The 144179-nt window shown below is 48.8% G+C and overlaps 1 protein-coding gene and 1 pseudogene across 1 annotated transcript; one reads left to right on the plus strand and one right to left on the minus strand.

Annotated features, from left to right (window-relative positions):
• The first annotated feature begins 11442 nt into the window (after nucleotides 1-11442).
• Nucleotides 11443-67137, plus strand: LOC129385547 (testis-specific serine/threonine-protein kinase 4-like). The gene is made up of 2 exons (XM_055072193.2): nucleotides 11443-11776; nucleotides 66909-67137. The coding sequence occupies exons 1-2, from the start codon at nucleotides 11556-11558 to the stop codon at nucleotides 67135-67137; spliced, it is 450 nt and encodes a 149-aa protein (XP_054928168.2). The 5' UTR covers nucleotides 11443-11555.
• LOC126537065 (U2 spliceosomal RNA) lies at nucleotides 29638-29819 on the minus strand (annotated as a pseudogene).
• Nucleotides 67138-144179: the final 77042 nt, after the last annotated feature.

Below are 144179 nucleotides of genomic sequence, written 5' to 3' on the forward strand. Positions count from 1 at the left end.
CGCTGGCTTCCGTAGATGAATAGCGCTGGTGGCCGCTGATGAAATTATGCGTAGTACTCAGGAATGATGTCCTCCCGCCGTCTGGGAGAATGGCAGCATCCGTATAGACTTTGCAGGTGTTAGCGCATGATGCATCGACGATTGTGTTCGTCAATAATACCTGTTTATCGCTGCGTCGTAACTTCCTTGCAGTTGCGTAGAATGCGAATAATCAGGGGCAAGACGGCAGAACTGTGTTTCGGAGAACGGTATTTTTGAACCCACGAAAAAACAACGCTATGCTGCGTCTCGCGCGAGCATTCCGCGGGCGAAACACATTCACAACACCGTCGATAACTGCAAATTATCCGGTATACATTCGCTCACTATCGGGTATCAAGGTATCACTTCCTCACTATCGTTTTCGAATAAAGGAGTGATACTCTTTAATGACTATGCATGCATGTTCATGTTTCCTGATCGCCCGATGGTAGCTTTACACGGCGTTTCGTATCTTCCAGTCACTCAACAGACTGAGCGCGTCTGTAGCCAGGCATCAGTGAATCATCCCGCGCACAACAGTGAGGAAAACAAACTGTGGTGTCATTCGTTTCGTTGAGCCAATAGCCGTGCTCTATGCACGAGGTGAACGTGTTTCGATCTGTCGTGGCGATAACGTCCCAACGCGAAGCTTACTCCAGAAAAACCGCGCTTCATGTCGCCCATAATGTTTTAAAAGCTGGATAATTTCTATGCTTTTACATCCAGATCAAGTAAAGCTCAAGCATGGCCGGCGCTCGAGACATGTGGTCACCGAGCCGCGCGCAGGGGGGAGCAGCAGACTACGGGCGGCGTCCCTGCGCCGTTTCGCGCATGCGCTTGGTTTTCGCCGCTTCCCGTGAGGGGCACTGCGCGGAACCACGCGCTCGCATATTCCCTCTATCAGTGAACTGATCTGTACATCGAAAAACTTACTAGGCTTAGAAATGAACACCGCTTGGCAATCTCTTATTGATGATTCGAACGCGTTTAAAAATGTTTTAAGGCAGGTATACTACACAAAAGTACAAGCGTTACAAAATAAGCAATTCTTTCTTCTTTTGTAACATAGCATTTGGTAGAAATTTAGGTGGCCCTATGCACAGTCTCAATGCCTGATGTTTCGCATGAACAAGGGGGCGAAGCTTTTGAACAAGCGCCACAGAGTATAACACCCCAAAAGTCTAGGACAGGGCGTACAAACATAAGGTATGTTGATAACAAGGTGGCCATGCGCATCCCTGATCGACTGTTGCTGAGTCGACGCAATAATCCAACCGTTTGAACGCCCTATGCTGCAATATGTGACTACGCCACGAAAGAGAGCTGTCATAAACAATTCCAACATATGTGACAGCATCTAGTTGTGGAATCACATCGAGCTTGTAGGAGACAGATATATGCACAATGTCCTACACACAAAACACGAGCAACGAACACTTGTTCACGTTTAAAGTCAGATGAATCATACTTAGCCAGCCTTCTAAAACGCATAAATACATTTGCAGATTTCCATAAAGTGTGTGAATGTCCTTTGCAGATGAGAAGAATGCTATATCATCCCTACACACGTAAGTATGCACGTCCTGTTGGGGGGGGGGGGACGGAACTGAGTAAAATATTAAATAATAATTACACTGCGCTGTCGCTTGTGGAACTCTTGACTTGCTTGTGTGCACACGATGAGAAGCCGTTCTGGAAGCAATAAAATAATCTGCACTTAAAAATTGCGTAGTCGATGCCTGTAAACATTTGGAGGTCTCAAGTTCTCACTGCCGGCTTACCAATACTCCCTGTTCAACGCTCTCTTATGGCTTAGTTAGACTTGGGATCAAGTGTAACCAATGTCGCATACTGGCCTTGGCACCGTCCAAGATGTATGCGACTTTCAAGGTCAATATGTTGCTGCCATACTGAGCACCCTCGCGTGAAACACACTGAACGTGGGCTAAGAACCACTATCTTAATGATAAAGTTCATGACACGAACATGCAACGTTGTTTTTATCAACTTTACAAAATGTATTGCTAGGGCAATTTGCGGCATGTTGTCTCGGGTATAACCATCTCCCGGCTTTCTTAGGTAACGTTAAAATCTTTGCAATTTTCTATGATGGTGGAATCGAAGACCCGCTGACAAAATAACTTACGATGTTTAGTAGACCGTCTTGCCATTGTTTATACAAAATATTTAACATAACCGAAGTGATTCCATCACTGCCCGGAGCCACCGTCTCAAGTTTCCGTAACACAATTGACAATTCACCCACTTATATCTCAGTAAAATCCTCATCAATAGGAGAAATCAACGTAGGGGGAAGAACATTGAAAGAAAATCAATGCTGCAGCCCTTAAGCAACAACTTTCACTGAATACGTGATGTCTCGTGGCGATAAAACGGTAGATTCTTTGTTTACCGGCAACGGAGTCATTTTCTTATATCTAAGAAAGCAGAATAGTAGACGTATGTGATTGCGTTAGGAAAGCAAATAAAAATGCTTTATGTGGAAGACGACGAGCGATAGGCTCGCTTCCGAACGCCCGTCTGTAATTTTAAGTCTTTTTTAGCAAGTGTAGAGCGCCTTTTTACTCTTTGTGCCTCTCTTTCACCGAACGCCGGCCTGGGGGTCACCGTCCTGCGAGAGAAGCACAGCAAGCGGCTCCCGAAGCGCACCGGACCGAAGCAGCGCGGCGAGCCTCCGCCGTCGGCCGCCCTTCGTGATGCTCTGATGGCATCCGTCGCAAGCAATCAGCAATCAGGTCAGCACGTTGCTCCTGTAGACCACAGAGAAGATGAGCAAGCAAGGAAAAGGCTACGTGAAGATGACATCGACGCAAGGCAATCTGCAGGAGACAACGAAGAGATGGACCAGACAGCCTTCACTGTTGTCTCTTACAAAAAGAAAAGAGCCGCAGGTGTTCCTGTTATATTCAAGCCAACTCAGCCTGACAGCAGCTTATGGAAAGTAAACCCAAATCTTCTGGCTTCTGCGGTCGTGACAACAGCCCAAGAAAAGATACTCAGCCACCGTCTCAACAAGGATGGCAGCCTCATGGTGACAGTCTCTACACTTCCTGCAGCCAATCGTCTCCTCACAGTGACAGATCTATCGGGTATTCCTGTAGAAGCTCGAGTTCCATACTCCTACTCTGCCACGTACGGGAGGATACAGGACGTTCCTGTTGAGTACTCAGATGACGACCTCAAGGAGTATTTGAGCGAACAAGGAGTCATATCTGCTAAAAGGCAAGTTTTCTACGTCCCTAACGAAGATGGCGTAGTAACGGAAACCCGAAGACGCTCGGTCATCCTGGAATTCTCTAAGGACGCCCCTCTACCAAACCGAGTGTCGCTTGGATTCTGCAGTTATCCTGTGACGGAATACATGGCGTCTGCTACTCAATGTTTCAGATGTCAAAGACATGGACATATAGCGAAATATTGTAAAGGCCCCATCCGCTGCAAGATATGCGCTGGTCCACATACGCATAAGGAGTGTACGTCACGTTCCCAGCCTCGGTGTGCAAACTGTGGAGCTGAGCATGCTGCGTCATACGGAGGGTGTCCTAAGAAGAAATCAGCCACTCTTGCACGGACGATGGAGCAAATCCAAGGAAAAGTGCGGAAACGACGAGAACCACCACCGAATCCGGATGTGATGTATACATCTACAAACGAAAAGCAACACGACACGGTGCAGCGCAGCGACACGGCTTTGAAAAAGTCCTACGCCTCAGTCGTGAAAGAAAACCAGCAAAGGCCTTCAACTGCAACGAATCCATCAAAGCCCTCAAGTGATATAACCTCAAGCCCACGATAGCAACAAGTGTCCTCAAGGTCGCAGCAGAAGAACAGGAAGAACCAAGAAAAGTTGTTAGATGGTAGCACTGCAAATGAGATACCAAGTATGCTGATTCCCATGATGTTCGCCGCAATCAAGGCTATTCTGCGTGCCAGCCCATCGTTTAAGAGCATCCCTGAAATAGAGGCCGTCCTGGCTTTGGAACCGCTAGTGTCGTCTTCTTTCACGGCGCAAAGCCGTGATTCTTCGTAGTAGCAACGATGGCTTCGCCAACAATCGTCTCACAAGCGGTGTCCACCAACAAACACTTCCGCACATGTACTATATTCCAGTGGAACGCTCGCGGCTTGCGCTCGAAGTTAGCAGACTTCAAGCATCTTACGCGAGTGTACCGATTCCCTTTTTTAGTCATTTCCGAGTCTCGCGTCGACGAGCACTTAAGGATAAAGGGGTATTATTTTCATCATTCAAGGCGACAAAATGGAATTAGCCGACTGCTCGTTGGATTTCGCAATGACATACCTGCCTCTGCGATTGACGTAGCACCACATGACAAGAACGAATATATTTGCGCAACCACAGTGATTGCATCTAAAGTGTTTACCCTGATCGGCGTCTACTTGGAACCAGGATCACCTTTCGACGTGACAAGATTGGAAAACTTGTTGACAAACACTCAGTCTGCACATATTATTTGTGGCGATTTCAACGCACATAACGAGATCTGGGGCAGTTCACATACATGTGCTCGGGGTGCCAAGCTGGCGAAGCTTTTTGCAAAATACAATATAGAGCCCTTGAACGATGGCAGCATAACATACCTGAAAAATCCGACGACTGTTAGCTGCATTGACGTCACATTCGTATCAAGTCAAGTGGCCCCTATGTTCGGATGGTGTACAGATTTCGAGACTCGAGGTAGTGATCACTACCCGATCCTAATCTCAGCCCTCCATTTTCGGACGTCGCCCAGAAAAGTGAAACTGAAGTCGGTAGACTGGGAAGCTTACACAGCAGCCGTAGACAAAGGAATCACAGCCTCAACTACGAATACAGAAATAATACCGACAATAGCTCATTGCCTCAAACAAAGTACCCGCTCTGCCACTAAGCATTGTAATGTACCAACAAACGACGAGGAATTTGAAAGGTTATGTGCCATTCGAAGGCGTGCCGAAAGGAAGGCTCTACGTACGAAGGATATCGAAGACCTCAGAACTTGTCGACGGGCACAAAGACATATACGACGTTACCTCACCAAACTGGACCGAAAAAGGTGGAGGGACTTTTGTGGGACACTGGACATACGACAACCGCTGAGCAAAATCTGGCGAGTCGTCAGAGGCATTCGCAAAGAGCCGCAACAGCTGTATCCTTTTATCGCCCTCTCATTACATGAGCGCGCATCCCTGAAAGAGGTGGCAGAGCAGTACTGCAGGCTCCTTTCCAACGGGGCACAACCTTTGCGGCAAATTGCAAGTCGTCAGCCTAGTGCACCTCGAGCTACCCTTCCTGACTTAGAATTACCATTCACCATCGAAGAGCTCACGGCAGCAATCGGCGACGTAAACAAGCGATCATCACCTGGCCATGACGGCGTGAGTTATGAAGCGCTCGCAAATCTATGCCACACATCTCGCCTACGCCTTCTGGAGTACTACAACGCCTCATGGATAACTGGGGAGGTTCCTACGGAATGGAAGCTTGCGAAAGTCATTCCTATATTGAAACCAGCGAAGCAGCCAACAAATTACGCCTCCTTCAGACCCATATCTCTGCTTAGCTGCGTAGGGAAGCTATTCGAAAAAATGATCTACAAACGACTAAATTGGTTCTTGGAAACTGCAAAAGTCTACCCGGAGGAAATGAATGGCTTCCGGCAAAATAGATCCGCAATTGATAATGTCATTGCCTTGGTCTCATCAATTGAAGAGGAATTGGTCTCTCGAAACATACCTACTGCATTATTTTTAGACATTAAGGCAGCATATGATTCGGTCTATCATAAAGCAATACTTGACGCTTTGGAAACCCTTGGTCTTGGAGGACGGCTCTACGCATGGATTGAAGACTATCTTCAAGGACGCCAACTTTTCATGTGTACCCCGGATGGCCCCACGGCGCTTTACGCCTTCGAGAAGGGAGTGCAACAAGGAGCTGTGTTAAGCCCGGTATTATTTAATTTAGTCCTCATCCATCTGAAAAGAAACCTGCCCCCTGGCGTCAAAATCACACTGTATGCGGACGACATCTGCATTTGGAGTGCGGCGCGTTCCCGCAGTACCACCCAACAACGCCTCCAGAGAGCGCTAGCAAATATATCGGCCTACCTAAATCCAAGGGGTCTGAAATTGTCCCCCGACAAAAGCGTTGCCATGGCTTTCACGCGGAGGTGTATGAAAAAATACCCACTAGTGTTGGGTGGTCGTGCCCTTCCATACGTCAAGACGCAAAGGTTTCTTGGAGTGACGATCGATAGGAACCTCACATGGTCGCCCCAAGTGAAAAAACTGAGTGAGAAGATTTCCTCGGCGTCGCACGTATTCCGATATTTAGCCGGATCACAGTGGGGCAGCAACTGTAGATCAATGGTGCTCCTCCATAAGGCCTACGTCGACGGAACACTACGATATTACCTCCCGATCCTGCACAAAATATCTCCCACAAGCAAGAGAAAACTCGAGGCAGCACGAAACAACTGCCTTCGCGTATGTCTTGGCCTTCCGAAGGGGTCGTCCCGGTCAGGGACTGTAGCAGAAGCTGGATGCCTGCCTCTGGAAGTGCTACGTTCGCAGGAGACACTTCGGATACACCTCCGCCACGTCATTCATACGAAGACTCACTTTTTAAAGGATATTTCCAGAACCCGTGCTACATCTAGCTTTGGGCAGGCCGTCGGAAGCATATCTATTTCGATTCCTGCTCAGGCGTCACAAATTATGCCGCGAAACATTTCACCATGGACACTGTCCCCACTGGAAATCGTGCCATATATACCTGGAATCAGTGCGAAAAAGAAAATGCCTCAGGCAGCGACTTATCAGATAGCTTTAGAATATATGCACAAAGAATACGCAGCCGCAACGCACATTTTCACAGATGGCTCTACAACTCCACATCGTTCATCATGCGGACTTTTTGTAACCTCTACAGGGCAACGATTCTCGTTTCGTCTTGAGCGAGCGACATCGTCTACTTCAGCGGAGCTATATGGCATTAAGGAGGCCCTTGTGTATGTACTTCGACAGCAGCCGCCAAAGACATGGGTGATTTTCACAGACTCAAAAGCAGCCCTACAAAGTATCTGGAACAGGCACAAGCGTTGCAATAATCAACCAACAGCATTTGACATTGCTTATCTTCACCACAGGGCTAAGATTGCTGGGCATTGCATAAAGTTCCAGTGGATACCTGGCCATGCCGGCATTTCGGGAAATGAAAGAGCGGACGAAGCCGCCAGAAATGGACTCCAATACCGCAAGTTCAAAAGAACATATTTTACAAAAGCCGATGCTTCAAACATGGCAAAAAAATATGCCTATCAAGAAAAAGACCGCATCTTGAATCTGCCGCTTCACCAAGATAACTTCCTACGTTACATTGACCCAGAAATGAGACCGAAAATTCCACGACCACTTCCTCGACACTTAGAGACATTGTACCATCGTCTTCGACTGAACGTGGCATACACGAACAATTATCTGTACCGCATAGGACTTACCACTAACCCATACTGTGATAACTGTCGCAACTTAGAGACAATTGAGCACATATTACTAGAATGCCCCGCGTACCGCGACGAGAGACAATTTTTTGAGCACCAAATGGACATGATTTGCCACGAACCGTTAACGTTACCGAGCATCTTAGGTCCAATGCCCGGTCCTTCAAAACAGCGACGGGTTTTGGATTTATTGTTCAATTACCTGACAGAAATTGGTCAAATAGGAAAGCTTTAAAAATTGCATCCTTCCTATACAAAAGCTTCAATTTACCCGCCATGTCACCTGTAAATATTAGTAACAGGTCCACTCGGACATTTCATATTTACTTTTATCCTTTTTTTCTCCAACTCTTTTCTGGAATCTTTTAATCCCATTCCCCATCCCTATACAGAGTAGCATGCCAGCAGTTACATACGCGCCGGCAAAATTCTCTGTTTTTCCAATAAAGAGCCCTCTCTCTCTCTCTGCTTTATGTCATATTCATATTTTGCTTTCGACACAGTGCATCTAAATGTACTTGCACCACTTTTTGTGGCATTGGTTACGCAATATTTTTTTTCGGTTGGCTTTTCTTCGACTATAATCCCGCCAGCAGTGGTCATTCCACAAGTGTAAAGAGGATTTATCTTTAACAGAGTAAACATCAAACTCAGCATATCTAAGGGAATCTTTTAGGAGAAATCAAATTCTTCCTTCTTTTAGATTAGAATTCGCTTCAGATAGAGTAGCCAAGGACTGCCGCAAATTACTTCGAAATTTGCTATAATTTACGTACGGTCGCACTGGAGACACTGAGAATGTTACTGGGTCTAGAATGTCAAAAATGACCGTACTATGGTTACTATTTCTCGCATAGCCAACAGTCGACCAAGAAGATACGAAAAGATCGGAACCTCACCAATTCAGATGTAGCGTAGAAGCCGATATACCTCTAAGAAAGTAGGATGTCCTGAAATTCCACATAAGAGATTATCCTCCTGTTACCAATGCCCTAGTCGAGTGACGCACGGAACTGTAAACCCAATGCCAGATATGGGAGTTCAAGTCACCCGCCAATATCACGTTATGGCGCTTGTAGAAATTGTCTACAGCGCTTGTCTACGTCGTCCTTTTTGTCCTCCGTCTATGTTTGCGCTGTAAGTTACGATTTATACCATGGAATTCCAACTAGCCCGTAGTCAAACCTTGCTTCAGTACAGCGCTTGTCTACGTCGTCCTTTTTGTCCTCCGTCTATGTTTGCGCTGTAAGTTACGATTTATACCATGGAATTCCAACTAGCCCGTAGTCAAACCTTGCTTCAGTGTAGAAATTACACTATGCAGAGGGCCGTGTGTCGTGAAACCCTGAAGCATAGTATACGTTTGCTATGAAAAATAAACGACATAACGGCAGACCTAATGCTATTACTAGAATTTAGAATTCAGAGGACAGAAGTTTCACTGGTATCTTTCTTGTGTTGTAAATTGTTGTTGACAATAATGTAAGTAATTGACTACCTCTTGCAGACCGGCTTAACCAAATAGAGCGATAAGTATTGAGACGAATTTTTTTCGATCGCAAACCAAATTCCTTGCAATACGATTATATTTTGATTTTACTGAACAGTGAGGCACGACAAATCTGTGGAAGCTGCAAAAATTGAACGACAGTTCTACTGCGATACTTTTAGAGATATCACGATAAAGATAATATTGCACTAGCAACAACCTTCTCCAAAGCCTCCGCCTTGACGACAGATTAGGCGACAAGGGAGGAGCTGTTTAATAAAGGCCAGTTGTGTTTTTGAGCTCAAGCATCGACTTTAACGAGAGTAATGATGCGCAAGTCAAACGTATTATTTTGGTGAGAACTCGCAAAAGATTTAGCTATCTCATCGCTTTCATCAGAGGGAAACGAACTCCGGTTCTTAATATCGCCTACTTCTTCCGAAATTGGTAGCTTAAAAGCCACAAGAGGATGAGATGAAGTTATATTTACCAAGTTAGCCATCTGCGTACTCATTAGCTGGCATAAACGTTCCGACAGGCCGGGGACTAACTTGTCTATCGCGTTTGTGATTGCCTCGGGAACTGAGGCTTCAATTTTCTGCGCGAAGGTCGCATCCGTAAAAGAAGCTGGACGTGCGGTAAGTCAACCATACCCGCAGGTCCTCTCTTCGGTAGATATCATAGAATCTCTCCTAGAGCACCGCCTCTTGCCTATGACATCTAGCCCTTGCGTCTCTGGCACACGAACAGCCCAATTTGAATAGTTCTCTGTTTGTGCAGATGTATAGAGGCACCAATTCTCACCCTAGGGCAATTCAGTCGATATTAGTCGATTACAGCGGCCCTCACCGTATGTGCAACAGCGTAACCTAGACTTGCACCCATCAGCACTATGACCGAATCTCGAGTAATTACAGCATTGTAGGAGACGTGAACCAAGAGGTTAAAGCCAGGAGATAAGAGGCCACAATGATTTCTGATGGGCGCGATGTATCGGCAAATGTCGCAATAACCGGCTCAGTGCAGACCCAGTGCGTTCAAAGCTACGACTGCTACAACTCTGGCCATGCCGAGCTTCTCCAGGGTTTCAGGTGGGATTATGTGAAAGTCAACTCCGCACACGGGCCCTTGGGTGCAGGAAGATGCGGTGGTGTAAACAAACTCACCGGGACAGAGGCAAATGACGAGCACTTGCGTAGGTCCGCTATGGAAGCATGGTCCGTCGACTGCGACCACCCTGCCGGACATACTCTGCTGATGAGGGGTCACGGCAAGAAGTTGTTCTTTAGTTGCTTTGGGGTGATCGAATCTGAAAGATCCATTACCCGAGGCCACTTGCAGGACGCGAATGTTGTTCCCGCTGCTACGAAGAAAGGTCTCCAAAGGTACTTCATCAGGTTTTAGTGAGGCTGTCCAGATGTATCGCTGCAAGTAAAACTCATTTAGGCTTAAATGGAAAAGAAATGAAAGCAGGAAACAGCATTAACTAAAACTACCCGATACTTAACCAATCCTGCGCTGAGTTTACCTTAGGCATGCGAGGAGGGGACGAAGAAGACGAAACAGAAGAGAAGACAAGCTGGCATTATGCAAATTAGGGCCATCAATTACGTCAGCCGTGATAGTTACTGATTCGTTATCATTGTGCTCATCCCTTACTGCTTCTAGTGATTCTCGCGTGATGAGGACATTCCATACATTGGTACCTGGTTACTTGAGGAGCATGCGTTTGATTTGGGTGCCTGGCCATAAAGGACTAATCATAAATGAAATTGCAGACTCCCTAGCCAAGGCATCGATAAGTGGCCCGATTCTTCCTTGCTGCCCTTTGACTGCTTATGTTACTGCTGCTAGATTTCGCAGGATGTCATTATTCAGACAGTATCAGGCTCCGCAATTAATAACTCTGTGTATTACGGACATCTCCTACACCCTTGGAGCAGATATTTTTGCCGAACATGGAAAATTGAAGCGTCCATCACAAGGCTGCGCTGCCGTGTACCTTCACTGAACTTCCACCTCCACAGGTATGGTCTGGTCCCCCACCATTATGCTCATTTTGTGTCGAAGTGGAGACAATAGACCATTTGTTGTTGTCTTTCAGACGTTTTTCTATTATAAGAAAACGGCTACTCGAAATCCCGCTTCGCTCTATTGGTCTAACTTTATCAGTGCCTGTGATCCTATCTTTTGGAGCCTCCATTATTGGGTTCAGCCACAGAAATGCTTGCTTGGCAATCCAAAATTACCTCATTGAAACCAACCGATTTCCATGTAAGAGTGATCGTTCTCCTTCCTAACCATAGCCTTGTTTTATTTCGTATCTATTATTAATTATTATTATTTTTTATTACTATTATTGTTTTATACCCGGTTTTCATCTGATTATTTCCTTTTTTCTCCAAACACAAAACGTTTACTTTTAAACTCTAACGCTAAAATTGTTAACTCCCTTGTTATCATTATTATTTTTATGCACCTAATTGAACCACCCGATTCTTGGCCAATCCCCCACTGTGGGTATGTGCCACGGCCACTTAGGACAACAACAACAACGAGCGGTCATCGGCAAATCGATGGAAAGCGCTAACCCCAAAAAGAAGAAACCAGAGAAAAGCAATGAGCAGCCTGAAGAGATCCAGGAAGAGAAGCCGGAAGAGGCAGAAAAATCCAGGGATCTGCTCGAGCGGCGTGGATACACTGTAGGCAATACACTCGGCTCCGGGTCCTACTCTACGGTGAAGTAAGACGCATTTCTTTCACTGCTCCCGATATCTATAGACTTTTACGATCGCTTATCATATGTGTGACAGAACGCAGCCTTGGTGCGATTCTTTCTCTAGTGCATGCTCGGTCATCGGAACGTTGCGGTGACACTATGTATGATAGCCATATATTTGCCATGTCAAAGGGGCGTGAAATGCTGCACGTAATATCGCTGACGCAAGGACGAGTCCGTTTCTCCTTGCCAGAGAAGTGCTGGCATTAGCTAACTGCCGCTTCTCTCGTCCCCGCGAACTGCGGCATATATCGAATGTGGCAGCCAAAAAAGTCATTCTGAAGCGACAATGGCCAGAGATGTTCTCGAGTTCGCGAGCGCATAACAGCGGCTTGTAACACCGCGTACGCACCTGCGCCTCTCCCCCCTTCCCCCCCCTCCAAAGAAAAAGAGGGTAAAAGAAAGTCGCAGACTCGCCTGAAAGACGAAACATCGAATGCGATAGCAAATTAGGGGATAGCTATACGTAGCAAGTGTGATGTCGGCGTCGCCGCCATGATCACCACGCGGCCACGTTGGGCATGCCGGGACGGCGGCCTGGAGGAGACACGGACGCAGACAGGGACGGGGGCTGAGAGAGTGAGTTTATTCAGAGCGCTGTGCCTTAAATAGGCTCAGCGTCGGTATCACTTATTCGCCCCTGAGGGCGAATAAGTTTCGGTCTCGAAACCGAAACTCCAATCTAACACCATCCCCTCTTTCTTGAAAATAATTGAGAGAAGAAGCAACGTTATACGTTTGTTAAGGGTGCTCATTATACAATAGCAAGTAATTATTTTATTGTATAGAAGGCAGGGGAAGCAACTTCATAATACATTCGTTAATGGTATACATTAGGTATACATTACTCTGGCATTGTAATACCCAACCCTCTCCCCCTAGCAGAACAAAAAGCATCAAAATAGAGCACTCGATTTTTCTCGACAGAAAAACAACAACAGAAACAGAAAAAAATAACAGAATGAACAGCACAACAGCGAACAAAATCCTGAAGACCTGTCCAGGGATGCCACATGGAAATGCGAGTAATAACGGGAAATATGAACACAAGAAACGTAATCATGGAACAAAATTTTTAGCGCGGTTTCTGGCACCGCCTGTTTGACCACCGAGGCAATTGCGCTACATGAAGTTGCGTTTCCTCTATAGGTGCCAGCAATGGCTCCAAAGTTACTATTGTGCTTTGCTGCTCAGCTAAGCACCCACTAGACAAAACTGCGGCCAGAGATAAAGACTTGATATTTGAGCTTTCTTGCTCACTAAAACGCCCGTCAGATGGCTCTGAAGGCGAAGAAGATCCAAAAAATTCGAAGATTCACTGACGCGCTCCTCAGGCACAGCTGGGCGCGAAGACTTATGAAGAACTGTATGTGAAAACGAATGCTCAGAGACGAGCGTTAGGCGTTTCAGAGAAAGCATGTGGACGGGGCACATTATTCATTCTTTTGTGAAGGTGCCTGCATTGAATCAGTGGGTTCAGTTACACGCCTGTCACGCGAAAGAAGAACTTCACGTTAGCTAGGCACCACAGCCGGACGTAGAACTGGTGCCTGAATGGAATCCTCAGATCCTATGAAGTGCTCAGCAGTCGACGCTGCTAACGGAGCATTATGACTGGGTACGTCAGTCAGCATAAGTTACCGTGCCTGACTCTTTTGCCTTGCGGCCTAATGTGAAATGCTTATTTGAGTTACTTTATGAGCAGTGTAACAACGCAGTCGCAAATCAGAAGAACAGCACTGAAATGCGGAATCAACTGAAGGAATATCCGAATAACTACTGTATGTGACTGTTGCACAAAAAGATTCGCAAGAGGAGTATATATGCCTTAGTATGAGCGCGACTATAAAAAAAACATGGTAGGAATGCGCTCAACACGCAAATTGACCCGTCTTTTACAGTTCACCTGGGTTTCCCATGGACTTGCCGTTGCGTTGCTTTACCTGGGATGACGCTCGCTGGCGTCGAAGTTGTGCGAAACTTCAGACATGGCACAGCTCCAAAGTCAGATGATGTAAGTCCCCTAAGGTAGGCAGTTGTGACACTCTATACTGGTTCACTCTCGCTGGTGGTGAAATGAATAGGCGTTGACCTGCGGAGCACCGTCAAAGTCCACTGCACCGTATAGGTTCAGCGAAGTCGGATGATATTCCGTCAAGCGGGAATCAATGTCGAAGTGCGGTGGTGAAGATGAGGATTGGACTCACGAAAATGTCGCTCCATCGATCACTGCCTTCAATGCCTTAATCGGTATAATTTCAAGGAAGGACGAACCGAGTTTAGTCACAAGAAAGTTCACTGAAGCTGACTTGTCTTGAAATTTGACAGTGGAGTTGAAAACTCCGACGTTCTTCACCACTTGTTCCAAGTAGTTCTGGATGACTAAATGCGATTGAAGTAGGCGGATATGTGAAAAGTGCCTCTTGTGGTCCTGAAGATTCATCACCGACACAACCACTCCGATGTCAACTATCAACTGTAGAGTTAGAGTGTATTAGAGCCCCTTTGCTCACCAGTACGGGAACGCGGATAAGCGATAGGGCGCCGACAGCGTCCCCAATGTCTAGAATGGTCGCTGTCTTTATAGTAGTATTGTGTGGCGTTTCCAGCTCCTTGACTGGTTCATTTGTAAAATGCCATAAATGATACAGCTGGAAGAAATGGTCCTTATTGCCACACTTCTGGCAAAATTTGTGGCGTGTAGGACAACCCGGCAAAATCGCCCAATGGTGCAGCGAGCCGCAGCGGAAGCAGCCGCCGGGCCGAGCCGGCGGCGCGGAGATAGACGAGACGCCAGGTTGCTTCATTCCCCGAAGGGGAGGCCGACATCCTCGCTCTCGGCGTCCGCTGTCTCGGCCCGTTCGGGGAATGCCGGTCCGTTGGCCACCACCTTGAAGTGAAGCTAAGCGGGCAGGGTAACCGCCATCTTCGACTGGAACAAGACGGGAAAGACCGCCAGCTTGGAATGACGTCTGGCAATGAAGGTAACCGCCATCTTGAACTGAAGTTGGGCGGGGAAGGAGACCACATCTTGAAGGTTTCTAGAGAACGATACTGGTCGCGCCCGCCACCTTGTGGCTGCCGACGTTGTGAGACGGCTTCTACTTAGAGAACGCCGAGCTGCAGCATTATTTTATTGGTGCGTTCCTCTTCTTGCGCAATTTCCGATGCTTCTTGAAGGTAAAACACCAGCCGAGTTGAATGACGCGGTGGCGAAGCTGATGCGACAAAGCCACTAAGGACATTGTCTTGAACCATGCGGTCCGTAGCGGTGGCAAACGCACGATTTGGCGCGTCGTCGAACATTTTCAATGAATTCTGTAGTTGGCTCCACAGTACTCTGAACTCTGTGTTTGAAATGTATGCGGTTGCAAAATTCTTCCTATTCATCATGAAAGTGCCTGTGGCAGTATTGAAGCGTCCCTTCGTATACGTCAATTGCCTAGGAGTCTCCTATCCCTTCATCGGTTCGAGGCTGCATCTTTCCCTCGATCAGATTATAACAAATGCTGACGCCTTCCACCCCCAGTGCGTTGAGCACATTATCTTTATTGTGGTCCGGCGTAGCGGTCTTGGCGGAAGCGTCGATGTACGTAAACACGCCGCCATTTGAGGCAAGTAGTGGCCGGTGCACTAGGACATGACAAGCAGGGGGGGGGGGGGGGGCGCATTGCCTGGTTCATGTCGAAGAAGTAGCGGGCAGGTTCTAGGGGAGCGGGCAGTCGTAAAGTCGACGCCACAGTAGCGTCGAAGCTCAAGAAGATCATGTTGCATTCGCATCAAAAAGTAGAAAGGTGCAAAAATGGTGCTTGAAAAGAGGACAGCAGAACTAGAAGACGTGGTCGAGAAGCAAGCTGAGCGTTCCTACTAACATGTAGGCGCGATGCACGTGGATTATCCTCGTCGCTAATGTGATGTAACGAATGGCGACGGAAAGCTTTGCACAGGTGCAATGGTTGCAGCGTCCGATCCGGCGTCCGTGGCAGCAGAATGGGCGAATGGTAGAATCGGCAGTTCTTGCGGGCATTATGGCAGCAGTTCACGATGTGCAGCCCGCACGCAGAGTCAATCCTCGACGCCAATGTGACTTCAGCATGGCCGCCGTGATCGCCACGCTGGGCACGCTGGGCGCGCCAGTACGGCAGCCTGAAGGAGACACGGACGCAGACGGGGACCCAGGCTTAGAGAGCGAGTTTATTCAAAGTGCGGCGCCTTAAATAGGCCCCACGTCGCTATCACAGTGCCCCTTGACGGCGAATAAGTTTCGGTCTCAAAACCGAAACCCCGATTTAACAGTAAGGATACTAGTTTCATTGGCCGTATACAGTTGTTAACATAGGTACACTAACTAAATTAGCAAGGATGGTGTCATGCACGAACAAGCAAACATGAACGCATCCAACTCCATGACCGTACACACTCGCTGTCAAAATGCTGGCGTGAGGAAATGTGGCAGCAGAAGCGATTGAAGTCACGTGTTGTCTAAGGCTTCAACGAAAAGTGAGTGCCGAGAACACACAGCGCGCAGAAAACTACGAGCCGCTGACGCACGTAGAACCTATCCCTAATGAAGATCGCTCAATATACGGCCGGGCGACTGCGCGTACCTGCCAGATTTCCAGTTGCAGCCGCACAAGAAAGCCGCCCCCTCTCCCCTCCCCTTGGCGCCTCACAACTTTGGATGCATCGCACATGGAGGAAGGTGGTTTAGCTTGCCTGGTGAAGGCACGTAAAGCTGCTTACTCAAAACTAAGCGCAAGAAACTTCTTGCGGCTAATAGAATAACCTCTAAATTGTAGTAAACGCAAGAACACGAAATACAAAATTACTCTTCCTATCATAAAAGGCTTTACTCGAATATTATAGCTCTTCTTTGAAGCTGTAGTGCAGCTGCAAGCGCAAGATGATACCCGCAAACTATTCATTCCTCCGTTCGCCAGCGCCAAAACCCGCAAAGCTTTATGGGGCTTCAAGCTATTGGGGGCCCTTACTGTAATACTCCATTTATTGCGAAGCAATACTACTTTAGGTCGCACTTCAGCCCGTTCCGTGGCGAGGACGTGGTAGTCACCATTGACCTTTAGCGTGACCTCGCTGCGTGACGTCACACCACGTGACCTAGAGTGACGTCACACCAGCTGTGTAAAAACGGGGCCCCATCTCACGCCGTCGCGAGGCGAGGCGGTAGCCACCAACGGCGGCCTAACTCCACCTCCTCTAACCAGGGGCGCTACGGTCGGTGTGACGTCACACCAGCTGTGTAAAAACGGGGCCCCATCTCACGCCGCCGCGAGGCGAGGCGGTAGCCACCAACGGCGACCTAACTCCCGCTCCTCTCACCAGGGGCGCTACGGTCAGAGTGGGCATATCTTACGACGCGGAGAAAATGGAGTGTTACTGCACCATCGGCCAATCGATACTGGAAGATTTTGTAATGGGCACCACGCTGGTGAGGGAAATGTCTGTCGGCATACACGGATTCGACGGATGACTTCCTCTTAGATGCTTCACTGTAAACCGTAACACTAGCATAACCCAAGACTACCACCAGCCATACTACCAGCTGATCCGAGAATAACACACTATTGCTTCGCAATCACCAGGCTTAACCAAGCTAAGCCACGGCCGTTTTTTAGAACGCTATTTGCCTTCCAAATTACGATGGGTGCCGCTACACCGCTGCGTAGTAGAAACTTAGTCTGTCACAAATCCTATACAGCGCATTAAAAAAAAATGTGGAATTGTCATTTGTTTTGGTTGACTCTAAAACTGAAGCGCTGTCACGCTGTTTCGTTGCTGCGTGCTTTTTTTCTCCGTGCAATCACACACCAGCGCATTCCGATTGATTCATCAGTAAGACGCGCCGGGAAGCGGTAATGATAAAAGGGACAACCATTGCTGAAATGTTATTACCGCGTTACTGGAGGATAACTGGAAAAAGAACGTTAAATTTATATATATGCAAAGCTGATGCATGACGCTGGTATGATGACGAAGATAATAAATTATGCTTCTTGCCATGTACATCACCACTTCGATGACAGCAGTAAATGGGAAAGTACTTGAAATCATACGCATAAGTCTCCTGCACGGGTATGGCTTACGCTGTAGCGCTCGAGAAAATGCTGCTGGTAGTGGTTATTGAGCACCGCGTGGCATAATGTGCAGCGTTCGTAACTGATTTGCATCCCGTGGTATTGCGCAATAGGAGCGGAGCGAAACCAAACCAGTACAAAAAACTATTGCGTGGTTTCGACGTCTGTTTCGGAACCATGAGAACATGAACTTATCGAGCCATTTGAGCGGACTTCGTTGCTTGACGCCGATGACTGACGTTATTTGTTGCATAGCGCTGACGTTCTCTTTCCGTGTCTTGGCTTCCTCAGAGGTGTGCCTTGGGATAACAGGTGGTCTCGTCTTGCCCGTAAACGTTTTCATGATAGGGCGCTACTTGGAATGACTGATGCGTTGATGCTTAAGTCTTTTGTGTTTAACTTGGCGTTTTGCGCGCACTGTTTGTTGTATCATCATCATCATCATAACCATCATCATCAGCCTATTTTATGTCCACTGCAGGACGAAGGCCTCGCCCTGCGATCTCCGATAACCCCTGTCCTGTGCCAACCCATTCTAACTAGTACCCGCAAATTTCCTAATTTCATCGCACCACCTACTCTTCTGCCCTCTTCTACGGCGCTTCCCTTCTCTTGGTACCCGTTCTGTCACCCTAATGGTCCAACGGTGTGCTAATCTGCGCATTACATGAACTGCCAAGCGCCATTGTGTTCTCTTAATGTCTATTAGAAAATCGTCTATACCCGTTTGCTCTCTGATCCTGTGTGTTGTGTGTGCTTTGTTTGACAGACGCGAGACTTCTATGTGGCAATGTTTCTTGCCGTGATTTATGCGTATGCTTGAGCATTTATTGTGATAAGCATTCTGGGGCTACTTCACCTACTTTCGCTTGCTGTGGCTGTGTCATACCTAGCCTCTGCAACGTCCCTCTCGGCCGAGAAACAAAACATAAAATCACGTGTCCGGCTGATCACAGTGACAATGTGCTCTCTTCTAGTTTACAATGAAAATTAGTGTTTTACGCTTAAAAATGACGCATATGCACTCGTGTCGTCATTTATTCAAAATATATTGTTATGGAAGGATGAAAAAAGAGAGAGAGGAAGAAGGAGATTGTGAGACGCTGGCTGCTGCGTGTTGTTGCTGGTCAGCCATCTTGACCACATTGACTTTGCTTGTATATATACGGTAAATATATTCAGTCTATACTCCCAACATCCCCGTAACATATTGGTGGGAGGTGCGGGGTACCACGGCCGAAAACGGAGCTCCACCGTCGACGTCGCATCACCGTCCTCAGCATAAATGACGGTGAGCACTCGGGATCAACGTCGTTGCCGCCTGCAACGTCACCATCGCCCGCTACGACGCTGTCCCCTTCGATTGTGGTTGTGCAAGCCAAGGATCCTGGAACTTTCCGGGGGACTGATGACGCCGACGTCGAAGAGTTGGCTGCTATATACGAACGTGTGAGTGGAATCAACAGATGGGACCCTACGCTTATGCTAGCTAGTGTGTTGTTCTACCTAAGAGAAGTTCCGTCCGTATCTACATGGCCGCGCATTCACGATAGTGACAGACCATCATTCACTCTGTTGGCTGGTTGGGCTGCGTGACCCGTCTGGCCGGTTGGCCCGCTGGGCTTTGCGCCTTCAAGAGTACAGCTTTTCCGTTAACTACAAGAGCGGACGCTGTCTCACGGATGCTGATTGCCTATCCCGTCTCCCTTCGCCGCACACTAAAGCTGAGGACGGTGACTTCGATGACTGCCTAGTTTCCATCTCTTCCCACTGTCCAGACCTGCGTACCTTCGAGAGCCAGCAACGTTGCGACCCTACTTTGAAATCCCTAGGGGCAGCTGCACGTGAGCCAGCAGGAACAACGCCATTTACTTTTCGTAATGGTTTGCTGTACAAAAAAAATTACTCGGCTGATGGTCCCCCATTGCTTCTAGTTGTGCCCGAAAACCTGCGCCCTGCTGTCCTTCGTTCCATGCATGACGATATCACGTCCGGGCACCTTCGCTTTACACGCACACTACACCGACTTACAGATTTTTCTGGCCCAAGCTCTGGAAAACAACGAAACAGTATGTCGCCAGCTGTACTGTTTGCCAGCGCCACAAGCAAACGACGACGGCCCCAGCAGGCTATTTACAACCAGTTAAGCCACCGACGTTACCCTTTGAAAAAGTCGGCATCGACTTGCTTGGCCCGCTCCCAAAGACGTCAGCTGGCTACCGCTGGATTATAGTATGCGTAGATTATCTTACTCGCTACACGGAAACGGCGGCACTTCCTTCTGCCACTGCAGCAGATGTCTCTTCATTTTTGTTGCATCACGTCATACTCCGTCATGGCGCTCCCCGTGTTGTCATCAGTGACCGTGGACGGCAATTCACCGCCGACGTCGTTGAAGAACTTTTACGGCTTTGTGGTTCTGCATATCGTCATTCCACTCCTTACCACCCGCAAACCAATGGTCTCACGGAGCGGACGAATCGAACCCTTACCAACATGTTATCAATGTATGTCGCTGCTGACCACAAGAATTGGGACGCCGTCTTACCTTTTCTAACGTACGCGTACAATAGTGCTAAGCACGAAGTTACTGGATATGCGCTGTTCTTTTTGCTGTACGCCCGCGCACCCCAGAGCTTTCTGGACACAATTCTACCTTTATCGTGCGAAGAAGATCATTCCATCGCCCAAACTCTGTGTCGTGTTGAGGAAGCACGTCGACTGGCGCATCTTAGGACGTTGTCCTCACAAGGCCACAGCAAGATTCGCTATGATGCGCGGCATATCCCCGTCAGCTTTACTCCCGGTGATTATGTTTGGTTGTGGACACCTGTTCGCAAAAAGGGATTGTACCGCAAGTTTGTCGCCACTTACACCGGACCATTCGTTATACTGAGCCGCTTGAGTGATGTGAACTATGTCGTCGCCAAAGTGACGCAAGTAATCGGCGTTCAGGGGCGACGCAAGTTGTTCACGCGGCCAGACTCAAGCAGTGCCATCACAGGTCCCTTTATCTCGCTCAGCGAGCTTCGTCTGCCCCCGGGGAAAATGTCGCAGCACTGCGCGGCTGAGGCATAAAAAGAAGAAGTAGAGTGTGCGCGCGTGATCTCGCGGTACTCTGCGCCGGCTGGGCCTGGCCTGTAGCTTCCCTCTCGGACCTCGTTTCACCGTTTCACCCTGTAAATAAACATCATTCGTAACAATATGATGTTGTTTGAATGATCACGACGAATTATGACGACAGTCGCGTCACCACGATGGCATGACGACTACTGTATGATGACGACGTACTTACGATGACGCTATTTCTTTTTGGTCAGAACGTACTGCGCTCAAGTACATCGAGCAGGAGGTATTTAAACATAACGTACATTACGGCATTAGTTATATTGTTGATAAAACCGTGGTAGGTGGAAGCAAAACATAAATACCCAAACACGTACATGACCAACCAACAAGTCATATTTAATTGCAGAAGGCTAACAGTGAAAACAAATGATAGGAAGAGAAATAATCAGTTGCACATTTCTGGCGCTATACGGTAGATCTGCAGCGTCACGAAAAAATAGGGAAACAAGCTTAGGGTGCAATAAATACTCGCATACATACATACATACATACATACATACATACATACATACATACATACATACATACATACATACATACATACATGCATACATACATACATACATACATACATACATACATACATACATACATACATACTACGGACGCTTTATTTCCGGAAATACCGGAGTTCTGGTCGAAACCATTGGCTAAAAGCAGCGGTTGTTGTGAAACTTTATTATTACAGAAGTCGTTGGGCGGCTTATTTATGGGTGGTTCCCTCTGACAGGGTTCTACTGGCGATCGCGGCTCGCCGGGCCTTGTCGAGGGTCGCCAGTTGGCTTCCCAGGTCCAGTTCGGAGAGTCTCGCCTCCCAAGAGCATGTAGTGAGTGTGTGTGCAGGGACTAGTGACGAAATTGCGCCGCCCAGACGCTCAGTACATTCATGTGTTATGTGCGCGAGTGCCGCTGTGTGGTTGTTGCAAACCGCTGGACTAGGCCGAAGGTCCATTGCAAGACATACATGCACTGTATCGATATAGTAACACTATTTAAACGCTCAAATCAAATGAAGTAACCCCAAAAATATGTGCATGCGACAGAGAGAAATATGGAGAACAACTAACATATTCTGTTCTTAACCCAAATCTGAGGGTTTTAAATATGCAACACTCTTGGCTCTGTAAAATGACAATAAAATCGAGAAAGTAAAAACTCCTCAAGGAAACTGAAGATTACAAGGCACACCCAAACTTAAACACAATCGGTGATCACATGTCTACAAAATGCATTCGGAGTTTCTTGGATGAAGAAGCATTTAAATATTGATACTGATTTAAAATGTACAGGTAGATTATGTTCTAATGACTGTAGCTTGTAGTTATCACGAAACCGCGGGACGCACACTGTGTCACTATTTCGCGCATGACAGAAATGAGTCTTGGTGCTGGCATGCTCTATCTCCTGAAAATTTTGGTAGGCAGCATTTGAGAAGTAAAATAAGAAGTAAATAATTGAAGCTAAATGAAAATGGTTGGATAAAGCTAACCGTGTTGTACCTCGAAAAGCTATGTTATTATTGAGCCTAATAATTTTATCCTGCAGAGAAAGCATTTTCGTAATATTCCTCTCACATGTAGTCACCAACACTAAGCTACACTAATTTAAATAGGAAGCAAGATTAGGATGAAGGTGCTAAGCTTTGCTTGGGGCAAAGAAGATGCCTACAAATAAACAAGGCTCCAGCCATGGTAGACAGTTTTTGCAGATACTTCCAATGTGTTTATCCCAGGTACGTTGTGAAGAGGAGGCAATACGTAAAATATTATGTTCCTGTACATTTTGCGGGCTCTCCGCTAGGGGGCCGCAGTTTACTGACGTGCCTGAGATGGGCTCCTGCGTCTTGCTCTCAACTCTCTGGAAAAGGCCACTGACCCCTTTCATCTTATACCGACCGAATCGCCAAGCTACAAGGAACAAGCGGATGCCTTATTATAGACATGAGTGCATATTTGGTCAAAATTTCGAGCTTCATCTTCACCGACCACCACTTTCCTTGCTAAGCCTAGAGCTGCGCGAGATTACACCGGCCCGCGATGATAATCGCCGTCACACGTGCAACAGGAACACGGTGCGCGAGATAGGAGGCCTACAGCGTTCGCTGCTGCACGTGGAACATGCGTCGTACGTGCATTGTGGACCGGATAGGAGGCTCGGTGGTCACTGGCGCTGCGGCTGACAGGCAGATTATCCAGGAGACACCCGTGATGTGCGCGACGTCATGCGCAAGAAAGAACAAGGGCAATACATACAGACTAAGCGGAAGACGACAACGTCACGCAATATTATATGTTTGATAAAAAGAGAGGCAGAACTATGGGCCTCAGCGACCGATGGCTGACATGGGAAAGGCAAGAAGGAAATCACGTGCAGCGACCTAATCCACACAACAGCCAGGCAAGCCGCCGTTGTCGCACGAGTCCAGAATGCCACCGCTACATTTGGACGACATCAATATGGTCTACCGCCCGGAAGATGGCCTTGAACTTGTCAAATGGTCACTCGTCGCAGTCATTCACAGTCAGTAGAACCAGCGTTGTATTGCATAAAGAATTCCATGACAACGTGCGAGTACAAATGCAAAAAGAAGAGAACCTACTTATTTCAAGTACAACTAACAAGAACTATGCTGAAAACTTAGCCAAGATCACCAGCATACAGCTTGGCGGCAACATCTACAACGAAAAAGTCAACTCACGTCTACCCCAAGATGTTAGCAAAGGTGCTCTCTACGGCATCACGCCAGGCATCTGGAGTGTGGAAGTAATGGACAGAATCTGAGTCGCGGTACAGTCTTCAACGCCCGCATGCCCTGATAGTCCCGGTGGCGGTCATCTATTCTGAGGGCGCGCAAGTCCCCTACAGCATCATTTATCAGAGCGGCGACTGCTGATGCAAACCGTACCGTAAGTCAGTTCAGTATTGCCGAACCTGTGGCAACCTCGGACGTCGCCGAGATACTTGACCAAAACAAACCTCAAATTTCTCTTTTAAATGTGGCAAAACAAACCAACTCCCAAACCATGACTGCGAACCCACGTGCATGATTTGTGGAAAAGGAGACGAAACGGCTGGTAAAGAATGCAGGAAAGATCTCAAGCCACCATTGTTACTACAAGGCTCAAGAAATGGCGCCACTATCCCGTATGTGCAGTGTCACACACTGGCCACGCGCCCCTTCTGAAACCTCCGCTCCCACCGTCCCGGCAGTCCTCCTGCTTCATGAACTCCGAGCGGACGAAGTATCAAGTTCCGGCTGGAACTACTGCTCCTCTCCTGCTCGCCCTGTCTCTAAACATTCTACTCTGTACCTCCTTGTAACCACACCCATATCTGTGTACCCCATGCTAATACACCTGATACACGGGCACTTTAAAGCCCTTTAGGTAAGGGGACATCTACCAGAAAGGCGTTCAAGCGCAGTGACACATGATAAAGGAGTATATCCCTTACGACAAAGTTTGTGTGCTGGAAACCTGATCGCGCATCTGCTTTTCGAGCGGAAAGGGCGTTACTGTCGCCTACACCGTGCACAACTTGTTAATAGAAGGACACCTGCCGCAAAACTACGGTGCCCCATACGCATATGTTTTACCTTGCGAAAATGTTTTAATTTAACTGTAATGCAATTTGTCGAAGAGTGAAGATTTACTCTAGCTATTCTGTCAAACGCTAGCGCCACGTCACTCGTATCACAACAAAAACGCGAAAAATGAGGGCAAGAACGTGGGTAGCACCGTGGCAGCACCACATCATGCACAGCGAGACATCGACTGTCCATAGGTGCTAGACCAATTTAAGTTGCTGCTAAGAACAGACAGTTGGGCGAGTTGGTACGGTAACATGGTCTTGGCTTGTAACGCGAAGTGAACACGGACACAGAAAGGAGCAGACAGGACGAGCGCTAACTCTCAACTAAATTTTTATTAAAACGAAGAACATATATATATTTTTTACCTTCTCATGTTCTTATGCTGCGGTTTTTGCAATCACCTATATATATGTTCTTCGCTTTAATAAAAATTTAGTTGAGAGTTAGCGCTCGTCCTGTCTGCTCCTTTCTGTGGCCGTGTTCACTTCGCGCTACAAGGCAAGACCATGTTGCTGCTAAGAACACACACACATGAAGAAAATACAAAAATGTGGGCACTATAAGCCATCAACAATGAAAAAAAATGTTTTAGGGTTCTACAATCGCTGAATGTAATCTACATATGCAAATTTTTTAAATGTTTTATCTGTTGCTTTAACAAGCAGCGCTATTTTTTTTTCAATCTTTGTTTTGCAGCCTTCAGCTGAGGAACCAGCTAAAGAAGTTAGTGCGGTGCCATGTGTTATCGGTGCAACTCCTTTCAGCAAAAGGTCCTTCAGAGAAACAAAAGAGGTTTAGTGCAAAGGACTTTACTTTTGCCCGTGTGTCGGGGCTATTACCCCCGTTAACAAATTCCAGTGTTCTATCGTCCACTATACGAGACATAATGAAACGCGGTGTCAGAACTGAACTAGTTCTAACGTCAGCGCATCAACAATAAAGAAGATTCCTGCACGTGCGACGATACTTCAGACAATATCGAGTATTTCGGCGACTTAGCGACATCACGTACCAGATCGTTCCCGATAGTCCCAATTGTAAGGAGCGCCGCACACGCCGTCATGATTTTGTGCTCGTTGTCCACATGAAACCGTATCTGAGCGAATAACTATAGCAGCGATTCTTACTTCCCGGAGTAGAATTTCTGGTTTCGCATCGGGGCGATGCTCTCAATGGGGAGGAGAAATGATGCGTGTATTCTATGCAGATGTCAACGACGATGGGGGCATTATAAGACTCCATCTGGTGAGTCAAAGAGATTAGGCAAGGAGGAAAAAGACGTGCCTCTGCTCAGTTTGTTTTAGAACAGGTTATCCTGTTGCTCTTGAAGAACCGCTCCCGGTCTTCTCTCCGCGTGTTACCGCGACAGTATTTACAATTGCCAGTGGGTACAGAGGGGTGTGGCACGGATCGCCATAGCGGGTTATGTCACTTCCGCTGCTTTAAACGCCAGCAAAAAGCTAAGTGTATTGTGGTGTATGTAAGGCTAAACAATATTTCATAAAGCAAAAAATATTCTGCGCCTCGCGCATTGCTGAAATTAACATTTCTTCTCATGGTAATCGTGGAGACCTCGCAATGCAGCGACCTTGTCGAGCTCAACTCCTAGGTGCCTAGGGACAGAACCGTTCAGGGACTTCAGAGGAGCCGCATTGGATGCCTGGCCCACGCCAACCACGCGTTGTGCTATGTGCTATTTTATGTGCTATTCTATGTGGTTCAGTGTTTCATGGCGGAAAACGATGCAGTAATGGTGGCGTGCCATGAAGCCTTTTGATGTCGGTGAACTGTGGTGGTGCGAGATCCGCATTTCTTAAGGATTAGCTGGAGCTGACGATCGAAATATTCAAGTGACGCAGCGCCTCGGCATTGGAGTTACCGGATCAGAGCTTCCGTGTCACCGTATCCGGCCGTTACGTAACTATGTGCCGTTGCTTGACAGAGTTCGGAACATCCTACAAGTCAGGTAACGGTGGTTGCGATGACGGCGCGCTGTTAAACGCGAAGTGTGTGTTTTGTGTACTGAGCTTGAAACGAGTGGTGCAACGGTGCAGCGTATGTAGTGGAGCAACTGGAAACGCAACCGGAGACGCGAAGCCTGGCTTCGCGTCTCTGAGTGGCTTCGCCTCTCCAGTTTCCCATTCACATACATGTGCGCCCGTTTCGGTCTAATTGGCGGCTGTCACGAGATTGTGGTGTGTTCCTGGCCTAGTATGAATTTTACAATACTAACACAGCTTGTTCACGTTCTTCCGTGCTAGATGTTATTTGCACGATGACCGAGCTGAAGACGACAGTCTGCTGAAGTTATGACAGTCTTATTAGGAAGAGAATATCGACGTAAATATGTAAATATATTTGTGTATGTCTCAAACTGAATTATACTTAAAACAGGTCCCTTTTACGAATGATAAGTAGGCTACGTGGCCTACTTATCAGTCAGCTACTTTTTGTTGAAACCCTCTTCCATTTAGTAGACTGATGCATGGTGCACGTGTATTGCTGCACTGTTGTGGTCACAGTCAAAAAGCTATTTATAGTGTTTATTCACACAGTACAGATTCGTGTTACGCGGGGAAGCATGCTAAAATTGAGAGGCGGCCGTTATCAACTGCGTGCCATACAATCGAAGGTGAAAATTGGATTATTTTCTTAATTCCCTGCAATTACATGGTTTGTCTACCTGGGTAAGAGTAATTACTGGAAAAATACGTTTTCCGAATATTTTATTACACAGCTATTGCAATGACTGCATCTGTAGCACAAGAACAAAAGCTTACACCAAGTGGTCGTACGGACAGACGGGCTACAATAAAATTGCTGGCTTTACCCCAACATTCTGACGAAGATCTTTGAAGTCGATGTGCATTCTTCAGCTGCATCCGCAAGGAGTGCCGAATTAGTCCGGCTCAGGTCTGGGGCAAAGAAGATACTCGTGTAATGAAACATTTGGTATAATTCGCAAAGTGGAATCGAGGCATACAACCTTCACCAAGATTAGTGTATTATAATCAAAATAAAATGAAAAAAGAAGCATATATCCTCCTGGGACCTGAAGATGAGATTGGAGAAATCTTAAACAGGTTTATTACACAGTACTGACCAACACCTTTTGCATATTACTGCTATGTGGAGCAGACAGTTTTTCTGCAAAATTGCTGGAATTACACGTAACACGAACACGAGAACATGAGTTACACGAGTTACACGAACATGAATATTTTAGACAATCTTGGGCCTTTCTAAACATGATAAGTGAACTTAAGTTTGAAACACATTTGTTGGTGGCATGTATGCACTGCTTTTCGCAGTCCATTTCATTACTAAGTTAGAAAATGTCGCAGATCCCAATGATATTAGAAGTTTTAGTCTAAATGTCTGTAGGGAAGAAATACATATATAATGATTCTGGCTGATCATCCGCATAATTTCCTGAATAAATAAAATTTGCCTTATAGCAGCTTTCAAATATTAGCGTGTATGGCAATAATTGTGTTGCTTCGTGCAACGATGCAGCACAGAAGGGCAATTATTTCTGGCGTTAGCACAAGGGCAAGTCGAATGTAAAGATACACTGTTGGGGTGTCCCTTTGGGTCATAGAAGCAGCCAGCGAATATTATCTTGGTCAGTTGATCACCACAAGCTCCTTTCCACCAGTTTCTGCAGAAGACTACCCTACATCACTTTCCCTTCAGATCGCAGGCGGGTTGCTATCCAATCTCAAGAACACACCAGTGCGTTAAATTTCGCGGGAAACGCGTAGCGTAGTTCTTTACTGTTGCAATGACCCCCCGCGCTCAGGAGGAGTTGTGTGCTGCGTCGGACAGCCAAGCACAGGCCACCCATAATGCAAACTTTTACTTAAATTTCGGACTGGGTAGTCAGTCGCATGGGCGTGAACGCCCGTTCAGCTGTTTGGTCGGTTTGCAAGAGCGCGGCCTTCTTCAATTGACAAGGTGGCAGCCCTAGCAGCGTCTATGCGTTCGCCATGACAACAGGTGTTAATTTTAGGAATACGTGTCGTGCTAACTATTTTCTTGCTTTATGAAATCTTGTCCAACATCAGATACACCGCAGTACACTTAGGTTTTCGATGACTTTTTCAATGTGGCGAAAGTCATGGGACCTCTTATGGCAAGCCATGCCCCGCGCTACTGCGTAGCAGTGACAAAGATGTCGACCTTTATTAGGCGTCCTTGTGTACGTAATATGATAGAAGATGGCGGATGCACGTGTGTACAATTTGGAACGTTTATTATGTCTAGTGACAGTGGCCCCTTTGCACTTTTGTATCTTTCACCACAGTACATTCCTTAGACATCACTGCAAAGCACTCTTGTATTGCGGAAAAGTGCTTTTTGGGGAGCCAAATTATGCAGTGTTTCTTAACCTTTGCGAACTTTTGTAGCTTGTTACACCAAAATACAAGGGTACAAGGCGGTGAAGCGCATCTATAATTGGGGGGGGGGAGGTAACTTACATCGTTCAGTGAAGCATACTAAGAGTGGAAAAAACGCATCTTTCACATAAGATTACACTGTGCTTATTATTTTCAACTGTAATATAATTTGCAAGTGTATCTGGAGTCGTGGCAAGCTTCACTCTATGCCAATTCTTTGTTTCACCGCATGACAATTTTGTATCGTGGTGAACCTCACTAAAGCATATTTGCCACGGTGGAACACATTGTTCACCTTCAGTGGAGAAGCACAATGTTGATTCATGCATATGCTTCTGGCTGACCTGCACATGCTGTGCAAGAATTGAATTATTGGTCATAAGCGCTCAGGTACTTTATTTGGGAGGGCTAAAGCTAATATCGAAGCACAGTTTTTATAAGAGGATAACGCGTTCCCAAGATGGTTGCATCATAGTTTCTTTTCTTTTCCTAGCACCTGTTCTGCTAGAAGCTTCCATTACAATATTTCTTATTATTCCCGTTGTGTTTTCTGTTTTTGCTGCGAAAATGTATACGGCTAGTTTCCAGCGGATCGATGTCCGTAAACCAAAAACGTGGACCGATACCGAAGATAGTGTAATGCCGGTCCGGCCCGCGGTGGAGCTGAGGCAGGCCTCAAGAACTCCGCGAAATTGCAAAAAATAGTTTATAATGTCTTGGGTACAAATACAACCCGTGTCAGATATTAAGCTGATGAGAACAGATACTTCACTTTGACCCGCGTCGGTCATGTCTGCATTCGCACTGCCCTCTCTTTTTCGGCGTTTCAAGCGCTTGCTTATCTCCTTTCCTTTCCTTCCGCTCACTCGTGGTGGCGGTCTCGTCGAAACATCACGCGTGTCTAGTTTCCTGCGGCTCCTCGGGTTGGCGGTCCCGTCGTCCACGCGAATGTATATATAAATAAAACAAAAACTATATACAAATATGACGAAAGGAAGGAGTTTGTGGGTAACCAATTTCATGTGGCCTATGTTATGTGTAGTCACTTGTGATCTTTAAGTGGCCTCTACATCATTACTGCACTGCGGGATGTAGACCAACGCACGATCGCCTTCGCTATGGTGAAGCAGTGCGTGCCCTCAGAGTGCGGTGAGGTGCGTGTCTCTTCGACGTGCCGGGATCCGTTAGTAAAAGGTGTCTTGCCGTCTTTTACGACAATACCTGGGTATGTATATCTCCCAGTGCCTCATCCTTTTCTGAGGCTGAACACGGACTAGTCGTGGCTCGCCTTGCGTTTATATGAATATGGCATTTGAAACACGGCAATGGACAGTTTGTCATTAAAGGGCCCACATACACAGCTTCACTGGTCATCCACTTTCAAACACTTGATTGGCACTGAATTTTCGCGCTTATTTTTAATATGCGTGCTGCGCAGTAACCACCTGAGTCCCGAACTTGTGCGCTTTGTGGTATCAGACCTCATGGTTCATGCTAACAGAACAGAGTGAAAAACGAACAGGGGTTAGGTGACATCCAGTGACCTTGCTTGTCTTCTAATGCTTTCGCTCAATGGAAACAGCATGGCGCCACTATAGGCCAATTAGGAAGGGAGGTTTCTCACTATCGCTAATGAACTGTACTGCAGTCAAACAATCAGTGCTCTCAATAACAAATTTTGGACGGAAGAAGGCTTGCACCCAGCAAAGGCTGAGAAATAAGCATTCAGGACATGCGAAGTGGGCATTTTGAAGGTGGAAGCATCACTGAAGGGGCTCTGGCTGCCTGCCCTCTTTATGGATCCGCAAAGATGATTCCCCCTTTAAGGAGATTGGTTCAGAAGTTGCTACCTGGCAACAGTGTTTGATAACAGAGAAGCTTGTCTTTGCCCCCTATCAATAATATGTTGCCTCCAAAGCCCCTGTGAAGTAGGCAGTTTTTAGACGCATTGTGGTTTCCATTTATGCATTCAAGAATTTTTACCTAAAAGAGACGTCCGTTGCCCCTTGCCTCAAGCTGGTACCGTGAGCCCGTGTTTCCCGCTTCACTTTCTCTATCTTTCTCAGGTAGCAGTAAACAACTGCACGGACGCAGGAAGTGGCTGGCGTGCGTAATTTGAAATGATCTTGTGTCATTGTCGCTCTTCCATGGATGCATCTTTCCGATGCTCATGCACCTAGGTTGTCATTCTCAATGCGCGTTGGCGGAAGGAGTTATTGCCTGTCGTAGTACGGTTTCATTCGGACGATATGAATAATTTCTTTTTGATTTCGCGGTCGTGACGAGGTTACTTGACCTTCTTGGGCAACCTCGTAGTTCAAATGACTAATTAGACGAATTATTCTATACGGGCCAAAAGAACGACGAATAAAGCTTCTAGGAGAGGTGACACATCCGTACGGGAGTCCACAACCATACTTTGTCTCCAGTTGCATACTGGACGTCTCTTCGTCGCAAGTTTTATCAGAGCGCGTCGGTTTGCTGTTGCTCCTGAATGCAGTGTTGCTCGACCTGCTGTGCTTCTTCAGCCCTTTGTGTTATGTCACTGTTATGTTATTTTCGGAGGTCTCACCTACAGGTAGCATTGCACATAAAGTTGTGGTGACGGTCCGGCCAAAAACGGGTTGGAAAGGTATAATTTGAGTAGTGCCTTGCACAGCGGTATTGTACGCGAAGGTTGCGCACGGTAGGATCCTGTCCCATGTTGGTGCTCCATTGACAACATATAGTGTTCTGGTGAGTCGTTCAGTCAGACGATTTGTCTGCGTATGATATGGGGTGGTTTTTCGGTGACTGCTGTGCGTCAGTTTCGTAAAGGGCTGCGTCAAACGTGCAATAAATATGGTTCCTCTGTCCGTGATGAGAACTTTGAGAGCGCCGTTCCGTAGTACTATGTGAGTGACAAATAAAATCAACTACTTCAGTCGCCGTTCCCTTGACCCTGTCTCGACACATCGATTTACGTTGTCTGTTGTAACTGCTATCCAAAGCTTCCTGATGAAGATGCGGGAAAGGGGCCATGTAAGTCCATTACGATTTGTGCAAATGGAGTTTCTGGTGACTTTACGGGTTTTAGGAGACCAGCTGGTTTCAATGGTGGTACTTTACATCTTTGGCAGTCCCAGTAGGTTATCACGGAGTATTGCACAGAATTCAATAACTTTGGCCAGTAATACTTCAATCGGATGCTTGCCAATGTTCTGCTCCCTTCTATATGCCTGATGATGTGTTATCGTGGCACGCTTCCAATATCAAGGGTCGTAACTTTGAAGGTACGGCGAGCAGAAGTGTGTCTGCACTGTGTTGAAAATGTCTTTTGTACACGACAACATTTCTGAAGACGAACGACGAGAAGCTGCGAACAAAAGCTCGCGGAATGTTGACAGGATGTCCTTCTAGGTAATCAATGAGCAGGCCTAAGTCCGCGCCAGATTGCTGATGCTGAGCCATTTGTGATGTTATTACATCTCATAGGAACGGGCAATCCTGTTCATTTTCATCCTGTAAGTGTAGATTCCGTGCAAGCAATCGGTGCACGTGACAAGCATTCATCATCACTGTGTTTGTGACCGGACTTGCATACGACCGTTATATTGTATTCAAGCAGCCGTAGACTCCATCTTGCAGGCCGTCCAGATGGGTCTTTGCAATTTGCCAGTCAGCACAGCGAATGATGCTCGCTGATAGCTCGAAATGGTCGGCCACATAAGTATTGTCTAAACTTGCTGATGGCCCATATCACCGCGAGGCATTCTTTTTCTGTCGCTGAGTAGTTCACCTCAACCTTCGAAATTGTCCTACTAGCATACGCAATGTCTTGTTCCTCTCCGTTTTGCCACTTAATGATGACGGCACCAAGCGTTAAATTGCAGGCGTCGGTGTGTATATCAGTTTCGGCTTCCTCTTCACAATAAGCTCTAACTAGGTGGCTCTGAAGGTGCCAGCTACCACTAGGTGGCTCCGGGGTCGGGGGGGAAGCTTATTGAAAGAATTCTCCTGATCATTCAACCAGACGAAAGGTGTGTCTTCTTTAGTTAGCCACGTTAGTGGTTCGGCGATCCTTGAAAAATTTTTGACGGAACGTCTGTAGTAGGCACGAAATCCTAAGAATTGTCTAATTGCCTTTTTCTCGGTTGGTCTTGGAAATTTTTCCCCTGCCGCAGTCTTCTCATTCTCCCGACGAATGCCTTCTAAACTGATGACATGAACGAGGAAAGGAAGCTCGCGAAAGCCGAAATGACATTTCTGCGCTTTTATCGTCAGACCTGCTAATTTAATAGCTTTCTGCACCGCCCACAGTCGTTCTCCATACTACTAGAAGGTAGCAGAAAAAACCACGACATTGTCGAGATAAACGAGACAGATGTGCCATTTCAGACCGGTGAGCATAGTGTCCATCATCCGCTGAAATGTGGCACGTGCGGAACAAAGGCCGAATGGAAGCACTTTGAAATCATATAGTCCGTCTGCCGTCACAAACGCCGCCTTCTCGCGGTCTCGTTCATCCACTTCTATCTGCCAGTAGCCGCTTTTCAGATCCAGGGAGGAAAAAATTTAGCATCTCGTAGTCTATCTAGAGTGTCATCGAATCTTGGAAGTGGGTACGCATCCCGCTTTGTGAAGGCGTTCAGCTTTCGGTAATCAATAAAGAAGCGCAAGATCTTGTCCTTTTTCTTTACAAGTACCAACGGTGACGCCCACGGACTTGCCGACGGCTGAATTATGTCGTCTTCAAGCATTTCCTTAACTTGACTTTCGATGGCTTCTCTCACTTTTGGTGAAAATCAGTAGGGATGCTGGCAAAAGGGCTCACTAATTTGTGGTCAATTATCCGATGTGTGGCAATATATGCCCGCAGAACATTGGATGACATTGAAAAACATTCGGCGAATTCTCTTACTAAGGTCTCTATTTCCTACTTCTCTCTGGGCGATAGACCTTGCTTGATGTCGATAGCTGCAAGGACAGAATCCACATCTTGAAAATTTCATGGTGAAATCTCTTGAATGCTCAGGTCTGTAACTAGGACGAAGTTGTTAAGGCTGGCAATAAGGGTTCTCTTCGCGACATGTTGCATCTCATTCCCAAAATTGTTGAGGAAAACGTTGGAATATCCGCCACGCAGCCGAACAAGGCCTCTTGCCATGCAGATCCCTTTTTCGAGTAGGAGACTGGTGTTGCTGTCTGCAATTCCGGCTACGCTGGATCTCGGAGGAAGCATCACGTCGTCATCAGCAATATAAAGGGCATCAAATTTTTCTTCAGTGCTGAAGGCTGCGACAGCGTGCTTTGTTCAAAAGTAAACATATGATTACCGCATGCTCATTACAGCGCCAATATTCTGCAAGAAGTCTATGTCAAGAATCAAATCTCTTGAGCACTCGCAGAGCACGATAAAGCTAGCGACGTACGTGAAGCCTCATATTCCTATTCTAGACGTGCACTTGCCCGTAGGGTAGATGAGGGGTGCTCCTGCGATGCGAAATTGTGGCCCTTTCCAAGGAGTCAGCACTTTCTTCAGTTTTCTGGCCAGCTCACTACTTATTACCGAGTAATCTGCACCTGTATCCACTAACGCATTCACTTCGTAACCGTCAACAAACACGTAAATTGGAAGCAAAGTCGCTCTTACGGCACTGCTTTCTGAGTCCCTCATCGTCGTTCTGAGTCATCGATGGAGGTTCTTCTTTCGCGTCGTAAGCGGCCTTACCTCCGGAACTCCCCGACTCCAGTTTTCCCGACGCGGGCTCTGTGAACGGCGTCTTGGGGAGCTTGATGACGGACGGAGGCTCGGGAACCGATACCTCAACGGCACTGTTGATCGAGGTTGGTGTGGCTCGTAGGTGTACAGGGAGCTTCTACAGGCAGACAGGTACTCTTCCATTTAAAATGGATGCTCACCATTTCGAGGGCAAGGTGCATTCATCGGAAAACCCCGAAGTCCTGCCTGGCAGAAGGGGTACATTCTGTACAGGTGGCCAGCCTCACCACAGTGGCAGCAGAGAGGAGGCATTCGGTCAGGAATGCACCATACATGAGCCGTTCTAAATCTTCTCTCTGGTGGTGGCAGCGTATTTCGTGGCATCGAGCTATTCATAGAGGAAGTGGCTGTGACGTCAGCACGCCCGTGTGTTTACCGCAGCACATCAACAAAGAAGACGCTCCGCTGGCGCATTAGTCGTGCTTCGGGCTGCGCACTTACTGTGGTTCCCGGATCGCCTGTCTGACCTCTTCACGAACCACGTCTGCCAATGAAGAGGTCGTTGGAGCATTCTGGTGAAGCCGTAGCCTCTGAAGCTCTTCTCGCACTATAGATCGCACGAGTTCACTTATGACCTCCACACTGTTTCCGAAGACGGCTGGAACTGCGTCTACAGAGGGGATGTTCATTTCCCGGTTGCACATCCTTGATCGCTGTTGCAACGCACGTTCTATTGTTGTCGCCTCAGAACAAAACTCAGCGACGCTGCGCAGCGGGCTCTGATTCAACCCTGCGAAGAGTTACTGTTTTACGCCCAGCATTAGATGGCGAAGTGTCTTGTCCTAACTTATGCTCGGATCAGCTCGGCGGAATAGTCGGGACATGTCTTCTACATACATAGCCAGGCTTTCATTGTTGCGCTCGTTTCTTGCTTGCAGCGCAGCTTCGGCCCTCTGCCTGCAGTCGGTATTCGGGTAAGTTGCCAGCAACTCCCGTCGGAAAGCATCCCATGACACCAATGTCGCTTCTTGGTTTTCAAACCACGTTCATGCGCTGTCCTCTAATGCGAAGTAAACGTTTCGTATCTTGCGCTCTCCGTTCCATCCATTGAACTCAGCGACGCGCTCAAAGCGTTCCAGCCAGTCCTCTGCGTCTTCAAATGCGTCGCCGTGGAAAGGCTCTGGCGTCATTGGTGAGTTCAGTACGATGTGAGTTGGCGTGATTTGAGTTTCCATCTCAGTAGCGTTTCCGTTAGCAGGTGCTGACGCTCCGATATAATCCGGCAAAGGGAAAAACTCGGGGGCTGACCATGTAGGCGACAACTGCTGTGTTGAACAGGAGCCATTTCAATGGGTCCAAGTCGCTGTGAGTCCGGGCTCCCTTCGTTGACTCGAGAATTGCTCGAAATCATACCCACCGCCTCCACCATAAATGTAACGCACAGTTAAGTGATAGTACTTTAATCACTTTACGGTGTGCCAACTTATGCCCGACAAACAACAAAGTGAGAGCCCCACTACAACGTCCACAGTCTTTTCGAAAGAGTTCCGCACCTCTTCTTCTTCCCTAGTGTCCTGCGCTGATGATACGTTGCTCCCATTCCGCATGCCTTGTGAGCCCGTGTTGCTTGCTACACTGCAGCTATCTTTCGCAGGTAGCAGTAAACCAATGTACGGATGCAGGAGGCCACTGGCGCGCGTGATTAGAAATAATTTTGTGTCAATATGTTTGATAGTAGTGTGTTTAGAGTTAAACCATTTTTTTCCCAAGTAGTGCTACCTGCAGCACTTGTACTTCATAACCACAATTACTGCTGCTAGATTTCGTAGGAGTGTCATTATGCCGGCAGTATCAGGCTCAGAAATTACCAACTCTGTGAATTACTGACATCTTCTATACACTGGCGTAGAGATTTTTGCGAAACACGAAAAGTTAGTGTCCATCACGAGGCTGCGCTGCTGTGTACCTGCGTTGAAGTTCTATCTACACGGGGCTGGTCTGGTCCCCTCACCATTATGCCCATTCTGTGGCGAAGAGGAGACAATAGGCCATTTCTTGTTCTCTTGCAGGCGTTTTTCTATTATAAGAAAACGAGTACTTGAAATCCCGCCTTGCAATATTGGACTAAATTGATCAGTGCCTACGACCCTCTCTTTAGGACCCCCCCCCCCCCTTATTAGGTTCAGTCGCAGAAATGTTTGCTTGGCAACGCAGAATTACCTAATAGAAACGAATCGATTACCATGTTCGACGGATCATTCTCCCTCCCTCCCATAGCTTCTCTTTTATTTCTTATCTAATATTAGTTTTTTATACTCGGCTTTCTTCTTATTATTTTTTCTCCACACAAAAAACCTTTATTTTTAAGCTCCAACTTTGAAATTGTCAACTCCCTTGTTTTTTTATACACCTAATTTAACTACCCTATTCATGCCCAATCGCCCACTGTGGTTATGTGCCACAGCCACTCAGGGCCACCACAACAACAACCGGCCATTGCCTAGGAATGAAAGTGGGCGCGTGGCCACGACCAACCGGCGCGAGGCGACCGGATGAGCGCTCCGCCATGAAATGACAATCAGTTAGAACTTTCTATTCAGTAAAAATATACATTTGCTTCTTGCGGCTCATTGTAATTACAAATTTTGCAGGCCACAAAATTTGTGATCATGGGCAGCGGACGTGGCTGAAGACAACCACAATGCTTCCATTGATCTGCGCGGAACCATCGTCACGGATACATCCATCGAACAACCCCTGCACCACAGTGCAACGTGGCTACTCTTCCGTTGAGTTTGCCCAAGTACTGGCCTGTGGGCGCGTACTTATACGAGACACGTACTTATACGTACTTATAGGTACTTACACGAGATACGGGCCAGTACTTATGCGAGATACGGGCCAGTACTTATACGAGGATACGAGATGGTTGAATGTTTGACTCTGCGACGAGACGCAGACCCAAACATTCAACCATCTCGTACCCTCGCTGCCGCCCGGAATCGCTACCGAGCTTCGTGACCTGATCCTTCAACCACCGGTGACAGACCCGACCGACGTACTCAGGAGTGAACTCGTCAAACGCACGACAATGTCGGAATGGCGGCTTCAGCCATTTCTCCAAACATAAGAGCTCAGGGATCGCAAACCTTTGCAGCTCCTGCATCGTTTTGTACAGCTTCTAGGAGACAAGGCCACCACCTTCGATCAAGACTTGCTTCCAAAATTGTTCCTACAATGTCAGGGCCGGATTAAGAAAAATGGGGGCCCTGAGCTAATCCGCATGCAGGCCCCCTTTCCCTATACTGACCCCCCCCCCCCCCCGGTGCCTGCTCCGCTACTGGAAATATGCCATGTTTCATTTTAATTCCACCAAATTAAAAAGAACGAAGTGCGATAAACGGGATTATTATTATCGGTATTTTTAAAAGGAAAACAAGAAAACTTGCTTGAAACGCGTGCAGTTGTAAACACCAACACATCACATTGTGGTTAGTCTGCATTATGTTTTCCGCAAAAGCTAAGCTTTAAGAAAAAGTTTAGTGCACTCAAGACAAACAAGAACGTAGAATGCGAATAAGACAACGCAGCTCAGATGTCTATGCTTTTGAAGCTAGGCTTTGTTTACATCACTAAGTTTAATCTCGTGAGGAGACGCATGGTTGTATCCAAAAGATTGTTCATTACAATTCAAGCACCACACTGCAGTATTCGTAATACACGTTACTCTACAAATATCCAATATGGACACACACGTCTTGGTTGCTGAGTTGTTGCCTGAAGCCGTACATCGTCTCTGGCATCTGATCCGTTTCTTCGAGGTGCTTCTGCAGCAGGCGAAGGACCATGCGCTCCATCACCTTCCCCACGCAGGATGTGAGAGAGATGGGCCGCATGTTGTCTATCGTGAGGGCCTTGCCGGGCTTTGGAATGAAGCGGACCTCGGCGTCCTTCCATTCCTTCGGCAGCTGCGAGCTCTCCCAGGCTTCGTTAATGTGCTCTAGGAAACCGCTGGCCGCTGTACCGCTCATGTTACCGAGTAATTTGTAAGTTATGGCATCCCTGCCGGGTGCACTTCTCTTGTTACTGTCATCTATCGCTGTCCACAGTTCCGTCATGGTAAAGGGCCGGTCCAGTTCGTTGTCGGGTCCTTCGTACCTCTCGGGCACCGGGTACTGGCCCTTCTCTGTCTTTAAGTACTTGGCCTTCAGGTCTTCCAGGAGCCTGCGGCCGTCTCCTTTGTAGGTGTTCAATACTTTGGTGAGGTTGCGATTGGTCGCAGTTTTGCTGCTCAGCGGGTCGATCAGCTGCCTCAAGAGACACCACGTCTTCCACGTCGAGAGCTTGCCCTGCAGGCCGTCGCAGGTCTTCAGCCAATTTTCCTTACATAGTTTGGCCGCGTGCACGGCGATCTGTTTGTTCAAGACTGCTATGCGCTTGGCCAGCTTTCTGTTGTGTCTCTGACGTTTTCACCGCCGCGTTAACGAGTGTCGGGCCGCCCACATGTGGGTCAGTCTGGCGTCCACGTACGGTGTCTGCGACGTCTTCGCGATTTCTTGGGTAAATTTATCGAGGGCCTTCTTCTGGTCCCTCACCCATTCGGTGTAGGTCCTTTGTGTTTCAGCTTGTCCCGATTCTTCCTCGGACGCCTCTTCTTGTTCTTGGGTAAACTTTCTCATCTTGTCCCAATCCGTGATCCGCGCCGTCCCCAGCACAGCCTGATATCGGGAGCCTCGGATCGTGATGCCGATCATGCTGTGGTCAGACCCCAGGTCCACTTGATCCAACTTCACGTCCACGTCCACGTGATGATCCAACTTCACGAACTGGTCGTCAAGCCGGCAACGAGGCACGCGCCGCGCGGGATACTCGCTCTCGACCTGAAGGGAGCGTTCGACAACGTGTCCCACGCGAGCGTGTTGCAGAATCTAAACAAAACCCGGTGTGGCCGAAAGACATTTGGCTACATAAAAGATTTTCTGTCAAACCGAACGGCGACCATCAGGATAGGGGAGGAGAAGTCGGACCCTGTCGAACTCGGCGATAGGGGCACCCCTCAGGGATCGGTCTTGTCGCCCCTGCTCTTCAATCTGGCCCTGCTGCCCCTGCCCGATCTACTCAAGCAAATTGAAGGCGTGGACCACGCATTCTACGCCGACGATATTACGGTGTGGATGGCCCGAGCCGGATCCGACGCCTGGATGGAGGAAGTCTTGCAGCGGGCGGCAACGACCGTGCACGAGTACGCAAAGTCGTGCGGACTGAGCTGCGCTCCCCAGAAATCAGAGCTGCTCATGATCCAACCGGGAAAATCCAAGAAGGAGCTGCCGCCGAACGTGATTATCACCATCGCCGGAACTACCATCAAGCCAACAGAGCAAATTAGGATTCTCGGCCTACTACTTCAGAGCGACGGGAAGGCACAGGCTGCCATCACAAAGATCAAGACTTCAACCGAACAGATACTTGGTACGATTCGGAGGGTATTTAATAGAAACCGAGGCCTTAAAGAGGACGATGCCATGCGCCTGGTACGCGCGTTCGTCGTGTCGTGGGTTACCTACTCCGCACCGTATCTCCAGTTGACGAAGGCGAATAGGGACACCCTAAACACGATGCTTCGTAAGGCAACGAAACAAGCACTGGGCATGTCCATTTACTCGTCCACTCAAAAACTGCTAGACATGGGCGCCCACCACACGGTGGAGGAGCTCATCGAAGCCCACCTCTCTAATCAGAGAATCCGGCTCAGCCACACGGAACACGGACGAGCCGTCCTACGCAAAATAGGATGGAAGATCGAGCCAGTACCCATAAAGACGGCCCTTACGGAAGACTGGAAAACAATCATTCAGACAAAACCCGTTCCCCGGAACACGACGCCGGGCAAGGACGACGAGAGGCGCACCGCGCGAGATAAAGCCCTAGCCCGGAAGCTGGAAGAGAACCCCAGGGTCCTCTACGCGGACGCCTCGCTCCAAAAACACAGTGACCGTGCAGCGGTGGTGGTTACACCAAAAGACAGGCTGATCGTCAGTGCGTCCCTGAAGACAACAGACCCCGCAGTTGCCGAAGAAGCGGCCGTGGCCCTCGCACTCGCACAGCCGAGCGTGGACACCGTAGTAACCGACTCAAAGACAGCCTACAGAAGCTTCTGCAGGGGGGTAATCTCCTCCGCGGCCCGAGCCATTCTAGCCAAGCACAAGCCTCCGGGAAGAGCCATAGAGCTCGTGTAGGTCCCGGCTCACTCGCAGGTAGCAGGCAACACCATCGCCGACTACCATGCCCGAGAAATGTCAATCCGGGCCGAGCACGAGCCGGAAGAGCTACCGCACCCGGTTACCAGCTTTCGGGACATTACCCGGATGTACCGAGAGGAAAGGTGCAGACTGCCAGAACCGCACCCCAAACTCACCAGGCAACAACAGACGATCCTGCATCGAGCGCAGGCGGGATCGCTTGCGCATCCCGTACTCATGAACCGCATGTACCCTGCGGAATACGATATCCTCTGTCCTTTTTGCAGAAGAGAAAAGGGCACCCTGCTGCACGTCTTGGCAGAGTGCACAGAACTTAAGACCCCCCTGCCTCCCCTTCCCACCAACACCCCCAATCCCCAACCCCTTGAGCGATGGGAGACCTTGTTATCCAGCCCTGCCCTACCGATTCAGCTCGCACTGACGGACAGGGGCCAGGAGCTGCTGGAAACATATGGGTCCCGTAACTAGGGAACCACACCGTCTGGTGCCTGCATGCACCACCGATTTATTTCGGGCCCAGCAAATGTTGCTTCATCATCATCATCATGCACACACACACATACACGCACACATATATATATATATATATATATATATATATATATATTTAAAGTGAGTATGATTCATACGCTTCATATTCTCACCTGTACATACTCATCATCACCGTTTTGGGGCCTGGTGGTGGGGCTCTCACTCGAAAAAATAAAGAGGAGGCTGGCTGCCTAAACCTCGTTACTCAAGTGGTGGAGTGTGCGGTCCGGTTCCTTCGTCCTCTCGCTCGCGGTCTCTCTCGAGATTCACCTATGCTACATCCCTGGAGCTCCACTTGGGTCGCCGCCTCTACCAACTGCACTCAACCATGTCGCAAGACCAGCCGACCAATACCACTACATCCACCTTGCCTGCTCCTGCGCGAACCCCTTCTTGGAAAGTCACAACCCCTCAGAAGGACCCACCGGTGTTTGCTGGGCTTCCAGGTGATGACGTCGAAAACTGGTTGGAGCGATACGCGCGCGTGAGTGACTTTAACCACTGGAACCAATCAGCAAAACTTGCTCCGGTTGTCTTCTACGTAACCGGCGTTGCGAAAACATGGTTTTACAACCATGAGCTCGATTTCGTCAACTGGAGCACCTTTAAACACCACCTACGCCAGTTTTCGTGAACTCTTCTGTCCGTTCCGATATCGCCAAGAAACTTGCTGGGCGTATTCAGCACTCGGGCGAGTCGTACACTTCGTACATAGAGGAAGTCTTTGCCCTCTGCCGCCACGTGAACACTTCGATGGCAGAGGGTGGCCGTGTACGTCACCTGCTCAATGGTATCGGGACTGTGGCATTCAATGGTCTTGCACAGCTTAATCCCGCTACCGTCGCAGACATAATAAGTACGTGTCAGCGTCTCGATGAGCTTCATATACTCCGCCTACACCCTGACACATCTGATTTCAAGGCGTCCAACGACAGCGAGCTACCTGCCTTCATTCGCTCCATCATCCGTGAGGAACTGCATGCCCAAGCTTCGTCAAACTCTCCTCACGCCCATCTGATGCCTCCTGGTGGCGGCCTACGCCATATTGTGAGGAAAGAGATAGCTGCCGTGACCTGCCCGCAAGTCCCGATCCCGCACCCTATCCCTACACCAACATACGCTCAGGTTGCCTCTATAGTGCCACCCTCCCAGCAGCCACCACAACAGGCACCTGCACTGCACGTGTCCCTGAATACTATCACTACAAGACCACCAACTGTTTAATCTTAAAGCGCGTGGAGCCCACCTCGACCGGTTTGCTACTACTGCGGCATCCGTGGTCACAGTTCAAGGTTTTGCCGACGCCGTCAGCAAGATGAAAGACGTGGCTATGAGGGGTTTGAAAGGGATGAGTTTTCTGGCCCTGCACCACAACGTCGGTGTCCTTACTACGATTACTATCCACGACGTTCCCCATCTCCACAGGGCTTGAACAGTGCCGGTTCACTGCGTTTCCCGCGTCATCGCTCTCCGTCACCGATGCGGCGCTCCTCTTCGATCGGCTACTTTGTCCTCCGATCACCGCCCGGAAAACTAAATGTTGCAGCTTCAGGAAGGAAAGCTGCATCCTTTGGACAACGTGAAACTCCTCCGGAGCGCCCGTCAAATGTACTTTTGGTGTGTGTTGAAGGTGTCCGAATTGAAGGCTTGGTTTACACAGGTGCATCGCTTTCCGTTATTAGTACTGACTTGTGTTCTCGATTGAGAAAAGTGAAGACACCGTATAATGGCCCTCCCCTTCGTTGTGCTAATGCAGTTCTTGTTCAGCCCTCCGGTATTCGCACTGCGCTTTTTCATTGATGGCATCCTTCACCACATTCAGTTCGTCGTGCTGTGTTCGTGTACCTACGTGATGATTTTGGGATGGGACTTCTTGTCCTACGCCTCAGCTTTCATCTCCTGCCGTCAGCGAAATATTGATCTGACGGACACTGAATCTTCATCCGCTATCGATGCTCATAGCCAACGTTTCATCACGTTTGCCGACTGATTCATTCCCGCGGGCAATGAGCATATTCTCACACTCACTTCCGAGACTATTCTTAATGGTGGTGTGGTCCTTGCGCCGAGCGGTCGCTGCATATCTGATGGTCTTAGCGTTATTCCTAGCCTGGTGCAGTTTCAGGAAGGTAGAGCGTTCGTCGGTGTTCGTAACCCTACTTCGCCAGTTGTGCTCTCCCAGGGCACTACTGTGACTTGCTTTACGGACACCGAACCTCTTTCGCTGGTACCGCTTGACACCGAACCACCACCTTTGTCTACCACAACTGATTATCATACTCCTGCCGCTGCTTTAAGAGCCCGCGACAAATCCCGATCTGACCACTGCGAAGAAAGAAGACGTTTTGGCACTCCTGCAAAAACACAGCGCCTTATTTGACGCTCACTCTAAGCTTCTGGGGCGCAATTCCGTCGCAGTGCATTGCATCGAAATCGAAGGCAGCTAGATTGTACTCTGCTACCCGTATCGCGTGTTCTCCGCGGAACGGAAAATCATTGCGGATAACGTTGATGACATGCTAAACGAGACATGGTACAGCCATTCATGGCCATCTCCTCTTGTCTTGGTTCGCAAGAAAGACGGCTCTGTATGATTTTGCGTCGATTATCGAGCCCTTGATAAGATCACACGCAAATACGTATATCCGATGCCAAGAATCGACGATGCCATTAACTGCCTCCAGGGTGCAGAATATTTCTCTAGTCTAGACCTCCGATCCGGGTACTGGAAATGCTACATAGTTGAGCAGAAAGTTCGCAAACTGAATGAGTTCAGCGGAAAATGCTGGCTCCAAATAATTTTTTGTAGGTTTTCACCAACTTCTCAGCCTGCTGTGCCAGAGAGGCCTCGCTCCCAATCTCTGTCAGCAATATTAAGAATCCGAACCTTTCGCAGAGTTCAGTGTAGGCAGCCTTTCGCACTTGCAAAGCAGAGCCTAGACTGTCAAGTACAACATTGTAGGTCTCTACGATAAACTTTGTTGTGCCCTTTAGCGCACTATCGCTTTTTCCGTCCGGGTGCTTACTCAAAACGATGCGTTTGCCCTCAACCTGATAACATTGATAAGTACTTAGCATGCGTGCTCTCTCTTCGAAGATGTCAAAGAGAGGTCGCAAAGAATTAACAAAGCCTTCTAGACAGCTCAGCAAGTCTACAGCAGTTGAAATGTCTAGGCCTGGTTTCTGAAGTGCTACGCTCCTTTTGTCAAAGCGCTCCAAGATTTCACTCCAGAAAATCGCCATGAATGCAGTCTCTAGTTTTGTCTTTTTCTTGAAGAGAGAGTGCGCTTCGTTCCTAGTGTCACCATTTTCTTTCGTTCTCTGATATAGCTTCAAGGCAACGCAAGACTGCATTAATTTTTTTTCAGAATGGCCTTACGTGATTCAGCTTGTCTTGACCGCCTGGTCTCAGAGAGATCCTTAAAACAAGCTACTGGCCAGTTCCATCCATGCTGTCCAAAAGATACCTCCATCGCTTAGGTGAGGCATGCAGCAAAGAACACATAGTCTCTGAAATATAGTGAAAAATTTGACTGCCTCAAGGCAACTGTCAATGCTACACGCGCCAACTAAGTTCAGTGAATGACCAGCACACGGGACGTAGACTGCCAATTCGTTCAGGCGTTTGATTTGAGCTTGCAGTCCTCTGTTTTTTCCTGGCAGATTACTCGCATTGTTATAAGCTTGGCCCCAACAATCATCAGTTGAGATGCCATAATTCGTCAAGAGGGACATCACGGTATCGAAAAGATACAAGCCGGTATGCGATTCAATCGGAACAAATCCATGAAAGCGTTCGTACTCTTTCCCATTTACATAGTATCGTAAAACAACTGACAGCTGGTCAACGTGAGTAAGGTCTGGAGTCGAATAAACAATAATAGAGAAGTATTTTGGGCGTTTCACTTCGTCAACGAGACGTTACTTGACAGCCTTTGCCATATGCGCGATAAATTCACCACAAAAGGTTTTTGACAGATACGGTGGGTGACCTTTTCCTTTGTTCCCGCAGCGTTTTATGCTCCCGCAGCGTTTTGCGTCAATTGTGCTGCTCGAGTTAGAGCCGGCGAGCCATCCTGCCACGTAGTTTCGGTGCTCGACGCTATTTTCAGGCGCGCAAGCCTTTTCTTCTGCTCTTTTCCAATCAGAAAAGCCGTGCGTGGTGTAAGCACTGGGGTTGCTTGAAATTGGAAATAGTTTCCACATGAAACACTAAACGGAACCGTAGAGCTCCGAGTACATTAAGTAGTGTCGATCGTACGCCTCCCCATTTACAGCCTTTCGCACGAAAAGATGAGGTGACATATAGCGTTTCAGAGTTTTGTATTGCCTTTCGGAAGACTGAAAGTTTTTTGCCTGATTTTGAAAATACAATGGCCCTTTCTCAAGGCGTACACTCCGTAAGCTGTCAGTAATAACATCCGGCCATTTAGCAGGGTCACTTGGGAGAATCTCGGAACGTACCTCTTGCTGCGGCGGTTTCTGTACTTCTCTGTTGCCGCAACGAGAAGCCATCTCATTCGTCCTATGCGCACTTTGTGGGTGGGAACATGATTATTTGAAGCCAAACAGGAAACAAGTCAGTCGGTTCTTTGAGTGTTGTTTCCTGGCGCTCGTCAATAGAAGGAGGCTCATCGGGGAGGTTTGGCGCCTGTTGATCAGCAGTAGTAGAAATCGGGCGTGGCGCGCCAGACACCTGGAGCTCTGTGGCAGGGGCCCGGCCGAGTAGCATAGACGTTGCTGACTCAGAAACAGGACAGGGCTCGGTTAGCGTCGGTTGCTCAGAAATGTGGACGACCGAGGTTGGCACCGTTTCCACAGGATCCAGACAACCAAGATGAGTCAAACCTTGCTTTTTGCCAGGAAACCATGGTGATGGAGTTGGCAAGTCCTCCACAGGAGCACAGTCGGTACTATCGGGAGTTTTACACGAATATACTGTCCCGCGGAAGCTGCATTCAGTAGGTACTTCGTCATCTTCGCTAGCTTATTTTCACGCTATTCTCTTTCTAACTTCGCCTTTCGTTTAGACGCACCACTTTGATGCTTTCGACCGAGCATTTTCGCAGCCCGCGATCACCTTGCTTTTGTATACGCGCACTGCGTCTGTCTGTTACTAGCGCCAAAGCAGGCGTTCACATACGCATAGAGTTCCTTGTACAAATTCCCTCCTTCTCCGTACAAACTCCCTCCTTCTCCCGTTCCGGTCTCGTTTTCTCGTCTTATTGGTTAGGAGCAATCGTCTGTTCTGGGAGGTTCTCGATTTTTCTTTCGCCCCGTCGACGTCGAGTGCGACAATGAAGGGGAGAGGGCGACTCCTTGCGCAGGCGAAATTACGCGTCCTCCGTCGCCTCTGAGTCATTTTTTTCTACTTTCGTGAAAGTTCGGCGGCAAGTCTCACCTACTTTTTTCGGCCAGCGCGCGCGAGGGTGCGCAGCCACTAGGCAGGAATGGGCCCTGGAGACAGGCCTTTGTGTCCAGCTCTCCACCTTCCCCCTTCACTCTTCCACAACCCTAGCCTGAACAGTGAACATTCCATGGCCCACGGCACGCGGACCAAAGCATGTGTGACGTATTCTTTCCTTGCCTGCCTAGAGTCTGCCATTAGACTCATCATCATTTGCTATCGGAGTCATCCTCCCCAGCCCAAATTACCATCACGGTAAAGAAAATTTGAATGGGAGTCACTGTTGGGTACTGCAGCACACCCTTTCTATGAGAAGGACAGTGGCGGAACTATTTGAGAAGTGGAGGGTGGCGTGGTGGGGACGAGTGGAAAGGGAGATTTAGGTCCTCATACCACATTACATGTTTTAGGTGTTTCCCCCTTGCCCTTCCTCTCCACACAGCACAGGACAGATGGACTGACCGGAAACCACGAAAACTCTACCAAGCAAACGTACCTCGCTTCGTAAGAAAGAGGGCCCCGTCGAGGTGGCGGGGGATTCCTGTTTTTGCAGCTCGACAAGCTCTCCCCAAATGATCAGGCTAAACGCATGCTGTTACATTAGGCGGGGGGCCTCGTCTGCTCGTTCTGGTTTTCTCGCTTCATAGATGTCGTTTGAAGTTCCGTTGCCCATGGTTCCATATACTAAGCAGGTTAGAATAAATTGGCCCCCTTGTTCTAGTGTGCGAGGTGGCGCCCTGGGCCGCAGCCCCCTTAGCTACCCCCCCACACACCTTAATCCAGCGCTGTACAACGTTTTCCTACCTCAGTCCGCATGGTTCTGGTGACCGCTGGTAGTTCGCCCATGTCCCAGCTAGCCCAACTTGCCGACTGCGTCGTGGACGCATCAATTCCCGTATCTTCGCATGTGGAAAGTTCAGTGCATTCACTGTGGCACCCTCGCCCTCCTCGCAAAGCCTGCGTGATGAATTCCGCGAAGAGATCTGCAAACTCTCAGCCCGAATCGACACTTTATCTCCTCGACGCCAGTGCTCTTTATTGCGCGACCATCTTTCTCGCGCGTGCATTCGCCGTCCTCATCACGGCAAGGCGAATGCTGGTACCATTGTACCTTCGGTAACGTAGCGCATTGGTGCACGGCACTCTGTTGTGTTCAGGGAAACTCCTCACAGCGCTAACAAGAAGCGGCGAGTGGTGCTCCTATTCTTCGGGACTGACAAACCCACAGGCCTGCGTTCTGTTGTCGCTACTGGTGCGGAGGTGAGTGTCACTTCATACTCCACTGTGATTCGCAAGCTCCGGCAAGTCCAGTCAAGAATAGAAGCTGCTATTGAGACGCGCATTGCCGCTATGGAGAACCAGCACTGTCCCTCAACATGGGCCTGCGCAGTACATTCCGCTGCATTTCTCTCATTGCTGATGTTGCCTAGAACACCTTGGGAGCAGATTTTTCGGCACCACTGCATGTAGCAAGGATTTTCTTCAAGATCGACCTAGTCCAGGCTTACCATCAAATTTAAATCAAATTGAATCAAACCTTTATTTCATCTCTGAACACATACAGAAAGGGGGGGGGGCGGGAAAAAGCTGCATTACTGCAGCTTAACTAAGCCCGGCCCCCTATGGTACAATCCGACAGTGTGCAGCAGTAACATGGTTCATAATTTTAGGCACTTTACAGAAAATGTGTGGAGAAAAGAAAGAAATAGTAACGTGAACGTACACACAGTAAATCGCTTTTTTTTACTGAAGCACAATATAATGAAGAAACGCTATAAGAGAAGAACATCCAAAACAATTTCGGAAATATAAGCTGTGGCAATGCCGCTAAAAAGAAAATGAAAAACAAGAACGAATACATCAGACGCATCAAACACGATATAAATAGACGACGTATATATATATATATATATATATATATATATACGTAAAAATACACTCGCCCATGCATACCGATATGTATACAATCATCAAATACAAGTACAAGAATCACACAGCGGGATTTTGCCAAAGAAACTAAGTGAAAAAGAACGAGGAGGCACAGCATCCGGGTTTAATACACTTGTAGTTTGGGTACTTAGAAGATCAGCAATGCGGTCAGATGCAAATTGATGTCCATAAATAGTACGACAAAATCGTGTTAACCAAATGTCGGCATGTTTCGTGTTATAGAGAATTTCGCGATGATTCAGGTTGAACAAGTTCACATAATCAACATTTCCCCTTCTCAACCTAGTTCTGTACATAAATGCTAGACGAAATGAATAAATGAATTCAAACGACATTATTTTGTATTCATAAAACTATTTAGACGTGTGTTCCTTGGAGGAAAGTTTAGCTTAAGTATGAATCGCTCGGTCTTAAAACAATTTTAGTAGTGATGTTTTCTTTGGATGTTGTTGCACAGACTAGGCGACAATAATTTAGTGTAGAAAGAAAGAGTTATTCACGTTTCGTTTCACAGTGGTAGGCAAGACATATCAGTGTCTATGTAACAGTCCCGTTACTCCATTTAGCTTTCCGCGAATAGATTCGACATGTTTGTTCCCAGGTACATTTTGTGAAAATACATCTCCAGTGTTTTAAACTCATGTAAAATTTTAATTTCTTCACTGTTTAAATACAGTACAACCAGCGCATATTCTCAAGATGGCAATCATCACGTCATTTGGTCTCTTCAAATACGTGCGCATGGCTTTCAGCCTTCGCAATTCTGGACAAACATTTTAACGATTCATCGACACAGTGAAAATAGGATTGCATTTATGTTTCGCGTGCATTGACGATTTGCCTGGCTCTAATCGCTACGCAGAACAACACATCTAGCATCTAGGACAGCTCCTTCACCACCTCGCCGAGTACGGCGTTATTATCAATAAGGCGAAGTGTGAATTCGGCGTGCTCGAGTTGGACCTCAAGGGTCACCGTGCCCGCAAGTATAGCATACGTCCCTTGCCGTTGAAAGTCCACGCCATACACGATTTTCCACTGCCATCTTTCAATCGCAAACTGCGTAAGATTTCTTCCCTCGTGAATTTCTACAATCGCTTCATCCCTCGCCGCGGCGGTTTTTTCCAGCCCCTAATGGACATGCTTCACGGAAAGAAATGCAAGACAACTGAACTCGCCTGGTCCCCAGAAGCACTAACCGCTTTTCATACCATCAAGATGAAGCTGTCTAACTCAACCGTTCTCGTCCATGCGAGACCAGGAAGCCCCCTTTGCCTTATGACCTATGCGTCTGATGCTGCAGTGGGAGCTGTACATCAACAATTCGCGGATTACGTCTGGCAGCTCCTTCCCTTCTTTTCTCGGAAGCTCTCACCCACGGAGACCCGCTACTGCACATTCGGAAGAAAACTCCTTGGAAAGTACATGGCTGTACCTCACTTCAGACACTTCTTCGAGGGTCAAAAATTCCACATTTAGACATACCACAAACCTTCGACCTTCGCCGTCTGGTCGAATTCTACGAAATGCTCATCATGGGAACCACGCCATCTTTCCTTCATCGTGACATTCGCGATGGACACACGGCTCGTGCGCAGAAAGGACAAAGCCGCAGTCGACGCGCTCTCGTGCTGTGCTTCTTCCATCAATACGGACAATAACCGGGTGAGCATCGACTTCTTCGCACCAGCTGCCCAGCGACAAGAGGACACAGAGGTAACTGCGCTTCGTGGGAAAACCTGGCGCCTTACATCTTCGTGATATCCACTTTCCACCTTGAGCCGTCCCTATTCTTTGTGGCGTCTCCACCTGCACCCGACGTCCAATCGTTCCACTCAATTTCCGGCGCACCGTATTTGATGCCATTCATAAACTATCCCACCCTGCTATTCGGGCCACACAACGTCAGGCGACACAACGTTTTGTCTGGCCGGGCATCAACAAGAACGTACGTGCCTGGCACGTGGTTGTCTGGTATGCCAACAATCGAAGGTTCACCGGCACACAAGTGCACTTTTCGACTCGTTTACTCCACCATGTGAACGATATAAAAAGGTACAAATTTATACTTTTCGGCCATGACCGCCATCAAAAGGGAGCACCTACAACCGCTTGAGGGCACCAGTTTGAATCCACACTACTAAATAATTTGCTGGCCCTCCTAGGCAGTTCTCGCATGCGCACCACGGCCTATCACCCCATCGCCAATGGTCTGATGGAAGGTGACTTACCGCATCGCCAATAAAACTTGGTTCTTATAGCAGCTTTTTGATAAGAATCATGTTCGCGGGTTCATTGACTGTACATTGCAGATCGTCTATAACATCCTGCTCGATCGTAAACGTCGCTATATTGGGCAAACGGGGAGGCGCATCAAAGATCACCTGCGCGAGCATTCTGCTTCACCATAAGCGAACCCGCCCTGTCATCTGGCTGCCCACTTAACACATGTGGTTGCACTCTAATCTTTAAGTGCGAAATAAAAAATTATAGGGAACAGCCCGCACGGCAACCCTTTGAGACTTTTGCATATTAACAAGTAGCGACGCATTCGTAAATGCTGCGTCCCTCACGCTATCAACAAAAGAACTGGATTATCTCCGTGGCTAACCCCTATCCTTCTTCTTTCTTTCTTTTATGTCACCTTCATTGATGTATTTATATGCTGCTTCTAAAAATTAAGAATTATTTGCTAGTCAGCGCTCTGTACTGTGCTCTTTACTCGCCCGTATGTGTCACGCTGTTTCTTTTTTTTCAATAATGAATCTTTTTCCTTCCGAGTTGGTATGGATGAGAGCGCGACTTGCAGTCACGGTGGCGGCGAAGAGGCTATAGAATACGTACTTTGCCACTTTCCTCGATACAGCGTGCACCGGCTGTCGCTAGCGGCCGTGTTGGCACCCCTTGACGACAGGCTACTTTCAGAACAGTAGGGAAATGCCGACAGGAACTGTCGTCACACTCAAAATTAGTCAAAGGTTTGTGGACCTTTTTACGTGGCAGTGGCCTATTAGAAAGACTATATGCCGTCTTTTTTTATCACACCTCTCGTTTTTTGTCCCCGCTCTTCTTTCCGTCCTTACTTCCCCTTTCTCTTTCCTTATTGCAGGGTAGCAAAGCAGAGGCTTTAACTCTGGTTAGCCTCCCTGCCTTTATCTCATTTGCATCTCTCTGTCTCCTTCCACTGATGAACCAACCTGCCTCTTTGAACACACTACATCAATAGGCTGCGAGCTTCATTCCGAACACTTGGTGCTCCTGAACTACAGCCAACACCGCACCGCATCGCATACTCCCAAAGAGGAGGCAACGTCCTATCATATTTTTGTCCGCTTTGATTCTGTACGGAAACCCCTGCAGCGCCCTTACGTCGGTTCATACCGTGTCACCCATCTTACCAACAAACATTTCACCGTGGACTTAAAGGGACGACACGACAGTATCTCTATTGATTGCCTCAAACCCCCTTGGTTGAGAACCCACTCCCTCAGCCAGCGGATAAACCATTTAGCTAAGTGCCAGTTGGTCCTCGGCAATCATCAAGCACACTTCAACTCCCAACCCCCCGACCCAAACTCCTCAAAGTATCGTTCCGGCTATGTGCACGGCGGCTGGCTAGAGAAAGGCCTTTGCCCAGAAAGCGAAGTGGACGCGTGGCTCAGATCACGAGCGGCTGGTGCGAGGTGACCGGTAGAGCGATCGCCGAGGAATGATTGTCAGCTTGTTTCTTGTGGCTCATCGTCATCACTGATTTTGCACGCCACAAAGTGTTCTCATATTCTTCCTATGCTCTGTTGCGGAAGAGCAATCGCCTGTCTTGGCCGTTTTATAAGCTCTTTTTCGCTAACAATGATCTCAAGAACACTCTTTACGCGATACCATTCTACGTCTCCTCACATGTTGATCAACGTTTTAAAGAGCGAGTGGCAAGCTGCCACACCAACCTGTACTTCCATCCATTTAGGCCAGAGACGTCAACGGAATGAAACAACCTCTCCGCCTACATCGTTAGCAACACGGATGAATCTTTCTTCAAGACATACGGCTGCAGCAATGTACGACAGCTGCACCAATCCTCTCTGTGAAATCACAATGGCATAGAGATTTATTTAAGTAAATGAATAAAGGAATGAATAAATAAGTAAAAGAGAAAATACAGCCGCGCGTGCTTATCTTTATTGGTGACCACGTTTTAGCGCCTAACAAATGTTATTGCGCAACGCAGGACGTGCCTGCATTTACCGTAAGTTTCTGGAATTTTATGGTTGGTTATATCCGGCGTTTGTTGTCACCGAACCATGTGTAATCTGATTTCATGTATGCACGACGCCGTACGTGTTCTAGAACCTTCTAGAAGACACGCGGGCACCAGCAATTACTCTGGAACTTTCGATGACTGATGCATAAAAGCCGACGCGCTTTACCCGTTGTCAGAGTTTTCGACGATCTCCGTCTGTGTTCGTCGCTATTGTTGTGCTTTATGTGCAGTCTTTCTTTTTTGTGTGGGCACGGGTTTCCCAAATATAAGGTAGTTTCATCATTCACAATACTACTGCTGTGTTCTTTACCGTCACTACTGCGTGGCAGCTGGTGGTGGTTTGGGTTCATGTATTAGGCGCCCCCAAAAAGCCGTTACCCAAGCCCGGACCCGGAAAACAAAAGAAACCTCGCCAAGAACCAGCGAGGTAGCCGCAGGCTCCAAGGCCTTCCCCCGGAGCACGGAGTTTTGCCTGAGACGACCAGGAAGAACGTCACCAAGTCCACCCCAATGGCAGCCCTAGCTGTTGCCCCAGCCCCAGCCCCAGCCCCAGCCCCAGCCTCAGCTGTTGCAGCCCTATCGTGCTGCAACAGCCCAGAGAGCCATCGCCCTTCCATGGATCACCGAGTGAAGATCAAAAAAGGTGGATGGAGACTTACGAAAAAATCGCCACATTCAACTGCTCGGGCTCCGACAACAAGTTGTGGCATGTATACTTCCCCTTAGAAGATGCCGTAAGAACGTAGTTTGAGAACCGAGAATGGGCCCTGACAATAAGAAATGTTCTGCAATGGCATCTTGCAGAGATTTATGAGTGACGCACGCAAGGAAAAGACCAAATCTCTGCTGTGTAACCAGGAGTAATGTAACCTGCTGATGTAACCAGGAGTTGTTACATCAAGAAGGGCACGACGATCCAATTCATTGAGGAAATTTTCGAAACCAGCAATTCGTTTATCCTGTCGGATTCTGTGGCATCCACCTCGACCACCATAGTTCCCGAACGAGACATCAACGTAAATGGAGGTCTCCCCATCAGTAAACAAGAAATGCTCAAAGGTCTTGGCGTCTTAAGCCCTGCTAGAAGCCCAATTGCACCTTCGCCACGACAGCATCGCGATCTTTACGGAGGAGATGACTCCCCTGTTTAGGCACGCCGAACCCGACATTGTAGACGAGAAAAGTTCGCTTCGTGATGAGGGGTGTCAAGGAACAGCTCTACGCCGGATTGATGCGCAACCTGCCCTACACAGTTGCTGAATTTGCTTCCGAGGCACCAGCCACCGTGCAAACGCTCGAAAGTAGGAACAGGAAGTTCAACCGACTCATGCTCCCAACAAACAATGCCTCAGTTCAACCAGTGGGCACCGATGACCAACGCCACTCCATCAGAGCGGTGGTACACGTGACGCTTCAGAGGATGTTCCCAAGATCGCCGCCTTAAGTAGCACTCATTACTGACCTCGTCTGAGAGGAGATTCAGCAGTCACTTAAAGTCCCCGAATAGCCGCGGCCAGAGTCGGAAGCGATGGCCTACACCGCCATAGCCCTCCGTCAGATTACCCCTGCGTGCCCGCGCGTGGGCCTCATGACGCTGCGATTCCGTCACGAGAAGGGGCCTCTGTCGCCGCCGCAACCCCGCCCATCTGTCGGCCATTGAAGCGCACCAAGGAAGACAGATATTTTGCACGTCCCCGACCACCGCCCCCTTTGCTACAGCTGCGGAGATGCCGGCCATGTGTACCACCGCTGCCCCTACCACGACTTGAAACTCCGAGGGTTCGCCGTCGATGTGCCGCGTCCACAGTTTCAGGAGCGCCCACGTGACATCGCTGGCTATCTCGCCGCTACTCAGTGGGGTTCTCGACGACCGTCCCGTTCGCCGTCACCAGGCCGCTACTTGTCGCCGCAACGGTGATTAAACACTGGCCCAGCCCGGTACCGATCCACGAGCCAATATCCGGAAAACTAAAAGCAACAACCGATGGCGGTGCAGTTGCTGTTCGTCGAAGTGACGAAGATCCTCCACCGCCGACGAACACGCCGAAAAGATGGCCTCGACGATATATGAACGAGATGCCGCAATACCGACGAAGCCTAGAAGCAAGGAAACACGCCTACAAAAGAAGACTTGACGACGCAACATTTAAGCCACCCGTCAACACGACGCAACCGTTATCCGACGCCAGAACCTAACTGCAACACAAGACAAAGAATCACTGACCTCGACGTGTTTTCGATGGCCACGCAGTCTCTGCCTTAGTGTACACAGGAGCCGACTACTCTGTGATGAGTAGACCCCTTGCCGACGAGTTGAAGAAAGTTAAGGCTGCTTGGGAAGGTCCTCAAATCCGGACAGATGGAGGACACTTGATAACACCGAGTAGAATCTGCGCGGCCAGAATTGCCGTTAATGACCGAACCTACCCTGCCGCCTTCGTTAGCCTCCAACAGTGTTCACGAGACGTAATTCTAGGCTGGGTATTCCTGAACCAACATAGCGCAGTCATCAACCTGAAGTCGAAGTCAATAAAGCATTGCGAAGATCAAGCGATACCACCGGAGAGCTCGCGTAGTCGCATGCCTTGAGTGTGGTAGAAAATAAAGTGAGCAGCCCGCCGCGCTCCAGCATTTTCATTTTATCGGCACCGAAACACCTGCAAACGTAGAAGGCGTCATCCAGCGTCACCAACATCTACTGCTCGACCGTGAAATTTGCATCGCCCAAGGCACTTCTTGACTGCACGGAGGAAAAACTAAAGTGTTGCTGACAAGCAACAGCCAGGAGTTGTCACATCAAGAAGGGCACGACGATCAAATTCATTGAGGAAATTCTCGAAACCAGCAATTCGTTTATCCTGCCGGATTCTGTGGCATCCACCTCAACCACCATAGTTCCCGAACGAGACATCAACGTAAATGTAGGTCTCCCCATCAGTTAACAAGAAAAGCTCAAAGGTCTTGGCCGACGACACAAAGACTGTTTTTTGATATCATAGAGGATTCGACAAACACCAGTTGCGAATCACTACGTAATAACAGAACAGTGTGTTCGACCGCACCGCCAGAGTCCATGCCCAGACTCAAAACTGGCTACTGGCAAACAGAAGTCGACGAGCGGGATCCCGAAATGGCTGCCTTCATCACGCCAGACAGCCTCTATGAGTTCAATGACATGTTATTCGGATTGTGGTCGGCTCCTAACGTTCCAGCGCGTGATGGACCAAATGCTAGCGGGGTAGAAGTGGCAGACCTGCCTCGTCTACTTAGAAGATGTCGCTTTTTCTGCAAGTTTCGACGAGCGCTTGAGACGCCTTTAAACAGTACTGAAGACAATCGAGTCTCCCGAACTCACTTTGAAACCGGAAAAGTGTCACTTTGCTTAGCAAGAGCTGCTGTTCCTGAGACAAGTGTTCAAGAAGTCTGGAGTAAGACCCAACCCGCAGACGACAGCTGCCATCGCAAATCTCGAACAGCCCGTCGCCAAGAATGAAGCGCATAGTTTCATTGACATGTACGATTACTACAGGCGCTTTGCGAAGGACTTTTGCCGCATGGCTGCGCCGCTGACAGATCAAACTAAATGTGATGTAGTGGTGAAGTGGGAAACGCCGCAAGCCGACGCATTTTCAGAATTCAAACGACGTAAGCATTCGTCACCGGTACTCGCGCACTTCGACGAAGTCATCAATACGGAAATCCATAGTGACGTCAGTAGACTAGGCCTCAGCGCCGTCAAAGCTGAGAGGAAAGATGGACTTGAACGGGTGATATTTTAGGCTAGCTGGACGGTGTCAAAAGCAGAAGGCAAATATTCTACACCCGAAAAGCAATGCCTTGCCACCAAAGGGCTACATGAAAATTTCGCCCTTACCTCTATGGCAAACCACTCAAAGTCGTAAGCGATCAGTATGCCTTGGTTTGGCTAGTGATTTTACAGGACCTTTCAGGACGCCTGCCACAGTAGAGCCTCATACTGCATGAATGTGACATTCCTGTAATTTACAAGTCAGGACGGAAACACTCTAGTGCCGACTGCCACTGCCTGTCTCGCGCCCCCGTGGACACGCCGCCTAAACATGACAAAGACTACGACGCCTTCTTCGCAACAATAGGCACAGACGACTTTGTCGAGCAGCGGCGAGCGCACCCCGAGCTAAGCAGTCTCGCTGAGTACTTGGAAGGCAAGACCGACTTTGTCTGGAGGATATTTAGGCACGGATTGTCTTCGTTCTTCTTGCGAAATGACGTCCTTAGTTCCTCGTTGTGCCTGCAGCGCTCCGGTGAGAAGTCCTACACGCCCTGCACGACTATCAGAGAGCCGGGCATCTTGGGTTTTGCCGTACACTTGCAGTAATGGGAGAAGTATTGCCGCGCCTGACCGCCGACGTGGCCCGTTACGTCAAAGCTTGTGTGACTGCGAACGACGCATGAAACCGCTCACAAGGCCAGCGGCATTACTACAGCCGATCAAGCCACCTAGCCGACCATTTCAGCAGATCGGGATGTATATTTTGGGACTCTTTCTAAGGTCAGCATCTGGAAACAAGTGAATCGTCATGGCGACGGAATACATCACCCGGTTCGCTGACGTGAAGGCTCTCCCGAAAGGCAGTGCTGCAAAAGTGGCGAAATTCTTCGTCGAGAACATCCTGCTGCGATATGGTTCCGCAGAAGTCCTGATCAGCGAAAGAGGAACAGTGTTTGCCCCAGAGCTTACCCAAGCCATTTTGCAATACAACCATACAAGCCACAGGAGGACAACTGCCTAACACAGGCAGACGAATGGTCTTACGGAGCGGCTGAACAAGACTCTCGCCGTCATTCTAGCAATGTACGTCGACGTCGAACACAAGACGTGAGATGCCGTCCTGCCGTACGTAAGCTTCGCTTACAACACGGCAGTACAAGAAACAAGAGACTTCGACGACGCTACGTGGAATACCAGCCCGTGACAGTGTTTGGGTTTGGACCCCGATACGCCGACGAGGACTCAGTGAGAAGCTATGGCGACGCTAATTCGAACCTTACAAAATCAGCAGACGTATTGGCGCACTGGACTAGGAGGTCGAGCCACATGGCATTTCGCAACCACAGAGGTGCCGCGCACGATCCTGACGTGGTCCACGTGGTGCGTCTTAAGCCCCTTTTGCGAACGCTGACGAAATTCGTTATTTTGTTGTTTCTTTACTACGGGTTTTTTTTGTTTTGTTTACTGCACCCGTTTGTTTGCAGCGTCTGGGTGATGCTTTTTAAGACGGGGGTATTGACACGTGTATTGTATATCGTTATCGCACGACAACGTTTCAGCCCCTAACAAATATCATCGTCAGCGCAGGCTGCGCCTGCATGTACCAGAAGTTTCTCGAATGTTGTCGATGGTTCTCTGCGCGGTCTGGTTGTCACCGAACCTTGTGTAATGTGATGTCATGTTTTCGTGACGCGAATGGTATAGAACTTTTTAGAAGACACGCGGACACCAGCGATTACTCTGGAACCTTCATTGATTGATGTATAAAAGCTGACGTGCTTGACCCGCTGATCAAATTTTTTCGACGATCACCGACTGTGTTCGCGGCTATCGTTGTGCTTTAAGTGCAGGCTCTTTTGCGGACACTAATTCTCCCAATAAAATATAGTTTCGTCATTCACTGTAATGCTACGTACAAAAAGGCCAGGGCGGCGGAACCTCGAGGAAACGGCAACATGTCAAAGGTGGGAAGAATCGATTGCTTCAACGAGAAGGCCGAAAGTTTCGACTCCTACGTGGAATGGTTCGAGTTGTATGTGGAGGCAAATGAAGAAGCCGACAGCAAGAAATTAGCCGTGTTCTTGACGGTCGTAGGACCGAAATCATGTGAAATACTGAAAAACCTGCTCGTACCCCATGGGCCATCCAGTAAAACATATGATGAGGCTAAAACGGTTCTGAAGAACCATTACAGCTCCCGGAAAGCCATCGTAGCGGAAAGGTGCAGATTCAACCACCGTGTACAGTATGAACAAGAAAGCGTGACAGACTTCATACTCCAGCTGAAGAATTTAGCCAGAAGTTGCGCATTAAAAAAAATTCAAAATTCAAAATCAGTTTATTCAAACGACTAATAAGAAGTACATGTGAATCATCTGGGCCCTTAGCGTTCTCGGCTAGACTTGGGCCCATGCAAGAAGTGCGAAAAAATGTTAATAGCGAGACAACTCAATATTTTACACAGGATTCATGTAACAGCAGTTATGCGACAGTTATACACAAAGGAAGGCGAAATGCTCAAGAAATTATACAATAGTTCGGACGACAAAATAAAAGGAAGAATGCATCAAAGAAAAACATAGACTTATAGTGGAGTCGAATATTGCTGGCTCCGGAAAAATTTTTTTATATCGGCGATTGAGAATTGATCTACTTTTAAGTTAGCAGGCAGTTGGTTCCAAATTTTAGCAGTGGCATAGGCGATAGTTCTTTTACCGTGCACATTATTAACAGCTGGAAGGTTAAAACGACAACTGAAAAAGTTTTTAGTTGGACGAGATGGATATACAAAAACAGATGATGATAATGGGATGTTATGGTTTAGTATATGTATAACCACACAAGCTAGATTGAAGTGCAGCATTGCAAAGAAAGGTGTAATGTCTAAGTGACGAGAAAGCGGTCCGGATCTATCTGTGTGTTTACTATGTGTTATTATTCGAAGTGCCCTTTTTAGTAAAATTACTATTTGATTGAAGTACGTGTTATACCTAAGTCCACAGGACTGCACACAGTAAGTCATATTGTTTTGAAAAAGGCAATAATACAAAATATTTATTGTGCGAAGCGAGAAGAACTTTCTAGCTTTTATTAGGACAAAGCAAGCCCGGCTCAATTTGCTGCTTACTCGAATTATGTGAGGATTAAAATTGAAAACTGAATCTCGAGTTATACCAAGACATACCTGTTGATCGACTCGTTCGAGGGGTTTTGCGCCTATTCGTAACTCATTTAAGGTAGATGAATTTTGATATGGACTAGAGAACACAATGTATTGAGTCTTTGAGGTATGTATTGTTAATTTATTTTGTAAAAACCACTGGTACATTCGAGAAAGATCACTATTTGCGTGTCTTTCGAGCATATTAGGGTCATGACTAGAGAAGAGAAGGGCTGTGTCATCAGTATACATAATAGTTTGGGCATAATTCAAAGCATCTGGCAGTTCATTTATGTACAAGGAAAAGAGTAATGGTCCCAATACCGAGCCCTGAGGCACGCCACAAAGGATGGAATGAACGCTTGATACGGATTTGTCGATTTTAACACATTGCTTGCGACCAGAAAGATAGCTTTCGTAAAACTGTTTCGCTTGACCTCTGCATCCATACCTATGTAGTTTTGATAGTAGTATATCATGGTTCACTGTGTCAAACGCTTTTTTAATATCGACAAAAATGCCAACTACATACTCTTTGTTATTTAATGCTTTGTTTATAAATTCACTTAAACACTGTACAGCCGTGGAAGTCGACCTGTTTTTCCTAAGACCGTGCTGGTTGTCTACTAGTACGTTATATTTATCTAGAAAATGGGTAAAACGTTTCATCAATAACTTCTCAAATACTGTGTTAAGGGCACTAAGTATTGATATTGGTCGCTAGTTCTCGATGTCATCCTTACTACCAGACTTGTATATTGGTGTGACTTGCGCTATTTTAAATGCGTCTGGATATGTGGTCATGTAGAAGGATGCATTAGATAATTTTTCTAAATGCCCACTCAGTTCCTCGATGTGCTGTTTAATGAGGAGTAAGGGGATCTTCTCTTTACCTGATGTTCTTCCTCCAGTCATTGTTTTAACGGTAGAAATGATTTCATCATGAGGAATGTCATCAAAAACAAAAAAATTAAGTACAGGAGCTGGGAGCTCGGGGGCTTCGTGCATACTTAGTTGTTTCGCAAGAGTTGGACCTATATTACAAAAGTATTGATTGAAGTCTTCCGCAAGGCTTTCTGTGGTTCTAGTAGGTGGGATATTTCTGGCAATATATGATCGTTCTCTTGAAGTGTAATGATCGAGTTAACTATTTTCCACATTTTACGCGGAGCATGTTGGTTGCTTTCTATAAGAGTTGTATGATACTTCTTTTTGGATTTTCTAAGTAAGGCCAGAGCTTTATTTCTATGTATTTTATATTGTATACGATAGTATTCAATACCTTTGAACTGCTTGTGCTTTCTATACCATTTATCTTTAGTTTGTATAGCAGCTAAGACCTCAGTCGTTACCCAAGGACATATTGGGTCAGAATAATAAGATTTTGCATTAATAATTGTTTCTTTAAAGCAAGATGAGATAACATTTATAAGGTGGTCGAATTCTTTGTTAATATTCTTACTGTTCTCAACATTGATCTCTAGAGTGCGTATACGGGAACTTAACAGGCTGTGATCAATAGTTCTTTTCACGCGTTTGTTAATTTCTTTTTTGAGAGGAGAACACGATGCTAGAAAAAAATACTCGAAAATGGTCAGAAATATCAGCATCAATAACTCCAGAGAAAGACGGTGACGTTTCGAAATTGCATAGGATATGGTCTATGAGCGTCGCTGTGGAGGCGGTAACTCGAGTTGGTTGTGTTATTGGATTAAGGTACCCGTAAGACTCAATCAGGTTCACGTATGGTGCTGCATTGTCATTAGGAGTGTCAATATTAATGCCTCCACATATTATTGCAGGATTATTCATAGAAGCGAGATGTTCTAGAGCAGGTTCAAAGGCATCTAGAAAAAGGCTAATGTGCGAACTTGGGTAACGGTATAAAACATCTACAGTTAACTTGGAACTTAGTTCAAGGAATAAGAAATCATATGCTTCGGAAACCTGACATGTAAGTTTTGGACAATGCTTGAAAGCATTATTCTTATGTATATACAAAGCAACTCCTCCGCCACGCGTCTTTGTTGGTCGCGAGAGATAGACTGAATTAAAATTTGGAATATTAAAGAATTCATCAGGTTTCAACCACGTTTCTGACAACGCGATCATATCATACTCAAAGGAATGGGACTTTAATACGACCAGCAAAGAGTCAATATTTTTAGTTAAGCTTCTAATATTGCAGTGTAATATCTTCAGATTATGCGCAGCTGAAAAAGCCGCATTCAGATGCGACACATTACACATTTCTGGAAATGGCTTACCTAGTGCAGAGGCTAGAAAATCATGCAATTAAATTCAAGTCTTCCTCACAAGTGATGTGAATGACTGACGAGGTTTCAGTTTTGCGGACAAGAATTTTTGGAACTCAGGAAAATTTCCACTGTTTTTCTTTCCTTGTCTGAGTGGTCTTGCCGAGCAAGATCTTCAATTCCGAACATAAATGTTTATTTATGTAAATGGGATTGTCATCTTTGAATTGCAAGTTTAATGTGGAAAGTTTCTTCCTTTTTGCGAGTTGGAGAAAGTTGTCTCTGACTTTGCGAGATGTAAATTGGACAACAATGTTGGATTTTGTTTTATCTTTAGTTGATACGCCATGAACTACATCAATGTCTGATGCGGAGACTTCCGTACCAAGTTTAGCACCAAGTACCTGCACGGTATTTTCGAGGTTCTCATCAACACTGAAAGGAAGACCCTTAATTTCCAAATTCGTTGCTCTGCTGTATTGCTTTAAATCAATCACGTTCTTCTTTGGGGCGGCAAGTTCCTGCTCAAGGTGCAGGTTTTCTTTTTTAAGCTGCTCATCGTCGTCTTGGCACTCTCAGGCTTGGCCTTAAAATCATCAAAGGAATTACTAATATACTGAGTCGCTTCCTTGATTTCGTCAAGGTCAGTCCTGATTGCATCAATTTTGTCAAGCTTCAGTGACATCTCCTGAACAATTTTCGCCAATTCTTTGATCGTGGTAGGTGCTTTTTCTCCCATCATAGAGCCAGAGCAGCGAGCGACTTAGAGTAGGTAATAAAAAGAAAGCGTTAAAGTCACGCACCTACAAGATGGCGAAGGGTGCTTTTAGCAGCGCTGTTCCAGGCGAGCTAATTCCCACTGAGTCGCCCGCTGCTCTGTGCCGACAGAGTTCCACCGCCTTGCTTTTATAGCTGCAGGACCGGTGGTGCGCAGGCTCAATGATGGCTTCTTGTCAGTAGAGTTGAGGGGGCGTCATCCAGGTTCTCCAGGTAATCACCACGTCGATCTGCAAGATGGCGAAGGGCGTTTTTAGCAGCGCTGTTCCACGCGAGCTATTCCCACTGAGTCGCCCGCTGCTTGATCAAGCTTTGAGGGACAGGCTCGTAGCAGGGCTGCGATGCGCGGACATCCAGCCGGAGCTGTTTGCGGCTAACGCCGGGGTTGTGACCTTTGAAGGGGCTTGCAAGATCGCCCTGAACCGCGAAATGGCATCGAAGCAGTCGCAATAAATTAAGTATGGCGAGGCAGTTCCCCAGACGGACCTGACAGCTGAAAGCAGGCCAATAGGCAAGCTCTCAGGCCAACAATGCCCCGTCAGAGAGAACCGCGGGGGAGGAGTCAGGACAGAACCGATAGAGTGTTTCCGATGTGGAAAAAACCACTCGGAAAGAACATGCCAATACCGCAGGTACAAGTGCCACAACTGTGGCACACAAGGTCATCTCAGGACGATCTGCAGGCGGGGAACCGAACCACGCAAAGAACTAAATTGGGTGGACGACTCCACGGAAGAATCGGATAATGATTTCAACAGAACTGCTTGTTGGCCTAGTTGGTGCTTGCTAAAAGAGATGTTTTTTGCCGCAATTGAACACTCAGTTGAACACTCAGTTGATATAAATAATTGATATTTGATATTTGGATAACGATTTGCAGATTTGTAGTATCCCCAGCAACAAGTCCGCGTATTATGTTACCGTGGATGTAGAGGGCCACAACGTGACCATGCAATAGACACGGGCGCCTCAGTGACGGTGATGCCAAAGGCAATCGATCAGCAGAACTGGGCGCAACTGCTCCTGAAGGCGGTGGCTGATCCGTTAAGAACGTACACGGGCGGGCTTGTCCCAGTTCTTGGTTCGGTCGACTTGCAAGTAAAACACAACAAGCAGACTTGCGTCCTTCCCCTCATAATAGTCGATGATGCAGGAAAGCAGTGATCGTGCCTACTGGGAAGAAACTGGCTTAGTCGAATAAGGGTAAATTGGAACGAAGTCGTTGCCATATGGTCAGTAGACATTGTAAGTGAGCTGAAACAGAAATTTGCGCCTGTTTTTTTGAAAGAGTTAGGACCAATTTCCGGGTTCAAAGCGCAGATACTAAAAAAACCGGACAGCAAACCCGTGTTCTGCGGAGCACGTAAGGTACCTTTCGCTCTTTTAAACCAGTGGGAAATAAGCTGGATACTTGGGAGGAAGCCGGCGTCGTGAAGCGCGTAACACAGAGCGACGGGGCAACACCCTTGGTCGCTGTGCCATAAGATGGAAGGGCAGACGTCTGGCTATGTGGTGACTATAAGCTCACTGTGAACCACGTGCTGAGAACAGCGCATTATCCGCTTCCACTTCCAGAAGAGTTGTCCGCAGCTTTAGAAGGCTTGAGTGCTTCTTGCGTTTTGGACCTAGCCTCTGCATACCAGCAAGTAGAGCTATGCGAAGACTCCAAGTCTCTCTTGACGATACACACGCATACAGGGCTCTACCAATACCAGCGTCAGCCCTTTGGCATTGCAAGTGCTCCAGCAGCATTTCAGTCGCTTATGGACAGAATTCCCAGTGGTATTCATCACGTAGAATGCTATATTGTTGATGTAATCATTGAGGGTACCACCACGTCGGACTGTCGATAGCGGCTAGAACAAGTACTGCAGCGGTTTCAGGCCCACAATGTAACTCTTCAAGAGGTAAAATGCTAGTTTTTTCAAAGGGAAGTTCGGTACCTGGGCCACCAGATATCTGCAGCCGGAATCCAGCCTTTGGAATCAAAAGTTAAAGCAATTAGGGCTGCGCCAGTACCCTCAAATGCAACGGAATTGAAATCACCCTTGGTCATGGTCACCTTTTATTCCAAGTTCCTGTCGAACTTGGTGACCGCGGCAGCACCGCTGTATGCTCTTTTAAAGAAAGGTCTGCGGTGGCAATGGTCTAAAGAATGCGCTGCTGCTTTCCATAAGACAAAGAAGCTGCTCACGTTGAGCCCAGTACACTGCTACTACAACCCAAAGCAACCGCTTGTACTCAGTTGCGATGCATCCCAGTACGGACTGGGCGCAGTGATTTTGCATGTACAACCAAACGGGGACGAAAGGCCCATTACGTTTGCTTCTCAAACATTACCGGCAGCGGAACGCGCATACTCGCAAATTAAAAGAGAAGCGTTGGCCATATTATATGGGTTGAAAAAGTTTCATCGATATCTGTACGGCCGTCGTTTTATGCGTTTCACGGACCAAGAGCCGTTACTCGGCATTCTAGGTGCCTGCAAGCCGGTACCAACTTTGGCCGCTGGGCGCATGCAACGATGGGTGCTTATCTTGGCGGGATATCGCTACGAGCTTACGTATCGGGAAGGGTCCGAAATGGAAGTGCCCGATGCGTTGGCGAGATTGCCACTTCCAAGTCAAGCAAAGGATGAAGAGGCCGACTGTTTGGCAGTTTTTGAACAACGCCTGTCGGCACTATCACAACAATATGGTCTTTAAGGAAATAATTGGACTAAATAAATAAATTTCCATCATGGTGCTTCTACGACTGGAGCGCCGAATTTCAATATATTGTGATTTCAGTAGGAAACTCAATGTTCCTAAATCTTCAGCTGCGCTGTAGGTCTGCTCACCGCTTTTATAAGGTACTTCGCTGCTTGCTTCAGAATGAAAAAAAAATTTAAAAATTATATTATGGGGTTTTACGTGCTAAAACCACTTTCTGATTATGAGGCACGCCGTAGTGGAGGACTCCGGAAATTTCGACCACCTGGGGTTCTTTAACTTGCACCTAAATCTAAGTACACGGGTATTTTCGCATTTCGCCCCCAACGAAATGCGGCCGCCAAGGCCGGGATTTGATCCCGCGACCTCGTGCTCAGCAGCCTAACACCATAGCCACTGAGCAACCACCGCGGGTGCTTCAGAATGAGGCCGAATGTTTAACGGTCATATTCATGCTGGACATGTCTGCATATTGGGGTGCTAGGATTGTATATTCGTATCGAAGTGATTGTGACGGCGCAACCCAGCAACTCTATGCCATCGCAGCACCAGGAAGACATTAGTCCGGAGAACTCTGAACATTGCTTTTGTCGTATACAATGTATTCCAAACGCTGCGGAGTTCATTGCTTCGTGAAGGATTACAATCAAGGTTCTTTGCACACAATAATTTAATTCTACGCCTGTACGTTTTCCAGGGCAGTGCCTCAGCATATAGTTATACGTGTGTATTTGTTAAGCAAATGCTCAATGGCAATCAGTACCTCATTTATGTTGTAGCGCCTCTCTTGCGTTGTCCTGCAGTTTCCTGCATTTGTTTAACATGTTTCGCCAGGTGGCCCTAGTACATGATTTTTGGTAGAAGTATGTGTCGAAGGAATGAAACGACTGTTCTAAAACACTATTTTACCTGCCTCCGTTATCGTGCGAGTAGAGCGCGAAGGCTAAGCAAGCATGTATGTTCAGGGCTTGTCTTGTCTCCGCCCTCCTCTCCTCCTTCTTCCCTTCCTCTGTTCAGAACCGGCGCATAGCTTTGGGGTTGCACAACCGTCGTAAAACATCACTATACCTCCAATATTTTATGCAAGTTAGCTTTTTGTTTGCGTTTTCATCTGTGCAGGCTGGTGTCCAAAGGTGGTACGTCTTATGCCTGCAAGATTGTGTCCAAGGAGCTCACATCAGCCGTGTACCGCTCCAAGTTCTTGCCACGGGAGCTGAAAATCCTCGCTGCCATCCGCCACTCGCACATTACCTACGTCAGCGAGATCATCGATCTCCCGTCAAAAGTATTCATCATCATGGAGTTGGCCACCGGAGGAGACCTACTGGAGAAAATATTGGTACTGTAAAACGATGCATTGGTATGTGCCCCTAATAGACGAAAAATATATAGCAACACTTTTTGGCTAGCTTAATTTGAGGCATTTTATTCCGATAGCAATTATGGGAACACTCCAGGTTCGTTTCTTCCGTCGCCGTCATCTTACGCATAAAGTCCACAGGTAACACAGTCACGGCGACCCCCACGCTGTATGTGCGAGTGAAAGCGTGCGAGTGGAGCCGACGGTCACGGCTCAATCTCGCCCGCGCGAAAGGAAGGAAAGCAGGGAGGAAGCACGCCATCTTCTCTTGCGCGCGAGGCACCCAACGTAGTGAGGCACCTGGAGGATGGAAGGGACGGCGTTCTACTCCGGCTGCAACTGCGTATGTGGAAGCTGCGCGTGGTCGTGCGGTCTTGAGAGTGATCTGGGTTGGGGGCAGAGTCTAGGCGCGTGGACGGCTCGTAGCTTTGTACGTGCTGTTTTTTCTTGGCGCCCAGTTTGCGTTGAAGCGATCCGAAGGTAACTTCCCTCACTGCTGCTGCCGCCTTTGCTGACGCCAGCGCTTCGTCAGCGAATGCCCGTGGTGATCGAATGTGATGTGTTGCTAGTTGCTGTGCGCACTGACTCCATGCTTCTTCATTTACTTAGCTAGTGAATGTTTACAAAGAGTACGTATTTGGGCTGGTTGGTTCATGATTACGAGCAGTAAACCACCCTAAGCCACAGGACAAGAAGAGCCACACAGACAACAGCGCTCACTAACAACCAAGTGTCTTTATTCTTTCAGTCAGCTTATATATACACCGCCGCTATCTCGAAGCACAGAATCCACAGAATTCAGCATGCGCAGGGGCGAACATTGCAATTAACGCGATATGAAGGCAATCTCCTTCGGAAGGAGAGAAATAGAGGGAAGGCTTACACATGCTTCGCCGCTATTATGAATCTGGAAAGTTTCTGAAATAAGACGTGAACGGTCATCGCGGTAGTTTGCAGATAGATCACATCTTTAAAAGACGGCTTGCAGCCACATTCATTGCAATGCAGTGACAACTGACTATCTCTAGCGCGTTATTGAACCTTGTTTGAGTGTTCACGCATGCAGTCATCGATGCACCGCCCCGTTAGACCAATATAAAATCGCTTGCATGAAACAGGAATCTTATAAAACACACAGTCACAAGAGTCAGCAACAAACCTCTGTCTGTACTACTTTTTACAACTTTTTTTGTTGCTTTCGGTCACCCGATTTAGCTGACAGCACAGGCTGCCTGACTTATTTCTGGCAGTAAGCAGCAACCTAACGCCTGCCCTGCAGACAACCTTTCAGAGATTATGCACAACTTGGTGCACATATGGGGTAACCGCAACCACTTGCCGTAAGTGATTCTCAGATTGAGTAGCTGCCAATTGCTTTCTTTAAAGACTTTTTGCGAGGATTTCAACGATGCCGGTTAAAAGCATGGCGGTATACCCGCGAGCTTAAGGCTGGCTACTTGCATTTCGACGCTTGCACCTACTTGGTGACCACAGGACCTGATGAGGGCCGCCTTCATGCAAGATCTTGTAATACCGCGCTTGACTATCTTTGGTATGAGATCGGCTGTGTCTGCTATCGCAGACAGCCAGTTTTCTATGCGAACACTCCCTGCGCTGCTGTTTTATTAAAACTAAAGTGCTCTCCTGAGGCCTCCGCTAGCGGCTATATCTGCTCTCCTGGAGCAGTAGAAAAAAAAAACCAATCTATCGTCGCAACGACAAAAGCCCCCCGCAACGAAAAAAGTGCTCCGCAACTTTCGCAACATACGGAGTCCCTACGAGGAAAATAACGGAACACCAATGATGAATCTGCCCACGGCCCTCTTGCATTTTGTCTCTATCTGTGCTGCTGCCGGACGCGTCCTGGGTACTGGAGGGATGAGGAGCAGCTACTCGCAGGTTTGTATGCAGGATTATCATAGCAGAGAAACGCCGCAAAGTACCATAGTCAACCTGATAGGAATTAACATTTTTACTGGATAACTTGAGCATTTTATACGTCCAATTAAGTAAATGGGTATCGCATGCGTCATTGCACTGTACGTTGCCTTCCATCTCTTGCGACAAATAGTTCCGCGGTTTTTGATTATAGAGTGCGTACGGGTTTCCGTGGAAGCTGCGTGTGGAGCAGTTATACATACATACATACATACATACATACATACATACATACATACATACATACATACATACATACATACATACATACATACATACATACATACATCTTTATTTGAGCAGTTCACAACTTATTACACATATCGTGCCCGCATAAGCGCATGTCGCTTGTGGGCGGGTCATGGCAGACATGAAGTGCTAGCTCGCTGCTAGCAAAATAAGTATGACGTATATGTTACATATCGCAACAGCTTGAAGAGAACACTGAACAGGAATATTTTACTGTTAGTAGCATGAGAAAAAAAAACTAATTGAAAATAAGATTTCCCTCTATTTCTTTGGGCAACACATCAATAAAAAAGATCACAATGTTTTTGTTTACAAGACAAAAGTGTAAATAATGATAGGAACTGTTTAAAAAACATAAGCACGCAATACCTGTCAAGTATTTTGAGGATGAAGTAACCATGCTTTAATTTGTTGTTTGGCTTCTTTTTGGCAATGCTGTTGAATTATATCTTTCGGCAACTGGTTAAAATAAAAAGGAACGTAATATTCTCGACACTTTTTACCATAGTTCGTATATATACGCGGTAACTGATAAAGGCATGTTTTTCTTAGCGTTTTAGGTTTACTCAGTATTATTTTGTGGCGATTCGAGAAAATATTACGAAGAAGTATCACTTGTACAAACAGATCCGAAAAGGACTCAACACCTGCAATATTACTTTTTACGTCATTGTCTGAACAATCATAAGCGGTACCATACAGTATGCTCGCAGCTATCCTATGCAATAGCTTATCCACTCGAACTACTTTCTTTTGTGAGCAGGAACCAAAAACTGAAATACCATATTTGAGCACAGACTGGCCTAGAGCCTTAAAAACTAACCTTCGCAACTTAACAGGCGTGTTAAATTTAAGTGTGTATAACTGAGCTGCTACCGTTCGCAAACGCTTCATTATGGAGTCAATGTGGACATCCCACAACATAGGGTCGTGAAAATGAAGACCAAGGTACTTAACAGAAGAGGATAGCGGTAGAGACAGGCAAGAGCATTTTAAACACTGAGAACCCTGAATAGAAAGGTCTAGGCTAACAGTCTTATGAGGATTTCTGAAACATATCATGGTGGTTTTGTCTTTGTTTAAATATATTTGATTAGCATTTAACCAATCAATCACACGTGTTGCGTCTTCTTGAAGTAGTTTTACGGCTTCAGAATACGATTCGTGTGATATACGTAGTGCAGTGTCATCAGCGTATTGAAATATTGCAGCATTCAGTTGTATGTTGGCAATGTCATTTACGTAAATGTTAAATAATAGAGGTCCCAGGACCGATCCTTGAGGTACATCATACCTAACTGATGTAAAATCACTATATGTATTTTTTATAGAAACTACATGAATACAATTTGAAAAATAATTGGAAAAGAATTTCGAATAAGGACCTCGGAAACCAATACTTTTTAGTTTGTACTTCATGATGTTGTGTTCTATGGTTTCAAAAGCTCTTGTCAGATCTAAGAAAGGGCCAAGCACAATATTATTTTAATCAATATTTTTACATACGTAATTGTTACATTCTTAAAGCAGATCGACTGTACTTAACCTACGTCTAAAACCGTATTGGGAGGGACTTATAATACCAAATTTATCGCAAAAGGATACCATGCAATTGTAAATAAATTTCTCCATTACATGCGCTAACGCGTTCATTATCGCGATTGGTCTACAGTTATTTTTATCTGATTTACAACATTTCTTATAAATTGGTCTAATTACTGCGGTCTCTAAAATCTGCGGGATTATAACTGTTTCGAAACATCCGTTTAAGATAAACAGGAGTACGTTTTGCCGATGATAGAAATAGCACTTTAGATCTCGCACTTTTATTCGGTCATAACCTGCCGGTTTGTTGAGTGGAATTCCGCTGATCAAGTCCCACAGGTCACTTGCATTAATGGACGGTAAAATAGCAGAGTTTGGAATCATCTGTCCTAGGTAATTTAAACTCAGAGTTCTAGAAGACTGCTGTTGTAGTTTTGTTAGGGATAGTTCAAAGGCATCTTTAAAGAAATTCGCAATGTCCAATGACTTTGCAGGCGAAAATGTTTTCAGCAAGCCATCATCTAGATTTTTACGTTCTGGTTTTCCCGCCAAGTCATGCAACAAGCCCCATGTCTTTCTTACGTTACTGCGACAGTGTGATAATTTTTCAGCGTAGTATTCCCGTTTACTTTTTCGTAACTGAGCAGTAAGCTTGTTACGTGCGGCTCGATATTCTTTTTGCAGATCTAGATTTGTCGGGTAACTTTTACAAAGCCTCCATAACCTATCTTTTTGGTAAGATAGTCCTACAATGGATGCAGTTATCCATTTCTTCCTGGGATCTCTGCGTTTCAATTGAACTTTTTTCGTGGCCAGTAAGAAGAACGTACTAAACTGATTTGCCATTTGATTATACGTTGTCACATGGTTGGATGTGTCTAATGTCGTCCAGTCTAAGTTTCTGACTAGCTTATCTACTTTGCTGTCGTCTATGAATAACCTTACGTGATTTACGTCATCTTCAGGAGCGATAGTATCTGTAACACGCAAGGCCGTGAAATAATGATCTGCCACTTTTTTATGTATAACTACCGCTTCGGTTTCAAAGTGTGGGCATCTCGACGCTATATGATCAATGCATGATCTCGTGAGGTGAGAAGCTACAGGTTCTTCATGGGTGAAATCGCGTATAAGATGTACCAAACGATGGGCTGAAAGCAGATCTACATAGTTAGCGACTCCCTGTTTTTTTGGTTTGGTGATATCAATGTTTATATCTCCCGCTTTAATTATGTTATGACGAGCATGTTTAGTGAGGAATGTAGACAATTCAGATAAAAATACTTTCAGATCAGAATTAGATGGTCTGTATACTGCTAATACCAGGAAAGTAGCTTTAGGCTTGCATAATGTAAAGGGAACGACTTCCGCTGCGGTAAAGTCAGCAGAAATTACTTCCATTATCCATTCGTTTCTAACAAAAAGATAGACGCCACCGCCCTTGCTCAGGTCACGGCACTCTGAATGTGACTGAAAACCTTTGAGAAGAAACGCTGCAGATTCGGACTGCGTTATATTTATCTCTGTTAATATGAGGATGTCTAAGTATTGCAATACTTCGCTCAGGTACACATTTAATGAATCCCAGTGCTTTTTAATGCTTCTGATATTAGTGTGCACAAGCTCTAGAGATGGTGCAGTGCAGCCATTAGAGCGTAACCTTCTTTGTACCCATTCCGCGATTGAATTGAGCGCTGTGGGCATGACTAATTCAACCTTAATAGATCAGCTTCGCTGACAATTTTCTTCGCGCGAGATCCTTCAGCTTTTCTCATGAAAACCATTCCATTCTTTGTCCATACAAACTTGAATGCCTTAGCCTTTGCAACTTGCTTTGCCTGCCAGAGCAGTCTCCTTGTTTCAGCCGTCAAGTTCTCATTGATGAAAATGTTTTCCTTTACCAAGATTCTACGTTTGCTATACCATGTGCCTCTTTGTATTCTTGAAGTAAATTTAACGATTATGGGTGGTATCCTTCCTTCCCTAGCTGGCAGCCTATGAGCTGCATCAATACAATCAGCAGTCAGTGATGATTTATCGAGTTTTTCTGCTAGCGATTTCAAAACAATGTTAAGGTCTTCATTACCACCAGGTTTCACGCCACGAATTTCGATGTTATTCCTTCTAGAATAAATCTCCAAATTTGTGACCGCTGTCTGCAGCTGCGCGATTTCTTTGTCCTTCGCCGCAAGACGTGTGTCTATTTCGTCAGAGTGTTTCCTGAGAGCAGCAACTTGTCTGCTCTGAGCAGCAATATTTGTGGTTATTTCATCATATTTTTTAGACAGCATTTGCATCGAGCTTATAACTTTTTCGATTAGCTTACTCCGCGTTTCAGCTAATCCCAGCACCGAGTCATTCTTAGAACACTGTAACTGCATGGCCTTATCAGGTCTGTCTACTCTCAATTGGAATTCATCTAGCCTGCTTTGAACAGAGCTTATGGCTGCCAAAACCTCTCGCAGAGTGGGCTGCGGCTCTTCAGAATTGCTCATTGCACCAGATCTTTTTTTCATGGCGTACTCAGAACACACCCAGCTGATTTTTACGTTCTTTTTTGCAACGCCTGAGTACTTCCCAGTGTCATGTAAGCTGCTAGATTCACAACAGCCCACGCTTAGCGCATCCCGTGGCACCGGTTCGCGACAAGCAGTACAGTTTGCAATTCTGGATGCAAGGGACATGACAAAATACACAGCACAATGCAAAAAGCCCTGTCGCAGCCAGACGGGGTGGAATCAAAGCAAGAAAAAGTGGCTATCGCTAAAATTATAGCTTACCTACAAAACAGATGGCATGTTAGCTTGCGAGCCCACAGCCCGTCAGACTGCGACAGGATGGCTGTCCGCTGCCGCTTTTTTATGCGGTCCAGTCCCTGATAGCGTCCCTCGTGTCGCTGCCGGGCAGACGATGGCCAGCGGAACGTTGACGCATGCGCAATTTGGACAGCCACACTAGTCGGCGTACGGTGTCGACCAGGGCAGCAGGAAAATCTTCTTTGCCGTTTATCAGCCGGGGATGCGATTGATACAAAACAGAAGGCATGCTAGCTTGCAAGCCCACACAGCGTCAGATATATAAGTTTGCATCCCAGTACCACTACAAGACTGAGTGCGTACGTTGAAATTCGCTTTAATAATTAATTATTTTTCCTTCGGGCTTCATGGCTTGTGCGAGCCTGACAGCTCAGCAGGCTGTGTTTATTGGGGCTGTATACGAGGATTGTTTGATCCTGCAATCCTGTTGTACTCTTTTTCAGAATACCCGCCATGGTGGCTCAGCGGCTATGTTGTAGCGCACACGAGCGCGGGAGAAATCGCGGCCGCGGCGACCACATTTCGGTGGCGGCGAAATGGAACAAAGGCCGTCTCCCATACATTGGGGGGCACGTTAAAGAACCGCAGGTGGTCAGACGTAAAACGGAGTCCCCCGCTATGGCGCGCCTCATGATCACATCGTGAATTTGGCACGCAAAACTCAAGAAATAATTTTGTTTCTGTCTATAGTGTATGAATTATAGGGACATTGCATTCCAGCGAAAGATAACAACGTAAAATACAGACGCACACAGTATAGAGATATCAAATTAGCACTTGAACAAAAGTGTTACGGGTGCTAATGGGGGGATATGGGATTATAATTTCGGGAACCTCTGCCCAGTTTTCTCATCAAGTTTGTTCTTCATATATTTTCGAACTCTTAACTGTAATAAATAAAATCAATAAAAAATTTGCCGCCCTTCCACTACTGTGAAGAGGGCTGCCAGCGATGCTCGGGATCTGCGGCTCTTCGTGGTTGTAACGCCTCGGCTTCGCGTTCCCCCACGGTGAAGCCGGTACGTCGATGACGAGCCCTTTCTTGAGAGAGTTCTAGGCGACGTTCATGAAATGCCTCCTGTTATTCGGCCGAGCGCAGGAAGCGCAGCCCACTCCCCATGCCATTTTTTTATTCATTTCACAATACTGCCAGCCAACGTGGCCCAAGCAGGATGGAATTACAATGGAGTGGAATTAAGTTCGCTGTAATAGCTTATGAACTTCCTGGCAGGTTATTTGTTTAAATGCAATACAAACGTCCACAAAAAGTTTAATACACACTGAGTCAGGGATTACTTGCACTAAATCTGTCACGATCCACCCCGGGTCGTGAACAAGGGAGGGCAGGGCGTCTGGCGCCCTCCGACAGACGGACGCTCCGCAGCGTGGTGGTGCTGAATGGTTACTGACCAGCGAGCTGCCGTGCTCGTCGGTGTAATTCCGCATTGTTGCGGAAGAATGAAAGAAGACAGAGGAAGAAGATCGCGAGACGCTGACTGCGGCGTATTGTTGGTGGTGAGCCACCTTATCTACTCTGACTCATCCTGTATATATATTGTAAATTGAGTCTTTATATACACTCCCAACATCATCTTAACGTATTGGTGGGAGGTGTGGGGTACCACGGCTGGAAACGGAGCCCCGCATTAGACGTCGCATCCCCGTCCGCACCATGAATGACGGCGAGCCCGCGGGATCAACGTCGTTGCCGCCTCCAAGGTCACCGTCGCCACCTACGGCGCTGTCGCCTTCGATCGCGGTTGTGCAGCCCAAGGATCCTGGAACTTTCTGCGGGACAAATGGCGCCGACGTTGAAGAGTGGGTGACTACGTACGGACGCGTGAGTGAAATCAACAGATTGGGCCCTACGCTTATGCTTGCTAACCTGTTGTTCTACCTACGAGGCACGGCAAAGGTGTGGTACAAAAACCACGAAGAGGAGCTAAGCACCTGTCACCAATGAAAAGAGAAGTTGATGGAGTTGTACGCCAACCGACCAACCTGAGCCGCTTCAATCTAAATGCCCGCAATGTTTCGCCCACCGTCGAGTCTAACAGCGCCGACAACTCTGCTAGGAAAACATGGTACATTCGCTCCCCATGCCGCGCGGACACCAGTCTCACTCACCGCAAACGCGTAGCCAATCTTCCCGTTTGCCGCAGCCACGTAGCCTTTCATCCCCTGTGGCTTTATGCCGCACCCTTTCGGAAAACTAAGAAATGAAGCCCTCGGAGGTGGTGCTGCATTGCCTACTACTGCAGCAAATCCTCTGTCTGTGACCACAAAGAGAAGTGTATTTGACGTTAATATAGACGGCTTACCTGTCCAAGCACTCGTCAACACTGGAGCTCACGTATCTCTGATGAGCACCAGCCGACGTAGACGTTTAAAGAAGGTTGTCACCCCAGCGGCTGCCCGAGTGCTTCGTGTGGCCGACAGTGGCGTGCTGGTTTTTCTTGGAATATGTACAGCGCGTTTAAGTATAGTCGGCCGTCCTACTTCCGTTCTCTTTGTTGTAATCGACAAATACCCTCACGACGTTATCCTTGGATTGAACGTTTTATCTACTCATTCTGCTCTCATCGACTGCGCGACCGGCGTTCTTCTGTTAGAACTCCCTCAACTTGCCGATGCTCCGAGCACCGCCCCACCACACTTATGCTCGCTTCACGATGTGCATCTGTCACCCAAGCCAGTTAGTTACGTCACTTTGGCCGCTCAGCCACAGGTTCCAGACGCTGGATATGGGTTTCGCTTCATCATCAACGTGCTTTTGAACCGGAACGTTGCTGTTCCGCATATTCTGGTGACGATTACTAATAACGACGCCGTCTTGCGCTTCCAAATTTCAGCCTGTGCCCTCAAGTACTTCCGGCCGGCATGTTCTTGGCCAGCATTTCTAATACTTCCCAATTTGACATTGAAACATTAAATTAAATTATGAGGTTTTTACGTGGCAAAACCACTTTCTCATTATGAGGCACACCGTAGTGGAAGACTCCGGAAATTTCGACCACCTGGGGTTCTTTAACATGCACCTAATTTGACATTGAAGGTCTCAATGCCGAGACCGGTTTCTTAGCACCAATTGCAGATCGCAGCTCTGGTTCCCTACCAGATGATTTGGCGAAGATGATTGCACTTGACCTCACCACTCCACAGGCCACCGACATGTGTGTCCTCCTCGAATTGTACCTTGACATCTTTGATTTCGGCGAGACGCCTTCAGGATAAACGTCTGCTGTTGACCACTGTATCATCACTGGAGGCACGAATCCTATTCGTCTGCGTCCCTCTTGTATATCGCATGCTGAACGTCGAGTCATCGAATAAAAAGTGGAGAAAAATGCTCCGCAAAAGGGCCATCGAGCCATCAGCCAGCCCTTGGGCTTCGCCTGTCGTCCTTGTGAAAAATAAAGATGGTACCTCGCGTTATTGCGTCGATTATCACCATTTACACAAGATCACCCGAAAAGACGCCTATCCACTACCACGCATCAACGACGCCTTAGACTGCTTGCACGGAGCTAAATACTTCTCCATCGATCTTGGATCCGGCTACGGCCAGATTTCAGTTGATGAAATAGACCGCAAGAAGACGGCCTTCCTCACGCCGGATGGCTTATATCAGTACAAAGTCATGCCCTTTGGCCTTTGCCATATTCCTGCGACATTTGAACGTATGATGGACTCTCCTCTGCGAGGCTACAACTGGGCCACCTGTCTTTGTTACCTTGACGACATTATTATTTTTTCACCCACATTGGACAGCCACATTACCCGACTCAAGGCCATTCTTGCGGTTGTCCGAAAAGCCGGCCTCCAACTAAACTCTACGAAGCATCAGTTCGGTCGCCGTCAGATTACCTTGTAGGGACACCTTGTTGATGGATGCCGTGCTCAACCAGATCCGGGAAAAGTTCGCGCCGTACGCAGTTTCCCTGTGCCACTTTCTGCTTCTGACGTGCGCTGCTTCGTCGGCATATGTTCTTGCTTTCGCCGTTTCGTCAAAAACTTCGCCGATGTTGCTCGGCCTTTCACAGACCTTCTGAAAACAGAAGATCTGAATAGAATGTCTTCTGACAGATCTTTTGGTTAGGAGCGTTGGCAGCGCTGTAGTGTCCAACGTTGGACGGTCGCACAGGTTAGCCGGGCAGATTTCGTCGTTGGAAAAAACGCGCTTCGAAATTAAGGTGCATTTTCAATGCGGTGCCTTGAAGAACGGTAGTTATCTGCAGCAACTGGAGAAAGAGACGGTTTAAGCATCCAGCTGCCATATCGGCACAGGGTGCCGTAGTGGTTTGCCGGAAGAGAGTCTGATGTAGCATACCTTTCTCCAAGTTTGTGAATGGTGGCCAGTCGATGCATTTGTTGAGGAGCCTTGGCAACGTTGTCGTGTCCAGCGTTGGCCGGTCACACAGTTTAGATGGGGAGATTTCGTCGTTGGAAAAAACGCCCTCCGGATTGACGCACGCTTCCGATACGGTGCCCTGAAAAACGGTTGTTCTCTGCAGCAACTGAAGAAAAAGCCGGCGTAAGTGTGCAGCTACCATGTCAGCGCCGGATCCCGTGGTGGTTTGCCAGAAAAGAGTCTTATGTGGCCTCCTACCCTCCAAGGTTGTGGAAGGTGGCCAATGGATGCATTTGGTGAGGAGCGTTAGCAGCGCTGTCGTCTCAAACGTCGGCCTGTCACACAGGTTAGCCCGGCAGATTTCGTAGTTGGAAAAAACGCCCTCCGGATTGATGCACGATTCCCATACGGTGCCTTCAAGAACGGTAGTTATCTTCAGCTATTGAAGAAAAAGATGACGTAAGCGTCGAGCTACCATGTCGGCGCCGGATCCCGTTGTGGTTTGCCAGAAGAGTCTTATCTAGCCTATTACCCTCAAGGGTTGTTGAAGTGGGCCAGTCGATGCATTTGGTGATCAGCATTGTCAACGCTGTCACGTGCAACGGTGGCCGGTTACATAAGTTAGCCTGGCAGATATTGTGTATACAGAAAGCGCCCTCCGGAAATAAGCACATTTCCGATACGGTGCCCTGAACAACGTTAGTTATCTTGAGAAACGGTAGATAAACACGGCGTCAGCGACGAACAACCATGTCGGCGCCGGATCCCGTATCGGTTTGCCAGAAGACAGTCTCATGTAGCCTACTACCCTCAAGATTTGTGGTGGGTGGCCAGTCTATGCATTTGGTTAGGAGCGTTGGCAGCGCTGTCGCGTCCATCGTTAGCCGGTCACACAGATTAGACGGGCAGATTTTGTCGCTGGAAAAAACGCCCTCCGGAATGAAGGGACATTTACGATACGGTGGCTCGAAGAACGGTAGTTATCTGCAGCAACTGAAGAAAAAGACGGCGTAATCGTCCAGGTCCCACGTCTGCGGCGGATCCCGTATTTGTTTGCCAGAAGACACTCCTATGTAGCACACTACCCTCCAGATTCGTGGAGGGTAGCCAGTCGATGCATTTGGTTAAAAGCGCTGGCAGCACTGTCGTGTCCAACGTTGGCCGGTCACACAGGTTAGCTTGGCAGATTTCGTCGATAGCAAAAACGTCCTTCGGAAGGAAGCACGTTTCCGCACGGTGCCTTGAAGAACGGTATTTATCTGCAGCAATTGAAGAAAAAGACGGCGTAATATTCCAGCAGCCATGTCGGCGCCGGATCCCGTAGTGGTTTGTCAAAAGAGTCTTATCTAGCCTACTACGGTCTAGGGTTGTTGATGGTGGCCAGTGGAAACATTTGGTGAGGAGCGTTCCCAGCGCTGTCGTGTCCAATGGTGGCCTGTGACAAAGGTTAGCCGGGCAGATTTAGTCCTTCGAAAATACGCCCTCCGGAAGGAAGCACGTTCCCGATACGGCGCCTTGAAGAACGGTAGTTATCTGCAGCAACAGAGTAAAAATATGGCATAAGTGTCCAGCAGCCATGTAGGCGCCGAATCCCGTAGTGGTTTGCCAGAAGAGAGTCTTATGTAGCATACTCCCCTGCAGATTTGTGGAGGGTGGCCAGTTGATGCATTTGGTTAGGAGCGTTGGCAGCGCTGTCGTGTCCATCGTTGGCCGTACACACAAGCTAGCCGGGCAGATTTTGTCGTTGGAAAAAACGCGCTCCAGAAGTTAGCACGTTTCCGATAGGGTGCCTTGAAGAACGGTAGTTATCTGCAGCAACTGAAGAAAAACACTGCGTAAGCGTCGAACAGCCATGTTGGCGCGGGATCCCGTATCGGTTTGCCAGAAGACAGTCCTATGTAGCCTACTACCCTCAGGCGTTGTCGAAGGTGGCCAGCGGATGCATTTGGTGAGGAGCGTTGGCAGCACTGTCGTGTCAACCGTTGGCCTGTCACACAGGTTAGCCCGGCAGATTTCATCGTTGGAAAAAACGCCCTCCGGATTGACGCACGTTTCCGATACGGTGCCTTGAAAAACGGTTGTTCTCTGCAGCAACTGAAGAAAAAGCCGGCGTAAGCGTGCAGCTGCCATGTCGGTACCGGATTTCGTATTGGTTTGCCAGAAGGGAGTCTAATGTAGCATAATACCCTCCAAGTTTGTGGAGGGTGGCCACTCGATGCATTTAGCGTTGGCAGCGCTGTGGTGTCCAACGTTGGTTGGTCACACAGGTTAGCCGAACAGATTTCGTCGTTGGAAAAGAACGCCCTCCGGAACGAAGATACATTTCCGATGTGTTGCCTTGAAGAACGGTAGTTGTCTGCAGCAACTGAACAAAAAGATGGCTTCATCGTCCAGCAGCCATGTCGGTGCCGCATGCCGTAGTGTTTTTCCCGAAAAGAGTCTTATGTAGCCCACCACCCTCAGGCGTAGTCGAAGGTCGCCAGTTGATGCATCTGGTGAGCGGCGTTGTCAGCGTTGTCGTGTCAACCGTTTGCCTGTCGCACAGGTTAGCCGGGCAGATTTCGTCGTTGGAAAAAGCGCCCTCCGGATTGACGCACCTTTCCGCAACGGTGCCTTCATTAACGGTAGTTATCTGCAGCAACTGAAGAAAAACACTGCGTAAGCGTCGAACAGCCATGTTGGCGCGGGATCCCGCATCGGTTCGGCAGAAGACAGTCCTATGTAGCCTACTACCCTCAGGGGTTGTCGAAGGTCGCCTGCCGATGCATTTGGTGAGGAGCGTTGTCAGCGCTGTCGTGTAATCCGTTGGCCTGTCACACAGGTTAGACGGGTAGATTTCGTCGTTTGAAAAAACGCCCTCCGGAACGACGCACCTTTCGGAAACGGTGCATTGAAGAACGGCAGTTATCTGCAGTAACTGAAGAAAAAGACGGCGTAATCGTCCAGCTGCCATGTCGGCGCCGGATCCCGTATTGGTTTGCCAGAATACACTCGTATCTAGCCTACTGCCCTCTAGGGTTGTTGAAGGTGGCCATTCGGTGCATCTGGTTAGGAGCGCTGGTAGCGCTGTCGTGTCCAACGTTGGCCGGTCACACAGATTAGCCGGGCAGATTTCCTCCTTGGAAAAAACGCCCTCCGGGATTGAGGTACATCTCCGATGCGATGCCTTGAAGAACAGTAGTTATCTGCAGCAACTGAAGAAAAAGATGGTTTAAGCGTGCAGCTGCCATGTGGGCGCCGGATCCCCTAGTGGTTTGCCAGAAGAGACTGTGATGTAGCATATTTTTCTACAGGTTTCAGAAGGGTGGCCAGTCGATGCATTTGGTCAGCAGCGTTAGCAGCGCTGTCGTGTCCATCGTTGGCCGGTCACACAGGTTAGCCGGGCGGATTTCGTCGTTGGTAAAAACGACCTCCGGATTGACGCCTGTTTCCGATACGGGGTCCTAAAAAATGGTTGTTCTCTGGAGCAAATGAAGAAAAAGCCGGCGCTAGCGTGCAGCTGCCATGTCGGTGCGGGATCCCGTAGCGGTTTGCCAGAAGAGAGTCTTATGTTGCCTGCTATCCTCCAGGGTTGTTCAAGGTGGCCAGTCGATGCATTTGGTGAGGAGCGTTGGTAGCGCTGTCGTGTCCAACGTCGGCCTGTCACACACGTTAGCCGGGCAGATATCGTATTTAGAAAATATGCCCTCCGGAAGGAAGCACGTTTCCGATACGGTGCTTTGAAGAATGATAGTTATCTCCAGCAACTGAAGAAGAAGACGGCGTGAGCGTTCAGCTGCAATGTCTGTGCCGGATCCCGTAGTGGTTTGCCAGAAGAGTGTTATGTAGATCGCTACCATCCAGGGTTATTGACGGTGGCCAGTCGATACATTTGGTGAGCAGCGTTGGCAGCGCTTTCATGTCCAACGGTGGCCGTTTAGACAGGTTAGCCGGGCAGATTTCGTCGATGGAAAAAACGCGCTCCGGAACAAAGCACGTTTAGGATACGGTGCCTTGAAAAGGGTAGTTATCTCCAGCAACTAAAGAAAAAGACGGCGTAAGCGTCAACCTGCCATGTCTGCGCCGGATGATGTAGTGGTTCGCCAGAAGAGAGTCTTATATAGCCTACTACCATCAGGGTTGTTTAGGGTGACCAGTCGATGCATTTGTTGAGCAGTGATGGCAGCGGTGTCCTGTCCAACGGCTGCCGGTCACAAAGTTTAGCCTGGCAGATTCCGTCGATAGAAACAGCACCCGCTGGAAGGAAGCACATTAGCGATACGGTTTATAGACGAAGGCTAGTTATCTGCAGCAACTGAAGAAAATGACGGCGTGAGCGTCCAGCTGCTATTTCTGCGCCGGATCCCGTAGTGGTTTGCAAAAGAGAGTCTTATGTAGCCTATTACCCTCCAGAGTTGTTGAGAGTGGCCAGTCGATGCACTGGGTAAGTAGCGTTTGCAGCGCTTTCGTGTCCGACGGTGGCTGGTCACAGAGGTTTGACAGACAGATTTCGTCGTAGGAAAAAACGCCCTCCGGAACACAGCACGTTTCAGATACGGTGCCTCGAAGAACCGTAGTTCTTCAACGCACCTGAAACTTTCTCCAACTGAAAAAGAAGACTGTGTAAGTGCCTAGCTGCCATGTCGGCACCGGATACCGTAGATGTTTGGTAGAAGAGATTCTTATGCAGGCCACTACCATCCGGGGTTTTTGAGGGTGGCCAGTCTAGGCACCGTATGCGAAACGTGCATTCTTCCGGAGGGCGTTTTTTCCAACGACGAAATCTGCCTTGCTAACCTCAGTGACCGGCCACCGTTGGACACGAGAGCGCTGCCAATGCTGCTCACCAAGCAGTGGCAGCATTGGCAGCGCTCTCGTGTCCTACGGTGGCTGATCACTGAGGTTAGCCAGGCAGATTTCGTCGTTGGAAAAAACGCCCTCCGGGAGAATTTACGTGTCGCATACGGTGCCTTGAAGAACGGTAGTTATCTACAGTAACTGAAAAACAGACGTCCTAAGCATCCAGCGGCCATGTCGGTACCGGGTCCCGTAGTGGTTTGCTAGAAGAGTGTCTTATGCAGGCTACTACTATCCAGGGTTGTTGAGGGTGGCCAGTCGATGCATTTGGTGATCAGCATTGGCTGCGCTCTCGTGTCCAACGGTGGCCGATCAGAGAGGTTAGCCAGGCAGATTTCGTCGATGGAAAAAACGTCCTCCGGAAGAAAGCACGTTTCCGATACGGTGCCTTAAGAACTGTAGTTATCTGTAGCAACTGCGAAAAAAGACGGCGGCGTAAACGTGCAGCTGCCATGTAAGCGCCGGATCCCCCATCTGACTGACGGGCCGCGTATTTACAATTGCTAGTGGGTGCAGCGGGGCGTCGCACGGCTCGCCATAGCGGGTTGCGTCACTTCCGCTGCATTAAGATTTACCGAAATGCTAGGTCTATTGTAGGGTACGTAATGTTAAACAATGTTTCATAAAGCAAGACAATATTGTGCGCCACGAGATTTGCTGAAATTAAGGCTTTTTGTCATAGCAATCGTGGCGACACCGCCAGGCAGCGACCTTGTAGAGCGCAATTCCTGGGTGCATAGGGGAAGAACCGTTTAGTGCCTTTTGAGAAGACGCGTTGAATGTCTGGCCCACGCCTACAACGCGTTGTGCTGTTACAAAATACCTATGTGCTATTTTATGCCGTTCAGTGTTTCTTGGCGCAAAACCATGGTGTAGTGGTGGCTTGGCATGGTGCCTTTTGGTCTCAGTGAACTATGGTGGGGCCAGACCAGTATTTCTGAAGAATTCGGTTGTGCTCACGATCGCAATTTTCAAGAGACGTAGCGCCTCGGCAGTGGATTAGCGAACCAGACCTGCGGCAATTGCCGTGTCCACTCTTTACGTAACTGTGTATTCTCGCTTGACGGAATTAGGATGATTCTACAATTTAAGTAACGGTGATTGTGTCGACCGCGCGCAGTTTAACCCGAAGCGTGCGGTTTGTGTACTTTGTTTGAAACGAGTAGTGCCGACGTGCAGCGGGGCTGTTTGGACCAGCTGGAAACGCAACCGGAGACGCCAAGCTAGAGTGGCTTCGCGGCTCCAGTTTTGCATTCATATACATGTGCTCCCGTTTTCGTCGGATTGGCGGCTGTCGCTAGATTGTGGTGTGTACCTGGCCTAGTATGAAGTTTACTGTACTAACACAGCTTGTTCGCGTTCTTCCGTGCTAGATGTCATTTGCACGGTGATCGAGCTGAAGACGAGAACTATACATTTCTCTTATTTGCGTTTGTGTCTTCTAAACTACTTTGTAATATGGACGTTGTGACAGTCTTATGAAGAGGGGAATATGGACGTAAATATATGAACATATTTGCGTATGTCTCAAACTTGGAATTATACATAAAATGGGTCCCTTTTACGATGGAAAAGTGGGGTACGTGGCCTGTGCGGGTCAGCTACTTTTGTTGCAACGCTCTTCCATTCAGTAGACTGATGCATGGTGCATAGTTACTGCTGCACTGTTCTGATCACAGTCAAAAGAGCCATTTATTGTGTTTATTCACAAAGTACGGATTCGTGTTACGCGGTGAAGCATTGTAAAATTGAGAAGGTGCCGCTGCCAACTGCGTGTCATAATATAAAAGGGGGCCATAGGCCTAATTTTCTTCATTCCCCCAATTACATGGTTCGTTTACCTAGCTAATAGATTGATTGCCGGAAAAATACATTTCCCGAATATTTTATTACACAGTTCTTCCAACGCCTGACTCTGTAACACAAAACTGAAAAATTACACCAAGTGATCGTACAGACAGACTGGCTGCATTAAAAGTGCTGGCTTTTTCCCAACATTCTGAAGAAGACCTCTATAGTCGACGTGCATTCTTGAGGGCCTTCTCCAAGCAGTGCAGAATAAGTGCAGCTCAGGACCCGGGAAAGGAAGACACTCGTGTAATGAAACATTTGTCATAGTTCGCAAAGTGTAATCGAGGCAAATAACTTTCACCACTGATTAGTAAATTTTAATCGAAATGAAATGTAAATGTAAACGGCATATATCCTTCTGGGACCTGAAGACAACACAGGGCCTGCAAGTTCTTTATTACTGCTACAGCCTGATAGGCCCTCAATTGGAGACTCAAGATAGCAAACCCACTTGCACTGAATGAAGTTTCACGGAGCTAGGGCACTACGTTTATCTGTACGTTACTAAATAATGCAATCAGGAATTGTCGGTCTTCCTGGCCTTGAAATTGTTCACGAATTCAGCCTCAAGCAGCAGAAAAGTGCTACCATGGTAGCACATCTCTCTTTAAATATATGGTTTTGAAGAGATTGAAGAAATTTTCAGTTAAACACCATAATTGTACAGTACTGACCAACACTTTTGCATAATACGGCTATAGCGATCAGGCAGTTTTTCTGCGAAATTGCTGGAACTTGCAAATGATGCATATTGTGAAACAGTTACACGAATGTGAATGTTTAAGACAAGCATGGGCCTTTCGAAACGTGATAAGTGAACTTAAGTTTAAACCCATATGCTGGTGGCATGTATACACTGCGTTTCCCAGTGCATTTCTTTACTAAGTTTGAAAATGTCGCACATCCCAATGATATTAGAAGTTTTAGCCGAAATGTCTGTAGGGAAGAATATATATATACTACCTTGGTGGCTGATCATAGGCTTAATTGCCTGAATGAATAAAATTTGCCTTATGGCAACTTTAAAAAAAGCGTGTATGACCATAATTGTTTTCCTTCGTGCAACGATGCAGCACAGAAGGGAAATTATTTCTGGCGCTAGCACAGGGGCAAGTCGAATGTAAAGATGCACTGTTTTGGTGTCCCTTTGGGCCATAGAAGCTGCCAGCAAATATTATCTTGCTCAGTCGATCCCCACAAGCTCCTTTCCACCAGTTTCTGCGGAAGCCCGCCTTATGTCATTTTCCCTTCAGATCGCACGCGGGTTGCTGTCCATTCTCAAGAACACACCAGTGTGTTAAACATTGCGGGAAATGCGTAGCTTAGTTATTTACAGGTGCGATGAGCCCCGTGTTCAGGTGGAGTTGTGTGCTGCGTCGGACAGCCAAGAACAGGGCGCGCATAATGCAAACTTTTAATTACATTTCGGACTGGGTAGACCGGCGAACGTGCGTTTACGTCCGTTCAGCTGTTCGGCCAGTTTTCAAGAGCGCGGGCTTTTTCTGTTGGTGTGAAAGGAGTTTGGACTGTTTGAATGTCGCGGCCGAATGCGCGTGATTGCTGTGGGGTGGCGACGGACGAAGAAGAAGAGAAGAGCCGGTGTCTGGGCGGAAACGGCAGCCATGCGAACGGCCTGAGCTGCCTGGGCTGGCCTTCCGAACGAGCCGAGCAGTTCGTCTACCCAAGGCCGGTGTTCCTGGGTTTGCTGGCAGAACAGGCCGGGCTGTCCTTGGGCTTCAACCGGCCTGCTCAACTAGTGGGCGAGCATCCGACGCCGGCATGTTCCGGCGCAGCTAAGCCTTCCGAACGGTCTACCCTGTGGCGGGCAGACGACCCGACCCAACTGTCGCGCGAGTGGCTCGTCGTGTGCCGGGCATCCACCGTGGCCTCCAGCCCCTGCGCCACTCACTGCTCCAGATTCATCTTTGCGCCTCTTCGTGCCGTGAGTGTGTGATACCGACGCACTATCGGACGCCTTCCTATATTGACGCTTTACGCTGAGCTTGACTATACCTACGCGACAGACACTCATGAAGCGAACTGTGTGTGTGTTATCGTGTACGTTATCCTAGTCCCGTCCCCGTGTTATTAAAGCCTCTCTGTGTTCATTGTGCCATCCCTGTATGTTTGAGGCCTGGACCCACATCTTCCTATCACAAATTTTGGCGAGCCTGCCAGGATATTCAAACGCACAAGAGGGGCGATGAAGATTGAGAGGTTGTACGTCATAGGGAAAGAGCTAGTAATGACAGGAACGGAGTTTAAGCGTTGGATTAATACAGAAATCGTGAAGGAAAGCGACCAGCACGCCCAACACCGGGAAGACGGGAAAGCGCAGGCAGAACAAGAGCGTCTATGATTAGAAGCGGAAGAACGAGTCCTAAAGCTCAAGATCGAGCTCCAGGAAAAGACTGCTGTCGCACAAAGCGCACAGAGTGACAGAACTACGGAACAGTCGGTTACCAGGGCGGCTCCTGAGCTATTCAGTCCCTATAAGTTGATCCCCCCGTTTAACGAAGCCCGGGATGACTTAGACGCCTACTTGCAACGTTTTGAGCGAGTGGCAACAAGTCAGGAATGGCCCCGCGCAACATGGACACTCTCCCTCAGCCTCTGCCTGACAGCAGAAGCGTTGGCGGTCATAGGACGGCTTGATTCTAATGCAGCCCTAGACTACGACCAGCTGAAGGCTACTCTCCTTCAGCGCTTTCTGTGCACCGCTGAGGGATACCGAGAAAAGTTTAGGAACGCAAGGTCCGAAGACAATGAGACTGGCCTGCAATATGCAGGTAGAATATCGGGCTACTTTGACCACTGGCTTGAAATGTCCCATATTGAGAGGACCTTCGACTCCCTCTGGGACACCATGATTGCTGAACAGTTTTTGAGAATATGCTCTGCGTCGGTGCGAGTGTTTATGAAAGAAAGGAACTGTCAGACCCTCGCTACGTTGTCAAAGAATGACGATTGTTTTATAGAGGCACAAAACCTGACCAATCTTGGCAGAGAAAAGTTATCCGAGGAGGTCGTGTTAGACTCTACTCGCAAGACTGAACCTCCAACAGCGATGCCGCGTGCAACTAATCGGTGCTTCCTTTGTGATAAAGCAGCACATCGAGCTTCGGAGTGCTGGTCCCATTCTAAAGAGAACTCTACAGGTCGCAGATGGTCCGACAGAAAGGGACAAGGAGGTGAAGCCTCAAGAAGGGAAAATCAAGGACAAGCTTCGTGCATTCTGGCTCCGTCGCAAGCCGAAAAGCCGACAGAAGAGAGTGGCGGGTACGTAGTGCTTCAAGGTGGCGAAACGGTCCCAATAATCAACATGACGTTAATGCGACAAGGCCCCAGATGCGACAGTGGAAATCTGCCAGTGGGAAGAGGCTTTCACGAATCACAACCGGTGTCTGTCTTACGAGACACTGGCTGCAATACAGTGGCCGTGCGGCTCTCTTTGGTACCTGAGGACAAAATTACAGGAACAAAAAGTCCAGTGTTCTTGCTGGACCGCACAATCCACTACTTACCGGAAGCGATAGTATACTTAGACAGTCCATTCTTTACCGGCGTCGCGCGACTTAAATGTATGCGAGATCCCCTGTATGATGTGGTATTGGGAAACATTGAAGGTACCGTGCACCTGATGACCCGGCCAATTCATGGTCTCCGCAGAAACACAACAGCGACAAGACGAGCTACCCTGCCAACAGGATGTCATCAACCGCTCAACCAGAGCTACCAGACGTAGAGGGCCAAACGCTATCCCCAGCTAGAAACGCAGCCGCATCCTCGAGACCTAAAGAAGACCACGAATTTGGTACCGAGCTCGTTGCTGTGACAAAGAAAACGAAGAAATGGTCCCTGCATACATTGCCTGTCCCGGAACCCGCAATCACTGGAATAGAGCAAGGCAAATTAAAAGCTTTACAGAGGGACGATGGGTTTCTCAGGAGATGCTTCGAAAAGGTCGGCAAAATGATGGTCGCGGATGGCCGCGCAAGCGAATATTACTTATAGGATGACATTTTACACAGAAAGCACACAGTGTGAGGTGGGAAAATACTAGATCAGCTAGTGGTGTCAAAAGACCTCAGGGGGATGGTGATGAAGTTGGCTCATGAAGGGATCCTCGCCGGTCACCTGGGTGTGACGACAATGGTGGATCGAATTGTTGCTGAATTTTACTGGCCAGAGGTCCAGTCAGAGACGAAACGGTTTGTTAAATCGTGCGACGTCTGTCAACGAACGGTGCCGCGCCATTTAGTCGGACGCGCTCCACTGGGTACGATGCCTGTAATTGAGACTCCCTTTGCTCGCGTAGGCATCGACATTATTGGTCCTTTATCCCCAACTTCAGGTAAAGGCAATCGCTACATCCTTACTATGGTTGACTTCGCCACCAGATACCCTGACGCTATCGCCCTGCCATCTACAGAGTCGAGGACTGTTGCGGAAGGACTCGTCGAAATGTTTTCCCGAGTGGGCCTTCCGCGGGAGATTGTCAGCGACCGCGGATCCTATTTCATGTCAGCTGTTTTGAAGGAGTTCAGTCGTCTCCTGTCAATTAAGCAATTGCCTACCACGCCGTACCACCCCATGGCAAATGGATTAGTGGAACGATTTAACGGCACGCTAAAGCGCGCGCTAGGACGGATGCGCCAAGCGCGACCTAATTGCTGGGACCGCTACCTCGGCCCGCTACTCTTCGCGTACCGAGAAGTGCCACAGAGAAGCATCGGTTTCTCGCCATTTGAACCATTGTATGAGCGCTATGTCCGTGGTCCGATGGCTGTGCTAAAGGACTTGTGGACAAATCCCCGTTTGGATAACGACACGAAATCTTCTTACGAATACATCATGGAACTGCGTCAACGGCTAGAGCGTACGTGCGCCATCGCTACGCAAGAGCTCACGAAAGCGAAACAGCAGCAGAAAACGTATTATGACAGGAAAGCCAAGATGCGAGAGCTCCGTCCTGGAGACAATGTACTTGTTCTACTGCCTGGTGAAAGGAATAAGTTGATACTTATGTGGAAGGGGCCTTTCAACGTTGTAGAAAGGAAACGTCCGTTGGACTATGTTGTTGACCTTGGGAGCAGAGCAATGGTATTCGACATAAATATGTTGAAAAAATATGAATAGCGACCCAACGGTGAACTGCTTGAGGTAACCGCGACTACGGTGGGTACAGATGACGCGACAGGTCTTAAACTTCAAGAGAGAACGTCGCCTTACCCATCACTCGTCGGAACGCAGACATCAAAAGACGTCGCCATTTCGAACCAACTGACTATGGATCAGCGACTCAAAGTTGAAGTCGAGAGGTCTCGGAGCAGCTCTTTTGCAAGAACACGACGGGCGTTTGCATACCGTGTTCTACGCTGGCCGGCAGCTTTTGCCCCGTGAAGCTGCTTACGCCACAATTGAGAGGAATTGCTTCCCCATAGTGTAGGCTGTACAGAAATTTCATGTGTGCACACCTTTACGGTAAACCGTTCATCCTGCAGTCGGACCACCAACCACTACGATACCTCAATTCGGCGAAGCACGTGAAGAGTCGCGTACTACGTTGGAGTTTACTCCTTATGGATTATGACTTTCATGTGGAGTATATTCGTGGATGTGATAACGTTGGTGCAGACTATCTAAGTAGAATAGCTATGGACCCGGACTAATGTGTTATGAGAGTAATAGTTTGAACTGTGTGACTTGTGATACTCCGTAGTGCTACCCTCCTCGACTTCTTGAACTTGGGGGGAAATGTGAAAGGAGTTTGGACTGTTTGAATGTCGCGGCCGAATGCGCGTGATTGCTGTGGGATGGCAACGGACGAAGAAGAAGAGAAGAGCCGGTGTCTGAGAAGAGCCGGAGTCCCGTCTCCGTGTTATTAAAACCTCTCTTTGTTCATTGTGCCATCCCTGTATATTTGAGGCCTGTGCCCACACCTCCCTATCACAATTGGCAAGGTCGCTGCCCTAGGTAGCGTGTCCGCGTTTGCCTTGACAACAGGTGTTAGGTTCAGTAATGCTCGTCGTGCTCCGTATTTTTTTGCTTTATGAAATCTTGTTTAACATTACATACACCGCAGTTACTCCACACATAGATACACCACACCTTTCGCTGACTTCTTCAAAGCGACGAAAGTCATGTGACCTGTTACGGCAAGCCGTGCCGTGCCCCGCTTTACTGCCTAGCAATTGTAGTGATATCGACTTTTATTAGGCGTCCTTGTGTGCATAATGTGGCAGAAGATGGCGGATGCACATGTGTGTATTTGGAACACTTATTATGCCTAGTGACAGTGGCCCCTTTAGACTTGTAGTATCCTTCACCGCCGTACTTGCTTAGACATCATAGCAAATCACTACTGTATTGCGGAAATGTGTTTTAGCAAGCCAAATTACGCAACGTTTTTATGCTTTGCACATTGCAATCACTCAGTTCAGCCCTTGGGCGTGGCCGGGCAGCCACCATTGACCTTTAGCGCAACCACGTCACGTGACGTCACGACCGCTGGAGGAAAAGCTGGGCCCTAACTCGCGCGGTCGCGCGCGGCCGCAGCCACCACCTGACTACCGCTCCTCCCGCTAGGGGCGCTGCGCCGGCGCGTGACGTCACGGAGGAAAAGCTACCGAGAAAATCGAGTGCCGCCAAGCAACACCTCGCCCTCAAAAAAAAAAAAAAAAGACCGCGCAATATGCAACGCATTCTTGGCTTAACCAAGCTAAGCTTGGCCATTTTTTTTAACCTTTGCGAAATTTTGTAGCTTGTTACACCAAAACACAGGGGTGTGATGCGGTGAAGTGCATTGATAAATGGGGAGGGGGGGAGTGGAACCAAACGTCATGCAATGAAGCGTACTTCGTATAAAAAGGGTGCCAGTGGCACATAGGGTTAGACTGTGCTTATTATTTTTAACTGTAATATAATTTCCAGGTGAATCTGCAGTCGTGGTAAGCTTCACCGTACGGCATCGTTTGTTTCACCGCATGACGATTTCGTATCATGGTGAAGCTTACTAAAGCATATTCGCCATGGTGGAACACATCGTTCACCTTAACTGCAGGAGCACAATGTTGATTCATGCCTGTGCTTCGCACTCGAATTCACATGCGGTTTAATTGTTTTGTTATTCATAAGTGCACAGGTACTTTACTCTATTTGGTAGGGCCAGGTTAATATGGAAGCGCTGTTATTATTAAGGGGTCCAGACGTTGCCAAGATGGTTCCAGCACAGCTTCTTGTCTTTTCCAGGCATCTGTTCTGCTAGAGGCTACTATTATAATATATCTAGCCTCTTTGAGCCAGTACAGAGTCTATATAAAAAGCTGACACTGATTGAGCTTGGGAACATCATGTATGCTCTGTGCACCGAGCTTTATCATTTTATTATCAACGGCGCGGCGCTGTGCTCGTACAACGGCGGACTTATCAAGCACTGCGGAACGTTCTCGGCACCCCTCGTCATTGGTAACCGGCAGGAAAGTACACAGCTCTTCGGGATGAAAAAAGACCATCATGCCATTCTGGGTTTGGAGGCCAGCGAACGCTTTGGCTTAATTCAGCGGAACGTTGACACTGTATGACAACCACCTCCGAAGGAACAGCCCGGCAGTTCTCCCACCTATTTCACGGAACTGGACGCCTTCATCAGGAATGCAAAATTGTGCTTCGCGAAGATGCAACGCCCATCGCCCAGCCAGCGCGAAGAGTGCCCCTGTCTCTTCAGCAGCCGCTGCGTGCAGAATTGGACCGGATCAAACGAGCGGGGATCGTGCGGAAGATGAGCAGCCCAACAGACTGGGTAAGCTCATTAATCATCGTGCACAAAAAAGATGGCAAGCTAAGGATGTGTCTTGACTCCAGGAAAATTAACCACAGCTTGAAACGTGAACACTATCAGATGCCTCGTCGAGAGGACATAGAGACGTAACTAACAGGTGCGAATTTTTCTCACGTTGAAGCGCCAATGCCGGATTCCATCAAATTCCGCTGGATGAGTATTCATCGAAAATATGCACTTTCTCGACGCCCTTTTGTCGGTATTGTTTTTTGCGGCTTCCTTTCAGTATTTCCTCAGCCAGCGAAGTGTTACAGAAAGCCCTAAATGAGATATTTCAGGGCCTTCCAGGTGTGCGCGTCTATGTGGATGACGTCTTGTTTTGGGGCACGACCATAGCGCAGCATAACCAGCGCCTGCGAAGTGCTCTCAAAGCAGCTGAGACTCCGGGACTTAGCTTTAACGCTGGAAAGTGCACGTTTGGTGCGCAAGTGATTGCTTTCTTGGGTGACACGATTTCCAGCGACGGTATCAAACGTAATCCAGAATTAATTTCCAGCATCCACGCCATGCCAAAACCAGAAAACAACCAGGTAATACAAAGGATGCTTGGGACTATCAACTATTTCAGCAAATATGTGCCAGGCTTCGCGCAGCGAACTCTGCTGTTAAGGTCACTTCTCTGGCTTGACGTACGGTTTGAATGGACGCAAAACCATGAAACAGGCGGGATATTTGCAGAACTCGAGCGCAGCACCACTGCTAGCGATTTTTGACCCGAACCTGGACGTAAAGGCGACGTCAGATGCCTCGCAACATGGCGTTGGTCCTGCTTTGTTGCAAAGACATGATAACGGATGGAGACCGGTAGCCTATTCGTCGAAATCTTTAACGGAGACGGGACAGCGCTATTCTCAAACTGAAAAAGAAGCTCTGGCGCTTGTTTTTGGTTGTGAACGGTCCCATCACTTCGTGTACGGCCGCCCGGCGACACTTGAAAGCGATCACCGGCCTCTCATTGACCTTGAAAAAATGCGATACAATTTCCGTTGTGTTTTCTGTTTTTACTGCGAAGCTGTACATGGCTAGTTTCCAGTTGATCAATGTCCGTAGACCAAAAACGTGGGCTGATCCCAAGGACAGTGCAATACCAGGGAGGCCTCAAGCACTCTACCAAAATGCAAAAATTAGTTTAATATCTTAGGTCCAAATACAACCCGTATCAGATATTAAGCTTAAACGCGTCTGCCATGTCTACATTCGCACTGCACTCTCTTTCTCGGTGTTCCAAGCGCTTGCGTATTTCCTTTCCTTTTCTTCCGCTCTCCCGTGTTGGCGGTCTTGTCGAAACATCGCGTGGTATAGTTTCCTCCGGCTCCTCGAGGCGGCGGTCCCGTCGCACACGCGAATGTATACATAAATATAACCAAAGGAAGGAGTTTGTGGGGACGCAGTTTGGTGTGGCCGGTGTTATGTTTGACCGATTGTATTTTTTAAGTGACCTCAAAACCGTTACTGCACTGCGGGACGTCGACCAACCCACGGCCGCCATGGCTACGCTGAAGCAGCGCGTGCCCTCAGAGTACGGTGAAGTGCGTGCCTCTTCTACGTACCGGGATGCGTTAGTAAAAGGTGTCATGTCATTGTTTGCAATAATACATTGATATGTATATCCCCCGGTGCCTCATCATCTTCCGAGGCTTAACATTGTGGAGGAGCGACTTGTCGTGACTCCGCTTCCGTTTATGTGCATACCGAATTTGACGCACGGCAATGGACAGTTCGCCATTAAGGCGACCACATACACAGCTTCACTGGTCATCCACCTTCACAGCGTGGATTGGCACTGAACTTTTGCGCTTATTTTTATTATGTAGGCAGCACAGGAACCGTATGAGTGCCGAGCTTGAGCTTGTTGGCAGGAGGTCTCATGGTTGTGACTAACAGAACAGAGGGTAAAACGAACAAGGGCTTGGAGGAAACCAGTGACCTTGGTTGTCGTCTCATGCTGTCACTCTATGAAAACACTATGACGCTTCTGTAGGCCAATTAGGAAGGGAGGTTTGTTAAAACTGCTTATGAATTGTGTTGTCATTAAGCCAACTGTGCTCGCAAAGGCAAATTTTGTACGGCAGAAGGCATGCACCCAGCAAAGACTGTGAAGAAAGCGTTCAGGATATGCGAAGAAGCGTGCCTATTGACGCTGACAGCATCACTCAAGGGGCTCGGCCTGTCTGCCCTCGTTAGGATGCAAAGCTATGATTCCCCCTTTAAGCGGATTGTTTTAGAGGTTGCTACCTGGACAGTGTTTAATAACAAAGACGCTTGTTAGAAAAGAACAACAGAGAAAAAGGTATTTAGTCAAACATAGTCTGCGTACTAAGACCTGTTAGCCTGTTATGACGAAGACCTGCCCGATAATTTTAGCATGGCGTCTCTATGTCAAAACCTTCTAATGCGTTGACGACTTCCTTCTTTTGCTTCACACTTTGCCTCATGAAGCCCGCAATAGGGTCAATCAGATGTTCAGCAGGCTTCCCATTTGTTAAGCAGAGGGCTGCCCATGGTTGTCTACGTTTTGTTGACTTCATACTGCACTTTAAACATGGCCACACCTACTGAACCCTGGATCAAAAAGTGCTATGAATCCTGTTGCTCTAAACTCATGACGTGATGTAAGGCCTTGAGCAACGCCCTCGTTCCTTTACGCCTTCATAAGACTGTATGAAGTTTGCAGGGACAACATGGCAACATTTAGCACATGACCGGGGTGCTTGGAAAGTATGGGAGAGGCTTATGCCCTGCAGTGGGCGTAGCCAGGCTGATTAGAAAAATAAAATAAAGAAAGGCTATATCAAGCTTCAACTGTAAGTGCCACAATTAATATCTGCTGGTTTTTCAGTTATTCCTGTCCTGGTTACTGAAAGCTATACGGAGTGAATTTCCGAACCAAAAGACTGCTGCCTGACAAGACGAAGACAGAGCAAAGGTCACTATAGCGACATATGTCAAACAAAATGAAGAAGACCGCTGAGCGTACAGGCAGTTTGCTTCATATCCAACAAGCTTGGTTCTCCATTCGCAAGCGAATAAACTCAACTTGCCCCGAAGACGTGGCCTGTGACAAACTACATGTTAGATGCTATGTCCCCTGCAAAGCCGAAGTTCTGTATGAGACTGTGAAATTCCACTGCGACTTCTACATTGGGCAAACAGGCTAGTGTTAAATACCAGCCCATACAAATATGCCAATATCATGAACATGAATGAAAATGGGCAGAAATTTTCCTATTCATGGGGCCCAACTGCTGGTACAAGGCACTTTTTCACCAGACGTGTGTTGTTCACAGGAACTGGAACTCTGCAAACGCAGATAACGATATGTTTGAAAATAGTGTCTTTAAAGTCCAACTATAATCTGCACATGCAGTCCTACCTGCAGCACTAGTACCTTAAAGCAACAATTCATGACTGCGCCAGCATGCAAAAGGCACTATTCGGAAATTCCCAACTTCTTTTCATTCTACAGAACCCTATCATGTATTGCAAGTACATGTCCATATTTGAAGGTAAACATTTCGACAGATTTGCCTGTCCGGTTGGGTTAACTAATTACGACTATCAGGTGGCTCCAACCAAAAAATTCAGTTTATTTTCCCCGACGCTTCGGAACCAGCATGGCTTCTCCTTCCTCGTTGAACATGTCGAGCCCAACTTTTAACCTTTGGTGATTGAGGTAGGAGAGTGGGTTGGAGGGGGGTGGTTGCATTCTTGGATATAGAATGGCGGTAAACTTGGCGTGGTCCGAGAAAGTTCTGTACTTACACCATGAGTGTCACCTGACGGCAAGTTTCCTTCTTCATATTGTGTGCAAAATGGTTTAATTATGTCAACTATGATAGCCATATTGTTACCCGAACGATGTATTAAGAACTGGAGACAATTTACAAAGTATATTTACAAAGGGTAATGCAGCGCTGGCCAGTTCAGCACACAGCTCGAAAGCCAGAGAGCGTTCGTCGTCTTCGTCGGGACGACCGCGTGCATCGTCCACAAGAAACACGCAATATACATGTATCATTAACCGCGGCGGCGCAAGCACCGTCCCGGTGCGTCTAAATATCGGTGATAACAGGAGAGGAATATGGTTTCAGGCGTGCGACATGCACAACGTCACTGGAATTCATGGCAGATGAGGCACGGGTACTGACTGGGGCAATTCCGTACGCAACTGGAGTCACGCCACGCATCACTCGATATGGGCCGATACCGAGACAGGAGTTTTTTGACAGGCCAGAGTGAAGAGTCGGGGACCACAGGAGTACCAGAGATTCAGGCGAAACGTGGACGTCACTGTGATGACGATCGTACAAGCGCCGTTGCTTCTCTTCCAAGGTCAGGAAGAGAGCGTGGGCGATTTCGCGTGTCTCGGCTGCCCTGGTGACGGCGTCAAATGCATACTCGCTGGTCTCTGCTGCGGCGGATGGAAGCGATGCGTCTAGTGGCAATGTGGGTTCTCAGCCGAACAACAGAAAGAACCGGGAATAACCGGCAGTGTTGTGACGCGAGAATTATTTGCAAAAGTGACATAGGATAGGGCAAGGTCCCAATCAGTATGGTCGGAGGAGACATGCTTTGCAAGCATATCTGTTAGGGTGCGATTTGGACGCTCCGTGAGACCATTAGTCGGCGGATGGTATGATGTAGTCAGTTTGTGCTTGCTTGAGCCCTACTGCAGAATGTCGGCGATTACTTTAGAAGGAAATGTCCAACCACGGTCGGTGAGCAGTGTTGTGCCACTGACCACGGTCAGTGGCACAAGAGCGGAGGACGCCGTCGACAACTCGAGATAAGATTGAGCGGCTGTGATCTGTAAGTAACTGTCGAGGTGCACCGTGGCGAAGAATGATGTCGTTGAGGAGAAAAATGGTGACGTCTTTTGCGCAACTAGTCGGCAACGCCATTGTTATCGCGTAGCGTGCGCGTAATCAGTAGCGACGGCGCTCCACTTATTTCCTTTACTCGTCGTCAGAAATCGGCCAAGCAGGTCAAGGCCTACGCGAAAGAACGGTTCACAGGGAACTTCAATTGGAGGAAGTCGTCTGACAGGTGCCAGGAAAGATTTCTTCCGGCGCTGTCATAATTCGCAAGTTGCGACATAACGACGGACAGAGCGGTAGAGACCCGGCCAGAAGAACCGGCGTCGTACGCGATCGTATGTACGGAAAACTCCAAGGTGTCCCGCCATCGGTGCATCGTGAAGTCGTTCAAGAAGGATGGATCGCAGATGACGAGAAAGGAGAAGTAGCAACTTACGGCGGTCAGGGTTGATATTGCGGCGGTAGAGGATGCCGTCATGCAGAACGAACACGCGGCGCGTGCCGTCGGTGTGGCCAGATCGCACTCCGGCGATGATGAACTGTAAGGATGCATCGCGTTGTTGTTCAGCGCGCATATCGGTCAGGTCAGTCAAAGCAATCCCGCAGGTCACCGGGTCATGCGCAACAGGATCGGGAGGATCCACGGGGTAACGCGAGAGGCAGTCAGCGTCCTTGTGGAGGTGTCCAGTCTCGAAATGGACAATAAATGAAAATTCCTGAAGCCGCAATCCCCAGCGACCAAGCCGTCAAGTCGGGTCGCAAAGGGAAGACAGCCAGCAGAGTCGCGTGATGGTCGGTGACGGCCGAAAATGTGCGGCCGTACGAATATGGCCTGAACATGGCGACAGCAAAAACTAAAGCCAAGCACTCCCGCTCGGTGATGGAGCAATTTCTCTCGGCACGTGACAGCAGGCGGCTGGCGTAAGCTATCACGCCCTCGGTACCATTCTGTTGTTGTGCCAGAACAACGCCGATGCCATGGACCCTTGTGTCAGTGTGGACTTCGGTCGGTGCAGATGGATCAAAGTGGGCAAGTATGGGAGGGGTGGTCAGAAACCCTATGAGAGCGGCGAACGCGTGAGCCTGCTCCGGGCCCATGATAATGGTGTGCCCTTCTTTAGACGATATGTCAAAGGCCGAGCAACATCGGCAAAGTTTTTGACGAAACGGTGAAAGTAAGAACACAGGTAGACGAAGCAGCGAACGTCAGAAGCAGAACGTGGCACAGGGAAACTGCATACGGCGCGAACTTTTTCCGGATCTGGTTAGACACCGGATGCGCCAACAAGGTGTCCCAACAAGTTAATCTGACGGCGTCCGAATTGACACTTCGTAGAGTTAAGTTGAAGGCCGGCTTTTCGGAAGACCGCAAGAATTTCTGCGAGTCCGGTAAGGTGGCGGCCGAACGTGGGAGAAAAAGCAATAGCGTCGTCAAGGTAACAAAGACAGGTCGTCCATTTGTAGCCTTGCAGAAGAGAGTTTCTCATACGTTCAACTGTCGCAGGAGCATTGCATAGGCCAAAGGGCATGACTCTGAACTGATATAAGCCTCCCGGTGTGATGAAGGCCATCTTCTCGCGGTCCATTTCATCAACCTAAATCTGTCATTAGCAGGATTGAAGATTGATGGATGAGGTGTATTTACCTCCGTGCATGCAGCCTTAGAAGCTAGCTCGTGGTTAGGTACTTAAATAATTTGATTGCCGGTTATATGGACTTGTAGGATTCGCCCGGTTAATAAATGTGCTACTTTTCGATTAAGTGATCTACGTAAATCGGGCCTACGTTTGCTAATGTGCCTTTGGAAACCATAAAAGGGAGTCTGTTACGAATAAGATTTAGCGCCAAGGTGACTACAGAGAGTAAATGGTTGCAGCATGATGCATTTCCTATTGTTTACATTATCCATGTTCTTTTCCTTTTTGGACTGTGACCTAACATTATGCGCCAATAAAAATGGGCTATGAAGGTATCCTCTTACCGAGCTCAGAGGTCTGCCCGGAGGAGCCACATATTACAAATCATCACTGGTGATGTAAGTGACAATGATCTATGCCCACAATAATGCAGTGGTAGTCCTGGCGAATTTTCCAATGACCTTCGTCACAAGAGGGATTCATAGATGGATCGTGCTAGACGTTTCATCATCCAGTTCCTGTGAAATGGTAAGCTTGTTTGTATGTCATAATTATTTAAGGCTATGATTCACTACTTATTTTAATATACCTATGCAATAATTTTCTTTTTCCTACAGACTGCATCCCACCGGCCATGTTCCAGCATAAAATGTCTGCAAACAAAGCGACCGTGCTGATCCACAGATTACACCCCCGCCCCCCCTCGGGGCGAAAAAGGGCGGGACACGCAGTCAACAACAAACTCGGCGAAAGTCCGGTTAGCAGGCTGCACCTCATAAATTAGCAATCAGACCCAGTTGCCAGCATGTTCTCACAAATATGTACAGCAGCTGTCCAGAGACGAATGGTTGCTATATTTCGAGTACGTGTCTGAAAGTATAACGAGAGAGAAACGCAATGCCGGAATAAGTAAGTGTCTTATGTTTTAACTGAAGGTGCAGAACATTATTAGGTGGTGGCAGCCATCAGTAATATGCTAACATAGCAATAATGTATTGCATTTGGGAATTCGAAATGCCTCCTTCATAGGGATGGCCGCACCGCACTAAGACGCGATAGCTGCTGTCTGCCAGTTCTCGAGCGCTTCTTCCTCGAATTTCAGTGGTGTCAATGTTCCGCGGCATCTCACCGGACCAACGCTTGCTTTAGTGTCCGCGTAGCTGCAAGCTGGCCGCATGTACTCGCACGGGTATTCGTACAGATCAGTTGTAAACGGTTCAAGAGAGAGAGAGTGCGAGAAAACATTTATTTGTCATGAGATTGGGCCGCTTCCTCGCAGGGTGGAGCCCTTAGTTCAGGGCTCCATTGGCTCGCGCCACTCCGCGTGCCCGCCGGATCAGCCGCCGCTGCTCTTGCGGGTTTGAGCTGGTCAGCGCAGCCTCCCAGGAGAAAGGGGAAGGTGAAGGAATAGGGGAGATGCCCGGAGGGTGTGGGCACTCCCAGGTGCAATGATATACTGTGGGCTTTGGCCCACAATAGGGACTGTATGAGGGATATTGTGTGGGGTTGAAGAGGTTGAAGAGGTGAAGATAAAAGAGGCAGGAAAATGAATTAGTTTGAAGCTGTCGCCACGCGACGCCATCTTCTCGATTAAGGGAATTATGTGGTGGAGGGAAGTATCTCCTGCTTTCTCTGTAATATTGTAGAGTTTCAGTGTAGTTCAGTGGTTCTGTCGGTGCGTCGTCGGGGTTGGACAGCTATTTCAATGGCGCCCGCTTAGCGAGCTCTCGGGCTACCGCATTAGCGCGTTCATTACCATGGAGAGAGGCGTGTCCAGGTGTCCAGACGATACGCACCCTGTGTAAGGCTGTGGGGTGTAATGATGTAAGGATGCGGTGTGTGTAGGGTGTCACCCTCCCTTGTGCCAAAGTCCTGCAGGCTGTCTGAGAATTAGTGACCACTGTGATAGGTCCATCAGGCGCCGGCATGGTTGAAGCGTGTACGATCGCTAGGGCGATAGCAGCCTCTTCACGCCCTGGTCATGGCTACAGAATCCTTGCATGCTCGCTTCTTTCTGCAAACCTTGGCTACGCTTAGTATAGCTCAAGAGAATCTTAATCTATGGCTTGCCTTTCAACATAAACTTTCTATGTGTGTTGATAATTATTTCCGCTCTGATTTCTTTGTTTGCTTGCTTGTGTTTTGCTTTCTTTGTGACGCCGCATCAAGTAGACGGTTTCGTCCACTTGCTGATTATGGTCCTAGTCAGTTTGCGAAATATTTTGGGTATTCTTTGGGGAGCCTGCTTTTGCACATTACAACAACAGCAGGGGCGGTGGCAACTTGCGGCATGACAGGCCCTTTTCTCCTCTGATTCTTTTAGGTAGTCCAGCAGAACTTTGGTTTGTAGAGTCAGTGTATGTTGTGGAGCTCAATAAACCTGGCAGTCGTGTGCCCTGCCCTTTGTTCGGTTGACTGCAACGCTGCCACTACCATGTGACAGCATAAGGTGCCAGATTGTGATGCAAGAGCAAAAGGTGCCAGATTGTGACAGCCATGCTTCAGAAGGTCCAAACAGCCCTTAAACCAGCCATTTGCTTGAAGGTATTGTGGTTTCAAACCCATTTTATTGCAACCTACGGTTTAGGAGCCTGACAAATGCTAGGTTGCTCAGGTAACACAGGCCCCTGTGCTATTGTTCTTTAGTCCGGTTTTTATACTAGGAGAATGCCAGCAAACTTGAGAGCAGAAAAAATCAAGCGGCAGACATAGACAAAGAGACAGGAACGTGGCTGGACTAACATCTCAACTTCATTCATGAAAACGACGTCCCCCAAGTTCGTACTGAACATGAGCAGGCGCAACAGCCTGTTGTGTTTTGTTAGTTGTGCCTGCGTATGTTCAGTACGGACTTGGGGGACGTTGTTTTCATGAATGAAGTTCAGTTGTTAGTCCAGCCACCTTCCTGTCTCTTTGTCTATGTCTGCCTCTTGATTTTTTCTACTGTCAAGTTTGCTGGCATTCTCCTAGTATAACCACGTACCAACTAGCCCAACAAGCCACCCTCATGATCTCATGAGTCCGATTTTTCTTTCACTCAGAAAAGGTTTTGTTATCAAGCCTTCAAAAGTTGCGTTTCTGAGATCGTAAAAACTGTCCATAATTTCTCCGAAAACATTTTTCTTGAACGCAGTTTGATACGGCCCTTTTTAAATTTGCATAAAATACCTGCAATGAAAGTAGTTAACTTCAGAAAGGCTCTGCTACGCATTGATGGTGTTTCTCTTTTTGCGTTGTAAGTGAATGGAGAGAGATCATAGGCCATTTTACCAACATATTGTTACGTGTGGAAAGACACAGACGAAAGATGCTATTTACAAGCTATTTACACTGGAGCCAGGCAGGCAGGCTGACACTCGCTCGTGCCAAGGGCACCGACCAACTTCTTCGTCGTTCTCGCGGTGGCTCGTCTCTCGAGCATCGCTCAATGATATCGTAATATTACCCCCAGCGGCAAAAGCACCGTCGCGGTGCTGTTAAATATCCAAGGTGCATGGAGAGTTGTAGGGCTTGAGTCGGGCAATGTGGACAATGTCACTGGTTGTCACAGCGGAGGACGTAGTGGGCGTGGCTAGAACGATTTCATAGGTGACATCGGTCACTTTGCGTATCACGCGATATGGGCCTGTCTAACAGGAAAGCAGTTTTTCACAAAGGCCGACTTTGTGCGATGGTGACCAAAGCAACACGAGGGCGCCGGGCACAAAATGGACATTACGGTGACGGAGGCCGTAGCGTTGCTTCTGCTTGTCTTGAGACACTTGTAGACGAGCGCGCGCAAGTTGGCGAGCATGGTCAGCATGGGCGATTGCATCACGGGCATAATCGCTAGTTGAAGCTGTGGCGGACGGAAGCACAGTGTCACAGTGGTAGCGTCGGTTCGCGGCCATACAAGAGGTAAAACGGGGAAAAGCCAGCAGTTTCGAGACGGGAAGAGTTGTATGCAAAGGTAATGTAAGGTAGAGCCAGGTCCCAGTCACGGTGGTCCTCTGAAACATATTTGTATAGCATGTCTGTAAGGGTGCGGTTCAAACGCTCAGTGAGGCTGTTCGTTTGGGGGTGGTAGGAGGTGGTGACTTTATGCTGTATTGAGCAGGCACGCATGATGTCGTCAATGACCTTGGTCAAAAAGGTGCGGCCGCGGTCTGTAAGCAATTGACGCCGCGGAGCACCATGCATCAAAGTGACATCATGTAGGATGAAGTCCGCAACATCAATTGCACAACTGGTCGGAAGAGCACGGGTTACGGCGTAGCGGGTCGCGTAGTCCGCCGCGACTGCAACCCACTTGTTTCCTGATGTAGATTCCAGAAATGGGCCGAGAAGGTCCAAGCCGACACGATGGAAGGGCTCGGTAGGGATGTGGAGCGGCTGCAGGTAACCAGCGGGGAGCTGGGAAGGCTTCTTGCATCGTTGGCAAAGTTCACAAGCGGCGACGTAACGTCGTACGGAACGGGCAAGGCCCGGCCAGAAAAAACGGCGACGTACACGGTCATAGGTTCGAGATACGCCGAGGTGTCCTGCCATTGGTGCGTCGCGAAGCTCTTCTAGAACGGTGGAGCGGAGGTGTTTAGGTACTACAAGCAGGAACTGAGAGCCGTCCGGATGAAGGTTACGACGGTACAGAGTACCGTCGCGGAGGACGAAGAGGCGCAGAGCAGCATCGGCCGGAGAGTGTTCAAAACGGTGGATGAGCGCTCTGATATAGGCGTCACGGCGTTGCTCGTCGGCGAAATGAAGCAGCTGGGATACAGAGAATACGCAAGAAGCACTGGCAATAGTGAAGAAGTCAGAGTCGTCGACAGGGTAACGCGACAAACTGTCAGCGTCTTGGTGCAGGCGGCCAGACTTGTACACCACGGAATATGAAAATTCCTGTAGCCTCAAAGCCCATCGTCCCACCCGGCCTGTAGGATCCTTTAGCGATGAGAGCCAGCAGAGAGCATGATGCTCAGTGACTGCGGAAAAAGGGCGACCGTAAAGTTAAGGACGGAGCTTCGCACCCGCCCAGACAACAGCAAGGCATTCGCGTTCCGTAATGGCATAGTTGCGCTCCGATGGTGCTAGGAGGCGGCTCGCAAAAGCAATACCGCGATCCTTGCCATGCTGACGCTGGGCTAAGACGGCACCTACGCCAGCACCGCTGGCATCTGCACGTAATTCTGTAGGGGCATCAGGGTCGAAGTGGGCGAGAATGGGTGGTGAGGTTAGAAGAGTGACGAGATGAGAGAAGGCGGCGGCTTCTGCAGTACCCCACGATAATTGTACGCCTTTCTTCAAAAGACTAGTTAGGGGCCTAGCAATTGTCGCAAAATCTGGAACAAAACGACGAAAGTGCGAGCACAGCCCTGCAAAACTTCGAACGTCTGCGGCTTTCTTTGGAACCGGAAACTCTCGGACAACGCGAGTTTTGTCGTGGTCAGGCTGTACTCCGGAAGCGTCAACGAGATGGCCCATAAGAATAACTTGTCGGTGGTCAAAATGACATTTGGAAGAGTTAAGTTGCAGCTTCGCCTTTCGAAATACATCAAGTATAGCTGTTAGACCCTCAAGGTGAGTGTCGAACGTTGGCGAGAAGACGATGACGTCGTCGAGGTAGCAGAGGCATGTGGACCATTTGAAACCTTGGAGCAAGGAGTCCATCATACGCTCAGAGGTGGCAGGGGCGTTGCATAGTCCAAACGGCATTACTTTAAATTGGTATAGGCCATCAGGTGCGATGAACGTGGTTTTTTCTCTGTCCATATCGTCAACAGCAATCTGCCAATATCCCGAACGAAGTTCAATAGACGAGAAACAGCTGGAGCCGTGCAGGCAGTCAAGGGCGTCGTGATTACGTGGGAGCGGGTAGACGTCCTTTTTTGTAATGCTGTTCAGGTGACGGTAGTCTACACAGAAGCGCCACGTGCCGTTCTTCTTCTTCACCAACACCGCAGGTGAAGCCCAGGGACTCGATGAAGTCTCAATGATGTTTTTATCGAGCATTTTGTTCACTTCATCTTGAATTACTCGGCGTTCCGACACAGAAACTCGATATGGTCGTCAGTGAATAGGAGTAGCATCGCCAGTAAGAATGCGGTGCTTGACTGCGAGCGTCTACCCTAAAGGGTTATCGTCGAAGCCGAAAATATCGTGGTAGGACGATAATACTTCGCAAAGGTCTTCAGCCTGTGTAGAGGACAGGTCCGTCGCAACCACTTTCTTTATGTTGGGATCGACGCCCGAGGCTGGCGCAAGGGCTATACTAAGCTCGCGAGAACCATCGGCCGATAACGCTGCCACGTATTGGTCGCCGAGACAATCAATGGTGGCAAGGCAAATACCTTGCGGTAGAATTTGCTTTTCCATTCCAAAGTTACAGACAAGCATGTGAGTGTGGTTCGCAGTAATAGTAAGGATACTGTGAGGCACGGTGACGTCATACTGTATAGGGATGTCGGGCAGAGGAGTGACGAGGTACTCGTCATCAGGAACTGGTGGAAAAGACAACAGTTCAATGTAGGCTATGGACTTTGGCGGCAGGCGAAGAATACCGGTGGAGCATAAGCGGCAGTGGGGTGCGTCAGAAGGTTCTGCGAGTATCGGCAACTCAAAGCGAAGGGTAAGAGCAGTCAATAAGAGCAGAATGGGCGGAGAGAAAATCGAGGCCGAGAATAAGGTCGTGGGGGCAATGAGCAATTACGGTGAAGAGGACAGGAGTGTGGCGGCCGGCAATGCTGACACGTGCCCCACACATGCCGATGATAGGCACTGTACCGCCATCCGCAACGCGGACGACGCGTGCCGACGCTGGGGTGAGGAGCTTGTTCAGTCGTCGTCGGAAGGCAGCACTCATAATAGAAAGATGTGCTCCTATATCGATGATTGCCGTGACAGGATAGCCGTCAACGTCGACGTCAAGAAGGTTTCGGTTAGTAGGTAACGTGAGCAGAGGATTTGAGGGCAGGGTCGACAATGCAGCTTCACCTCCAGAAGCTGCAGTGCCTAGTTTTCCGGCTGGGTCCGGGAGGCGATAGGCGGCGAAGAAAAGCGGCGGGGTTGGGGTGAACGAGACTGGTGGCGTCGAGGTGAGGGCGAGCGGCTGTAGCGAAGGTTCGGAGCAGGGGCATCAGTGGTAGTGTGTTCATGGCTGGTGGCATAGGGTACAGTAGGTCCAAAGGTGCGGGAATAAGTGGCGGCGTAAGTCCTAGGAGGTGGTGGCCATCGGTTGCGGAAGTGACGGGCGACGTGGCCGATGCGACAGCAGTGGAAGCAGATCGGCCTGTCATCAGGGGTACGCCATTGGGACGGGTTGCGACGAGACGTGGCAGAAGATGACTGGCGGGGACGAGGAGGGCCGCTAGATAACTGGAAAACGCTGGGTCGAGACGTGGAAGACATGTTGTTAAGACCCATGTTTTCAAATTCCTGCCTGACGACGGCCTGAATCATCGCAATGGTGGTTGCTGGCTGATCGGGAGGCGCCGTGGAGAAGGCTGGCGAACAGGCGGCCTCAAGTTTGCGGCGAACAATGCGGGTGACGTCGTCACAGGTGGTGGTCTGACGCGGTCGACCCTCACATGTCGACGTAGCAGCAGTGTTTGGTAGCTGCGCAATGTGGTGTGAGATACGGCGGCTCTTAGCCTGTTAAAGGCGACGGCATTCTTTTATAATGGCGTCGATAGTCGTGATGTTGCCGAAAACAAGCAAATTGAAAGCGTCGTCGGCGATGCCTTTTAGCACATGTGCCACTTTATCTGCTTCGGACATTTGATTGTCAGCTTTACGGCATGGAGCCAAGACGTCGAGGATGTAGGAAACTTATGGCTCTGTAGATGACTGAACACGAGACGCAAGAGCCTTTCTCGGGGTAGCCTTGCGCTCAGTTGGGTTGCCGAAAAGTTCCCGTAGCTACTCTTTAAAACTGTCCCATCTGGTTATCTCGTCGTCATGCGTTTGGTGCCACACGCGTGGGGTGCCGCCGAGATAAAAGATGACACTGGCGAGCATAATCGTTGGGTCCCACCTGTTATTAGCACTGGCGTGTTCATAGAGCTTGATCCAGTCGTCACAATCCTTGCCCTCCAGGCCAGAGAACACACCTGGGTTACGATGTGGGGCAAGCGTGACGATTGGAGCAGTCGGACAAGCCGAAGCCGTTGCAGAGGCGGGCTCGTCACCGGGAGGCATGGTGACAAGCTCGGTGTGCCGACCACTTCAGAGTTCCGTGGTGAGGACGAGGATCGCTGACCTCCACCAGAAATGTTACGTGTGGAAAGAGACAGACGAAAGATGGTATTTACACGCTATTTACACTGGAGCCAGGCAGCCAGGCTGACACTCCCTCGTGCCAAGGGCACCGACCAACTTCGTCGTTCTTGCGGCGGCTCGTCTCTTGACCATCGCTCAATGATATCGTAATAATATTATAATGACACATTTTCTATTTCACTTTAGCAAAGTAACAGCAATCGTAAGTTGAATTGTTGGTGTCACATCTGCAGTATAGTTGACTGTGTATGAGCTCTAACCGCTCAGAAAATAAAGCAACTTCGTTGCATACCTCCACGTCGGAACTGTTGCCATGACATAGGTAACAGCGAAAAAATGGGCATCTTCGAAGGGTGGAATTAAAGTGCGCATATTTTTGTTTCAGCATCATTTATACGGGCCTGCGAGACGCTGAAGGCCGGCTGAGCCTGAAGATGGGTAATCTTGGTAACTTTTCGGAAAATGAAACCCGCAGCACGTCGAAGCTGAAGACTTCTCAAAATCTGCCAGTTTTGGAGCAGTGATTTCATAGAGGAATTAATTTCCCTCGCGTGGTCGCAGCCTCACCTGTTCGACATTATGCAAGTTGATTACGAAGATGTGGGAAAGCGGTCACTCACGTGGAACGCGATCGGAACGAAACTTGGCATCGCAGGTAAGCATGAAAAAGGACCACTTATTAAGTGCAACGTTATATGAAGACCTGTACATGCGTTCCGCCTAGCTATTTAATTACAGAGATTTAGTTATCATACGCACGCTATCGTGAGGCCCTTACGCGCAGCGAGTCCGTGTGCATGCGAGGTGCGTACTCAAGATGTGCGCGTGGCCGTGGGGCACATATGAGTGAACGCCTCTCGTCTAGGCGCAGTCGTACTAAAATTGAAAAAGAGATTGTCATACAAACATTATACAAATGTTTCTATGAATGCTTGTTTATGTACTTTCACTTTACATGCGCTTGCTTCAAAAGTGGTACGTCGCGCAGAATTTTCTTTCGCAGTTAGCGACGTATATCTGCGCTGGCAGCGGTCATTCGGTTGTCGTAAGAAGTTTCTTTGCCAGCACGCAACACTAACAAACAGCCAGCTTTTAAAATCAAATTAAGTGTATTTTTCTATACACAAATAGACGGAGGCCTGAACAAAAAGTGAAAACAAGCCACGGGCGTTTCCGTTCCAGGCAGATATCTTTGAAGCTCCCGTTCTTTCATACAGTAGCCATGCGCTCGTGTCGTTGCTTCACATCCTTGCGGCTTCGCTGCGAACAACAACAGTGTAGAAAAAAATAATAACAACTTTTTATTGGACAAAGGAATACAGAGTACAAAAAACAGGCATGTCCAAGCCACCAGTGCCTTGAGATACTTCGTCCGGCTAAATCACCGGACTAGCGTTCAATATTTACTTTACTTTACACGCACAACAAGATAATTCACGATGGTTTACAGTTAGGAAGCTTAACACAAGAAACAAAACATACAGCAAGAATCGACAATATGAACCAAGGTGGTAAGATGTAACATGTTTTAGGAATGATGCCCAGCATATCTTACAAATGTTGGGGCAACCATGTTACAGCGAAGCAATGATGTTTTTCAATGCCTTTTTTGATGTAATGGAGAATGCCTCATTTGGCAAATCGTTTAGAATTTTCGGAACATAAACACAATGCATGGCGCCATCATATCGTGGTAATGACCGCGGAACTACAAAGCGAACACTACTACGAAGGCTTCGGGGGCGGTGTAACATAGTTTAAAATCACTCAATCAAAACTGCTTTAGCACCACAGTTCGCGAAAACAGTCCAGGAGCATGGAAGGCCAAGCGATGAGAAGACGTTACCACTTCTAATCGACGGAGTGTTGTAGGCTATGTTTTTAGTATGTTTTTTAACAAAGAATCAACACGATTTTGGCCATAGGGTGAGGCAGAACGCAAAAACAGTACTCCCATATCAAAGAGTTCTGTGGACCGAGGCACGCGCAATGGCTTTTCTTTTTTTACTTGAAGCGGAGCAATACATCTAAGGTGAAAGAATCACCACGCAGCGCACGTAAGTTTATCGCAAATGTGCGATAGTTTACTGTGTCACGACATATCGCTGTCGAAGAATACACCCACATGTTTTCCCGACTTCACGTAGTTGATCGGCAGGCATCGACAGGAATGACGCTTCTGACTGTGCAGAAAAATTGGCGCAACTATTACTGCTAGTTTTAAGGGGGATCTGAAGCCAGCGATTTGGGTTTCTGAGGCATTAACCTTTAGACAGTTATCAGCGAACAAAGTCATTGTCTTGTCTACATTATTTTGAGGATTCCACATAGCCATGCTGTACGAAAATACTTTGACACCAATACAGTGTCGTCACCATATTGAAATATAAATTATTGTATTATTATTTTTATTATTAATATTATTATTATTAATATTACTATTAATATTATTAATATTATTATTATTATTATTATTATTATTATTATTATTAATGTAAGGGTAAGAATTAGGTAAGAAAAAGTAGTAAGTAGTAATAACTAAGTAAGAATAAGAATTAAGGGCCATCAGCGGGCGAGTGCGTTGCCCAAGCTAACGCGCTGTATTCCAACAGGCGGTGACCTTGATGCAGCCCTCGTGATACCCTCGACGCTGCTATGATCTTCATCAGTGCCGAAAATTCTGCTAACTTTGACGACAAGGGGCCAACTCGTCTGGCAACAAGGATTCACCAGCAGTCTACTTAAGCCAGCGGACAGCGGGGATCCTTTGTAGTCAGTGGCGAGTGCGTTGCCCAAGCGAACGCGTTGCATTACAACAGGTCGCGTGTCGTTTGGCTGATGTCTCTCGACTTTGAATTGGCCGCTGACTGCCCTCTGTGTACGCCTTACCTTGTATGGCTTGTACGTCTTACCTGCATGACAATAACAGCGTGCATTACCTGCCACAAAGCACTGCCCGATGATGGCAGATTCATAACCTGTGCGAGTTGTAAATGTTCGTATCTTTGATGTCAAAACTGTTCTGGAATTGCACCAAACACCCTTAATACAATGGGTACAGCAAAAAGAGACATGTGGGTATGCAAGACCCGCCAAACGCCAAAAAACGAAACGACGGTCCCAACTCTCAGTCTGATACTGCCAAGGTTGATGAAACTACGGACGTGGAATCGGCATTGCTTTCGGATCTAGAAGATATCAAAAAAGTTTACAATGCTTACCGGAGCTTTATAGCCAGGTTCAGTCGTTGCTCATTTTGAGAACAGATGTGTCCACATTAATCACAACAGCGCAAGAATTAGAGAACGTGGTGAATTATATGTCACGACAGCACGATACTACTCTCGATTAGTCAAAAACAGCCAAGGAACAAGCTTCTTCTCGAGAAACAGAGGTATCCACCCTCAGAGCAGCTGTCTAGGCGCAAGCCGAACAGCTAAAACGGATACAAGCAGAACTAAATGAGAGTGAACAATACAGCCGCAACATGAACACGGAAATCCATGGTCTCAAGAAAGAAACGGTCGAAAACCTCAAAGAAGTCTTATGTAATATCGCTGGAAAGCTAGAACTCCAAAGTTTTTCCCCGTAAGAAGTTGAAAGAATCCATCGGCCACTGGTGAGACGCGACGCTATTCGTAGGGTTCTTGTGCGCTTCACTTATATTGCATCCAGAGAAAAGTTGTTTGAAGCCTGCAGGAAGATACAAAATCTTTGCGAACCTGGAAAGCACCAAGCGAAGTTTTTCGACGACAGCTTCACAAGATTGAGTCGAGACTTATTCTGGCGTGCAAGGACTAGGGCAAAATACAATGAGTACAGGTTTGCTTGGATTAGGCGTGGCAAGATTTATGTGAAAAAGTCCAAAAACCCGACCCTTCTGCGAATAACCAGAGCAGCAGACTTGGATCAAATTAGGTAACTACTATGCCCAATATCTGCAGCCACATCCCAAACTGTCAGTCGTTTGATGACACATTTGGCCACAGCTCAGAGAATGAATTTACTGTCGTAAACACCAATATCAGAAGCCTTCGAAAATACTGGAAAGAATTTAAGCTAGTTGCCATGTTGGGAATTTTATTTGTTGACGTATTCGGCCTGACAGAAATCAATTTGCAGATGCTTGCCTGCATGCTTTTTGAGTGCCGGGATATCAATGCCGTTTTATTACGCAGCCTCACCCACGCGGGGGCGGGGTCGGTATAGTTATTAAAGATACGTTTGACGTTGCATCCATTGACGTGAACTTTGTTCATGCGGAACGCGTAGCGCTGACCGTATCTTGCGGTACTCGATGTTTAAGGTTGCTAGCTCTGTACTGCCACCTTGCAACAGTGTTATCCGTTTTCTTCTAGAACTCGAAGAAATGTTGATCTCATGGAATTCACTGGAAGAATTATGTTTAGTGGGAGACAAATATAAATACCCTGTATTTCACATTTGGCTCTGTATCCGATTTCTCGTCCCTTTTGTCCTCGTACGGTATTGCTTTTGCTATAACCGCTCCCACCCAGGAAGAAATCGTTGATGACCATGTAACAATGTCATGTTTACACCATATCACTTCACGGGCTCCTAATTACCCCTTTGCTTCTTGTGTTATTTTGCAACATTTCGTGGATCACTATCCCGTCGCTTGTCGTACGTATCCATCTTCTCTAATACCAACTGCCCGTGGAACCACCACACCCAACAACTCAATTTACATCACTATAACAAACTAGAGGTTCAGAGACAACCTCATTACCAGTTTTAATTGGATGGCTATACCTGATTAAAATTCACCGCAGAAGGCGTATAGTACCTTTTGCGACCAAATAAAGGAGTTTGAAAACATTTCTAAAGCCGTCGTAATACAGAAACGTTGAAAGGATTATAATTGGTCGACCACGGATATAATGCGGGCCATTTCAAACAAAGACATGCTCTGGAAATGGTATAAACAAGCCTAAAAAATAAAGTCCTACGGCTCGAGTACAAAGCCGCAAGAAATAGGGTGGTTGCTTTAATGAAATACACAAAGCGCTAGTACTTTTTCGAAAGACATTAGCAGTTGTCGAAGAATGAGGCAAAAGCATGGTCATTCATAATTTATCTTCGTGGCAAAAATGCTTCAAACATCAGCCCAATTTTTGTTTTTCCGGGTGAATCGGTCGATGTGGCAGATAAGTTCAATCATTTGTTTGCACTGACTTCCGAGAAGTCTTGTTCATGAAGGACCGTACAATATGCGCTTAAAGAATCCCTTTCAGTGTTCGCATTTCTCCCTAGAACTTCAGCAAGTGAATTCCGTGAAATATTTTCAGCTTTAAGTGGAGTAAGCTTCCTGGTCATCATCATCATCATCAGCCTAGTTACGCCCACTGCAGGGCAAAGGCCTCTCCCATACTTCTCCAACAACCCCGATCATGTACTAATTGTGGCCAAGTTGTCCCTGCAAACTTAATCTCATCCGCCCACCTAACTTTCTGCCTCCCCCTGCTACGCTTCCCTTCCCTTGGAATTCAGGCCGTAACCTTTAATGACCATCGGTTATCTTCCCTCCTCATTACATGTCCTGCCCATGCCCATTTCCTTTTCTTGATTTCAACTAAGATGTCATTAACTTGCGTTTGTTCCCTCACCCAATATGCTCTTTTCTTATCCCTTAACGTTACATCCATCATTCTTCTTTCCATAGCTCGTTGCGTCGTCCTCAATTTAAGTAGAACCCTTTTTGTCAGCCACCAGGTTTCTGCCCCGTAGGTGAGTACTGGTAAGATACAGCTGGTATAAATTTTTCTTTGGAGGAATAAGGGGAGCCTGCTGTTCATGATCTGAGAATGCCTACCAAGCGCACCCCAGCCCATTCTTATTCTTCTGATTATTTCAGTCTCATTATCCGGATCCGCGGTCACTATCTGTCCTAAGTAGATGTATTCCCTTACCACTTCCAGTACCTTGCTACCTCATGTAAATTGCTGTTCTCTTCCGAGACTGTTAAACATTACTTTAGTCTTCTGCAGATTAATTTTTAGACCCACTCTTCTGCTTTGCCTCTCCAGGTCAGTGAGCGTGCATTGCAATTGGTCCCCTGAGTTACTAAGCAAGGCAATATCATCAGCGAATCGCAAGTTACTAAGGTATTCTCCATTAACCTTTATCCCCAATTCTTCCCAATCCACGTCTCTGAATACCTCCTGTAAACACGCTGTGAATAGCATTGGAGAGACTGTATCTCCCTGCCTGACGCCTTTCTTTATTGGGATTTTGTTGCTTTCATTATGGAGGACTACGGTGGCTGTGGAGCCGCTACAGATATCTTTCCGTATATTTACATACGTCTCGTCTACACCCTGATTTTGTAATGCCTCCATGACTGCTGAGGTTTCAACAGAATCAAACGCTTTCTCGTAATCAATCAAAGCTATATGTAAGGTTTGGTTATATTCCGTACATTTCTTTATCACCTGATTGATAGTGTGAATATGGTCTATTGTTGAGTAGCCTTTACGGAATCCTGCCTGGTCCTTTGCTTGACAGAAGTCTAAGGTGTTCCTGATTCTTTTTGCGATTACCTTAGTAAATGGTTTGTATTCAACTGACAGTAAGCTGATCGTTCTATAATTTTTCAAGGCTATGGCGTCCCCTTTCTTATGGATTAGGATTATGCTAGCGTTCTTCCAAGATTCCGGTACGCTCGAGGTCATCAGGCATTGCGTATACAAGGTGGCCAGTTTTTCTAGAACAATCTGCCCCCCATCCTTCAACAAATCTGCTGTTACCTAATCCTCCCCAGCTGCCTTCCCCCTTTGCATAGCTCCCAAGGCTTTCTTTACTTCTTCCGGCGTTACCTGTGGGATTTTGAATTCATCTAGACTATTCTGTCTTCCATTATCGTCGTGGGTGCCACTGGTGCTGTATAAATCTCTACAGCACTTCTCAGCCACTTGAACTATCTCATCCATATTAGTAATAATGTGGCCGGCTTTGTCTCTTAACGCATACATCTGATTCTTGGCAATTCCTAGTTTCTTCTCTGCTTGTAGGCTTCCTCCGTTCCTGAGAGCATGTTCAATTCTATCCATAATATACTTCCTTATGTCATTCTGTCTTACGCTTGTTGATTAACTTCGAAAGTTCTGCCAGTTCTAATCTAGCTGTTAGGTTAGAGGCTTTCATAGATTGGCGTTTCTTGATCAGGTCTTTCGTCTCCTGCGATAGCTTACTGGTATCCTGTCTAACGGAGTTACCACCGAGCTTCCTGGTATTGATAGTTTATCAGCGAATCTGCTACAAAGGAACTTTACGGCCTTACCCGATACACTATTTTTGATGTTAAACAATTTTCTTGATACCGCGCTTATCCCAAACGAGCTTAAGACTGAAATTCCTAAACCGCTTTTTTTATTCGAAAGCTTGCTTTTAGGCATAATACAAAGGATGTTAAAAGTACACGAACACATTCGGCTCGTGCAACAATTTTGAAGTTAACGATGCTGTGGTCCATGGATCCAACGTTGAAGGTCGGGTGGGCGGCGAGGCCGAAGGCCCGTTGCCCGGAGGTGGTGGAGATGGCTCAGATGAAGTCCTGCGCACGTCCAGAGTAGGTGTGTCACTGTCACATTTTGAATTTCTGTGTTCTAAAATAGGCATGATCAGCCGTAAGGTCCATGGTACTGTTGTGACCAGAGAGTGGTCACAGACGGGGTGAGCGCGACCCCGACACGTAGCCTCCTTAACGTAACCTCCTCTCGGCGGGTTAACCCACCAGGGAGTTCTGACCCACATGGAGGTATAAGAGCTCGTGTAGTGCGTCGCAGGTTTTCCTTTTCCCGGATCAGTCGTCCACAGGTGTCTTCAGGAAAATGTGGAAGTGGGTATGATGTAATCTGTGGGTGGGTTGCCATATCTGCTTCAAGGAGACCCGGCAGCGCTGCTGGAGGCACCCACTGGACGCGTATGAGGATATTCGTAGTGGCAGCAATACTGTGAATGCGCGCTTAGAATAGAGTGGACCGAGATACCCTACATATGTCGTGGATAGCTTGAGTAGAGTCTGTGCGAATGATGAGTCGAGAGTACCGAGCAGCTTGAACGGTAGGTAGCAACGCGGTCAAGCCGTCTCGTATGGCAGCAAGCTCGGCAAGATAGACCGCTGGTGCAGGATCGGCAACATACGAGCACGTCTGGCCTGTCTCTCGTATTAACGGGCACATGATAGCTATGTGAATCATGGTGCCATTAACACTGCCATCAGTGTATGCTACAAGTGTCGCATCGTCCTCATTATCATCGGCGCGACGAAGGCGGGAAACTTGGGCACTCGCCTGGCGAGGAGCCGAGCTTTACAGATGACCAAGAGGCTGATTGCCACTTAATTGTACCCTCTTCCACGGAGCTACATCGTGTCTCGTAGATGCTGGATTGTCTATTTCGTGTCCCATATACCGGGCCAGTTAAGCAGCCGAGCAGAAATTTGATGGCTTTAGGGCGCGCACGCATCGACGTTGGTGCACGAGTTCGTCGATAGTGTTCAGTTGGGACTCGGCCTGTAGGGTTGGCAGCGCAGCGAGACGTGGTAGTCCCGTTAAGGGCCGCATGACTTGGTTACCAATGGCCCCAAGGCGAGCCCATTGTGCCTTCGTGAGATGATGAAACTGGGCTAGGTAGACGAGTCGTGGTTGCAATACAGAACGGACAAGAAGGCGAGCCGTGTTAGTGCTCGCTCCACCGGATTTATTCGCAATCCGACGTATCAACTGCATCGTTTCTGCATCCTGTTGCTTTGCATTCTTGACCCATGGTCCCCGAGATCTGGAGGAACCCATTTCAAGGCCGAGAACACGGAGAGTTGAAGCCTCGTGTAGTGGTTGCTAATCCAGAGTTAACTGAAGAGGCCGGAGTGCCAGTAGACGGCGCCCATACTTGTTCGCTACTGACATGTATGTCGTCTTGTCCTTGGAAATTTCAAGCCCTATCTGAGCACACCACTGGCGCGTCACGTTTAGGGCACCTTCGAGCGCTTGTTCTTGGTGGCAGATTTCAGGATAAACTGATCAACATTGATGTCATCCGCGTGCATTATGTACTGTGCGTTATGTACCGTCGCTAGTTTCCAATCTGGGAGAGCAATATTGAAAAGGACTGGTGCGAGCACAGATACTTGTGGGACACCCCGGTGTGCGACGAACTGACCTGCTGCTTGGCCAGCCAGGCGAATGGAGAAGGTGCGAGCGCGCAGGTAGGCGTTGACGAAAGTGCAGATACGGCTAGGGGACTGAAGCCAATGGAGAATTCTGACAATTGCTTCGTGACTCACATGGTCATACGCTCTACAAATATCCATTGCCAAAATGGTGCGAATTCTTCGGGAGCAGCCTCCGATGAGAACCATAGAAGATAGGTACGCAAGACCATCCTCTGCGCCTAGATGAGCACGGAACCTGATTTGGCCAGGATGATGCTGTGAGTACCGCTCGAGTCCCCATGTAATACGTGTCGCGGGCATATGCTCCGTCAGCTTGCCTAACGTTCAGGTTAGTGCTATTTGGCGCATATGAGCGATATTATCTTGGGGCTTTCCGCGTTTGGGAATAGGGACCATTTCTGCATGCCGCCAAGAATCGGGGATGGCTCCTGTAGCCCAAGCTTCGCTTATCGCCCCGAACAGCACTTTGAGAACCTTGCCTGCCGAGTTTTTATAAACTTCATACGGTATGCCATCTGGTCCTGGGGCCTTGCATGACTTCGAGAGGTCTATTGCCGCTAAATATTCCGCCACAGTGAAGACAGCTTGTATACCCTCGATGTTGGAGAGCGTAGGCGGCGTGCTTGCGTCCGCGGGAAGGCAGTCTTGAACAACGAAAGAAGGCGGTGCTGTGTCGAAAGCCGGAAAAAAAGGTGTGGGCGACAGTTTCTGCGAATACTGCTGGTGTCTGGCCCGGTGCTAACAGGGCGCAGGCTGCGGGTTCTCGAGGGCGCCGACCACGTTCCATTATTTGAAACGTGCGCCAAATAGAGGCATTGGACGACGAAGGTCCGAGAGAAGAGCACCAGTCCATCAAGCGGCCAAGTTCTAAGCGGTGTTCATGGCACAGAGCTACTGCAGTAAGGCGTTGGGCCTCTTACCGAAGGGTATTTGATGCAGGCTCACATTCTCATGCAAGTTCTGCTTGGCGGTGCGACTCCCAGAGACGCAGAATTTGCAAATCAGGAGCGGTTCGCAATTCATCAAACCACGGCGTACGTGTTGCCTCAAATAATGCCGCCTTAAGACAATGGGACGAGTCCCGCATGAAGTTGGATACAGTGCTTTTTGATACTGCCCTGTATCGATCCCAGACCACCACTAAACAAAGTCGGCGGAGGTGGCCTGTTCCGCCCGCAGATAAGCCAAGGTAAATCGGATGATGGCCGCTACCCAAGCACTCGGGCTCACATCACCACAAGGCGGTCGTCCTTCCTATCCACTATGATAAGTCCGGTGAGTGTGGCGGCGCGCGAGGGTGGTAACGCCGACGAGTATGCACTGACACATTAATAAACAGAGTGGATTGGGTGTGCATAAGTACGTCGAGCGCACACCTAGCATGCGCACTGGAAATAGCACATCTCCATGTGATGTGGGGCGCGTTAAAATCTTCTACTACCATCATGGGGCAACTAGGATGTTCACGTCGTAGGTGTGCCAACCAGCCGAGACACAACCGAGCCGCACGGCCGCTGTAGGGGCGGTCATAGTACGAAACGACGATAACGTCCGTGCATTGCAGACGAGCCAATACGGCCACGTCTTCTTGCCATAGAGTACACCACCGTGAAAGATCAACGCGAGTCCGATGAAGAGGGCATCTTACATGAGCTGAAGCCTTTCCTGGAGGGACATCGGGCGTAGCACTCCTACAATCCAACTTTAAAGGCGATGAGTATGCCGAAAATCCTGAATGGGGTGGCAGGCCATTGAATTCTTGAAGCAGTTGAGCCCAAGCATGCTGCTTCCCACGTCTGAGACGCTGACCTAGCTCTCCGACCTTCCCTGCGATGCCGCGAGAGTTCTATTGTAAGATGCCTTCTGGCACACTTGAAGACGTAGCAGTCATCATATGTTGAGATTGGCTAGTAGAACCGAGGTGAGATGCTGGAGCTGTTCCGCAACGAAGCGCCAGAGTTCTTGGGGTGTAAGATGTTTCGACACAGATGCCGGGTTAGCCATATGTGTAAGACTAGACGTCGACAACGAATGCGACGACCGCGCTACGTGATGACGACGCCGGAGCACTCTATGGCGCTTCTTGAAACGTTGGATTTCCTTTTCAAGTTGGGCCAGGCGAGCGTCGATCTCGAACTCTTTGTTGGCCAAAAGAAGCCGCAGGTCTTCTATCGATTGTGATGCCCGTTGTCGTCGTGAAGTGGACGACCTAACAGTTGCGCTAAATGTAGGAGTGGCAGCATCACTTGTCGCTGTTCTTGCTATTGTCACCTGGCTAGCGTCCTCTTCCGGCAAGTCCATAACATCGTAACGGTTGTGCACATGGACTTGTTTCATTGATGGATCTCGAGGGGTCTTTGTTGGCGGTTGATAATTGCGTTGTCGAGCCTTCTTAGTGGCCTTCAACTTCGTAGGACACGTCGTGGAAGTGATGTCATTATCGTTTGTTTGGCATAGGCCGCATCTAAACGATGATGACCGTTCAGGCTCCATGGTGTCGTCCTTGTCTGGGTAGGGTTAGGATGATTTCATGTGTCCTTGTCTAAAGCAAGAGTAGCAGTACAAAACGGAAGCCTTGAACGAACGCGGGCGCAGTACGCAGCCGTAATGCAGGATACGTTCAGGTGGGGAATTAGGACCTTAAAGCGTGATTAGGCAAGTACAACCACTGCCTAGGTAGCGAGCAGCCTCGACCTTGTGTGTGGGACACGATAGTTCCCGCAGGAGCCTCTCGGTTTCTTCATCAAGGTCAACGCCATTAACCACGTAGTGTCTCACATCGGTACCACTGGCGATGTACGCCTGGAATGGAAGGGCACATTCTTCCAAGACTTGTATTTGTTGCAGTTCTTCGAGTTTATAAACTAGTGCCATAGCGGACACCCATACTGAAACCGTATAGGTAGGTTTGTGTAAACCGAAACCTTGAAAGCGGGAAGTCTCGAGGCAGGCGTCCAGGGCCGCTTGAATGATACGGGTGTGCAAAGTGAACCTGTCATATCTAGTACGAGGCTTGATAACCATTTTGTACAGCGATGTCATTGGCGACACCGAAGACGTACGTGTCGGTCATGCGGGCAGGTCTTGTGATGAACGAGGTCTTTTCGGGGCGGTTGGAGCTTAATATTTCTGCAATGGAAGGCCAGTAGCTTCCTCCGTTCTCTTGACCGAGGTGTGCGCCATGACAGCAGGGCTGTTCTGCTCCATGTTGGTGGTATCCATTCTCAGAGTACCGTTTTCGCGCGTTGCACTTGTCCCCACGAAAGACACGCTCCTGACTTGGATGACAGTTGCATCGGTAATGTTCCGCTCCCTCGATACAGCGGACAGCAGCTTGGATGCTCCACGCTGACGCGGTGAGTGCCATGGGGGCACTCGTACTCACGAAGGCGCGCAAGAAATCGAGCTGGACGACGCTGCAGGAAGGTGTAGATGCCGACGGGCCTTGTAGATAGGAGCCAGCAGTAATTATGAACCACCAAAGTGGTCCATAAACAACAGAGTTACAGTAGCGGGGAACAACCAGCAAACGGGGCGAAAATCCGGAGCAACGGAAAAACACGTCCGAGCGGAACGAGCACTGGAAACGCCCCCGTCGCAACCCAAACCGCTTTTTAAAGGAGGGAAAATCGATGACATGAAACATTATCGACTTATTTCTATACTACCATACTTCTCATATTATTGATAAATTTCTTCTAAAATGCATGCGATGTTTTTTTGAAAAAAAAAACTCCATTTTGTCGACTCGTCAGTTTTGTTTTGTTGTTGGTCGTTGCACAGTAGCCTTTGTGGAGGAGTTCTGGGATGAACTGTTTTCAGCTCTTGATCAAAATCTGTTTAGACTTTATTTTTTGACAAAGCTGAAGCTTTCGATACATAAAAGGACGTCTTGTTGGGCGAGTTGGTCACAATTCATTTTGGGTACTAGGCGCGAAAACACACGACACAAGGAAGGAGACGGGACAGAGCGCCTTTCGATACAGTTCATCACAGGATTCTATTACAAAAATTATATTCCAGTGGTTTTAGAGGTCTATTTTACGATGTCCTCAAAAACTATCTCGCAGAAAGATCACCAGTGGTTCTGTGAGATAAAACGATAAATGGAAGTGGTAAGCTCTCACTGAAAGCCGGAGTTCCTCAGGATTTCATTCTATCACCTCCACTTTTTAATATGTTCAATAATAATTTATCTCGGTTTGTTTCGAAATGTTTGATATTTGAATACGCAGACGACACGGTGTTGCTGTCAAACATTTTTCGCAGAGCATGGCTATCTCGAATCTTCAGAATAATGTAGTCAAGACAATGGGAAGTACGGTAGCGCGATTTAAAGGCGGGACAAAAGAAGACACATAGGGATACACAGCGCTCGTCAGTGAGTGTGTCCCTATGTGTCTTCTTTTGTCCCGTCTTTTAATCGCGCTACCGCACTCCCCTTGAAGATGCATTACCAACAAGCCCACATTGCAAACTTTGTCAAGACAATGACTTGGTTCACCGGTAACTGTCTAAAGATTAACTCCTCAAGAACCCAACTAGTTTGTTTCAAATTCCCTTCACAACTAACCATATTAGATGCACCAATTTTCCTGGACAGTCGGAATTGTCATTCCTGTCGATGCGTGTCGGTGAACTACGTGAACTCGGCAAAATACCTGGGAGTATTCTTCGACAGTGATAGGTCGTGGCATAGTCGCCTATCGCATCTTCGCGATAAACTTAGCGCTGCGTGGTCATTCTTTCACCTTAAATCTGTCGTTCCGCTTCAAGCAAAACAACAACAACAAAAAAACTATTGGGCATGCCTTGGTCCACCGCACTCTTCGATATGGGATTACTATTTTTGCGTTCTGCCCTACCCGATGGCAAGACCTTTCTGATTCTTTTCTAAAAAAACATACTAGAAACGTAGTCTACAACACTCTGTCAATCACAAATGGTAACATCTTCTCAGCGCTTGGCCTTCCGTGCTCCTGGAATTTGTTTGCGCAAACTGTGGTGCTAAGGCATTTTTGGTTCAGTGATTTTAAACTATGTGACACAGCCCCCCAAGCCTTCGTAGTGGTGTTCGCTTTGTAGTTCCACGATATTTAGGAAGATATGGTGAAGCTATGCGTTATGGTTGTGTTCCGAAAATCCTGAACGATTCGCGACATGAGACATTCTCCCTTACGTCAGAAAAGTAAAGCATGATTTGTTCGTAGTAACACGGTTGCTTTCATATTTGTAAAATATGCTGGTCATAATTTCTAAAGCATGTACATCTGACCGTCTTGAGGTGGATTGTTGATTCTTGCTGCATGATTTGCTCCTTGTTCGTGTTAAGTTTCCGAACTGTTAGTTCTGGATTATCTTGGTATATGTCAATACTAAAGTAAATATTGCACGCCCGTTCGCTGATTTTTCTGGGACAAGTCCCTCAAATCACTGGCGGCTTTGACAGGTCCGTTTCTTCTACTCTGTATTCCTTAATGGAATAAATTATTATTATTATTATTATTATTATTATTAATATTATTATATTCTGCTCTAGATAAGAACCTGTATATTTGTGCTTTGTTTTTGTATTTAGCAAAAGCGTACGAAACTGCAAATAACGACATTTTATTGGAAAACTTGTTTCGTTTGGGTTTCAGGGAACCTTTTTTGATCTTAATCCTAATTATTTACATGAGAGGTCACAGGTAGTCACGGGTAGTAAAGAAATTTAGCGCTAGCAAATGCATCACAGCTGGCGTTTCACAGGAAGCCGTGTTGTGACCTCTCTTATTGAGTTTACTTATGAACGACTTTCCCACGATAATTACAAAAGCTACGGTGTATCAATATGCAGATGACAACTCACACGTCATAAGCGTTATGAGGAATCAACGCCTTATAGAATGCCGTTCATAAGTCCATGCAATGTTTTGAAGAAAATTGTGTGCATATCAAAGATAAGAAAAGCAAAATCATGTGCTTTCGAAGCTATTAAAACTAAAAAAATAAACAGCACATATTTCTACATTATGAACATTATACTTCTTGTCAATGTGCTGCTATGCAATATCTGGAGACATTGAAATACCTGGTTGTAAAGTTTCACAGCGGCATGTCTTCGCAGCATCACGTGACGTTCTTATGTGGCAAACGGAGTGTTGCATACATACTTTTCAACACAAAGGGTTTAGCACCTCTACCAGTCAAGAAAATGATAGTTCATGCACTAGCGTACAGTGTGCTGAGGTATGGTATAATGATATTTGACAGTTGTGCAGAGCGCTGAAAAATTCAGATTGATAAATTACCAAAAAATGTCTTTAAAATGCTGCTTGTGGTATTACACTACTTGACAATAATATTTTTTATGAAGTAGGATTTGCTACATTCGAGGATTTATATACCAGAACAAATATTATGCAGCATAATTGTGGCGATGAATTCAAGGAGGATTACGATGTACCTCGATTGTTAAGAAACAAAATACGTTTTAAAGTACCCTATTCCACTAGTAAGTATGGAGAAGCGAGAAGTGTATACATACTAAAAATATTTGCTGATTTGCCTGATGAATTCTTTTTGGTAACTTAAAAAAAACAGTTGAAGAAATTATTGATGAAATGTTGAATTTTAGTTCTTATTCATAAGTTATTTATGTGTTTGTCATTTTTCACTATGGCATTGCCTGTTAACAGGTAATAGTACGAACCATTCTTTTGAAAGTTGGAAAAAAATGCGTTAATACGTGAATTTCGGCCTTTTCACATATTATGTAACCATGTAACTACATAGCTGTACCAAAGCTCTGCCGTAGCTCTGCCGGGCCCAGTCACACAAGTCCTCGTGGACTTGGACAGGCCCGTTTGTTTGTTTTGCTTTTGGATGTGTGTGAATAAGCTATAATAATAATAATAATAATAATAATAATAATAATAATAATAATAATAATATTAAAGTAATATTTATTGTTGCCATCTTACAATAATCGTACATCAGAAGGCAGGCCTGTCTAAGCCAAAGAAGTGGCTTGCGTGACTTGGCCCGGCATGTCGGCAAACAAAGTCAATATGGCAACATGTACAGAAAGGAAAAGCTCGTGAAGTTTATCACACAAAAATGAAACAGAAACTAAGCTGAAATCAGTGACAAAAAAAATACAACGAACAAGAAAGGAAAAATGTAGTATTATACAGATCTTACAGTGCCTTCAACATTTTTTTCAAGTTTCGTTTCGAAGTTGCAGTAAATATATGATCAGGTAGGTCATTGAATATTCTTGGCTCATAAGCATACCTACTAGCTTTACCAAATCTTGTGTTGCAGCGCGATACTATAAAACGCAATGTTTTCCGCAGTGCACGGGGAGAAATATATTCCTGTTTGAAATCAAGGTTCCAAAAATGTTTTACCACAACCGTTTGAGTGAACAAAGTTTTAAATGACGGGAGACCCAGATGTATAAACAAGTTCACATTGTCGGCCGAGGAAGAGTAATAAGCAATGGACTTCAACAGATTTTTTAGAATTCTATCAATTCGACAGAGCCATCGATATGAGCAAAACCCGAACAATGTAATGCCATAACGTAACACACTGTATGCTAAGGCACGCATGATAGTGATTTTTACAGGCATCGGAACAATAGATTTATTGTTGAAAATCAGCGAGGAAACACTTCTGAGCCTGCCGCAAAGATATGTCATGTGATCATTCCATGAGAGGTCACTGTCAAAGAAAACACCAAGGTATTTAATGGAGTTTACATATTCTACAGGGACACACTGACACGATTGGCAAGCACGACAGTCTGGAAACAAGGGTAAATTTGTAACCGTTGCTTTAAGTGGATTTCTAAAACCGCGAAATCTCACGAGGTGGTGGTGTGCTAATCGCCGCGCATCACCATCTATCGTGCACGCTTACAATCATTGAGACTGACTTGGAAATAACATGGCTAATCTGCCGCGGTTCACCACAGACTGTTCTCTTGGGCGTTTGTTACAGACCACCACATAACACTCCTGATTTTTCGCATAAACTTAATAACATCTTGAGCAAACTTAGTGAAACACCATAACGCAGAAATCCTGCTTTTCGGTGACTTTAATTTTCCGTAAATCAACTGGACTAACAATAGTGCATTAATCATAGGCAATGAAGCTGCTAAAGAATTTGTTAATGCGTGTCTTAATTTCAGTCTAGCTCAACTTGTGCTAGAGCCTACGCGGGTTACAAAAGACACATCTAATGAACTAGACATTATACTAAGCAGCCATCCTGACAGTCTATCATCCGTAACTTACCTCCGTGAGGTAAGTGATCATAAAGTAATCCATGCCACCTTCACCTTTCAACCCATGCAACAAAGAAAATCCAACAAAACTATATGCCTATATGATAAAGGGAACTACGAAGCTATTAATTACGAGTTAGGTGACTTCTTTTCAACTTTTCAGACATTATTCCATATGCACTCGCCTCAGGAAAACTGGACACTATTTAAAAATAAAATTAATGAACTCGTAAACAAACATAAACCAAGAATAACTATGCACACTAATCAAAATAAGCCATGGTTCACCAGAGCTTTAAGGAAGCTTGAAAACCAAAAGAAACGTCGCTTCCGACTAGCCACCCGACTTGGAAGCACCGAGGCTTGGTCAAAGTACTACACGGCAGAGAACGCCTACCTGAGTGCCCTTCGCACTGCTAAAAAATCTTTTTATAACGTCGACCTGCCCCAGCTACTTAATCAAAATCCTCGGCAGTTCTGGCGCATTTTAAATCCCCAAGAAGCTCGTACCATCAGCGTGACGAATGCAGCAGGCGACACCGCCATGGACGCCGAGTGCGCTGATATATTCAACACAGCATTTTTTTCCGTGTTTACAAAAGAAACTACCACTCCAGACTTTCCACTACCTACTAACATAACATCACATATGCCACCCATTGTATTTTCGGTAGATGGTATACTATCAATCATTGAAAAAAAAACAAATTATGTACTTCTTCTGGTGTAGACGAAATTAACTCAAAGATCCTAATGAATACTAAGCATATATCCGCGGCATGTTTCACTCTGTTGTTCACGCAATCATTGTCTACAGGTACTTTACCGGATGATTGGAAAGTGGGAAAGGGCGTTCCAGTATTCAAAGCAGGTAACAAAGACTCCCCCTTAAACTGCCGCCCCATTTCATTAACTAGTGTTCCTTGCAAAATTATGGAACATGTCATATACTCGCATATCATCAACTTTTTCGACTCGGCAAACTTCTTTCATCCTTCACAACATGGTTTTCGTAAAGGGCTCTCAACTGAAACACGACTAGCTATCTTCCTTAATGATCTCCACGTTAATCTTGATAACAACGTTCAAACCGATGCAATCTTTCTAGACTACTCTAAAGCTTTTGACACAGTGCCTCATAACCACTTGCTACTAAAATTATCTAGATTGAACTTGGATCCTCTTGTAGTACAATGGATAAAAGAATTCCTTACTAATCGTTCCCAGTTCGTCTTTGTCAATAACGTCTTCTCCGAACCCCTCCCTGTCACTTCAGGTGTCCCTCAAGGCTCAGTCTTAGGACCGCTTCTTTTCCTAATATACATTAACGATCTTCCGCTGCATGTATCTTGTCCTATTCGTATGTTCGCTGACGACTATGTGATTTATCGTACTGTGACTAACATCTCTGACCAAGCATCTCTCCAGAATGACCTTAGTAACGTGCAGGACTGGTGCAACCGTTGGCAAATGGCCTTGAACCCTAACAAGTGCAAATGTATTTGAATTTCCCGCCGTCGTAATCCTTATCTATTTACACAATTGCAAACGTCCCAGTAGAATCAGTTTTAACCTATGAGTACTTAGGCGTAACCCTGTCCCACGACCTTTCCTGGAATGCGCATGCGACTAAGGTAATCTCGTCAGCAAACAAGTCCCTCGGGTTCATGAGGCGCCATCGTCGTCATGCTCCACAGCACGTCAAACTACTCGCATACAAATCATTTGTCAGACCACAACTGGAATATGCCGCCGCCATCTGGAACCCTCATCAAACATATATCATCAATGCACTCGAGTCAGTTCAGAATCGTGCGAATAGATTCATTCATTCTTCATATTCATATAACATCAGCATTTCACACTTAAAGGCGCAATCTAGCTTGGCATCTCTTGCTTTTCGCCGTCGCATCGCCACGCTCTCTCTTTATCTCGAATTTTTTTACAGCTCACTAAGCCGCCCGCCTTACGTCACGCCATCATCTTCACGCATGTCACAGCGCACCGGCCATCAACTTCAAGTTTCTCGTCCTCGAACACGAACTGTCACTTTTCAATCATCATTTTTTCCTCGAGCTGCCAAGGACTGGAACGACCTACCCATTAATGTCGCTGCCATCACATGTCATTCACAATTTCTAGAAACTGTTGAAACCTGTATTTCAATGTAACACCTGCCTTTTCTTGTGTTCACATGTTAACCACCCCTTATGTAACACCCAGAATGGGGTCTTTAAGGTAATAAAATAAAAAAATAAAAAGTAACATTTCTGTTTTTTCTATGTTTATTGACAAACAGTTAGCAAACCAGGTCATTGCATCGTACACTCTCTCTTGAAATAACGCAATTGCTTTTTAGTAACAGATATGTTTAGTTAAAAGGGAAGTGTCATCTGCATACTGAAATATCATAAACTTCGATACAGCTGAAGGAAAATTATTTATAGATACGTTAAAAAGAAGAGGAGACAATATAGCGCCCTGAGGCACTGCAGCTTTCAAAGGTAGCTTGTTATTGATGAATAACTCGTTATCTAAAGTTATCACCTGCAAGCGGCCGGACAAAACGTTTTTTTAGGAAGTGGTAAAATGGCCCCCTGAAACGGAGTAGGTATAGTTTTTCAAGCAGGAGTTCCTGGTTCACAGTATCGAATGCTTTAGTAGTATCGAGAAACAATGGGCATGCAAACATCTTTTGTTCTAAAGCTGTGTTTAATTCATCTGAAAATTCCTCGAGCAGAGCAATGGTGCCCCGTCCCACGACAAGCCGAACTGACGACTCGGTGTAACTGAAAACTTATCTAGAAATGACATCACAGTTTCTAAGAGAAATTTTTCAATTATTTGTGACATGATAGGCAAGATCGAAATCGGTTGGTGACTGTCCACAATACATTTCTTTCCTCCTTTAAATAATGGACATACAATAGCCGTTTTTAATTCCGCTGGCATTGTAGCTGTCTCTAGGAATCCATTAAGTATGACAAGAAGAATACGCGATAGTGCGTTGAAGTTTCGTTGGAGCAAAGATACCGATATACCGTCTATACCAGCTGGCTTATGTCGCCTAAACCATGCAACTATTCTTGCCAGTGTGTCGAATGTTATAGTCGGTAAGAACGCGGAAGCCGATATGATTCTTTTTCTTTTGGAGAGCGGCCAGCTGGCACCGTTTCCCGTGTAGGTGGTTTATCAGTGACCCCGTATTCGCCGGGTTTCGAACAGATAGTTGAAACTGACGTTGAAAGTAGCGTCATTTTGCGCATCGTATAAGGGCGACGACTTTATTCCTTGCGATTCTGTAGCTAGCGCGAAGCTCAGCATTGCTTGGAGTTCGTCTAAGCCGTTTGCACAGCAAGTCTCGGTAGGCGATTGCATTCATTATATCCACGCTAAGCTAGTTATGATTTCTTCTCTGTTTAGTTAGAACAATTCGAGTGCAGGCTTCTTGAAAGCTTCGTATTTTTGAACAAAATTGTTCATAAATAAACACTGGCACTCCGGAAACAATCAGTGAAGACCAGTCGAACCTGCCAATCACCTCATCCAATTTGCGTTGATCAACAAACGCAATGCGCGTCCACCTATCTGAGCTATTTACTTTCCAACCGTGAGGTGTGTTAAAAAGGCGCCTCAAGCTAAAACGACAGACAGTGAAATACTGGTCTGCTAAGCGTTGCGTAATCACGCATGAATGCAGATCATGATTAGGCGCCCGTACGGCGATGTGGCCTAAGCAAGAATGCGTTATTCGGTCATTCACAATTTCTTCACGTGTGAAGGTGGTGACCATGCTTTCGAGGCCAAAAGCAGAAAGGGCAGATAAACAGTCTGACACTTGAGCTTTGCCTGGGCATAATACGTCAATATTTAAATCACCGGTGAGGCAAAAACCTCCTCATAACTGAAACGCTTCAAAACAGTCTCTAATTCTTTTATAAAGCGACTAACGCTGTTTGCAGGAGGCTGGTAGATCGCTAACAAAGTAAGAGTGGTCTGAAGAAAGCTTACATTTAAACACAGGCTTTCCGCATGAGTAAGATCTGCATCAATGCATGATACTGTGTACTTTTCATTCACAAAAACTGCAATCCCACCCCCTCGACGGTGCGAACGAGTGATAAATTCTGCACTGTAACCTTTTATGGCGAAGAACTGTGTGCTTGATTCGGGAGTATGTATTTCGGTTAGCACAAATACGTATACAAAATTTGTTGCATCTTCTGCGATATGTTTAAACTGATCCCAGTATTTACGTAGACTGCGAATATTTGTATTGACCAAAGTAAAGTCGGAATTCGGACCGAAGCTGTCCTTAAAAGCTCGAAAGCTCGGAAAATCAAGCAACACAGACGGATACATATTCATTGGATTTTTTCAACATCCATTTCATTGGTAATGCGAATGAGTGGAGAGTCTTCGTCCTTCTTGGCGAAGATTTTGCCTGCTCTCACCCAAACGAACTTGTACTTGTGTTCCTTGCCTGCGGCCCGGGCAAGCCAGAACAGATGGCGATTTGCCTTTATTAGATTGTGATTAAAGTAGAGCTTCGGAAGCACTTTGGATTCACAGAGCTGTCGAAGCTTTCCACGAGCCTTGATCCAGTTTTCTTTCATGTTTACCGTTGAGAAACGAACCAAGACTGTAGGCACAGTGTCTGTTTTGCCAGAAAGTCGGTGGAGAGTAACGACGTCAGCATCAACATAAAATTCGGGTAAATAATTTTGTCAGCCAGATAATGCAGTATTTTCTTCAAACCTTCCTTATCGGCAACCGTAAACCACAAATTTCCAAATTTGCCTTTCTGCTGTGCTGTTCAGATTCGTTTTGATCATACTGCAATCGTTGCAAACTCTCCGCCTGAACACGGACAGTCTAATTTAACTTCTGAATTTCTCTGTGTCTGGTCCTTGCGGCATCTTCAGACAACTTGAGCTGTTCACGTGTAGTCTCGTACTGCTTTGACAAGAAAGTGACGGCGTCTTCAAGGTCAGAGACGGTCTTCGACAGCTTTGAGAATTCGGCTTTCAGAAGCAACAGCGAGTCAACCTTAGAATGCAGTGCCGGTAGTACTTCTAAGCTTTTTTTACGTCCTTGATTTCCGCAACAAGAGCTAAAATAGCGTCGTTATTGCCTGCCGCCTGCGCTGAATCCGACTGGGGTGAAGAAGATTGCTTTTGTTCGCTCTGCAGGTCTTGCATACCCAACCCTCACGTTTCGCCTGTCCCATAGTGTTAAAAATATTAGGGGCAATACCCGAGCAAGTCTGTCCGAGATGATATGAATATTTGCATTCATAACATGCCATAATACGTCCATCATTAGGCAGACTTTTTTAACAGGCAATACAAAGGCTGTCTGCGGACATCGCGACATGTTAAAAGCAACGCTTGGCAGTCGGCAGCAATTCACATACAATGAGAAGCAAAAGACTTCAAAGGAAATTATACCTGTGGAAGTACAGGCGATTAGTCTAACAGGCCAATGTACCGCTGCCGACTGCGATGCGGCCTGGGTTGAGTGGGCGTTTTATTCTGAAACGCCGGGTCAGCGTTGCCAGAAGAGCAGGATCCAGGCGATGAAATCACCCGAGCAGTGCGGTAGGCGTCAATGGGCGCACCTCTGTCAATCGAGCGGGAAAAACCGTCAGCAGGCCAGGGGATCCGTGGAAGTACAGGCGATCAGTTTAACAGGCCAATGTATCGCTGCCGAATAATAATAATATTAATAATAATAATAATAATAATAATAATAGTAATTATTATTATTATTATTATTATTATTGTTATTATTATTATTATTATTATTATTATTATTATTATTATTATTATTATTATTATTATAGTGCTCGTCATAGTGGTCGCCTTGGGCTGCCCTCAGCGAGGCAACAAGCTGGCAGCTGCGACGCCGGTTGGTGCGGGACGTGGACGACGACCTCTCCTTGTCGAACAGTAGGCACGCGCCCTGCTCCTTTTTTTTTTTTCCGCAAGAATGCCCCGGGCAACGCTGGTGCGCGTGCGTCGCTGCTCGCTGCGGGCTGCCTTCAACGTAAATGTGCCTGCCTCGTCCCCCTGCTCGTCATAGTGGTCGCCTTAGGCTGCCCTCTGCGAGGCAACAAGCTGGCAGCTACGATGCCGGTTGCTGCGGGACGTGGACGACGTCCTCTCCTTGTCGAACAGTAGGCACGCGCACCGCTCCTTCTTTTTTTTCCGCAAGTATACTGCAGCGCTACCCCGGGCAACGCTATTGCGCGTGCGTCGCTGCTTGCTGCGGGCTGCCTTCAACGTAAAAGTGCCTGCCTCGCCCCCCTGTTCGTCATAGTGTCGCTTTGGGCTGCCCTCTGCGAGGCAACAAGCTGGCAGCTACGATGCCGGTTGCTGCGGGACGTGGACGACGTCCTCTCCTTGTCGAACAGTAGGCACGCGCACCGCTCCTTCTTTTTTTTCCGCAAGTATACTGCAGCGCTACCCCGGGCGACGCTATTGCGCGTGCGTCGCTGCGTGCTGCGGGCTGCCTTCAACGTAAAAGTGCCTGCCTCGCCCCCCTGTTCGTCATAGTGGTCGCTTTGGGCTGCCCTCTGCGAGGCAACAAGCTGGCAGCTACGATGCCGGTTGCTGCGGGACGTGCACGACGTCCTCTCCTTGTCGAACAGTAGGCACGAGCACCGCTCCTTCTTTTTTTTCCGCAAGTATACTGCAGCGCTACCCCGGGCAACGCTATTACGCGTGCGTCGCTGCTTGCTGCGGGCTGCCTTCAACGTAAAAGTGCCTGCCTCGCCCCCCTGTTCGTCATAGTGTCGCTTTGGGCTGCCCTTTCCGAGGCAACAAGCTGGCAGCTACGATGCCGGTTGCTGCGGGACGTGGACGACGTCCTCTCCTTGTCTAACAGTAGGAATGCGCACCGGTGCTTCTTCTTTTTTTTTTCCGCAAGTATACTGCAGCGCTACCCCGGGCAACGCTATTGCGCGTGCGTCGCTGCTTGCTGCGGGCTGCCTTCAACGTAAAAGTGCCTGCCTCGCCCCCCTGTTCGTCATAGTGTCGCTTTGGGCTGCCCTCTGCGAGGCAACAAGCTGGCAGCTACGATGCCGGTTGCTGCGGGACGTGGACGACGTCCTCTCCTTGTCGAACAGTAGGCACGCGCACCGCTCCTTCTTTTTTTTCCGCAAGAATACTGCAGCGCTACCCCGGGCAACGCTATTGCGCGTGCGTCGCTGCTTGCTGCGGGCTGCCTTCAACGTAAAAGTGCCTGCCTCGCCCCCCTGTTCGTCATAGTGGTCGCTTTGGGCTGCCCTCTGCGAGGCAACAAGCTGGCAGCTACGATGCCGGTTGCTGCGGGACGTGGACGACGTCCTCTCGTTGTCGAACAGTAGGCACGAGCACCGCTCCTTCTTTTTTTTCCGCAAGAATACTGCAGCGCTACCCCGGGCAACGCTGGTGCGCGTGCGTCGCTGCTTGCTGCGGGCTGCCTTCAACATACAAGTGCCTGCCTCACCCCCCTGCTCGTCATAGTGGTCGCCTTGGGCTGCCCTCTTCGAGGCAACAAGCTGGCAGCTACGACACCGGTTGCTGCGGGACTTGGACGACGTCCTAACCTTGTCGAACAGTAGGCACGCGCACCGCTCCTTCTTTTTCTTCCCCAAGAATACTGCAGCGCTACCCCGGGCAACGCTATTGCGCGTGCGTCGCTGCTTGCTGCGGGCTGCCTTCAACGTAAAAGTGCCTGCCTCGCCCCCCTGTTCGTCATAGTGTCGCTTTGGGCTGCCCTCTGCGAGGCAACAAGCTGGCAGCTACGATGCCGGTTGCTGCGGGACGTGGACGACGTCCTCTCGTTGTCGAACAGTAGGCACGAGCACCGCTCCTTCTTTTTTTTCCGCAAGAATACTGCAGCGCTACCCCGGGCAACGCTGGTGCGCGTGCGTCGCTGCTTGCTGCGGGCTGCCTTCAACGTACAAGTGCCTGCCTCACCCCCCTGCTCGTCATAGTGGTCGCCTTGGGCTGCCCTCTTCGAGGCAACAAGCTGGCAGCTACGACACCGGTTGCTGCGGGACTTGGACGACGTCCTAACCTTGTCGAACAGTAGGCACGCGCACCGCTCCTTCTTTTTTTTCCGCAAGAATACTGCAGCGCTACCCCGGGCAACGCTGGTGCGCGTGCGTCGCTGCTTGCTGCGGGCTGCCTTCAACATACAAGTGCCTGCCTCACCCCCCTGCTCGTCATAGTGGTCGCCTTGGGCTGCCCTCTTCGAGGCAACAAGCTGGCAGCTACGACACCGGTTGCTGCGGGACTTGGACGACGTCCTAACCTTGTCGAACAGCAGGCACGCGCACCGCTCCTTCTTTTTTTTTCCGCAAGAATGCCCCGGGATAGGCTGGTGCGCGTGCGTCGCTGCTCGCTGCGGGCTGCCTCCAATGTAAATGTGCCTGCCTCGCCCCCCTGCTCGTCATAGTGGTCGCCTTGGTCCGCCCTCTGCGAGGCAACAAGCTGGCAGCTACGACGCCGGTTGCTGCGGGACGTGGACGACGTCCTCTCCTCGTCGAACAGTAGGCACGCGCACCGCTCCTTCTTTCTTTTTCCGCAAGTATACTGCAGCGCTACCCCGGGCAACGCTGGTGCGCGTGCGTCGCTGCTCGCTGCAGGCTGCCTTCAACGTAAATGTGCCTGCCTCGCCCCCCTGCTCGTCATAGTGGTCGCCTTGGGCTGCCCTCTGCGAGGCAACAAGCTGGCAGCTACGACGCCGGTTGCTGCGGGACGTGGACGACGTCCTCTCCTTGTCGAACAGTAGGCACGTGCACCGCTCCTTCTTTTTTTTTCCGCAAGTATACTGCAGCGCTACCCCGGGCAACGCTGGTGCGCGTGCGTCGCTGCTCGCTGCAGGCTGCCTTCAACGTAAATGTGCCTGCCTCGCCCCCCTGCTCGTCATAGTGGTCGCCTTGGGCTGCCCTCTGCGAGGCAACCAGCTGGCAGCTACGACGCCGGTTGCTGCGGGACGTAGACGACGTCCTCTCCTCGTCGAACAGTAGGCACGCGCACCGCTCCTTCTTTGTTTTTCCGCAAGTATACTGCAGCGCTACCCCGGGCAACGATGGTGCGCGTGCGTCGCTGCTCGCTGCGGGCTGCCTCCAACGTAAATGTGCCTGCCTCGCCCCCCTGCTCGTCATAGTGGTCGCCTTGGGCTGCCCTCTGCGAGGCAACAAGCTGGCAGCTACGACGCCGGTTGCTGCGGGACGTGGACGACGTCCTCTCCTCGTCGAACAGTAGGCACGCGCACCGCTCCTTCTTTCTTTTTCCGCAAGTATACTGCAGCGCTACCCCGGGCAACGCTGGTGCGCGTGCGTCGCTGCTCGCTGCAGGCTGCTTTCAACGTAAATGTGCCTGCCTCGCCCCCCTGCTCGTCATAGTGGTCGCCTTGGGCTGCCCTAAGCGGGGCAACAAGCTGGCAGCTGCGACGCCGGTTGGTGCGGGACGTGGACGACGTCCTCTCCTCGTCGAACAGTAGGCACGCGCACCGCTCCTTCTTTCTTTTTCCGCAAGTATACTGCAGCGCTACCCCGGGCAACGATGGTGCGCGTGCGTCGCTGCTCGCTGCAGGCTGCCTTCAACGTAAATGTGCCTGCCTCGCCCCCCTGCTCGTCATAGTGGTCGCCTTGGGCTGCCCTCTGCGAGGCAACAAGCTGGCAGCTACGACGCCGGTTGCTGCGGGACGTGGACGACGTCCTCTCCTCGTCGAACAGTAGGCACGCGCACCGCTCCTTCTTTCTTTTTCCGCAAGTATACTGCAGCGCTACCCCGGGCAACGCTGGTGCGCGTGCGTCGCTGCTCGCTGCAGGCTGCCTTCAACGTAAATGTGCCTGCCTCGCCCCCCTGCTCGTCATAGTGGTCGCCTTGGGCTGCCCTCTGCGAGGCAACAAGCTGGCAGCTACGACGCCGGTTGCTGCGGGACGTGGACGACGTCCTCTCCTCGTCGAACAGTAGGCACGCGCACCGCTCCTTCTTTGTTTTTCCGCAAGTATACTGCAGCGCTACCCCGGGCAACGCTGGTGCGCGTGCGTCGCTGCTCGCTGCAGGCTGCCTTCAACGTAAATGTGCCTGCCTCGCCCCCCTGCTCGTCATAGTGGTCGCCTTGGGCTGCCCTAAGCGAGGCAACAAGCTGGCAGCTGCGACGCCGGTTGGTGCGGGACGTGGACGACGTCCTCTCTTTGTCGAACAGTAGGCACGCGCACCGCTCCTTCTTTTTTTTTGCGCAAGAATGCCCCGGGCAACGCTGGTGCGCGTGCGTCGCTGCTCGCTGCGGGCTGCCTTCAACGTAAATGTGCCTGCCTCGCCCCCCTGCTCGTCATAGTGGTCGCCTTGGGCTGCCCTCTGCGAGGCAACAAGCTGGCAGCTGCGACGCCGGTTGCTGCGGGACGTGGACGACGTCCTCTCCTTGTCGCACTGTAGCCACGCGCACCGCTCCTTCTTCTTTTTTTCTGCAAGAATACTGCAGCGCTACCCCGGGCAACGCTGGTGCGCGTGCGTCGCTGCTCGCTGCAGGCTGCCTTCAACGTAAATGTGCCTGCCTCGCCCCCCTGCTCGTCATAGTGGTCGCCTTGGGCTGCCCTCTGCGAGGCAACAAGCTGGCAGCTACGACGCCGGTTGCTGCGGGACGTGGACGACGTCCTCTCCTTGTCGCACTGTAGCCACGCGCACCGCTCCTTCTTCTTTTTTTCTGCAAGAATACTGCAGCGCTACCCCGGGCAATGCTGGTGCGCGTGCGTCGCTGCTTGCTGCTGTCTGCCTTCAACGTAAAAGTGCCTGCCTCGCCCCCCTGTTCGTCATAGTGGTCGCTTTGGGCTGCCCTCTGCGAGGCAACAAGCTGGCAGCTACGATGCCGGTTGCTGCGGGACGTGGACGACGTCCTCTCCTTGTCTAACAGAAGGAACGCGCACCGGTCCTTCTTCTTTTTTTTTTCCGCAAGAATACTGCAGCGCTACCTCGGGCAAGGCTGGTGCGCGTGCGTCGCTGCTTGCTGCGGGCTGCCTTCAACGTATAAGTGCCTGCCTCGCCCCCCTGTTCGTCATAGTGTCGCTTTGGGCTGCCCTCTGCGAGGCAACAAGCTGGCAGCTACGATGCCGGTTGCTGCGGGACGTGGACGACGTCCTCTCCTTGTCGAACAGTAGGCACGAGCACCGCTCCTTCTTTTTTTTCCGCAAGAATACTGCAGCGCTACCCCGGGCAACGCTATTGCGCGTGCGTCGCTGCTTGCTGCGGGCTGCCTTCAACGTAAAAGTGCCTGCCTCGCCCCCCTGTTCGTCATAGTGTCGCTTTGGGCTGCCCTTTCCGAGGCAACAAGCTGGCAGCTACGATGCCGGTTGCTGCGGAACGTGGACGACGTCCTCTCCTTGTCTAACAGTAGGAACGCGCACCGGTGCTTCTTCTTTTTTTTTCCGCAAGAATACTGCAGCGCTACCCCGGGCAACGCTATTGCGCGTGCGTCGCTGCTTGCTGCGGGCTGCCTTCAACGTAAAAGTGCCTGCCTCGCCCCCCTGTTCATCATAGCGGTCGCTTTGGGCTGCCCTCTGCGAGGCAACAAGCTGGCATCTACGATGCCGGTTGCTGCGGGACGTGGACGACGTCCTCTCGTTGTCGAACAGTAGGCACGAGCACCGCTCCTTCTTTTTTTTCCGCAAGAATACTGCAGCGCTACCCCGGGCAACGCTATTGCGCGTGCGTCGCTGCTTGCTGCGGGCTGCCTTCAACGTAAAAGTGCCTGCCTCGCCCCCTGTTCGTCATAGTGTCGCTTTGGGCTGCCCTCTGCGAGGCAACAAGCTGGCAGCTACGATGCCGGTTGCTGCGGGACGTGGACGACGTCCTCTCCTTGTCGAACAGTAGGCACGCGCACCGCTCCTTCTTTTTTTTCCGCAAGTATACTGCAGCGCTACCCCGGGCAACGCTATTGCGCGTGCGTCGCTGCTTGCTGTGGGCTGCCTTCAACGTAAAAGTGCCTGCCTCGCCCCCCTGTTCGTCATAGTGGTCGCTTTGGGCTGCCCTCTGCGAGGCAACAAGCTGGCAGCTACGATGCCGGTTGCTGCGGGACGTGGACGACGTCCTCTCCTTGTCGAACAGTAGGCACGCGCACCGCTCCTTCTTTTTTTTCCGCAAGTATACTGCAGCGCTACCCCGGGCAACGCTATTGCGCGTGCGTCGCTGCTTGCTGCGGGCTGCCTTCAACGTAAAAGTGCCTGCCTCGCCCCCCTGTTCGTCATAGTGGTCGCTTTGGGCTGCCCTCTGCGAGGCAACAAGCTGGCAGCTACGATGCCGGTTGCTGCGGGACGTGGACGACGTCCTCTCCTTGTCGAACAGTAGGCACGAGCACCGCTCCTTCTTTTTTTTCCGCAAGTATACTGCAGCGCTACCCCGGGCAACGCTATTGCGCGTGCGTCGCTGCTTGCTGCGGGCTGCCTTCAACGTAAAAGTGCCTGCCTCGCCCCCCTGTTCGTCATAGTGGTCGCTTTGGGCTGCCCTCTGCGAGGCAACAAGCTGGCAGCTACGATGCCGGTTGCTGCGGGACGTGGACGACGTCCTCTCCTTGTCGAACAGTAGGCACGCGCACCGCTCCTTCTTTTTTTTCCGCAAGTATACTGCAGCGCTACCCCGGGCAACGCTATTGCGCGTGCGTCGCTGCTCGCTGCAGGCTGCCTTCAACGTAAATGTGCCTGCCTCGCCCCCCTGCTCGTCATAGTGGTCGCCTTGGGCTGCCCTAAGCGAGGCAACAAGCTGGCAGCTGCGACGCCGGTTGGTGCGGGACGTGGACGACGACCTCTCCTTGTCGAACAGTAGGCACGCGCACCGCTCCTTCTTTTTTTTCCGCAAGAATGCCCCGGGCAACGCTGGTGCGCGTGCGTCGCTGCTCGCTGCGGGCTGCCTTCAACGTAAATGTGCCTGCCTCGTCCGCCTGCTCGTCATAGTGGTCGCCTTAGGCTGCACTCTGCGAGGCAACAAGCTGGCAGCTACGATGCCGGTTGCTGCGGGACGTGGACGACGTCCTCTCCTTGTCGAACAGTAGGCACGCGCACCGCTCCTTCTTTTTTTTCCGCAAGTATACTGCAGCGCTACCCCGGGCAACGCTATTGCGCGTGCGTCGCTGCTTGCTGCGGGCTGCCTTCAACGTAAAAGTGCCTGCCTCGCCCCCCTGTTCGTCATAGTGGTCGCTTTGGGCTGCCCTCTGCGAGGCAACAAGCTGGCAGCTACGATGCCGGTTGCTGCGGGACGTGGACGACGTCCTCTCCTTGTCGAACAGTAGGCACGTGCACCGCTCCTTCTTTTTTTTCCGCAAGTATACTGCAGCGCTACCCCGGGCAACGCTATTGCGCGTGCGTCGCTGCTTGCTGCGGGCTGCCTTCAACGTAAAAGTGCCTGCCTCGCCCCCCTGTTCGTCATAGTGGTCGCTTTGGGCTGCCCTCTGCGAGGCAACATGCTGGCAGCTACGATGCCGGTTGCTGCGGGACGTGGACGACGTCCTCTCCTTGTCGAACAGTAGGCACGCGCACCGCTCCTTCTTTTTTTTCCGCAAGTATACTGCAGCGCTACCCCGGGCAACGCTATTGCGCGTGCGTCGCTGCTCGCTGCAGGCTGCCTTCAATGTAAATGTGCCTGCCTCGCCCCCCTGCTCGTCATAGTGGTCGCCTTGGGCTGCCCTAAGCGAGGCAACAAGCTGGCAGCTGCGACGCCGGTTGGTGCGGGACGTGGACGACGACCTCTCCTTGTCGAACAGTAGGCACGCGCCCTGCTCCTTCTTTTTTTTTCCGCAAGAATGCCCCGGGCAACGCTGGTGCGCGTGCGTCGCTGCTCGCTGCGGGCTGCCTTCAACGTAAATGTGCCTGCCTCGTCCGCCTGCTCGTCATAGTGGTCGCCTTAGGCTGCCCTCTGCGAGGCAACAAGCTGGCAGCTACGATGCCGGTTGCTGCGGGACGTGGACGACGTCCTCTCCTTGTCGAACAGTAGGCACGAGCACCGCTCCTTCTTTTTTTTCCGCAAGTATACTGCAGCGCTACCCCGGGCAACGCTATTGCGCGTGCGTCGCTGCTTGCTGCGGGCTGCCTTCAACGTAAAAGTGCCTGCCTCGCCCCCCTGTTCGTCATAGTGTCGCTTTGGGCTGCCCTCTGCGAGGCAACAAGCTGGCAGCTACGGTGCCGGTTGCTGCGGGACGTGGACGACGTCCTCTCCTTGTCGAACAGTAGGCACGCGCACCGCTCCTTCTTTTTTTTCCGCAAGTATACTACAGCGCTACCCCGGGCAACGCTATTGCGCGTGCGTCGCTGCTTGCTGCGGGCTGCCTTCAACGTAAAAGTGCCTGCCTCGCCCCCCTGTTCGTCATAGTGGTCGCTTTGGGCTGCCCTCTGCGAGGCAACAAGCTGGCAGCTACGATGCCGGTTGCTGCGGGACGTGGACGACGTCCTCTCCTTGTCGAACAGTAGGCACGCGCACCGCTCCTTCTTTTTTTTCCGCAAGTATACTGCAGCGCTACCCCGGGCAACGCTATTGCGCGTGCGTCGCTGCTTGCTGCGGGCTGCCTTCAACGTAAAAGTGCCTGCCTCGCCCCCCTGTTCGTCATAGTGGTCGCTTTGGGCTGCCCTCTGCGAGGCAACAAGCTGGCAGCTACGATGCCGGTTGCTGCGGGACGTGGACGACGTCCTCTCCTTGTCGAACAGTAGGCACGAGCACCGCTCCTTCTTTTTTTTCCGCAAGTATACTGCAGCGCTACCCCGGGCAACGCTATTGCGCGTGCGTCGCTGCTTGCTGCGGGCTGCCTTCAACGTAAAAGTGCCTGCCTCGCCCCCCTGTTCGTCATAGTGGTCGCTTTGGGCTGCCCTCTGCGAGGCAACAAGCTGGCAGCTACGATGCCGGTTGCTGCGGGACGTGGACGACGTCCTCTCCTTGTCGAACAGTAGGCACGCGCACCGCTCCTTCTTTTTTTTCCGCAAGTATACTGCAGCGCTACCCCGGGCAACGCTATTGCGCGTGCGTCGCTGCTCGCTGCAGGCTGCCTTCAACGTAAATGTGCCTGCCTCGCCCCCCTGCTCGTCATAGTGGTCGCCTTGGGCTGCCCTAAGCGAGGCAACAAGCTGGCAGCTGCGACGCCGGTTGGTGCGGGACGTGGACGACGACCTCTCCTTGTCGAACAGTAGGCACGCGCACCGCTCCTTCTTTTTTTTCCGCAAGTATACTGCAGCGCTACCCCGGGCAACGCTATTGCGCGTGCGTCGCTGCTTGCTGCGGGCTGCCTTCAACGTAAAAGTGCCTGCCTCGCCCCCCTGTTCGTCATAGTGGTCGCTTTGGGCTGCCCTCTGCGAGGCAACAAGCTGGCAGCTACGATGCCGGTTGCTGCGGGACGTGGACGACGTCCTCTCCTTGTCGAACAGTAGGCACGCGCACCGCTCCTTCTTTTTTTTCCGCAAGTATACTGCAGCGCTACCCCGGGCAACGCTATTGCGCGTGCGTCGCTGCTTGCTGCGGGCTGCCTTCAACGTAAAAGTGCCTGCCTCGCCCCCCTGTTCGTCATAGTGGTCGCTTTGGGCTGCCCTCTGCGAGGCAACAAGCTGGCAGCTACGATGCCGGTTGCTGCGGGACGTGGACGACGTCCTCTCCTTGTCGAACAGTAGGCACGCGCACCGCTCCTTCTTTTTTTTCCGCAAGTATACTGCAGCGCTACCCCGGGCAACGCTATTGCGCGTGCGTCGCTGCTCGCTGCAGGCTGCCTTCAACGTAAATGTGCCTGCCTCGCCCCCCTGCTCGTCATAGTGGTCGCCTTGGGCTGCCCTAAGCGAGGCAACAAGCTGGCAGCTGCGACGCCGGTTGGTGCGGGACGTGGACGACGACCTCTCCTTGTCGAACAGTAGGCACGCGCCCTGCTCCTTCTTTTTTTTTCCGCAAGAATGCCCCGGGCAACGCTGGTGCGCGTGCGTCGCTGCTCGCTGCGGGCTGCCTTCAACGTAAATGTGCCTGCCTCGTCCGCCTGCTCGTCATAGTGGTCGCCTTAGGCTGCCCTCTGCGAGGCAACAAGCTGGCAGCTACGATGCCGGTTGCTGCGGGACGTGGACGACGTCCTCTCCTTGTCGAACAGTAGGCACGAGCACCGCTCCTTCTTTTTTTTCCGCAAGTATACTGCAGCGCTACCCCGGGCAACGCTATTGCGCGTGCGTCGCTGCTTGCTGCGGGCTGCCTTCAACGTAAAAGTGCCTGCCTCGCCCCCCTGTTCGTCATAGTGTCGCTTTGGGCTGCCCTCTGCGAGGCAACAAGCTGGCAGCTACGGTGCCGGTTGCTGCGGGACGTGGACGACGTCCTCTCCTTGTCGAACAGTAGGCACGCGCACCGCTCCTTCTTTTTTTTCCGCAAGTATACTACAGCGCTACCCCGGGCAACGCTATTGCGCGTGCGTCGCTGCTTGCTGCGGGCTGCCTTCAACGTAAAAGTGCCTGCCTCGCCCCCCTGTTCGTCATAGTGGTCGCTTTGGGCTGCCCTCTGCGAGGCAACAAGCTGGCAGCTACGATGCCGGTTGCTGCGGGACGTGGACGACGTCCTCTCCTTGTCGAACAGTAGGCACGAGCACCGCTCCTTCTTTTTTTTCCGCAAGTATACTGCAGCGCTACCCCGGGCAACGCTATTGCGCGTGCGTCGCTGCTCGCTGCAGGCTGCCTTCAACGTAAATGTGCCTGCCTCGCCCCCCTGCTCGTCATAGTGGTCGCCTTGGGCTGCCCTAAGCGAGGCAACAAGCTGGCAGCTGCGACGCCGGTTGGTGCGGGACGTGGACGACGACCTCTCCTTGTCGAACAGTAGGCACGCGCACCGCTCCTTCTTTTTTTTCCGCAAGAATGCCCCGGGCAACGCTGGTGCGCGTGCGTCGCTGCTCGCTGCGGGCTGCCTTCAACGTAAATGTGCCTGCCTCGTCCGCCTGCTCGTCATAGTGGTCGCCTTAGGCTGCACTCTGCGAGGCAACAAGCTGGCAGCTACGATGCCGGTTGCTGCGGGACGTGGACGACGTCCTCTCCTTGTCGAACAGTAGGCACGCGCACCGCTCCTTCTTTTTTTTCCGCAAGTATACTGCAGCGCTACCCCGGGCAACGCTATTGCGCGTGCGTCGCTGCTTGCTGCGGGCTGCCTTCAACGTAAAAGTGCCTGCCTCGCCCCCCTGTTCGTCATAGTGGTCGCTTTGGGCTGCCCTCTGCGAGGCAACAAGCTGGCAGCTACGATGCCGGTTGCTGCGGGACGTGGACGACGTCCTCTCCTTGTCGAACAGTAGGCACGCGCACCGCTCCTTCTTTTTTTTCCGCAAGTATACTGCAGCGCTACCCCGGGCAACGCTATTGCGCGTGCGTCGCTGCTTGCTGCGGGCTGCCTTCAACGTAAAAGTGCCTGCCTCGCCCCCCTGTTCGTCATAGTGGTCGCTTTGGGCTGCCCTCTGCGAGGCAACAAGCTGGCAGCTACGATGCCGGTTGCTGCGGGACGTGGACGACGTCCTCTCCTTGTCGAACAGTAGGCACGCGCACCGCTCCTTCTTTTTTTTCCGCAAGTATACTGCAGCGCTACCCCGGGCAACGCTATTGCGCGTGCGTCGCTGCTCGCTGCAGGCTGCCTTCAACGTAAATGTGCCTGCCTCGCCCCCCTGCTCGTCATAGTGGTCGCCTTGGGCTGCCCTAAGCGAGGCAACAAGCTGGCAGCTGCGACGCCGGTTGGTGCGGGACGTGGACGACGACCTCTCCTTGTCGAACAGTAGGCACGCGCCCTGCTCCTTCTTTTTTTTTCCGCAAGAATGCCCCGGGCAACGCTGGTGCGCGTGCGTCGCTGCTCGCTGCGGGCTGCCTTCAACGTAAATGTGCCTGCCTCGTCCGCCTGCTCGTCATAGTGGTCGCCTTAGGCTGCCCTCTGCGAGGCAACAAGCTGGCAGCTACGATGCCGGTTGCTGCGGGACGTGGACGACGTCCTCTCCTTGTCGAACAGTAGGCACGAGCACCGCTCCTTCTTTTTTTTCCGCAAGTATACTGCAGCGCTACCCCGGGCAACGCTATTGCGCGTGCGTCGCTGCTTGCTGCGGGCTGCCTTCAACGTAAAAGTGCCTGCCTCGCCCCCCTGTTCGTCATAGTGTCGCTTTGGGCTGCCCTCTGCGAGGCAACAAGCTGGCAGCTACGGTGCCGGTTGCTGCGGGACGTGGACGACGTCCTCTCCTTGTCGAACAGTAGGCACGCGCACCGCTCCTTCTTTTTTTTCCGCAAGTATACTACAGCGCTACCCCGGGCAACGCTATTGCGCGTGCGTCGCTGCTTGCTGCGGGCTGCCTTCAACGTAAAAGTGCCTGCCTCGCCCCCCTGTTCGTCATAGTGGTCGCTTTGGGCTGCCCTCTGCGAGGCAACAAGCTGGCAGCTACGATGCCGGTTGCTGCGGGACGTGGACGACGTCCTCTCCTTGTCGAACAGTAGGCACGCGCACCGCTCCTTCTTTTTTTTCCGCAAGTATACTGCAGCGCTACCCCGGGCAACGCTATTGCGCGTGCGTCGCTGCTTGCTGCGGGCTGCCTTCAACGTAAAAGTGCCTGCCTCGCCCCCCTGTTCGTCATAGTGGTCGCTTTGGGCTGCCCTCTGCGAGGCAACAAGCTGGCAGCTACGATGCCGGTTGCTGCGGGACGTGGACGACGTCCTCTCCTTGTCGAACAGTAGGCACGAGCACCGCTCCTTCTTTTTTTTCCGCAAGTATACTGCAGCGCTACCCCGGGCAACGCTATTGCGCGTGCGTCGCTGCTTGCTGCGGGCTGCCTTCAACGTAAAAGTGCCTGCCTCGCCCCCCTGTTCGTCATAGTGTTGCTTTGGGCTGCCCTCTGCGAGGCAACAAGCTGGCAGCTACGATGCCGGTTGCTGCGGGACGTGGACGACGTCCTCTCCTTGTCGAACAGTAGGCACGAGCACCCCTCCTTCTTTTTTTTCCGCAAGTATACTGCAGCGCAACCCCGGGCAACGCTACTGCGCGTGCGTCGCTGCTTGCTGCGGGCTGCCTTCAACGTAAAAGTGCCTGCCTCGCCCCCCTGTTCGTCATAGTGTCGCTTTGGGCTGCCCTCTGCGAGGCAACAAGCTGGCAGCTACGATGCCGGTTGCTGCGGGACGTGGACGACGTCCTCTCCTTGTCGAACAGTAGGCACGAGCACCGCTCCTTCTTTTTTTTCCGCAAGTATACTGTAGCGCTACCCCGGGCAACGCTATTGCGCGTGCGTCGCTGCTTGCTGCGGGCTGCCTTCAACGTAAAAGTGCCTGCCTCGCCCCCCTGTTCGTCATAGTGGTCGCCTTGGGCTGCCCTAAGCGAGGCAACAAGCTGGCAGCTGCGACGGCGGTTGCTGCGGGACGTGGACGACGTCCTCTCCTTGTCGAACAGTAGGCACGAGCACCGCTCCTTCTTTTTTTTCCGCAAGT

Source organism: Dermacentor andersoni, chromosome 3, assembly GCF_023375885.2.
Source record: "Dermacentor andersoni chromosome 3, qqDerAnde1_hic_scaffold, whole genome shotgun sequence".
In the NCBI taxonomy this organism is placed as follows: Eukaryota; Metazoa; Arthropoda; class Arachnida; order Ixodida; family Ixodidae; genus Dermacentor; species Dermacentor andersoni.

Coding starts and splice junctions, on each gene's coding strand:
- LOC129385547 (XM_055072193.2), top strand. CDS start 11,556: ATGTGCCACGGCCACTTAGGACAACAACAACAACGAGCGGTCATCGGC. Junction 11,777..66,908: donor GGGTCCTACTCTACGGTGAA/GTAAGACGCATT, acceptor TCATCTGTGCAG/GCTGGTGTCCAAAGGTGGTA.